At 40.7% G+C, this 134,617-nt stretch overlaps 1 protein-coding gene across 1 annotated transcript; it reads left to right on the top strand.

Moving 5' to 3' along the window:
- Positions 1-52,780: 52,780 nt before the first annotated feature.
- TGFBI (transforming growth factor beta induced) lies at positions 52,781-113,695 on the top strand. Its single transcript, XM_060765322.2, has 17 exons — positions 52,781-53,010; positions 59,614-59,712; positions 86,956-87,020; positions 88,608-88,765; positions 89,993-90,157; positions 91,396-91,542; positions 91,661-91,802; positions 93,770-93,982; positions 94,415-94,552; positions 95,170-95,306; positions 95,655-95,791; positions 97,215-97,345; positions 103,490-103,614; positions 104,634-104,736; positions 106,440-106,519; positions 106,709-106,733; positions 111,601-113,695. Exons 1-17 carry the CDS (start codon positions 52,895-52,897, stop codon positions 111,675-111,677), a joined length of 2,058 nt encoding a protein of 685 aa, XP_060621305.2. The 5' UTR covers positions 52,781-52,894; the 3' UTR covers positions 111,678-113,695.
- The last annotated feature ends 20,922 nt before the right edge of the window (positions 113,696-134,617 follow it).

The following is a 134,617-nucleotide window of genomic DNA, read 5'->3' as shown; positions in this document are numbered from 1 at the left end:
TAGGACCCCGGAGATGATATTCTGTACAAGGCCACTTATAAGCAAGATTATGGTTACAGTGTTCCCTCACTGCTGCACGGTTCTCTAACCACGGACTCGCTGTTTTACGGCTTTTCAAAAAAAATGTATTTAAAATACAAGTAGTGAGGGAACACTGTATATAACAGATTTGAGAGCCCCATGTCAGTGGGGAAGCAGGAAGGGAGGGAGAAGGGTGGCTCCAGCAAGGGGAGGGGGGAGGGAGGGAGGAAGGGAGGGGGGGGGGGAAGGAAAGAAAGAGAGGAGGGGGGGAGAGGAGTGGACAGAGTTATACTGTACATATACAATATAGTGTCCCTACATCGCGGTTTTTCACTTGTTGCAGGGGTTCCTGGAACAGAACCCCCATGATAGGTGAAGAAACACTGTATATCTGTATATTTAGATTTCTAAACATCTGTACATTTAACTTCTTGTCAAATTTATGCCTACATGTTGCACAAGAACATATTTCAGGTTGCATTTATGGGCGTTTCTCCTCCTAAGTTATGGTCATGCCTGTCTTTGTTCAATTCCTCCATCTGTTTGGGAAACTCTAAAATCAGCATTGAAGAGAGGCTTGACAACTCCACAATCTCATGAAATATGGCTTGCCACATTGTTCAGAGTGGCAATCCAGCTCTGGAACAGAATCCCTCTCTTCTCAACTTCATGTGCCTACCTAAGATAGGAGACAGTTGTGCTGAAGTCCTCACACAATTCTGTTTGGTACATCTCCTTTGCCTCCTTGGCAAGCATGACTTACTAGATTGCTGCAACTATTAGAATTTGGGGCTTATCTTTGTGGGAGGAAAAATGGGATATAAATGTAGTGCATAAATAAATTCCCTGTGCTATACTGAATAATTTTCAAGTCACCATAGGATTTTTATAGTGTGTTCTTTTTAAACCATCTTCCAGCACTGTTTGTACTGCTGCCAAAAGAAGTACTGCCAGAGGTTCCTTATATTTGTGAAAAGTAGTTACCTAATCAGGTGGAGATCACTCATTTCTGCCAAACGCTAAAGAATACCTCTTATTTCAGAAGACTAAAGCCATAGAGAATAACCGCCCCGTGTTCTACGATGCTTCATTTTGATCTTCTGCCTGACAAGCCTAACGGACACTGGCATGCATTGTTGGCTCAGGGGCAATAAAAACTTCATGAGGTCTGTGAGAAAGTTATTTGAATAATTCTTCTCTGTTTTAAATGTACTTCCATTGTGTTCATCTTCTGATGATTGTGTGGCAGCCGTGCCTTGGCTTGGCGAAACAACTATTACTACTCACTGATCACAAATAGAACAATTAAGTAATCAAATGAATGAGGTGCCCTGAGGTACTTTTAAGGGTGTTTATCAAAAGTAAGACAAATCTCAACTTAAATATTTATCGCTATGCAACTACAAGCTTGGCTTGACAATTTCAAGTAGTTCATGAGAAATCTCTGCATTTTTTTAATATACTGGTGTTGTTCATACTTGCAGAATTCAATGTCACATGGGCTCTGGGTGTGTGGATGGATGTGTAGCAAACACTCAAAACAGATCTACACATCTCTTTTCAAAGTCCACTAAAGATTTAGTGCTTTAGATTTAGGGCTCCATATCCTGTTTCTCTGCAGTTTTGTTCAGTAAAAACCATTGTTCATAACCCAGAGAATTTTGAATTTGTCTAAGTTTCTATAATATCAATTAATTACACTAGTTTTGTAAGATTTTTATTTATTATGAAATCACATTAATATGAAAATTTACTTTGCTAATTAACAAAAGGTAAGCAGTAAGAAACCTGAAAAATGCATTCAAGTTTGTACAGCTTAGTAATCATAACAAAATATAATGTTGACAATGAGTATTTCTAATAATTACCATCAAAAATGCATACCCAGCAGACAACACTGGGTACATGAACTAGTTATTAATAAAAGTTGTCTTTGGTGAGTCACATTCTCTCAGCCTTTAGTCACACTCCCTGCCTCAGAGAAAGGAGCAGACAAACTTTTCTTGTCTCTGCACTGATAACTGACACTGAGCAATAAGATCCTTTTAATTAGTCATTGCTTCGTTACCACCAAATCCAAAGTGTAAGGCCATAAGGCACAGGCTTAATGTGATTGGCCCTCTGCATACCCAAGAAAAGTACCATATTTCACAACACATTTTTTCAAAGTAAGCACCACACTTCTAAATCACTTCTTTCCAGGGAAACACAATGCATTTTAACCCACTTCTTTGCAGTCGTCTGTTGTCCAGCCTTCATGTTGTGGCTGGCAGGGCCATAGCTGGGAGTGGGGGGAGGGGGGAGGTGTCAGGTTAACAAAAAAACGTTTACTTACGAATTGGTTAACTACTTACATTTTATTCATTCATTCATTTATTTATTTATTTATTTACCTTATTTATTCCCTGACTTTCTCTAACCCGAGGGGTACTTAAAATTTATAAGTAAACTAGGGTTTTTTTAACATAACACATGGGGGGGGGGGTGAACCCTTAACCCCCCCCCCCCACCACCACCACCACCACCCACCCACCCAGTTATGGCCCTGGTGCTTAAGTGCTCTCTCTGATGTCACGCAGGACATATCCATCCTACATGAGATGGGAAGGATAGCTTTCCCCAGGTAGATGGTGTGTCGGAGCTGGAAGAACCTCTAGGTCAGTCACATGTTTTACCAGGGCATAGGGTGGCAACCTGTGCTTGACAAGGTTGCACTCCTCTTGAAGACACAGGTCCGCAGCTTGGGGGGGTCCTCCTAGATTCAGCGCTGACACTCGATGCTCAGGTAAAGGTGGTGGCTGGGAAGGCCTTCGTGCAATTAAAACTTGTGTACCAGCTGCAACCGTACCTTGTGAACTCTGATCTGTCTACAGTGGTCCATGACTTAGTTAGCTCTAGACTGGACTATTGCAATGCACTCTACGTGGGGCTACTCTTGAAGACGGCCCGAAAACTTCAATTGGTTCAACATTCTGCAGCCAGACTGCTAACAGGAGTGAACTACAGGGAGCGGTCTACCCCCCTGTTTAAAGAGCTCAATTGTTGCCGTTCATCTTCCGGTCTCAATTCAAGGTGCAGGTTATCACCTATAAAGCCCTAAACAGTTTGGGACTCACCTACTTTCATGACCTTATCTCCCTCCATAAACCTGCATGAACTCTTCGATCCTCTGGGGAGGTCCTCCTCTCACTTCCACCATCATCACCAGTACGACTTGTGGGGACAAGGGAGAGAGCCTTCTCTGCTGTGGCCCCTCAGCTCTGGAACTCACTGCCTAGTGAAATTAGGCAAGCCTCTACCTTGGTAGATTTTAAGAAAGACCTAAAAACATGGCTCTTCCGATGTGCCTTCGGCAAGTGATTTCCCATATGCAGTCTGTTCCAACTACTGCTCTGTAGTAGGCACTTTCCCCCTGCCTTAATGAAGGCCTAACTCTATTGTTCCGGTCTTTTTGTGTTCCTCCCTCAAAAACCCATTCTCCCTCAGAAACACATTCTACCCATCTCATCCAGGGTTTTATCAATTTTATCAATTTTATTCCTAGTACATTTGACCCACCCACTGTGTTCTATTTTTCTATCATGTTATTTTGAAACTATTTATTTTATTTTGTTATTTCATGTATTTATTTTGATGGTATTTTTGCCTCCTGCATTTTATTTTGCTTTAATGTAATTTTGGGCTTGGCCTCATGTTAGCCGCCCCAAGTCCTCTTTGGGGAGATGGTGGCGGGGTATAAATAAAGATTATTGTTGTTATTGTTGTTGGTGGTGTTGTTGTTGTTATTATTATTATTATTATTATTATTATTATTATTATTATTATTGGACAGCTGCCTAGCAGCCCTAAAGCAGTAGAGACTCCCAGTCACCTTGAAGGAGCCTGAGAAATCTCTGTAAGGAAGGATGTATACAGGCTCTGACCTGGTGCCTGGGATGCCAGATTGAACCCACCTCTTGTGTTGGTATAGAAGAGTTTTTGGTCTGTTTACCTTAGAATCATAGAATCATAGAATCATAGAATCAAAGAGTTGGAAGAGACCTCATGGGCCATCCAGTCCAACCCCCTGCCAAGAAGCAGGAATATTGCATTCAAATCACCCCTGACAGATGGCCATCCAGCCTCTGCTTAAAAGCTTCCAAAGAAGGAGCCTCCACCACACTCCGGGGCAGAGAGTTCCACTGCTGAATGGCTCTCACAGTCAGGAAGTTCTTCCTAATGTTCAGATGGAATCTCCTCTCTTGTAGTTTGAAGCCATTGTTCCGCGTCCTAGTCTCCAAGGAAGCAGAAAACAAGCTTGCTCCCTCCTCCCTGTGGCTTCCTCTCACATATTTATACATGGCTATCATATCTCCTCTCAGCCTTCTCTTCTTCAGGCTAAACATGCCCAGTTCCCTAAGCCGCTCCTCATAGGGCTTGTTCTCCAGACCCTTGATCATTTTAGTCGCCCTCCTCTGGACACATTCCAGCTTGTCAATATCTCTCTTGAATTGTGGTGCCCAGAATTGGACACAATATTCCAGATGTGGTCTAACTAAAGCAGAATAGAGGGGTAGCATTACTTCCTTAGATCTAGACACTATGCTCCTATTGATGCAGGCCAAAATCCCATTGGCTTTTTTTGCCGCCACATCACATTGTTGGCTCATGTTTAACTTGTTGTCCACGAGGACTCCAAGATCTTTTTCACACGTACTGCTCTCGAGCCAGGCGTCCCCCATTCTGTATCTTTGCATTTCATTTTTTCTGCCAAAGTGGAGTATCTTGCATTTGTCACTGTTGAACTTCATTTTGTTAGTTTTGGCCCATCTCTCTAATCTGTCAAGATCGTTTTGAATCCTGCTCCTGTCCTCTGGACTATTGGCTATCCCTCCCAATTTGGTGTCGTCTGCAAACTTGATGATCATGCCTTCTAGCCCTTCATCTAAGTCGTTAATAAAGATGTTGAACAGGACCGGGCCCAGGACGGAACCCTGCGGCACTCCACTTGTCACTTCTTTCCAAGATGAGGAGGAAGCATTAGTGTGTTCGTCCACTTAACCAATTACAGATCCACCTCACCGTAGTTTTGCCTAGCCCACATTGGACTAGTTTCCTTGCCAGAAGGTCATGGGGGACCTTGTCGAAGGCCTTGCTGAAATCCAGGTACGCTACATCCATGGCATTCCCCACATCTACCCAGCTTGTAGCTCTATCGAAGAAAGAGATCAGATTAGTCTGGCATGACTTGTTTTTGATAAATCCATGTTGACTATTAGCGATGACTGCATTTGTTTCTAAGTGTTTGCAGACCGCTTTCTTAACAATCTTTTCCAGAATCTTGCCCGGTATCGACGTGAGGCTGACCGGACGGTAGTTGTTTGGGTCATCCTTTTTTCCCTTCTTGAAGATTGGGACCACATTGGCCCTCCTCCAATCTGCTGGAACTTCTCCCGTTCTCCAAGAACTCTCAAAGATGGTTGCCAATGGTTCCAAAATGACTTCCGCTAGTTCCTTCAATACTCTGGGGTGTAGTTGATCTGGCCCTGGGGACTTGAACTCATTAAGAGCGGCCAGGTATTCCTGGACGACTTCTTTCCCAATTTGGGGTTGGATGTCCTCCAATCCCTCATCCACTCCATCTTGCTGAGGTTGAAGACTCTCTTTTTGTGAGAAGACCGAGGCAAAGAAGGCATTAAGTAGTTCTGCCTTTTCCCTATCCCCTGTCAGCATTGCCCCATCTTCTCCGCGAAGAGGTCCTATCGCCTCCTTGTTTTTCCTTTTTCTACTGACATAAGAATAGAAGCCCTTTTTATTGTTTTTAATGTCCCTGGCAAGCCTGAGCTCATTTTGTGCTTTAGCCTTGCGGACTTTTTCCCTACAGGTGTTGGCTATTTGTTTGAATTCTTCTTTGGTGATTTCTCCCTTTTTCCACTTCTTGTGCATGTCTCTTTTGTGTCTTAGCACAGTTAGAAGTTCTTTGGACATCCATTCTGGCTTCTTTGCACTTGTCCTATTTTTTCTCTTTGTTGGCACGGTTTGCAATTGCGTCTTGAGTATTTCACTCTTGAGAAATTCCCATCCATCCGTAACTCCCTTGTCTTTTAGTATCTGTGTCCACGGAATGCTGCTCAGCGTTTCCTTCATTTTTTGGAAATCAGCTCTCCTAAAGTCCAAAATGCGGGTTTGACTTGTCTTAGTTTCGGCCTTCCTTTGTACTTCAAATTGCAGGAGCACATGGTCACTTGCCCCTAAGGATCCTTCCACTTCGACCGCATCGATCAGGTCCTCCGCATTTGTTAGGATGAGATCAAGAGTAGCCAATCCCCTTGTTGCCTCTTCTACCTTCTGGACCATGAAATTGTCTGCCAGGCAAGCGAGGAATTTGTTGGACCTTGTACTCTTGGCCGAGTTTGTTTTCCAGCAAATATCGGGATAGTTGAAATCGCCCATGACTACTACATCTCTTTTCTGTGCCTATTTGGTCAACTGTTGGCAGAAGACTTCATCAAGTTCTTCCTCCTGGCTTGGGGGTCTGTAGTAGACGCCTACAACGACATCTTTTTGAGTCCCAGTTCCCTTGATTCTTATCCAGATGATTTCAAGCTGGTTTCCCAGATTGCTGTCTTGAATCTCTTCTGAAGCATAAGAGTTTTTGACATATAAGGCTACTCCGCCTCCTCTCCCCTTTGTTCGGTTTCTGTGAAAGAGGTTATACCCCTCGATATCTACATTCCAGCGATAGGAGTCATCCCACCAGGTTTCAGTGATCCCTATGATATCATATTTGTGGTGTTGTGCTAAAAGTTGGAGTTCGTCTTGTTTATTTCCCATGCTCTGTGCATTAGTGTAAAGACATGTGAGCCCCTGGGATCTTCCCTTGAGCTGTTTAATTGGGATTATTGTGTTTTTGGTACTTGGTCCTTGTTGTGTTTGTGCAGCCCTCCGTTTAGCCTTCTGGCGATTCCCAGACATTATGGGTAAAGTAGTGTTCGCAAGGCTGTTGTCCCCCTCCCCCGGTGGACCTAGTTTAAAGTGCATCTAATGAGGTTTGCGAGTCTGTGAGCAAAAAGGTGTTTTCCTACTTGTGTGAGATGCACCCCATCCCTTGCCAGTAGGCCATCCTCCTGGAAAAGCAGGCCATGGTCGAGGAAGCCAAAGCGTTCCTCCTGACACCATTTTCTAAGCCAGTCATTGACCTGTACTATTTTTCTGGCTCTTGTGGGTCCGTGTCTTACAACAGGGAGGAGGGATGAAAAGACCACCTGTACATTACATTCTTTTAGCTTTGCTCCTAGAGCTCGAAAATCATTTGTGATCTTTTGAAACGTATGCCTTGCAGTATCATTGGTTCCTACATGAATCAACATGAGGGGAGGACGGTGATAGGGCTTGAGGAGCCTGGTGAGCCTCTGAGTGATATGGTGTATTTTTGCCCCCGGTAGGCAGCATATTTCTCGAGCCATCCCATCCGGTCTGGAAATGACAGCTTCTGTTCCTCTAAGGAGGGAGTCGCCTACTACCAAGACCTGTTTACTTTCAGGAATGACAGGGCCCCTTTTGTGCAATGTAGTGTGTTGGTCTCCAGAAACGTGATCCTGCTGGTGTGAATTGTGTAGGTGAAAAGTGTTGTCCTCCTCCTCGACATCCCCGGTGCATTCGTCAAGGACAATCCATTGAGATTCGTCCAAGAGCCTATGGTTCTCCTGTATGTGTTCCTGTTGCTCCTGGTCTATGGTTGGGGATGGTACACCTGCAGGATTGTGCAAGTGTGAATGTTGTGAAGTGTTGTCCCAGTCAGGGCTATCCCCCGCACACTGATCAAGGATGAGCCACTGATCAGTATCTAAGCCATTCTGGTCTTCCCCAATATGTTGTGTTTCTTGATCAGGTGGTAGTTGTGTGAGAATTTGGAATCTATTGTGTAACTGCAGCTGAGCGGAAGTATTCTGAGGAGGCTTCCGGGTCCTATGTGTCCTTCTAAGGGTGACATTTCTCCAAGCCTGAGGGTTGTCCACATCTGAGGTGCTGTTCTGTTGAGCCTCCCCGTAATGTTGGTGTGATATGGGCTGCGTGTCTAGGCCAGTGTGGTGTGTGGTGTCTAAGAACAGCTCAAGTTCCTGAATGTCCTTAAGGGTGTTAATACGGTCCTCGAGTTGTCGTATCCTGTGTTCCATGCGAGTGATCTGTGTACACTTGGGGCAGATGTAATTGAGTAATTGTAGTGTGAAAAAGCTGAACATGCCACAGCTTGTGCATGAGACGGGAAGTTTTCATGTTTGTTCCATCTGGAGGTTGCTAATGACCTCCTCTTGGTGTGTGTTTGATGTTGTCTGTATGCAGGGGTGAAAGTATAGGTTACTGAGTGTACAAGAGGTTAATTTTTAAACTCAGGAAGCCCCTCCTCTCAAACAAAGAGGTTAATTTTTAAACTCAGGAAGCCCCTCCTCTCAAACAAAGAGGTTAATTTTTAAACTCAGGAAGCCCCTCCTCTCAAACAAAGAAGTTAATTTTTAAACTCAGGAAGCCCCTCCTCTCAAACAAAGAGGTTAATTTTTAAACTCAGGAAGCCCCTCCTCTCAAACAAAGAGGTTAATTTTTAAACTCAGGAAGCCCTCCTCTCAAACAAAGAGGTTAATTTTTAAACTCAGGAAGCCCCTCCTCTCAAACAAAGAGGTTAATTTTTAAACTCAGGAAGCCCCTCCTCTCAAACAAAGAGGTTAATTTTTAAACTCAGGAAGCCCTCCTCTCAAACAAAGAGGTTAATTTTTAGACTCAGGAAGCCCCTCCTCTCAAACAAAGAGGTTAAACAAAGCTTACCCTGAAGCAGAAGGAAACAAAATGGGTTCCTGCTTCCTCAACTTCTGTGGAAAGCCCAGCTGCCCCTTGGGTTCAGACACTGGTTTATATAGGATAACCAGGAAGCCCTGCCTCCTCAAACAAAGCAGTTAATTTTTAAACTCAGGAAGCCCCTCCTCTCAAACAAAGAGCTTAATTTTTAAACTCAGGAAGCCCCTCCTCTCAAACAAAGAGGTTAAACAAAGCTTACCCTGAAGCAGAAGGAAACAAAATGGGTTCCTGCTTCCTCAACTTCTGTGGAAAGCCCAGCTGCCCCTTGGGTTCAGACACTGGTTTATATAGGATAACCAGGAAGCCCCGCCTCCTCAAACAAAGCAGTTAATTTTTAAACTCAGGAAGCCCCTCCTTTCAAACAAAGAGCTTAATTTTTAAACTCAGGAAGCCCCTCCTCTCAAACAAAGAGGTTAATTTTTAAACTCAGGAAGTCCCACCTCTCAAACAAAGAGGTTAATTTTTAAACTCAGGAAGCCCCTCCTCTCAAACAAAGAGGTTAAACAAAGCTTACCCTGAAGCAGAAGGAAACAAAATGGGTTCCTGCTTCCTCAACTCCTTAATATGCCCTATTTGGTGTCATAACTAAAACTCCACTTCTTCTGGTAGATATCTGGTAGGTTTCATTCAGTAGCTTGGCCCTGTTCCACATTAAATGTGGAAATTCAAAATTAATTTTCCTATGGGACTTACACAATCTGAATCTTTCTGAACTGTGACTGAACTAGTTTAGCATTGAGCTAAGGCCAATTTATCTTTTTCCCAGTGGTTGGAAAACCAAAGTCTTGGATTTAGTCCCAAAACATTTGTGGTAGACAGCATGGGATGACCTATTCAGCCCATGGGAGTTCATCAAGAGATGATAATAAGTCAACAAGATCATTGTTTAATTAATTTTTCAATTTTAATTTAAATGCCACTCTTTTCCAGCTGCTGCATTTGTGCATGTTCTTTTGATGTTTCATCTTTTGGCAGTAGATTGCTTCAGCTCATTTTGCTACAAGTGGTCAAAAATAGAAAATATTCACTTCAAAAATATGTTAAAGCAGAATGGGAATTGTAAATAACATGAACAAAGAAATGTGAGACATTTCCAGCTTTTGATGTCCAATGAGTCAATTGCATGGAAACCTCCAGAAAAGAACATAACGTCAGGTTAAACGTGTGGTCCCCTTCGATTCAAGCTTTCCAAGTTTAAATCAAATGCAAGTACACATCAGCCAGATGTTTCTCACATTACTGTGTTTCAGAAGTTTACTGGAAATGATCTCATCATACATGGTTAATGTAGGTGACCAACTCTGTATGTTATTCATATTGGGCCATGATTTAGCTTTAAGCTTGCCAATCCAACTGTTTGAAATGGATAAAAATCACCCTTAGCTTACCACAGGGATAACCGGCAGACCAACTTGGAGGTGACATACTGCTTCTTAATTCATGTTGAAAGCGAGGAAATTAAATCACATGTATAAGGAAATATGGGAAATCATTTGTGGGAAATAAATGGAGTTTGGCTAATCTAGCAAAGCAACAGCATCCCTATTTTACTACAAAGCAGGCACTCATTGAATTAAAAAGGCAATCAGATTCTCTGGAAGTTTGACGGGGGTGGAGAGGATGAGCCAGAGGAAAGCAACAAAAAGAGATGTGTGGGACTGTGGGTTGCGCAACCTTGTGCATATTTGTTTGGAGGGAAGGTCCACTGAGTTCAACAGGACTTATTTCCTAGTAAACATGGTTCAGATTATAGCCAGAGAATACTGGGAGGGATGAAGCAATAGAAATAAATTATCCTGAATCACACAGTTAAACCTTTACTCCTCATTGGTTTTTATGGCTACCATATAATATGGCACTTTAGCTGATGCAACCTCTTTCAAGTTTAGTAGAACTAGAACTCTCTCTTGAAGCTCCTCATGCATCTCAAAACCTAAATTGCAGGCTGCAAACATCTTGTGTGAGCAGTTCTTGAGCAACATGGGAGGCTACGATTTGGAGAAAGGGCAAGAAAAAAGTCCAGCCTCACTAAGGGCGCTTCTGGACAGCACTAAATCACAGTTTTAAACAGGGGCAAAAATTCCGGGACTTCAGAAGAGGTTCACATACAGTCCTGTTGGTCCTGGGATTTCTGCCTCTGTTGTCCATACTTGATGCTTTGTTGTGAGATGTAGAGGCTCCCAACATGGCCGCCGTGGGACTTCCACCAGAAGATTCGGCGTTTTTTTAAACTCAAGATATGGTTATGCAGCGAATCACTGCAAAAGTTCCATTCTTTTTCCTGGCAAGAGAAACTATGCCCTCCAGACATTTTATGAAGTGTCTGCCACACAAACAAAGTTTTCGGGGTAGTTAGCACTGCACAATTTATTTATTTATTTAGTTATTTGTGACATCTCAACCCCAGAGGGGACTCATAGCAGCTTAACAACATAGAAAACTATTTGATCCCATTGAAATAATGTAAAATTAAAATAAATATTTAAATAGGATTATAAATACATCAAAACATTTAAAAACATTTAATATCACCACTGTTAAATCATGTTGTTCATAATCATAATCCAGGCAATTCCAGTAGTCCTTATACATAATTCTATATCTCTCTATTGCACCAGTTCTTCAAAGGCTTGATCAAAGAGCCACGTTTTCATTTTTTTTTTATGGAAGGTCAGGAGGGAGAGGGCTGGTCTAATATCCCTGAGGAGGGAATTCCACAGTCGAGGAGCCACAACTGAGAAGGCCCTGTCGCTCATTCCCGCCAGTCACACCTGAGAAGAAGACGGGATCGAGCGCAGGGCATCCCCAGATGATCTTAAACTTTGAAATGGTTCATAGGGGGAGATCCATTCGGACAGGTAAGCTGGGCCAGAACACACACTTTCAAGCCAGGAACACAACTTTGTCATTATTGACACTTTTTAGAGCCTGGCTACCTGGCCATATGTCCGGACAGATTTGGTTGTGTACTTGTGGCATCAAACAACAGTGTGCTGTTCCTGGATTATACATGGCTGTTCCTGATTGCTCTTCTTGAGAAAAGATGTACAACATTGATTGAGGGGCCACAACTTTGTCCTGGCCAGAGAAAAGTGCCCTCCACACATTTCATGAAGTTTCTGGCACACAAACAAAGTGTTTGCCTTCTACTCAAGTGTCACCTTCTTTTTATGTTCTGACCAACCAGGAACAAACATCTAAAACCTGGGAACAAACCCAGATAAAAATCCAGTGATTTCTGATTGCAGGGACATACAGACATGCAAAGATTCGCATATTCGGCTCAGAATCATGATATTTCCGCATCTGGAAATCTCACGTTTTTTGCCTTTTGTAGTGATTGCGTCCATGGTTACAGGGAACAGCATCTGGCCACCCTCCTGTTTGCTGTGGAAGCTCCTGGGATAAAGGTATTGTCTTGATGGACCCTAAAAATAAGGCACTATTAGTACAGTGTGAAATTTAGATGTAGGTCTCATCTACACTGATCACTAATCTGAGGCATTATGGTCTAGATTGACCTTGGACACACTATATTGTGTCCTTAGGCTGCCTGAGACTAGGAAATGTGGGAGTATGGTCAAGACAGCTCGGTTTGTCCCAGTTCGGAACTGGCCCAACTCTCTGATAGCCCCTAAATTGAAGGAAAGTCCAAATCCTGAGTGGTATTCAGGTTTTCCATCATCCTAGCTTAACCTGGAGCAAGGCCATTCTAAGGTAGTCTTGCCCTGGATTTAGATGGATCAACCCTGTGCGGCATTTAGCTGCCATGTAGCTGATCCTATGGCACTCCAACCTAAATGTTCAGTGTAGATGAGCCCAAAGATTCTATATGGTTTGGCTAAATCCTGCTTCTTCTCCTGAAATGTGCATTTAAAATTTCTGTCTTATTGGAGGAAGTTACTCTGTACTTGCTATACTAAAGCTGCATTAAACCACATTTGTATGGAGCACTACTTGGCTCTTATCCCATTTTTACTTGACTGGATCAAGTTCAGACAAAATCCTTGAAAATATGTCACAAAAATAAGTAAGTGTGTGTGTGTGTGTGTGTGTGTGTGCGTGTGTGCGTGTGTGTCAGGAGCGACTTGAGAAACTTCTGGTGTGAGAGAATTGGTCGTCTGCAAGGACGTTGCCCAGGAGATGCCCGGATGTTTTGATATTTTACCATCCTGGTAGGAGGTTTCTCTCATGTCCCCATGTGGGGAGCCGGAGCTGACAAAGGGAGCTCACTCTCCCCGGATTTGAACCTGTGACCTCTCGGTCTTCAGTCCTGCCAGCACAAAGGTATAACCCACTGTGCCACTGGGGGTTCCATACAGAAATATAATGTACAGATTTGATCAATGTGGATTTGATATGAAATGTGTGGGTATGAATGGAATTGTATGGAAAATGAATGAAACCTAATAATTTTGAAAACACCATTCTAAAATATTAAGGCCTGCAATGACTAAACCTGATTGCTGTGATTGTAATTAAAAGTTGCTAATGAGAACTAAAATAGCAAACTATGTTATTAACTGTGACAATGATAAGAGAAGTGTTTATAATGTGAAGATGGAAATCAACACAAGGCTAACACCAATCAACAAGAATCAATATCTATGCCAGGAGGTGAAGACTCAAGATAATTTCAATCAGGACAATTATTTACTACATCAGCAGAAATATTGCTGTAAAAGACTTAATCTAATAATTCTCAAATTGTGACAGAGGAGTTCTTCACCTGCTATGCTCTGGTCCATTGGAAGGACAGAGATTGTGTATTCAAAGAAGCAGATTTGCAAGAGAGCAGTCTGTTCACTTGCCTCTTATTCTCAAGGGAAGAGAAAAGAGTGCATCTTGGAGCCTTAGGTTTTGTGCAGGGAGTCAGGTTCTGCTGTATGGAAAACACAGATCTGATCCTTGGCATTGTTCTTAAGGAAAGAGAAGTTTTGGCATTATGGAAGTTTTGAAACTGTGTGTTGGCAGGCTGCAAAGAAAGCGAGACCTAGTCTAAGCAGGTGCCTCTCCAAGAAAAGGATATGGTAATATTTGGATGCATGAGGATGGATGCATGTATATGTGGTGTGAATGCTGAGTAAAAATGTAACCCCTTTCTTTGTTTGTTAGCCAATGTAACTGTAAATCATTTGTGAAGCCAATGTAGTTGCATAGAATTTCTATATGCTCAATGTCATTCTTTGTGTAAAAGTGTAAAAGTTTTGATGTACCCTCTCATACTGGAAATTGCAATAAAAAGAACCTATGCCTTAAAGTTATTGAATAAAAGTTATTCTTGACATATTTATGCTGGAAGTACCTTTAACTGTCATTGCTCAATGCTATGGAATCACGGAACCTGTAGTTTTAGACTGCCTTTAGCTTTCTATGCCAAACAGTGCTGGTGCCTCACCAAACTACAAATCCTGCAATTCCATAGTTTTGAGGCATTGCAATTAAAGTGGTATCAAACTGTGAATTCCAGACTGTAGATGTACCCTGTGTCTCATATACTTCCCCTCCATGGTCTCTGAGGCCTCTTCTACACTGCCTTATATCCCAGGATCTGATCCCAGATTATTGGCTTATGGAGAAAACACTCAAAAACAGGGGAAATGTATTATCATGAATTGAAAGAGACTTGTAATTGGCTGGGAGTTTTAATGTGCTTTTGAAAATATGAGCATGGTAATCAATAGTCTATGTGAGACCCGGGCGGCTTATTGAGTTTAGATAGTGAGAAAAAGGAGAAAGCAGAGTTCACAGTCTGGCTTCAGTTAGTTTATTAATCAGATTAATTTTAGTCAGAGAGGAGTGGCATGATGTCTGATTGATAGGGGTTAACAGTAGAATAAGCAATGGCAACAAAGTGGCCATGTCAGAGGTTGAACCTTGTAGCCATTTGGTGGAACCCACAATGTACTTGTATGTTTATATTTTGTTTAGTAACTATTTTGTAATAGTTTTCCTTGGAAGAGGGAGTGAACTGAAAGAGACATTGCTCACTTTGTTGTTGTTAATCATTTTTATTTGCAACAGTTTCAAAGTAACAGTAAAAGAGGGCTTGCTCACTTCTTGTTTTGCTTTGATTGTTTTCTCTCTTAAACCCACTCTTCTGTGCCCAAAATGACACAGGAGCAGATGTTTACTTCTAACTGGCATACAGAGGTGGCCCTAGGTAATTTTCAATGGTAAGCAAACAGTATTTTGCCCCCCCCCCCCCACCAATTCCATCATTGGTGGAGTTCAGAATGCTCTTTGATTGTAGGTGAACTATACATCCCAGTAACTACAACTCGCATATGTCAAGGTCTATTTCCCCCCAAGAGTGCCTCAAGAGCGCCCCTGGGCAAAATCAACTATACTGCAAATGCTTACTTTGCGTAATGGGTTGAGCCGCCCCTGCTGGCATATTTGGTGACTGATGATGCTTTGAGATAGAGAATCGATATAAAAAGAGTCACAGAGCCAAACATCATAAAGCATGGTAGCTGCCTGATTATTGACAGTATGGTAGCCAGCAGTAGGATTAAAGGGTTAAGGTCTCCCGCACAGGAACCATGAAGACGCTTGGAAATACTCCTTTGGTGACAGTGAGTGGAATCAAGTAGCAAGTAGAATCTTGGTAGCAGTAGGACAAGTAGTGGTTTCCACAGTATTGTTTACAATTCATTCATATCACATAGTGATGCTAAGTTCAAGGCAGTCTGAGGTTTCTTTGTCATGTTTTGTCTATCTTCATTCACCCTTACATTATTTTTCTAGCAAAAATTAATATTCATACTTATGTTGAATGGACTTCTGCTGTTTTTTCTGTATTCTGCATAGTTAATGTGAGAATAAAGTTGGCCTTCATACTCTTGAAGGAAGTGATCCCAAGCACTGTGTTCTATCTCAAACGGTTGCTGCCAAACAAAAATGTACACAGTATATGAGAGAAGGAGTATTGTGAGGCAGTTACCATGGAATTTGGGTTGTTTAGCAAATTGTATAATGGAAAGTTCTTCATTACTGACCAAAGCCAAGTATAACAACCATCATTTTGCAATTCAGTCTGTATCTTGCTACTTTCTTGATAACTTTGCCATCAAGTTTTTCTGTTCTCAGCTGTAGAATATATTGAAATCCATGTTGCTCCTTATTTATAGCTTGCAGAAAATATTCAGCTTCTCGTGTGTTACAACCACTTCACTTCTCTCCTTACCCTGGTAATGTTTCTCCCTCTGTCTACTATTTCTTCTCTCCTCCCTTTTCTCTCTCAGTCCCTGTTTCTCTTCCCTCCAACATCCTTAAATATTTGAAGAGTTTGGGAGTCCTGCAAGAGAAGCACAAAATATAGTCTCTGGAGAAATCATTATCCGAATCTACCCTCAATGTCATCTTCAGAAGTTAGAGGCGGTTAGGGAAACATGCCATCTACTCTGCAAAGATGGTACTATGGGCTAAAAGTTTTATTTAAGTGCAATTTATTATCACCTTCATCACGTCCCACTTTTCCTAAATGCCAGCAGGTTGAAGTTCAGATGGATTACCTTGGGCTAAGAAATCAAAGGAACTTTAGTAATCACTACAAGGATACATAAAGACACAGTGCAAGCACAGGTAATTTCAAGGCTGGACTTCTGCGATGCTCTTTACATTGGGCTACCCCTGTACCAAGTTTGGCAATTCCAATTAGTTCAAAACACAGCAGCCAGACTAGTTACAGGAACATCCAGGAGTGAGCATATTACACCTGTATTATAGTCACTTCACTGGTTGCCAATTTGTTTCCAGGCAAAGTACAAAGTATTGGTTTTGATCATTAAAACCTTACATGGATTGGATCCAGGTTACTTTCAGGATGGCCTTCTCCCGTACAATCCACCCTAGATACTTAGATCTTCTGGGGCAGCTAGTCCAACCAGCCAAAATTCGACTGGCGATTGTCATCCAGAAGACCATTCCATCAAAAGGATCTTTCCACCCCAAGACTGTGGAACAATCTGCCAGGTAAATGAGCTGTCAGAATTTAAGACCCAACTTAAGACCCATCTCTTCTGGCAGGCCTACCTGTTAAATTTTAGTGTATGAATCTTAATCTGCATTTTAGTTGTGCATATTTGTTATATGTATGTTAATAATGTCTTGTTTTAACCATGTTGACCTCCACCTCGGACCACAAGAAGAGGTGGGTAATAAATGAATGATTATTATTTATGATTTATTGTTGCTGTTATTGTTACTGTTACTTACTCTGGTGTAATAGCTTTCTACTCTGCCACCCATAATGTGTGCTCATCACAAGCTGCTTTGATGTATTATAAAAAATAAAGCAAGATAACAAACTTTTGAACTGTCAAAATGACATTTTAAATAATACTTATGAGGACATTAAAAATAGCAGATAGATATTTCTGACAAAGAACTAGAACCATGCAAGAAATGTCCATGCAGTATACTAAATGCCAATTTCTTTCCATAGATATGGTCAACCTTGTGTCCTTCAGATATTTTAAATCCCTAAAATCTATTACATTTGGGCAGAGCAGGGTTGAAGTCCTAAGCAGGGGCTCTATTGACTTTGGGGTCAATAGAGCCATTGACCCCATGTCATTGGGGTCCTGAATCCATACTGAGTTTTACTCCAAACTTTAAATTGCTATACAAGGCACTGAATCCCATTTACTAATAAGCTTAGCCCTTTAGATTGCTCCTTTAAAGTGAAAATTAAATTCCTGCCATTAATCCCCTGTCCCACTGACATGGAAGTGACCATTTTCTATTGGTTCAAAGTTTTTTGGGAAAATGAAGGCTCTCTATTCCTTTTCTGAAAAGTAGTTGGAATTAGAAAAAAAACATGCTAAATCCAGGCTACCTAAGAATTTATTATAGGCAAAAGGTATCTTGAATTAATTCCAGAGTGTCATCAGCTAAATAAACTTGCTTCTTCAACCATGTCTGTAAAATTGAGCCATCAAATTATGTGTGTCAGAAGCAAATTGGTTCAAAGATCAATGCCTTAGTTACAGGATGTAGATTTCCATTCCCAGACAATAATCACAGATTTCTTATAGCCAAGGGAAAAGGTCGTGGTTCGGATTCTCACAAACTCTGAGGATGCCTGCCATAGACTAAAGTTTAGGGTGGGGGTGGGGAAGTGAACTTGGAGGGCCATAGTTTGCGGACCCCTGCTCTATATCCGTGGATTCTTGGATATAGCGCAGTGGGTTAAACCCTTGTGCTGGCAGGACTGAAGACCTGGTAACACAGAATCCCATTCACTTCCCTTTTATCTTCCTTGATATCCCTTTCTTCGAAAAGCCAGATTAAATATATCATAATAAACAATCAAATATGTTATTTATCTCCTATGGCCACTCTTTCTCACAAACTTTAATTATATCTTTTTTTTTTCATTTAGGTAATGTCAGCAAGCTGAAATTTCCATATATGGATGTTTTCTCTTTCAGAATTTCAACATCCCCCTTTGCTGCTAAAAAAAAAAAGTGGAAAACCAGAAGGACAAGAGGTCAATCCACACTGCTGTTCATTGCTGTTGCTAAAATCAGGCTCAATGCCCTATAAGGTGGAGGGCAATCTGACTGGGGCATCATGGTTCCAAAATGGGAAAGGGGATTATAGGCTGGGACCACTGGCAAGACATGAAATGGAGAAGAGGTGGGGGGACAATATGTTGATCTGCCACTGCCACTGGCTTTTCATCACTTTTCAGTCCTCTAAGAGACATGCCATCTCTCATTCCTGAAATCAAATCAGCTTAGGGAGCTGGGTGCATTTCCTATGTAGAAAAAAAAAGACAAAAAGGTAACATGACAACCATCTTTAGATATCTGAAGTAATGTCATGTAGAAGACAGGGCAAGTTTAGAGACTAGAATCCAAACCATGAAGTACAAATTACAAGAAAAGTTGTTCTACTTAAATTAGAAAGAACTTCCTAATTACAAGGGCAGTTTGAAAACTGAAATGGACAACCTTGGAGGACAAGTCTCCTTTACTGGAGATCTTTTCCTCCAAGGATGAATTGCCATTTTTCAGACATGGTTTTAATTTCGTAGGGAAGAGATCAGATGGTAGTCCCTTCTAATGCTATTATACTTTGAAGAACAAGACACATGCAATGAGATAATAAAGGGTTTATGGTTATTTTAAAGGTTTATTTAACATGAGGTTTCATGGAGAGAAGCCCACTTCACCAGATGCATTGGATTTGATACATCTGATGGAGTTGGTCATAGTCTATGGAAATGTAGGCCAAATAAAACGTGTTCCTCTTTGAAATGTTGGTTTTGCTGTGACAGACAAACATACCTGCCTTTTGGAAATTTCGGTAAGTAACACCAGAGCAGGCATAGTAAAACACCAGTCTGAGGTTACTGAAGTCCAAACAGGGAAATAAGTAAGTAATACCAGAGCAGGCATAGTAAAACACATTCTATACATAATCTCTCTCTCTCTCTCTCTCTCTCTCTCTCTCTCTCTCTCTCTCTCTCTCTCTCTCTCTTGTAAAGAGCTCATTTAATTTCTCTGAAGTCTCTCCTTCAGTTTTCAATACTTCTCTCACACTTCTCCCACTCTATAAAGGAGGGTGCCTTGCCTTTTATACCTTCTTTTACACTCTCATTCAATCCTGCTGGGATTCTCTTTGACTGGTTCATGGCCTTCATGAATGCTGATTACTTCTAGTTGAGCAAAATCTGACCACTTCCCACTGAAAAGGAACTATCAACATTTGGTGTGTAAAAAATGTAAAATGATCTCTTTAAACTGGATGGGCTTTTGTGAACTGTAAAAAGAAGTTGTGAAAAGGTTATGCTCAAGGGATGCAGACGATTACAAATGATCTGTTAGTGGAAAATGTTTCTCTTGCCAAATCATCTGTAAATTTAGTCTGACTCATCTGAAATGAGACTGACAGGATGAGTTACCACTTGTAATAAAAGAGACCAAGACATAAATATTCTTTTTCAAGTAGCCACATTACTCTATACGTAAACCATCCTTCAAAGCCTGCTGAGGGTATTTTCCATGAAAGGCTAACCTAAGCATGATAATACTGGCTACTATTGCTATGTAACATCTGCTCTCAATTTTCATCTGATTTATGTTATGTAATTATAGGTAGATCAAAATCCTGGCCTGTTTGAGGAGGGCTAGTAAAACCAAACCCAAAATCTGCATGTGACATTATGTATGCACTGCACACATTTAAAATAGACTTTTGTTTTTCTTTATTCAACTGGTGAATATATACTGGGAAAAATTCATATTTATGTTTTGCATAAAAAACACAAAAGATGCTAAGCACCAGCATTACTGCTAAGTGATTATTTGGAGCAACCATGTGTTAATTTCCTAACAGAATATTGAACTGCTGTATTGCTACCACAGTTTCTACTGAACTATTTTAAAATATTGATTTTATCCTAGTTTAACTGTTATGGGTTTCTTATTGGAATCCCAATGAATATAGTTTGGGAGAAGCGTCAATATTTTGTTGCTGTTACTGTATGAACTTCCAAAATCCTTTCACAGAATAGAACTAGATAACTATAGACTTCCAGATATTGCTGGACTATACTTTCCATGATCATTGACTGTTATTGACAAGACAGATAAGGGCTCGTGTGTAATGCTGTTCTGGTCTCAGTCATATCTACCTAGTCCAGCAACATCAACAGTCCAGCAACATCAGAGTGTGGCCCTCTTTCTCTCAGTGGGGAACCAAGTGCCTATCCTCAGGGCATCAAAGGCCAAAATTAATGTAATTAAAGCATCATAGATAGGAGTAGCTATAGGTTTGGGGGGCCCAGGAGCATGCCCTTGATAGTTCCACTCATGTAGCATGGACCTCTGTGGGCAGTACATCTGACAGTATTTACAGTGGTGGATTGGCAGTGACAGAGTACTAGGCTCTCCATATTGACTCACTGGTCCCACATAACCTTTAATATTTCACAGATGAGAATTGGGGGTTGTGTGGCCAAGCAACATCAAAATGTGGTAAAGACGGGAAAAATTGCTAACAAAGAAAAGAATACAAGCAAGGAGGTCTGGATTAGTTTGTTTTTGTTTTGGTCTGTAGGGATGGCTTAATTTCCACCCCTGAAGTCCATTTGCAGCAATTGAACTAAGGCAAAGAGAAAGAGGGAAAGTGGAATGAAGAGAGACAATCCAGGACATTTTAAAAGCAGTCAAAAAAGTGGGATGGCAGGGGATTAATTGAGGTTGTCCTTGCCAAATTAGGACACTTGGGAGTTTGGTGCCATCATTTAGCTGAACTGTGGGACATCATCACTACCATATATGTAACAGATTACAATTTGTGCATTGCTCTTCATATTGGAAATATGCAACAAGTGCACCACATAGCTCTGCCGTCTAGCAATTTGGACAGGCAGGAATCTGGCTGCTGGTTTACCTTTCAAAACAGCAAGAGAAAGAACTATGGTAGAAGCAGTAGCCCATCAACATTTTGGGAACAATGTCCTGACCCTTCTTTTACATTCCTTGGGGGCGAAGGGAGGAAGTATGTAGAATTGTTATCATTCATAAACAGTTTATTTAAAGGTCATAGCCCATGCAAACAGGCTTACTGCTTACAACACTGTCCTTTATGGTATCACCAGAGGGTTCCCCTTGTAGCCCTACCAATGCTTGCTTCTTTGACATAACAGTCATCTCTAAGTCTCAAGATTTTGGTGCAGAAATCTTAGGATCTGGGACAATCCTCATGTAGACTTAAATGACAAAATTTCTGGGCAGGGGTTGTGGGGTCCTGCCACACATTCAGTCATGAAGATTGTTTCAGAGAGAATCGTAGTCATTGGATTCGATTATTTGTTTGATCTGCAGCCTCTTACCCATGTTTCTGCTTATTCCAACAGCTTTGCAATACAAACTGGTACCTTTAAAGATTTCCCCATCACCACTTTTTTCTCATCTTGTCTCAGCCCAGAGCACCCCAAGTAATTTTTCTATTTTAGCATGAAGTTTCCAAAATAAGGTTACTGTGATTCTCAAAGGACGGTGTCTGTTTCATAGTCAGGATTTGTGGCTACTGAACCCACTCCTTATTAGTTTCCATGCTTGATATGCAGGCCTCTTCAGACTAGCATGCCTAAGGACCTCATCACATGCAAATTCCTCCCATTTCCACACACTTCTAAAACAGTTCATTGACAAAGCAACACAGATCCCATTGTATGATGCAAGGGAACTTCTGCCTCTTGCCCATGCTGTTCATCTGTGAACTGTCTCTGAAGTGATGGGAAATGGGTGAGGGGGATATGGAAACAGGAGAATGTGCGGGAAAACATGTAGGATGGAATCTGTCAAATTTTCCCGTGTTGAATCACTTCAGTGATGTAGAGTTATGGGTGTTCCTATGGGTGGTGTCCTATCGAGCATTGATGCTTTATTTCTCTCCCAAAAATTTGTTTCATGAGACTGGTATGGCAATTTTTAAAAATTAATTTAATTTTTAGAAATACCCCAACTTCAAGATGTCACAACTTTGTTTTTCCTGTCATTTCTCCTTCATAATAATCTTGGCTTTTTGAAATTGTGCTACTGCTAGCTTTTTAACTTGGTTTTCCTTTTTTAAAAAATCAACTACACTAAGTTCTAGTGCCTAGTGGGTTTCTGACTTTTGAGATTGAGAATAAGGAGATTAGGAGGATAATTTGATGCATTTATTTATTTATTTGATGCATTTATTAACCGCCATTCTCAGCCCTTTAGGGCGACTCATGGCGGTGTACACACATATAAAAGACAGTTTACAAAGAGGCAATTACAACAACATATAAACTACATAACAATTACAAAACTACACTAAAAATCCGCTTCGTCTCATAGTGGAATCATAACCAATCTCATATTCCTTGTTCCATTCCAGTGATCTTTACCACATTGTTATAGCACTTAATTAAATGCCTTCTCGAACAGCCATGTCTTGAGGCTTTTTCGGAAGGACATGAGGGAGGGCGCCTGTCTGATGTCTGCAGGGAGAGTGTTCCACAGCCGGGGGGCCACCACCGAGAAGGCCCTCTCCCTCGTCCCCGCCAGACGTGCCTGTGAGGCAGGCGGGATCGAGAGAAGGGCCTCCCCAGACGATCTCAAGGTCCTCGTGGGCTCGTAGGCCAAGATGCGGTCCGAAAGGTATTTTGGGCCGGAACCGTTTAGGGCTTTGTAGGCCAAGACCAGCACCTTAAATTGGGTCCGGTAGCAAATCGGCAGCCAATGGAGCTGGGACAACAAGGGCGTTGTATGCTCCCTGCCCCCCGCTCCAGTTAGTAACATGGCTGCCGCGCGCTGAACCAGCTGAAGCTTCCGGGCCGTATTCAATGGCAGCCCCACGTAGAGAGCGTTGCAGTAGTCAAGGCGGGATGTGACCAGAGCGTGTACCACCATGGCCAAGTCAGACTTCCCGAGATACGGGCGCAGCTGGCACACGAGCCTGAGCTGTGCAAATGCTCCCCTGGTCACCGCTGACACCTGGGGATCCAGGCTCAACGATGAGTCCAGGGTCACACCCAAGCTGCGAACCTGCGCCTTCAAGGGGAGTGCGACCCCATCCAGCACAGGCTGTAACCCTATACCCCGTTCGGCCTTGCGACTGACCAGGAGTACCTCTGTCTTGTCTGGATTTAATTTCAGTTTGTTCACCCTCATCCAGACCGTTACAGCGGCCAGGCACCGGTTCAGGACCTCAACAGCCTCCTTAGTAGCAGGTGGGAAGGAGTGACAGAGTTGGACATCATCTGCGTACAGATGACACCGCACCCCGAAACTCCGGATGATCTCACCCAGCGGCTTCATGTAGATATTAAACAGCATGGGGGACAGTATGGAACCCTGTGGAACCCCACAAGTCAAAGGTTGTGGTGTAGAACAGGAGTCCCCCAATAACACCTTCTGGGTGCGGCCCTCCAGGAATGACTGGAGCCACTGCAAAGCAATGCCCCCAAGGCCCATTTCCGCAAGGCGCCCCAGAAGGATACCGTGGTCGACGGTATCGAAGGCCGCTGAGAGGTCCAGGAGCACCAACAGGGACACACTCCCCCTGTCTAGCTCCCGGCGCAGATCATCCACTAAGGCGACCAAGACCGTCTCGGTACCATGTCCCGGTCTGAAACCAGACTGTGCCGGATCCAGATAATCCGTGTCTCTCAAGAATACCTGGAGTTGTGAGGCCACCACGCTTTCCATGACTTTGCCCAAGAAGGGGAGATTGGAAACAGGCCGAAGGTTGTCCAATTTAGTGGGGTCCAGTGATGGTTTCTTCAACAGCGGCTTTATAATAGCCTGTTTTAGGCTCGCTGGAATCTTGCCTTCCCGAAGGGAGGCATTCACCACCACTGTTACCCACTCAGCCAATCCCCCTCTGGCCTCCCTTAGAAGCCAGGATGGGCAGGGGTCTAGGATGGACGTGGTGGGCCTCATTCCTCCAAGTATCTTGTCCACATCCTCGGGTTTCACAAACTGAAAAGAATCCATCAAAATAGGACAAGCAGGTGCTCTTGTTACATCCTCGGAGACTGCATTTAATGCGGCGTCCAGCTCAGAACGGATCAAGGCGACTTTGTCTGCAAAGAACCGAGCAAATGCTTCACAGCGCGTGACCGAATTGTCAGGGCTCCCGCCTGAGGTGGCGGGAGTTAAAGGTAGGGAAAGGAAATATGCCCAGAGAAAGAAATGGTATCTGCCTTAAGAATTATGCCTTCTGTCTCCTTGAGAGCAAAGAGGTTGAGAGGAAAAGGAAAGGTGTCCATAGAAAGAAATGGTGTCTGCCTTAAGAACGATGCTTTCTGTCCCCTCCATGGATGGTTGAGGTAATGGCAGTAGGGGCCAATAACATGTGATGTAAATTTTCTGTCTTCTTTAGAGATGGAATCCCAGGCAAAGATTATTCTACACACAAATAAGACAATTCCCCCCACTTTCCCCCATTTTCCCCAACTCTGTCTGATGAACTCCCAATTATTTATTTATTTATGAAATTTATAACTTGCCTTCCCCAGTCCAAGGCAGCTTACAATATAAAAATTAGAAAAAAGTTAAAACCATAAATATTAACAAATGCTTATTAAAAGCCCAATAAAATACATTAAAAACCACCCTGATAATATGTAACAAGTTGAAGGGCCTTCCTAACCTTCGAAGATCACTAGTTTCCTCTGAAGATTTCCTTGAAAAGGAAGGTTTTTAAATTCTTCCTGAATGCCAATAAAGAGCATGCAGATCTAATCTCACTTGTGAGGGCATTCCAAAGAGAGGAAGCCACTCCCAAGAAGGACCCCTTTCTAGTGATCTTCAAATGGAGAGTGTCATGGATGCTTAAAGACACCAGCATTTCCCCATTTGATCTTAATGCTCTCCCTGGTGTGAATAAAGAAACCCTATGCCTCAGATAAACTGGACTGATGCCACAAAATTATTATTTATTTATTTAAAACCTTTATATTCTGCCCTTCTCACCCTACAGGCAAACATTCAATGCTGGGACATAAAACCATAAACATACACAAACATTAAAATCATTTATATTCACTTTAAAATTAGTTGCTTAAAAACCATCTCAGGACACTATTCTATTATTGCCTCATTGCACTGCCCCAAAGGCTTAGTCCCACAGCCAGGTCTTTTAAGGGCTTTAAAGGTCAAAACCAGCACTTTGAATCGGGCCTGGAACCTAATTGGGAACCAGTGCAGCTGTTTCATGAGCGGGACAGTATGTTCTCTTATATCTGCTCCTGTTAACAGCCTAGCTGGCAATCTTTGAACAAACGGAAGTTTCTGAACCATTTTCAAAGGCAGCTCCACTTAAAGCATGTTACAGTAGTCCAGGTGGGATGTAACCAAGGCATGTACCATCGTGGCTAGGTCAGGTTTTTCCAGGAACAGATGTAGTTGGTGCACCAGTTTAAGTTGTGCAAAGACGATTCTGGTAACATGGACTTCCAGGTTTAAAGAGGAATTCAGAATCACACCTAAACTGTGACCTCATCTTTCAGGGGGAGTATAACCCGATCTAACTCAGGCTGTACCCTTATTCCCGGATCCATCCTATGTGAGACCAGCAGTACTTATGACTTATCTGGATTTAGTTTCAATTTCTTTATCCTCATCCAGCCCCTTCCTGTCTCCAGCCATTAGTTCAGACACAGCATGGCTTCCTTGGTATTATCTGGTGAAAAGGAGAAGTAGAGTTGGGCATCATCTGCTACAAAACTCCAAAACTCCAGGTGATCTCTCCTAGTGGCTTCATGTAGATGTTAAATAACATTGGAGAAAGTGATGAGCCCTCCAGGATCCCACAGTCTAATGAACATGGGGTTGAGCAGGACTCCCCTAACACCACTTTCTGGCTGTGATCCGAGAGAAAGGACTGGAGCCATTGCAGAACAGTGCCTCTCAGCCCCATTCCCATCAATCACTCCAGAAGGATACTATGGTTGATTGTATCAAAAGCTGCTGAGAGGTCAAGGACAATCAAATAGGTCACTCTCCCCTTATCTAGTTCTCCACATAGATCATCCACCAAGGCAACCAAAGCAGTCTCTGTTCTGTGTGCCTGAAGCCAAATTGAAATAGATCTAGAAAATCATCTTCATCCAAGAATCCCTGGAGCTGTCTGGCCACCATCCATTCCAGGATTTTGCTGGTATGGCAAATTGGACACTGGTCTATAGTTGGTCTATAGCATGGTCAGATTAAGGGATTGATTTTTCAATATAAGTCTCACCACCACTTTTTTTTTTAGAGCCGTGGGGACCTTGCCTTAGTGGAGCAAGGATTTGATGACCCCCCTTATCCAAGGTATGCACCACCTAGCTTGTTTAACAAGCCAGGAGGGACATGGGTCCAGGATACCAGTGGTGGCCCTGACCTCTACTTGTTGGCATCCTCAAGTAGAACCAATTGAAAGTGCTCCATAAAAAGGGGACCAGACAGTGTTCTGGTTACATTCCCAGGAGCTGTAGCAACCGTGGTGTCCAACTCAGAGTGAATCTGACTAATTTTGGTGGCAAAGTAGGATGCGAAGTCTTCACAGTGAGATGTTGAGTGGACATTTTGTTGCCCCCTCCCGTTTATGTAGAAAAGTTGATTAGACTGGCAAATGAATTTTCTTTTAATATTTCTCTCCTGAAGGCAGCTCCAGGGCAGGTGGCACAGAGCTCTCATTTACAAAATGTGTTCCTACCTCCCAGTATCTGCCACTGAGGTAACAACTCTGTCTAATAGCAGGGCTGACTCTTGCTCTTTGTAACCATCTGGTGTTTTTCTTTATCTCATATAGCCATAAAGTAATTTATTTGATGACTTAATGAACAGGTCATTCTAGAAGGGGCATAAAAACTATGTACATTATTATGTCTGCTATACTGCTTTTCATCTTTTTACTTTTCTTGCCTTCTCATATTGTTTATATTTAGTAATCATTTTCCACTGTCACATCATGCTTTAGTATTTTACAAAGAAACTGTCTCCACCACTTCCTATGATAGGCATATGCACCCAGTCTCACATTTCCCCTTAATGGATCTAGTTTAGAATGAAAATGAAAACCATACCTTCAGAAGCAGGTTTGATAGCTATGGTAGTTCTATTATCAGATTGCAAATAGTTTACATAACTATACATAGTAATAATAACTGCAGCGTTTTTTTTTCCTAGCCAGACACAGAGACATGGTATTTATTAAACTATAAGGCCATAGGTGTTTCTGCTGAAATGCACAAATATTACACACTTACTTACTTAGGCAATCCCTTGTTGTCTGAGTATGATGATCCTCCAAGTGTTATGCCTTGGCGGTAGAAACATAGGTGACTATAGAACCCTATTCTACATGTCCTTCCACAGTGAGGGCATCAGACCTCATGTGGTTATTTCTGAGCACTGTAGAATGAGCCCCACAGGTTGGCAATGTAGTTTTTTTTTTTAAAAAAATAAGGCAACAAACAAAAGGGGTGCATTTCTGAACTTCAAACCACACCAGTATTTTAAGTTGGATAATGAATGATATGTGTGCCAAGTTTGGTTCATGTCCATTAAGGCATGCAGGAACCTATGTGGAACATGCATACTTGCGTGCATACATACATTGACTTTTAAATAGATAGATAGTGGGGCAAAATCGGATTTTGGAACATGGCAAGGAATATGATGGATTTTATCATTCTATGATTTCAGTGAATTGTCACTGAACCCGCAGAAAGAACTAGAAAATAATAATAATAATAATAATAATAATAATAATAATAATAATAACATTATTTATATCCTGCTCTATCAATTGCAGTTTGACTCAGTTTGGATACAGAAATGACAACTGGCAATATGCATTGAAACTCAAGAAGCTATATTCTTTGTGATCATGCTTCTTCGAACTAATCTGGACCAGCCTCTAGAAATTTAAAATATTGTTCCTCAGTCTTTTTTATTAAATTAATATATATCTATGTATGCATCTAATATCATGCCTTTCTCCTAATATAGGACTCTTTAATTTCCAAAAAATTCCAAAATAAGAACCATCCTTCATTTTGCCAGCTAGAAAATAAATAAATTGATAAGAAAACAGTAATGGATTTCCACCCAGGTTACCTATGTCATAGACTTCCTAGAACACCTCTCCATCATCATCTTCATCATCATCTCATTCCAACACCCTGAAAAATCACTAATTCTATTTTTTTACAATAATTTTGATTTCAGCAGTCTGAAATACCATATCATGTCCTAAAATTGAAAGTAAAGACATGAAGTTGTTTCTAGGGAGAGCAAGTTAACTTTATTGTCGTTTTTCTAAATTCTCCCATCTTGGTAATACAACAGATTCCTTTTATCAATGAAAATGGAAATTATACATAAAGAAGCCATAGGACTAACTTAAGGAATTTATATAGCAAAATGTGGAGGATTTAGTCTGAGTATGGTTCAGGAAATGAAGTACCATTTCAATAGCTGAGAGAATATCCAGATAAACACGGACACACGGTTTGAAGTGGTTTTGATAATTAAAAGGGAGAAAGGCAAACCCTTCTGAAGTCATACATCAATTACATGTTATTAACCACCAAAAATTCAAAGATATTTTTTTCAAAGTTGTATAGAGCAAAAATCATGGCCTTTCACAGTAATATGAAAGCCAAAAGAAAATGAATTATTAGGTTCATGAAAACATGGGTGGCCCTTTACTGTAGGTAGATTTTCCTTCTTCCTCTCCACAGAATTCAACAGAGATTGCTTCATTCTGCCAGGGAGATATGTCAGCTGTATTGAAAGAGGTAACAATGCATCCTTTTTTTGAAAAGATCTACATGGGCCCAGAGGGATGCAATAACTACTGTCCCATCCCTATCATCCCCTTTGGGGACAAGGTGCTCAAGCAGTGTTTGGGGAGCTTTGTACATTTTGGGAGGAAGCAGATGATATGAAGATATTGCAACTCACCCACTGCCCCATCACACCCCTCCCCCCATTCTTCCATTCTCACTTTCTCTATATCCTGCTCATCTTTTCACTTATATGACTCAGTTTCCTAAAATCATGTCTTGAGTTTTCAGCTCTCCAAAGCCTCAGACCTTGACAGCAAGGAGGAAGCTGGGGAGAAATGGAAAGTTTTTTGGACTGCAACCTTCTCCTGAACGAACATTAAGTAAAATGTCTAGAATTTAAAATGTAACCATGTTGACACCTTTTCCAAACTGTTTATGAATGCAGCCCAGGGGCAAGTGAGAGGGCCAGATGAAGACCTTGGTAGACACAAGGACAGAACTGACAAGAGAAACAAAACAGAAATTCACCTCTTTCCTCCACTTTGGCTGAGATGACTTAGCCTGGAAGTGTAGTTTTTCTGGAGAAATCCTGATCACACCTTAAGGCCTGGGGACTCTACATGTACCACTTATTCAAGCCAGTTCTATTACAGCTTAGTCATGGTGGCCAAGCATCAGGTCTACTTGTGTGGGATAATCTGATTTCAAATTATCCACAGCAACTGGAAGAAAAACTAAACCAAAGCAATTTGACTAGATGAAACACCAGACTCTCCCTCAGATACTGCAGTGTCTGTAATGCCTTATTCTAAGTGAATATGTTCCACAAAGTGTCTAGCACATTTATCAAGGGGGTGACTTACAGTTCCACTCTTGAGAGAGGAGATCCCTATAGGAGGGGGGGGGGGTGAGCGGGGGTGGAGGGAGAAGCAAGGTGAGGCTGGCGAGCCAGTGTTTAGACCACTAGATATTTTGGCTGAATCATCTTGATTCAGCACAGAAACAACACCTCCATGGGAGAAAAACTAAGTTGTAAAAAGTCTTATGTCTCCACATCTGCTAATTCAGTTGTAAGCACCCAAAATCAGCCAATTGCTTGTCCTTCCTTCTTTCCTTCTCTTCACTTGTTCAGTGATCCTCATTTGGTATGAATATTTGGATTATGTTGCATTATATACCAGATACTAGCCCAATGGTTCGCAGCCAGGTTGCTCACTAGAGCAGCATACAGAGAGCATACAACTCTGCTGTTGCGCCAGCTCCACTGGTTGCCAGGTTGCTACCAAGCACAATTTGAAGTGCTGGCTTTAGCCTAGAAAGCCCTAAATGGTTCACCTGGGGAGGCCCTGCTCTTGGTCCCGCCTTCGTTGTAGGCATACCTGGTGGGGAAGAGAGACGGGGACTTCCTTCTCAGTGGTGGCCCCTCGGCTGTTGGACTCCCCCTCCAGCGAGACTAAATTGGTCCCCTCCCTTCTGGTACTCAGAAAACAACACTTGGCCAAGAAGCAAGAAAATTGCATTCAAAGCACCCCTGACAGATGGCCATCCAGCCTCTGTATAAAAGCCTCTAGTACTTCAAGTCCCGATGGAAGTTTCAGGGGGTAAACTTGGCATGATGGGAGTTGTAGTTCACCCACAACCTTATGCATTCTGTACAATTAAAAAAAATACCTTTTCAAATAACTAGGGCAACGCCAGGTAAATTGTAAAAATCAGACACAACTCACAATAACACAAAGCATTCAATATACCAGTAAAATGGTTAATCATATATTTTTATATGTATTGTCGAAGGTTTTCATGGCCAAAATCACTGGGTTGTTGTAGGTTTTTCGGGTTGTATGGCCATGTTCTAGAGGCATTCTCTCCTGACGTTTCTCCTGCATCTAGTTGCAGGCAAAATTTCAGGAGAGAATGCCTCTAGAACATGGCCATATAGCCTGAAAAAACCCATATATTTTTATACATTGTATGCATGTTATCCATTTATTCTCTATGCATTTTCATGGGATATTTATTTATTCATCCTTAATATTAATTAATAGTAAGAGATATTATTATTATTATTATTATTATTATTATTATTATTGCTTATATTGATCTTTTCACCAAAATGCTTATATATATAGAGAGAGAGAGAGAGAGCGAGAGAGAGAGAGAGAAGGAGATACACACACACACACACACACACACACACACCAGCTGTTGCTGTGGCCAACCTTCCCTCTTTCTCTCCTTTCCCTCCTTCCTTCACTCCCTCTTTCCTTCCTTCTTCCTTCCTTCTCTATCCCTTTCCTTCCTTTCCCCTTTTTCTTTCTCTTCTGCTGTCTCACTTTTCTTTCTTCTCTCTTTCCTTCTTTCCTTCCCTCCCTCTTTCTCAACATCTTCCCCCCTTCCTTCACTCCCTCTTTCCTTCCTTCCCCTTTATTTCCCTTCCCTTTATTTTCTTTCCTTCTCTCCTTCCTTCCTTTTCTAACTTTCTTTCCTTCCCCCTTTTTCTTTCCCTCCCTCTTTCTCTCCTTTCTTCCTTCTCTAACTCCTTCCTTCCTTCCTTCCTTCCTTCCTTCCTTCCTTCCTTCCTTCCTTCCTTCTCTCTTTGCTTCCATGCTTCCTTTCCCTTTCCTTCTTTCTTTCTTCCCCCCTCTTTCTTTTCCTTTCTTTCTTTCTTTCTTTCTTTCTTTCTTTCTTTCTTTCTTTCTTTTCACCCCTTCCCTCCCTCTTTCTTCCCTTTTTTCTGTATTGTCATTTAGCTTTTTGCGGGTTTTTAAGTCCCTTCTGCTGTGTTTTTCAGTGTTTTTATGAGTGAAGGACATACATTCGGTTGTCAGGTGTATTATGTCCAAATTTGGTGTCAATTCCCCCAGTGGTTTTTTGAGTTCTGTTAATTCCACAAACAAACATTACATTTTAATTTATATAGATGGGCAATGAAAGGTCCGTGGGCCAGATGCAGCCCCATGAGTGCTTACCTTCTCCCCCCCTCTTTTTCCCTGTCCTCTCGGCATAACGACACAACAGCCTGCTGCATCATATTGTGGACAGTATTGGTGAGGCAGATACCAGCAGCCACGTGTCTTCCCCTCCTTTTGGCATAAGGACCGACCGAGCTGTTGTGTCCTTGTGTCAAAAGGACGGCCCAGGAATGAGGAGACATGTGGCTGCTGAGTGCCGTCCAGAGGGTTCTCAGCAGCCATGTGACTTCCTCTCTTCTTGGCACGAGGACACGGTGGACCACCATGCCCTCCTGCCAGGAGGAGCACCCTGCAGGACACATGGCTGTGCAGGGCTCCCCTGAGAGCTCACACAGCTGCATGTAAAGCCCTCCCCCCCTCACTGCCAATTTCCCTTGGTCTCCCTCAAGGGCAATTGGCACCAAATGCCCCTCTGGCTTCCCCCCTCAGTGCCAACCCTCGGCCAGCCCCCTTCCCAGCCCGCCTGGCATTCAGCCCACTTTCAAAAAGTTTGCCCGTGCCTGTTACACAATTAATACTGGTTGGATTCATATTCTCATAGATACTTTATTTATTTACTGGCTGTATCTGTTGCCATCAAGTGTGTTTGGTTTCTACAGGCAGTCCCTAAATTACAAACAAGATACGTGCTAAAAGTTTGTGCTTAAGCTGAATTTGATTGTACATTTGTACAGAATATATATATATGGCTTTGGATAGGGAAGGGTTAAAACCCTGTTCAGAAGTTTTCTCCCCACTTTCTGTCTCTGTGATAATTTGATTTTGGAAAATTTGGCTTGTTGTGGGAAAAGGATGGGTGCTAAAGCTTCGGTTGTGACACCTTTTCCCTATGACAGCTCTTTCAGGAGTGAATTTCCCTTCCTAGGGGTCGATTTCTCTCACTTTGTGTTGTCTCACACCCCTTCTTAACTATGAATCACTTGTATGAAAGATATTTGTAACTCGGGGACTCTCTGTGTTTATATAAACTTGCATTGTTTGTACATATTCTGTTTCTACATAGTTACATTGCAGAACAGAGCTAGCTCTTCCAAATAATGGGCTGTGTTTCATATTAGATCAGCCTGAAGACAACATTATCTGTATTTAACCGTCTACTAACAACTTGAGAAAACTTCAAGTTTTGCCTCTCCATGAGTCTTGCCCTACAGCCAGTGAGTCACAAGTTGTTTTGCTTGATCGGAAGTAATGCTCACCAAGATATCTCTAGGAAACTTGCAAGAAGGTTTTGCTTATTTATTCTCATGAGCAGACAAGCCGGGAAAACGGAAAGGGACAAGGGTTAAGTAATCCACAGTCTTTTCTATATTCATTCAGATCATCATCCAATCTTTCTATCTTCCCATCCTCCTTCCTATCATCCTCCCTCCCTCCCTCCCTCCCTCCCTCCCTCCCTCCCTTCCTTCCTTCCTTCTTTTCTTCCTCATATGCCATATTTAGACAAAGGAAACTGACTTCAATATGATTAGTATTGCAGCATAGCTTTGGGAGTCAAGCAAGAATCATTTTGCCCAGTTTGATGGATGTGTTTTCTACAGGAAAACGAAAAGCTCCTGCCAAATCATTTGGGGGTTGGTAGTAAAAAAGCAGGATGGGATCCCTCATTCCCTCTTGGGAAACAGTAGCTGTTATTGCCAAAGAGGGAGCAACTTATCATTAGGACATGTTCCTGTATGGCAGACTCCCGGCATTAAACATCTGGAAATTATTTATGGTGTACAGGATGGGGGAGGGTAGTGTCTCATTAAGTCTTTGCTACCTGTGACAATGCTAATTTATTTCATTTGCCCCCTTTGGATTCATCAGTTAAAATTCTAGAAGTTGGTGCCAACAAGAATAAAGTAACACAAAGAATATCATTTCAGCACATGTATTACATATCTAAGTACTAGAAAAAGTACATTCTTGTGGTTAATCACCAAACCAGAAGAAAAGGAAACAGGTTTAAGGAACTGCAAAAGGTGGAAAAATGTCTCTCCAATGATTTATCCCAGAGAACGGAATGTGAAGAGCTCATAAATAGAGGAACTGACGTGGCTGCTGCTCTATTCGGAAAACAGAGAAAGCTTTGAAGACAAAAACATAAAGGGGGGTGGAGAGGAACCCCATACAGATGCAAAGTGTGCTTTGTTGATACTGGCATGAGAATCATTGATAAATAAAAGACAGAGACCATAGTTCAAATAAAGTAAGGGATGATCAAGTTCCAAAGAAAATCAATGGAATTAAATTTTACACCTAAGTGTAAAATGTTTTCATTTGTTTTGGTGGAATATAAAGTATTTCATATTTTCTAGACATAGAATCCAAAGATGGAAGAAGTTACGTGCTGTTTTGGGTACTCCCAGGAAGAAATCTTCTTATGCTTCCAATCTGTTTTGTTTGTATCTGTTCTTTTGTTCCTTAACAGTTTTAGGTGTGTGTGGAAAGAAAAAAAACCCAGAAAAAACAGTGGGAAAATTTTATAGACTTATAACTTGACTAGGGAAGGCAGTGAAATCCATCATGGATTCCATGGTATCAAATTTCCCTTAGTAGAATCCAGTAGATTCTTTGTTATGGTAGATGGACTAGGCCATGCATTTTTTATTGAACAATTAAAACGGTAGTGAATAGTGAGATCCAAGTCACTGTGGGTTAAGCCTGATGAGAAAGAGAAACTGTTGGGGTTCAGCCTGGGTCTGAACCTGAACCTGAACCTGATTCTCTGATTGTATTTCCTGATGCTACTCAAAATGTATTTCCTGATGCTAATGAAAATGTATTTCCTGATGCTAATGAAAATGTTGATTCTGAGGTCAGTGTAGAAGAAACTCCTGCAGGCTTGGAAGGCTTGGAAAGTGAAAGTACACATTCTCATGAGAATGTTTCAGAACCAAGCGGTGATAGCTCTCCAGAGAAGCTAACACCTGGGATCCATAATGAGGATAGAAGAGGACAGATTTGGAAAAACAGGAGTAAATCGCAGAGTCTGTGAAGGTCAACCAGATTAAAAGAAAAAGAAACAAGGGCTTCAAACCTGGAGGCATGTCACGAAACAGTTTCCTCGGCTTTAAGTGCCTCTCGCTGGGTTGACTCTTTAGATCAGGCATCATTTTATACTGAGGCATTACCTTGGCAGATCTCCCGTTTCCCGTGGCCTTCATCCCAAGAGGCTTCTAGTGCTCCAAGTACGGTTAGTGGATTGCTAACAGGTTCCAGGATTTTACAGTATTGCTTGTGGTTTTTGATCTAGTTCATGGATATTTCTGATTGCTGATTTTTACTGTGGCTTTTTGACTTTGCATTTTGCTCTATTTTGTAACCATTTTTCATCAATAAAAAGGGATTGTTTTTCCTACAGTCAAGTGTGGTGGATTGTTATCTTAGGGTCTCGTTTCCTGCTCTGGGTTGCAACAGAAACAAATATTCCAGAATAAATCTCACCAAATTGACTGAAGCTACCGAGGTATTTATTTAAGTTCAGCTGAAAGTGAAACAAGCTTGCGGCAATCCACCCCCAAAATAAGCTGAGATACATAACACAGTAAAACATGCACTTTTATACACCTTTCAGATTAAAAATTCCCATTGCCCGCAGCTGGATCTGGCTTGCCATGATTGGCTAAGCCTGGATGACGTCAATGAGGTTCCTGGTGGAGGTGGGAGTTTGGCACGCCCCAGTCAATGGGAGAGCACCGCCTGATATCCAATGGTTGCACAGGGGCTGGCAAGTCTTAGAACAATGAATGAAATGATGACTGATGGTAGGATTAAATATCCCTCGTGTATAGGCACAAAGACATTGTTGGGTCTCCCAAAACCTTTATTGACCTTTTTTGTTTCATGTTCCTTATTAATCCCAATGGCCCAGCCACCAGACTTCCTCACAGATTCTGACAGAAAGTATTGTTCATATAAGTGTCTAATGGCTGTGAATAACAAAGGGAAAAATAGCCTTTCCAAAGATGATGGCATGGTTATCCCTTGACTGGAACCCTTATGGTGGGATGGAAAATGTCATGTATTGTCCACACAAAGGAAGGATGGACCATCTGGCTCCTGTTATCCTCTGTGTTACCTGGCTGTATGGGTTCCATTGAGGTAGCTGATGAAATCCAATCAAATGCAAATGAAGCCTGGCAAGATGTTGACAAATCTTTTGCCAATAAAGCTGGCTGATGATCAAATTTATTGGCAAAATAAATTAATGCCCAAGAACCAACTTTATTGCCTGGTTTCTGTGTCAGATGAACTAGTGTATAAATGATTTCCTGAAATAAATATTAATTCCTTGTAACCAATATCAAAATGAAATCAAGATGAGACAAACATTATTAATGAGGAAAAAAGCACAAGCAAGAAGATGCCGTTGCACTTTGCCTCTATCTGAGCCTACAGGGAAGGCTAAGTTTCTATCATTTCCTCTCTTTCCTGATGAGATAACTGTGGGTAAATCTAGAAGGAACATATAATGGAGCTTGAAGCTGGCTCGGGAGTGGGGTGTCCACAAAACACCTCCCCTGCTACCCAAATAAATGCTGCAGTGCACATCAAGCTAGAAACCACAATCTCCAGAATGTACAGAATAAGACACATAATGCGCTGCAGCCTACCAGAGTATATCCTCAACACCAGAACCATCAAATGCAGAGCTGTTGACAGGTTACTGCTAGTGCTGACATACTTTAAAAAACTCTGAAACACTGCTGGCTGGAAAGTGTTCTCCTTGGAAGGAAATCACATCATTCCCAGGCGGAGTCTCACTTTTTGCTCCTTTGTTATCATTTCCTGTGCCCTACCATGTTCAGCTCTGATCCTGAATGGACATGGCAATGCACATCAGTGATGTCAGCAAACTGGTTAAGAAAAAAATATTCCTGTGTTCGGTTCTGATTCCCAATCAGCAGATACTGTGACCACCGTCCCAGTCTGAAATTGGTTCCTGTGGTGTTTGCTGCACAGCGAAACCAGTTCATTTCAATACATCTCCAAACTGCACTGTAGTGTCAGTGTAAAATCATCCTGAGTCAAACGAGATTTTGCTATTTGAACTCATTTGGCAGTGATTGAGAAAAAAATGAAGGTAAAGAGGTTAGGGTGAGAGGACGAAACAAAACTTTGGACATATTAAAAGCAACTGAAAATGTGAGAGGATGAAGAATCAACCAAAGCTGTACAGTTGGAGGCAGGCCCGTAGCCAGGATTTCAATCGGGGGGGGGGGGGGGGGCTGAGTTTGTTTCCGGGGGGGGGGGGCTGAGTCTGAGTGAAAGAGGGTCTACCCTAGCAAACCTTTTGTATCGTTACCCCAATACCCCCATGCGTATGGGATATATTGAGTATGGTGATCAGATCATGATATGAATAAACATAAATAATGTTTAAATAATGCACCAGTAAGGCCTTTTCACGAACCACCATGAGAATTTCGGGGGGGGGGGGGGGCTTGAGGGGCTTTAGCCTGGTTGGAGGGTAAGAATCTGTGAGCTCCCAGTTTTACTAAGTGATGGAGTAGATTGGAAATGTGTTTTAATGTACCAGAAAATAACTTTTCTTTTCAGTGGGAAAAAACAAGAAGACTATCATCTTCCATCTTCATTTCTGCGTGCATCAGGAAGTGTTCAGGTCAGCCTGGCTTTGTCCATATAAACACCAATCAATTGCACTACATACAAGAATTTTTACTGGTCAGACAGCATTTTAAATACCATAACCTAGCATCTCTTTATTTAAACATATCCAGACATAAATCATACCAGGGAAACACCTGGCTATTTCTCTGGACTATATCTGACAAGACTCTTTGTAAACTGAATGCCCGTTTCGCACATCTTGAGACTGTTTATGTTTCTTTTGGTCTCGAACCTGCCAAAGTCAATGTGCGGTAGTCAGAAATACATGCAATATTCACAAGCCAGAATTGTGCTCCATACAAGAAGGAAACTTAATCTAGAAATATAAATCAGTAGTAGACCAATGGCATCATCTCTTTTTTGCAACATCAAGATTTGTGTACTGTAAACATATTTTCTCCTTCAGGTACAAATGTAAGTCAAAGAGTTTGGGGCCACCTAAAGTTTACCATTTGTCTGACCACTAGGATTGCCTTGAGTAGCCCAGTTATTCATCATTCATCTTATTACATATCCCAAGATAGATTCTCTCACAGGCATTGTGTGTCTCTAGCCCAACACAGGTGGACCCTCCCTATATCCATCCAATCTTTAAATTGATTTTGCATGTGTCCAGATTGAAACTCAACATCTCTTGAGAAACGGAGTACATGTAGTATCCCAAAACATGTTCTTAAGTGCTCTTTTGATGGTGTGCTGAGTTGCTCTTGAGACCCTTTCAATGCAGACAAAACCACTGAAGGGATCAAAACGTGCCAAAGACGCTTCCGCCTTTTCCTTACCTTTCCCTCTGTCTAGGAACACACAGCAAAAAAGGAAGTAGCCAAGGATGACTTCAACTCTCCATATTGCTTGAAGAGATTAAAACCATATGACTTTCAAACCCCATGGTCCCTTGCCTCATTTCTAGAGCAAAAAAACCCAATCAAAAAAGCTGATTCTCCCTTTTTTTAAAAAAAATACATTTTGTTTATTTTACAATTTAACAGACAAAAAAGACCCTAATTAGAAGGTCTCAGACGTATAATAAACCATAGAAGCCAACATTTCTACTTGCTAGCTTAGCACTCAAGGACATTACCCTCCTTCCCCCTCCCCACACACAGTTTTCAGTATTAGAGGCTCAGATGAGTAAATGTAATAAACATCACATCTGTCTGTTTTGATCATGTTACAAAATATAGACAAATCCTCCTGGAATTCTACATAGATTACATCATGCTATTCAAGTACCATAGCTAATATCTGATTCTTTTTAAAAAGAGAGACTAGATCCACATTTTCTCAACCTTAGGTTATGTACATTTTTCCGAATGGCATAAAAGTACAATATGACCCATAGTCCTCAGTGGAAGGAAACCTAATGTTTCATTTGAAGTATGCATTTTTCAGGGGCATGGAGCTGAAAAGCTTGCTGCCAGGTTTCCAGAAGTGCACCATGGTGGGGGGACATAACATGTTAGCAGTACAATTATAAGACTCTGTTCCCTTAGCCTGCTGCCCTCTAGTTGACTCCAACATCTCTGGAGGATTTCAGGTTGGGAAAAGCTGCTGCCCATACCCAATCAAAAATATCTTTCACTGTGGTGAATAGAGCTTTCTTTCAAGTAAGCATGCATAGGATACAGCCTCGTGCAAGAAAAGCTCTCTAAGAACCCATCTACACAGCACCTAAAATGTGGAAGTTATTGGGTTAAAAGGAGAGATCGCTACGTGAGCTAGCCGTAAATCCATGCTGATTCACTGCAATGGACAAAAAAAAACATGTTAAAAAGATCCACTTATATCCCTATTCTGGCTGGAAAATGTGCATATTCGCATTACTATATAACCCTGTATTCATGAAAAGCAAGTGATTTCCTTCCTCCCCCCTGTGGAAACTAATACAGTACATGTCTCCTTTTTAAAAGCCCATAACAGCTGATTGGACTGTGAAATGGTCACACAAGTGGTTTAAAGGAAGCACAAATGGAGCACAATTAGAACTCCCTGATACTCTTTATTTTACACTTTATTATATTAAACATAGCTTGAACAAACAATTGTGGGAAGAGAGAAATCCAGTGTAAATTTATATTAATATTAAGATATTTGCAAGTGTGCATACACATTCCAGTGCATCAGTCCAGTTCCCATGTCAGTCCACAATGTAGACCAGAACTAGCTTTTTTGATGCCAGTTTCAGCCCACATTATGTATTTGTGTGGAACTGCCCTTTGTTTTTTAGAACCCACACAGCCAAAGAAAGTAATGGCCACCACTTCCATGGAAATCCTTCGAGACTATCATAACTCAAAAGAGACAACATCTTGGCAAAAGTAGATTTGTGACTCTGACTTCATTTTCCCCCTTCTCCTTTAAGGTTTTTAACAATTTGCTTGAGGAAAAATCCAGTAGAGCTTCTTCATATATTTTATGCATTTTGGTTGACCTAATAAAGGCATCACTATTTTGTTGGTTTTGGATAATTTTATGTTTTACCAGCATTGTAACTCTTATCTTGTAGTATTCCAGGTCAACTGAGAGCAGCTTCAGGAGAATTGGGCAGTAAAATCAAACACAGCCTACAGTGGTGGATCTACTGGCATCCCTTCTTTTTACAAGAAGCTTGGGGAAAAGCAAACTGTTACAGCTACTCCTAGCTTTTCTGTTCTTCCTCATTAATAATGTTTGCCATTTTGACCACACTCTGATGCTACTTGGGTCTACATGCCCATGTTTTCAGTTGTGAAATGTTGGAGGGTTTGGCCTCATATCTAGAGGGCCACATGTTTCTCATCTCATCTTTGGCCTGGAGGCATCACAATAATGGAAAGCGTGTTGCAAGAAAACTCTGCAAACAGTATAACATTTGTGCAATTAGTAATTACTGGCTGGAACTAAGAAACTTTGTTTGATTATTGAAGTCTTGTTATATCTATTTGTTATACAAAACATAGTATGGTTTATTCAAATTCAGCCTATTAATTGAGCTGTGACAGGAAAAGGTCTAATTCTCTTTTTATCTTCCCAGCTCTTTTATCAAGGAATTTTACCAATCTCTTTCTATTTCTCTTTCTATAAACAGCATCTTTTCCCAATTATCTGCTTAACTGTAATCTACAAAATCATTCTTACTAAAATAAACCATATGTTTTCCAAATACAAAGATGGGACCTAGAGAAAGTGTGTCTTTGTGAGGAACTGGGTTTTTCTTTCTTGCTTGCTATGTATATAGAGCTAAAGTCTACTCACAGTGTAAGGCCCAAGGTGGGATGGCTGGCTGCCATTTTCCACTCTCTGTACCTGGACCAAGTTTAGAGAGTCTCACATCATGAAGTAATAGACAAAGGAAACAACTCTATATTAAACATCTTGGTGTCCATAGAATTTATGCCCCAAAGTTTAACCAGTTAAAACATACCCTCCAACTGGCCTGATTTGGCAGGGACAGTGGGGTGAGCTCACCTGAGGCGGGATGCGTGGCTGATTATGATGGATCTTACCATGATATATGGTGTGGCATCAACAGGGTAGCTGCAGTGTAGACAAGCCCCCAGATGTGAGGAATGTCACATACCAACACTCTCTCGGAGCAGAAAAAAATGAATTTGAATTTGAAAATATATCCTTGCAAAATGACAAAACCATTTTACATACCCTGTCTATTAGCAATGGTTCCCACACAACTACCACCACAAACTGCTAGCACACAAATGATAGACATCCATTTCAAATTGGCATCAGTACAAACAAAGCAGAAACATCTTCTCTGTTGGGCCAGTCTACTCCAGATATGGCTTCTTTCCAGCAGTGACATAGACTCTTCTGTAGTTCAGGCTAGATATGAGTATCAGTGACAGCTACGCCAATATTGTACATATTGACTTTCTTTCCTCCGGATCTTCAATTTTGTTTGCTGAACATTAAAAGTGTGTTTAAGATGATGAAAGGAAAGAGAACTCAGACTTGGCTACATATACTTCACTATGCTGATGGTCTTAAATTGAGAAATGAAAAAAAAAAATCTTAAATTGAGAAATGAAACAAGGGAGAAACATTTCAAAGGAGGGGTTAGAGTACTGTAATAGCACTTCAGTTGCTTGTCCTAACTTTCTCTTAATAGAGTTGGATCAAAACTAAGAAAATGAACTCCAACAGGGATAAATGTAACATATTATACTTAGGCAGAAGAAATGAAATGCACCGATATGGGATGGGTGACACCTGGCTTGAAAACTGTATATATGAAAAGGATCTAAGAGTTTTAGTAGACCACAAGCTGAACACAAGTCAACATTGTGGTGCAGCAGCTAAAAAGGTCAATGCGATTCCAGGCTGTATCAATAAGAGTACAGTGTCGAGATAAAGTTCTATGTTGGTCCAACCTTAGAATCATAGAATCATAGAATCAAAGAGTTGGAAGAGACCTCATGGGCCATCCAGTCCAACCTTCATTAATATCTGAACTCAGCTTGCAGTCATTGAAGCAATCTGAGAATAAAGTGTGAAAGTGGGAGAAGGAGAGACACATGGAGGCATTGTAAAAGCAGCAGACAGAGTGGGATGAGGGGGGATGATTTGGGTCTGTTCTTAATAAATTATGACAGTTGGAAATTATGCACCCTTATAATGTCCGGAAACATGTTCTAGTTAATTTTATCTGATTATCCAGATTCTTTATTGGGTTAAAATCATAGGAACAGAGGAGGAAGGATTGTGACTTTTCTTTTTCTTGACACGTACAGCATGTTCTTTCTACCTGACCTGGCAAGAAGCATCTAAGCCTGTCCCATCAGATCAGTCTGTTCATCAGATTTAGGTATGGTATTAAACATCTGTATAATTTAGTCATTGTTCTGTCACTTAGTGTTCATGCATATGTATGTGTGTGCACTATCCTTTCTGAGCTATGGCCACACACAGTGGAAGTTTCTTGTTAAGCAAACTGGCCCTCTGTGAATCATTATGCAGTACGACCAGCAACAGCTGTTCTCTCTCTCTCTCTCTCTCTGCTCTCCCACTTTCTCTCTCCCTCCACAATGAAAAAAAAAGCTTGAAAAGTCTGGCAGAATGATGTTACATCAACCATATAGATCCTTTTTTTAGAAACAAGGACCTACCTGATAGTCTAACAGCAAAGGTACAAAGGCCAAAATGCTACATATCCATGATGCTGGTATAGGAGAATCTGAAGACTTTGAAGCCTTTCCCACCCATAAAGCTAATAATTCAATGGAACAGTCAAACGGATGTTTAATGGAACAATCAGTCACACTTGTTTACCTTCTGCACCAGCCCTGTGCAGGTCCCAAACTGGAACCAAAGGAGTTCTTGGCCATCACTAGCCATGGACACAGAACACAGATGCTGCATTATAATGGTGCTCATGCTTTTGATTTCTTTTCTGAGTGACACCCATTGCTTCTGGGCTTTCACAGGTCTTCCTTAAACAGTAATTCGAAGTTGACTGAAGCAACAGTCCTCACAGCTGAACTTTCCCATTTCTTATTTTGTTATCATGTCTTTGCTTGTTCTCCATACACTTTAAAATAGGTGTTGGCAAAGTGGCTCATGGAATAAAGAAAACCCTGCAAGATCATTTTTGTGGTGTTCACAGCATCCTTGATTTTATTTTAAAAATTGGTTCAAAATGTCCCAAATGCACCCTACGGCATTTCCACCACATTTGGGATGTTCAAGGAGCAAAAAGTTTGATTCATTGGTTATTTCTTACCAAATGGAAATTGTCAATTTAAATTTTCTAATTCAAGCCAGACTTTATTTATTTATTTATTTGCTATATTTGTTTACCACCTTTCTTAGCCCATGGGCGACTCAAGGCGGTTTACAGAGGCAAGATTCAATGCCCAATTATATATATTCAATTATATTAGAAGAAAATGTCATGTAAATTTGTGTCTATACCTTGAACTCTTCTTATCCAAGACTCTTTGTTGTCTAAACAGAAGTTGAGAGTTGTATACTGAATAGGAATATTAAGGATATTCTCACCATTCATTTCCCGAGATTTTGGAAATCTGTTCAGGAAGAATAAATTGGGGTGATAATTTTGTGCCATTTTACTCCAGTATTTGTACACCTTCACATTTAAAGGAAATTATTCTATGCAAAAATAAATGTGCAATATGTGTGCAAAACACGTGTTATTTTGCAAGTAAAAGACATAAAACATTGTTTCTCAAATAGCATATGTGTGCCACCTGAAGCATTGTTTTTGTGCAGTAAACAGCACTTTCATGCAAATAGTGCAAGGGTTTTGCACAAAACTGTTCATAACATTAGGTTTGTAATAATCCAGTGCAACTTGTATTAAGAATATTTATCATGCAAACTTCACAGTGCATGTAGATGGAAAGAATGGGGAAAAGAAAGATCATAATGATGAGAATGATGGTGATGAAAATAATAGCTTTTATATAGACATTGGATGGCCATCTGTCAGGAGTATTTTGATTGTGCTTTTCCTGCATGGCAGAAGGTTGGACTAGATGGCCCATGTAGTCTCTTCTGATTTTATGATTCTATGATCAACCTTGAATAGATGTCCCTGTAAACTAGGGATGAGCAAAGTGCAGCCCGTGGGTCCCATGCAGCTATTTTTGTGGCCCTCGGTATCTCCCTCAGGGGTCAAAAATTGCTCCCCAAATGTCTTCTATGCATTTTAATGATGTTCTGTCCTCTTTCAGACTATTGTAACTCCAGGGAAAAAAGCCCCCCCCCCTTTTTTTTATAAAACCAGAAGCAAGTCTAGTGTGATTTCCTACCACTTTCTGATTTGAAAAAATGTTTGGATTGGTGAACCAGCGCAATTGTACTAATGAGAAAAGGTGTGATCTTGAAGGTATTGAACTCAGTTTTACTCACATTAATACTACTCTTGCAGCACAGAGAACTGGCTTGATAAAGTCTGCAGTGTACATATCATTATTAATATTTTTTTAAATTGCCGACACAGGTTGAATAAAATCACAATCCATCACCATTTTTAAATACTGGAACACATAATGAATACATATCACATGTTGTTTTGATAGTGATCTTATCAATCCCATCTTAACCCTTATGTCAAACGAATTTACACCCCTCACCTCCTCCCCCCACCCTCACCCTCAGGGAACATTGCTTATCATTATTGAGATATTAATTTAATTGAACAATCATGAAAAGAGAATGGTCCAGCTCTTTATATCTTTCTTTTCCTTCAACTTTTTCTATTAGACTTTCCCATTTCTGAACCCAGATCTTCTTAAATCGGCATGTTGTGTATTTGGCTCTTCTTTCATAGATATAACCCTGAAGCATATCATCTGCTAAATAATCGTACCATTTTTAATTTCCCACTTTCTATGGTCTTTCCACCCCAAGGCCACAGTTGCTCGGGTGGCTACTATCAGGTATTTTATAACCCCCCCCCCCCCAAACTTTGATATTTTCATTTTTGTCTAATTTCTGTGTGAAAAATTCTTTTTTGTTCAAAGCCGATTGAAATCCTATTTCCTTCTTTACCTTATTATAGAAATCTTGTCCTCTGTCACATTCCCACCATATGTAGGAATAGGAACCAATTTTCCCACATCCGTGTCAACATAGGTTTGTGCTAGTTTTTTGTTATGTGGGCTATTTTAATTGGGGTTCTATACCATTTAGTCAGTATTTTCCTTTGTGTTTCTCTAATTTTTTTTACACTTAATATTTTTGATTGAATCAATCCAGGGTTCAATGTCAGAAACATTCAGGTTCTGCAGTGTACATATCAATGATGTTGAATGACAATGTTATGGAATTAAGTGCATCCCTCGTATGCACACCTATCCATGCCTGCATGACCAATGGCAAGAGCTCCACTTTTTATCTTTGGTCTGAATGCAGACATTTATGCATCTGACAAAAAGGCTCAGCTGTTTATTTGCGGGAGATAACACCTTCTTAACACATTTTGACCCACTATGTCCCTCCAAGTGTTACTTGTTCCATCATACAGGATTCAGTCATGGTTATTATTCTGAAGTCCCCACAGCTGGTCAAAAATACATTGCTTTCTTGAGTTAGAATAGCTATATATCCATTGCCATCAGCCTTATATAAATCAAAGTATGTGATATTTTCAAGACCAACCCAGCTAGTCCGGCATTCTTCAAACATATTTCCAGCTCCCTGGCAATACTGTATTTTTATGCATCACAAATCAGACATTGGAAATGGTTTCCTTCTGCTAGGGCAGTGTTTCTCAACCTGAGGGTTGGGACCCCTGGAGGGGTCGCGAGGGGGTGTCAGAGGGGTTGCCAAAGACCATCAGAAAACACAATATTTTCTGTTGGTCATGGGGTTTCTGTGTGGGAAGTTTGGCCCAGTTCTGTCACTGGTGGGGTTCAGAATGCTCTGTGATTATAGGTGAACTATACATCCCAGTAACTACAACTCACAAGTGGCAATGTCTATCTTCCCCAAAGCCCACCATTGTTCACATTTAGGCATATTGAGTATCCATGCCAAGTTTGGTTCAGATCCATCAATGTTTAAGTCCACAGTGCTTTACCTGGATGTAGGTGAACTACAGCTCCCAAACTCAAGGTCCCACCAAAGTGTTTTCTGTTGGTCATGGGAGTTCTGTGTGCCAAGTTTGGTTCAATTCCATCATTGGTGGAGTTCAGAAGGCTCTTTGATTGTAGGTCAACTATTAATCCCAGCAACTACAACTCCCCAATGACAAAATCACTGCCCCCCCCCAAAAAAACCCCACTGGTATTCCAATTTGGGCATATTGGATATTTGTGCCAAATTTGGTCCAGTGAATGAAAATACATCAGATATTTACATTACAGTTGATATCAGTAGCAAAATGACAGTTATGAAGTAGCAATGAAAATGATTTTATGGTTGGGGGGGGGGGGTCACCACAACAGGAGGAACTCTATTAAGGGGTCGTGGCAAAAGGAAGGTTGAGAACCGCTGTGCTAGGGTAACCCTTCTCAGGGATATAGGAGAAGAAAGGGCCTAGATACTTGTGCCAGCTCATACCAGGAAGAGATGTCTGGTGATTCAATAAACATTGCTAGTAACTGCCTAACTGTCCTACGCACTTCACACAAGAACAACTTTTCATGGTGCTCCCCCATAAGAAAGTTTACATCATTGAGTCATTTTCAAATTTTGCTTACAGAAGGGGAAAAAGCATGAAGAGCTTTCCAAATAATAAAGCTTTATCATTGCTAAAGGCTTCTTCTGTTTGGCTCAACGATACCTCTGGGAGAAATTTGCTTCCTGACTTGTACTGAAACAGCTGCCATTTCTTGGCTGTTGTTTGGTTTGAAAATGTGCATAAAAGCATGTTTGTGTGCAGATTGTCAATATTTCCAACCTATTTGGAGGAGTGAGACAATGGACAAGGTATTCCCCTATGACCATGCAGAAAACCCATTTTGATGAGAGTGTTTTTAGATTCTTTCAAAAAACTACAGTATTAATGGACTGAAAAAACTGTCCTATGTTTCAGGCAGGACACTGGCTTGTGATCTTGCAAATTAGAGATTTGTATTGTTGGATCCAATCCAGCACAAACATTCTTGAATCTTTCTCAGTAGTTTTAGTAGGGCTCGCACAGAAAACCCCAGGCTTATGTTCCCTGCTAACATTTAACCTATTTCTTTAACCATATGTAGCCTAACCACTCAGGAGGCAAAGGGCTATTCAGAATATGTAACATCCTTTTTATTTGTTGCTTTCTATTTAATGTTCATTCTATTGGTATTTTGATTGTGTGTTTAACTTTTCTGTGATGTGATTTTTAAATCTAGGTCTATTTTAACTTTTTTTAATAAGCCCTGTGTCCCAGAGTGGTAAAAATACAGGATAATAGTAATAATAAAGAATTGGATTCAGAATTCATGTGAGCTAACCTCCTGCTATGAGACATTCCCACTGGAAGAAAGATTTTTGCTGACTTTCACCTGCCCACTGCATCTTCCTAAAAACAATTCTGAATGATTAGATAATCCTTCCAAATAGTTGTGTAGATGGTGCTGAGGCCTGCCAAAGGGAAAGGGGAATACCTAAAGTGAAGAGAACTGCCTCCTTCCTCTTGTAATAGCCTCCTTCTGTGAGTGAAAGAAACTGTTCTTTTTGTCCAATGGTATTTTAGATCTAAAGCTCAGAATGGTCTTGACTGACTGAAAATGCATCAGAAATGTCAGCTGATATGGCAGTGGCTTCTCAAGGACTTATTTGAAGCCACACTGCCATATACTCCCGTTCAAATCAGGTAATCTGGATTTTATATAGCAGTGTAGAAGGGACCTAAGATAAACCTATCCCAGGATTTTCTTGGCAAGATTTCCTCAGAAGAGCTTTGCCATTACCTTCCCCTGAGGATTAGAGAGTGTGATTTGCCTAAGGTCACCCAATGGTTTCATGTTCAAGCTATCAATTACATCATAAAAACACAATGACATTTAAACATTTATTTATTTATTTATTTATTTGCTTCATTTGCACCATTAAGTCCTCCTCCCAATGTCTAAAAGTATGGATGTGCTGTAAAACTAGGATAAGAGACATTGTAAAACATGGATTCAAGCCCAAAGAAATGCAGTACAAACAGATCATCATGCATGGCATATGTCAGAATAAGAGCACCTTTATGTTGTAGTGATCAGACTGGTTCACCTACATATTTGATAATGTTATGCCTTAATTTCCCAAGAATTGTGCTTGTAATCCCCCCTCCCCCATGATATCCCTCTTTAAACGTAAGCATTACAAATTGTATATTTATTGTTATGAAACCATCAATTTTGCATTTCAGTTCTTTAAGACCTTTTGAGTGGTCATCTTCTAGACCTATTCTCCTTATTCCTCCCCCCACAATTTGTTGATAAGCTAACTCTAGATGCCCTTTCTTATCACATCTGTTTTTCTCCTTTCTCCTTGAAAATGTCAGTTCAGGCACGAGTTTCTGTTTTACATCTTCTTTGGTGAAGACAGTTGCAAAAATTGCATTCAGCTTCTCCACAGTCTCTCTGTTCTTCTTTGTACACCCTTTGCTCCTTTGTCATCTGACAGTCCAGTATTCTATGACTGGTTTGTTCTTTGTGGTGTATATAAAGACACGTCGATTGTTGACCTTACAGCTTTAAGTGAAATAATCTTTCCATAATTTAGTAACTTGCTTCTCCTTTTATTTGCCTTATAGTCAATTTAAATTGATCATGGAAACATGGGAGAATATATAAGCAGTTTAAACTAAATCAGACTACTGATCTCTCTAAATTCAGTAATATAGAGGTTGACTGCTAATGGCTTTATAGCAGTGGTTCTCAACCTGTGGGTACCCAGATGTTTTGGCCTTCAACTCCCAGAAATCCTAACAGCTGGTAAAGTGGCTGGGATTTCTGGGAGTTGTAGCCCAAAACACCTGGGGACTCACAGGTTGAGAACCAGTGGTTTAGGGGATTTCAGACAGGATTCTTTCCTGGCCCATCTTGGAGATGCCAGGGACTGAATCTGTCAATTTCCACATGCAAAACATGTTTTACCACAAGCCACAGAGATGGAAAAGGATCTGCAAAAGAGATATAAAGTGAGCTAGAACACTGGTGGGTAGACTTCGGGCAGGCATGTAGCCAGGGGGGGGGGCTTGAGGGGCTTCAGCCCCCCCCCCCCCCGAAATTCTCATGGTGGTTCGCGAAAAGGCCTTACTGGTGCATTATTTAAACTGTTATGTTTATTCATATCATGATCTTATCACCATACTCAATATATCCCTTATGCATGGGGGTATTGGGGTAATGATACAAAAGGTTTGCTAGGGTAGACCCTCTTTCACTCAGACTCAGCCCCCCCCCCCCCCCGAAATTCTCATGGTGGTTCGCGAAAAGGCCTTACTGGTGCATTATTTAAACTGTTATGTTTATTCATATCATGATCTTATCACCATACTCAATATATCCCTTATGCATGGGGGTATTGGGGTAATGATACAAAAGGTTTGCTAGGCTAGACCCTCTTTCACTCAGACTCAGTCCCCCCCCCGAAACTCAGCCCCCCCCCAAAATCCCCCTGAAAATTTTTTTGCCCCCCCCCCCCCCCCCCGAAATGAAATCCTGGCTTCGGGCCTGGCTTCAGGGACCTACTTTGGCTTTGGTGGGGTCCTGGGAATTGCCAGTCTGCACCTGAGACAAATGAGCTTAATAATAATAATAACAACAACAACAACTTTATTTTTATACCCTGCCAACCATCTCCCCTAGGCGACTCGGGATGGCTTACAAGGGACAAGCCCAAACATTACAATTAGAACACAAAAATCAAACATTACAATTAAAACATCAGATAAAAGCAATACAACACAATTATAAACCACATAAGAGCAATATGGCTGAGAAAAAGAACATAGGTGAGGTACAATTCAATGAGTGCAATACACTTTATAGGAGCGCAAGAGAAGTGCAACAGACTAATAGATTGGGTGGGAAGTGCTTAAGATTCAAGAATTCTGAACCCAGGAATTTGTTTTGAGTATGAGACTGGAAGAGAGCATGCAGATCTCTCACATATTCCTGGCTTTCACCCTCACTCTTACCCTCCCTCCCATTTTTTACAGCATATGTGGAGTGAAGGATTCAACCAGTCAATGGTTTTATTTATACCCACTCCCTTCCCTAGAATCATAGAATAATAGAGTTGGAAGAGAACACATGAACTATCTAGTCTAACCACCTGCCATGCAATGAATTATTGTTATTGCTATTTTTAAGTAATCTGGATTTAGAAATCCTCACCAGTCTACTTCAAACACTCAAAGACCTGTTGCTAGATCACAGTCTATGTTCTGATCACGTCTACACTAGAATATCAGACGGGTGGAAATTTATCACAAAGGCCAAGATTCACATCCCTTTTCATTGTGCCAGTTGTGCACTTTCCCTGCCAATAAAATATTAATCTGATTTACAAAGAATTAAGGTGTGGTTGTGGAGAGGAAGTAATAGAGAAATAGGGAAAGGCTGCAGATATGCAAATTAGGCTTCATTGGGTACTAGGATAGATTTAGGTGAGAATGATTTTCTCAGACCACTAGGTGAAACTTCTCACTTTGGCTTTTAAAACACATTTGAAACACTTTTTGAGCTTGGTTATATTACATGTGTTTCTGTCTCTGGTGTCCACTGACCATGAGGCTGGAAAATCTTAATACAGCAGGTACTTATCACATGACATGTCTCTCTCATTGCTGCTTTATATCTACATACAACTCTGCACATTTGCTGGGGATAGGAACACAGGAAACCCCCCTCCCCCACCAAAAAATGAAACACAGCAAATAAAGCAATGTTTCTTTATTTGTAATCTTGAGAACACCTCTTTAGGAAAAGTCTAGGTCTTCCAGCATGACTCCATGGTCAATTTCTGCTGGAAACTGACCATAGAATTACATTGGAGGATTAAGACCCCTTCCACACAGCTGAATAAAATCCCACATTATCTGCTTTGAAATGGGATATATGGTAGTATAGACTCAGATAACCCAGTGGGTTATTCTTCCTTGATATTCTGGGTTATATGGCTGTGTGGAAGGACCTCTAGAGAGGTGATCGCAGGCATGTAGCTGGGGGGGGGGGGCTTGGGGGGCTTGAGCCCCAAATTCTCATGGTGGTCCGCGAAAAGGCCTTACTGGTATATTATTTAAACTGTTATGTTTATTCATATCATGATCTGATCACCATACTCAATATATCTCATATGCATGGGGGTATTGGGGTAACGATACAAAAGGTTTGCTAGGGTAGACCCTCTTTCACTCAGACTCAGCCCCCCCCCCCCCCCCCGAAACAAAATCCTGGCTACAGGTCTGGGTGATCGCTTTAGAAATTTCCTAGACAAGGTTGACCATAACGTTGGACTAGAGGACCAAGAGATTCTAGAGAGAACATTCTAAATCAAATCTATGAATGCACAAAAATCAAAAACACAAATGTGATTTAATATTGTTTAAACCTTTTAAATGATTCTATTGTTTATTATGTTTTTGAAGATGTATTTTAATTACATTTTTATTATTTTCCAATTGAAATGGTTGAAACTGGTTTTACTGTAAGCTACTTATAATAACAAAAATTATTTTTTTCCCCATTGTCTGTATTGAGGAAGGTCTGCCAGTTCAGTCAGTTACTACACAGGGAAGGGATAGAGCCTCTAGGAGTAAAATGCCTTCAGCTGCTCCTAGCTGACATCGCTTGGGATTTTGTGTTTTTTAAAAACTATAACTCTGAAGCAAGATGTTGTCTAAGTGATATTGTAAATTGGAGTCCATGTTCTGAGCTTGTACTACAAAGTAAAGCATATCCTCCGGCACTGATCCAAGCTCATCCCACTACTCTTCTCCATCACCAGTAGGGTGATGCATCGGTTTCTTATGCCATTATCCATCTTGCTCTTCTTCTTGATCCAGAAGCAAAGTCATGATCTAGTTTTCTGGCTAGTTCATTTAACAACAAAACTTTGAGAAAGTAAGTCAGAAATTCCAGCATCTTAGTACTGTTGGTCATTCAAAGGAGTGTGTGCATGTTTCACTCAACTGTCTTCCTTTTTTCATCTCAGAATAAATATTTGTGGCTCCAGAAAACCTTTGACAACACCTTCTCACTTACTTAGTTTCCAACAGACCCCTCAACCTCTGAGGATGCCTGCCACAGATGCAGGCAAAACGTCGGGAGGGAATGCTGCTGGAACGTGGCCATACAGCCCGGAAAATTCACAGCAACCCAGCGATTCCGGCCATGAAAGCCTTCGACAACACAAATAACAAGACCTCCACTTTGGAGAGCGTGCAAAGAAGGAAGGGCACTTTTAAAAACCTTTTTGCTCACATCTTCAACTCTCTTTTCCTCCCAACTCCCAAAATGAGCGAATCAGTCTGAGGCTCCAACCCCAAGCCCAGCCTGGTGTTCCTCCTCTCTCAGAGGGGATCTCTCGGAGTCGCGACCTCCAGCCCCCCCCCCCCCACGCCAAATGCGGGGGGAGAGTGGCCCCGCCCCCGCCCCGTGGCCCGGCCCCCTCCCCTATGTAAGGCAAGCTCCCACAGCGGAGAGCGGCTCTCTCCTCCGATCCCCGCGTGCGCTGTCCCGCGGGGTGCTCTTCCTCCGAAGTTCGCCGGCCCTTGGCTGCCTGCTTTCCCGCGGCGGCGATGCCCTCCCTGCTGTCCTGGCTGGCCTTGGCTCTGTGGCTGTCCGTGTCGTGGGCTGCCCGGGCCCCTTACCAGCAGATCCTGCATCACAGCCGCATCCGGGGAAGGCATCAAGGGTAAGGCGCTGGGCAGAGGAAGGGGAAGGCGGGCAGAGGCAAGGGTCTCCCCACCTGAGAAGCCGCGATTCCGTGAGGGGCCAGGACGTTCCTTTGCGTGCAAGGACATCCCACAAACCCTGCTTTGAACTGGGTTATCTGTCTCCACACTGCCATAGATTCCAGTTCAAAGCAGAGATTGTGGGATTGTATTCAGCTATGTGGAAGGGGCCCCAAAATACCAAAGCAGATAATCCACATTATCTGTTTTGAACTGGATTATATGAGTCTAGAGCCCCAGGGAGCGTAGTGGGTTAAATCACTGAGCTGCTGAGCTTGTCACAGGTTTGAATCTGGGGAGTGGCGTGAGCTTCTGCTGTCAGCCCCAGCTTCTGCCAACCTAGCAGTTCAAAAACATGCAAATGTGAGTAGATCAATAGGTACCACTCCAGCGGGAAGGTCACATGACCTTGGAGGTGTCTACGGACAACGCTGACTCTTCAGCTTAGAAATGGAGTTGAGCACCAACCCCCAGAGTCGGAAACGACTGGACTTAATGTCAGGGGAATACCTTTACCTTTACCTATATGAGTCTACGCTGTCATATAATCCAGTTCAAAGCAAGTAATCTGGATTTTATATGTCAGTGCAGAAGGGGCCTCAAACTCGGTGGGAAAAGGGAGAAGAGAAAACCTTGTCTTTCCCAAAAGGCTGAAGCAAAAGCAAACTGTTGCAGCCTTTCCTAGTTCGTCTGCTTTTTTGACAGCAGTACCTGTGAAAAAGATCTTGGAGTCTTTGTGGACAACAAGTTAAACATGAGCCAACAATGTGATGCTGCAACTAAGAAAGCTAAAACAGCCAATGGGTCTTTGGCCTGCATCAATAGGAGTCTAGTGTCTAGATCTCGGGAAGTAATGCTACCTCTCTATTCTGCCTTGGTTAGACCACACCTGGAATATTGTGTCCAATTCTGGGCACCACAATTCAAGAGAGATATTGACAAGCTGGAATGTGTCCAGAGGAGGGCGACTAAAATTATCAAAGGTTTGGAGAAGAAGCCCTATGAAGAGCTGGGCATGTTTAGCCTGCAGAAGAGAAGTCTGAGAGGAGACATGATAGCCATGTATAAATATGTGAGGGGAAGTCACAGGGAGGAGGGAACAAGCTTGTTTTCTGCTGCCCTGGATACGGAACAATGGCGTCAAACTACAGGAAAGGAGATTCCACCTGAACATCAGGAAGAACTTCCTAATTGTGAGAACTGTTCAGCAGTGGAACTCTCTGCCCCGGAGTGTGGTGGAGGGTCCTTCTCTGGAGGTTTTTAAAAAGAGGCTGGATGGCCATCTGTCAGGGGTGCTTTGAATATGATTTTCCTGCTTCTTAGCAGGAGATAGAACTGGATGGCCCATGAGGTCTCTTCCAACTCTTCCATCTCATTAAAAACCTTTGCTGTCCTGAGAATGCTGCAATGTTGCCTGGTTACAGGTGTTCTGGTTTTCATCTGTCAAATGCTGGAGGGTATGCAATCTGATTTAGGCTAAAGTTTTCCCTGGTAGATTTATACGTTCACAGTGTTTCCTTACTTTTCCTGGTGGCCTGTCCCATTCCATTTTTCCTGGGAATCCAGCTCACAGTTCAAAAATACTTAAGGTAATAATACTGTGCACTATCACGAATTTCAAAAACATCACTGTCAAAGGCTTCTAATAATACATATTGTCTGCCATGTGAATTGGAAGTAGAATGGAAAGAAATGTTAGACATATCTTGTTTTGAGTTCTGGAATAGGATTTTGGAAGGCCAGAGTTCAATTCCCTACTCAGCCATGAAAACCCATTCTGTGACTTCGGGCAAGCCACACACTGTCAGCAGCCTCATAGAATCCTAGAGTTGGAAGAGACCTCATGGGCCATCCAGTCCAACCCCCTGCCAAGAAGCAAGAAAATCTCATTCAAAGCACCCTCAACAGATGACCATCTAGCCCATGTTTAAAAGCCCCCAAAGAAGGAACCGCCACCACACTCCAGGGTAGAGAGTTCCACTGCTGAACAGCTCTCAAGGGAAGCCAGTGGCAAACCCCTCTGAATAAATCCTACCAACAAAACCTATTGACCAAATCATGAGGTCAGAATCAATAGATAGGCAAATAGTAACAAGTAAGACTATATTGAGAAAGCTAAATTTGTATAAATCGTGCAGTGCAGAGCTGTTTAATCAAGGTATGTATTCTGATATTCTGATGATCATTTGGCATTCACATCTAATTAATGATATTTCAAAATCTTGCCTATCTCAGATATCTCATTCCAGAGGACATTGTTTTCTGTCCCAGAATAGCAACCATAGTTTATTAGCTGATTTTCAAATGCTCAGAAAAGGACTACCAGTGGGTCACCAAGTCACACCATGACCAGCCGTACAGATAAACAAACATTGTTTCGACAGGATCAGTGCTGACCAAGAAATTATAGTACAGCAGGCCATGGTAAACCTCTTCTGAATGAATTTGTCAAGAAAACCCTAAAATATGATAGGCCTGTATCCGTTTTGCATTGAAGACATGTAACAGCAGCCCCTTCTACACTGCCATATAATTCAAATTATTAAATCAGATAATCCACATTATCTACTTTTAACTGGATTTTATGAGGCCTCATCCACACTGCCATATAAAATCCAGATGATCTGTTTTGAACTGCATTATAGGCAGTATAGACTCAAGTAATCCAGTCCAAAGCAGATAATGTTGATTATCAGTTTTGATCATCTGGATTATGTGGCAGAGTAGACATAGCCCGATTCTATACTGATTCTATATAATCCAGTTCAAAGCTGGATTTGATATGGCAGTGTAGATGGGGCCTTTGAACTAGATTATAAGAGTCTACACTGTCATATAATCCAGTTCAAAGCAGACAACCTGCATTTTATATGACAGTGTAGAAGGGGCTTTGGGATCACAGAAAAAAGTCACAAGGGCCATCTAGTCAAACCTTGTGCCATTCAGGAATGCTAAAGCGCTCCTGAACATGTCTGTCCAATCTCAGGCCCCATCTGTGCTGCTATATAAAATTGAAATTATCTGCTTTGAACTGGATCATTGGCAGTGTAGACTCAAATACTCTGGTTCAAAGCAGATAATGTGGATTATCTGATTTGTTAATATGGATTATATGGCAATGTAGATTCAACCTCTGTTTTAAAATCTTTGGGCACTCCTATACAGTTCTATATCCCAGAATATCAAGGCAGAAAATTCCACAATACCTGCTTTGAGCTGGATTATCTGGGTCCACACTCAGATAATGTGGGATTTCCTGCCTTGATATTCTGGGATATATGGCTGTGTGGAAGGGCCCTCCATAAATGGAGATCCCACTCTAAGGCAAATGAATGCTTCTTACATTCAAGAAGTTCTTCCTAGTGTTTGGATGCAATCTCTTATTGCAAATTGAATCTGTTGGTTTCTCTTCTAGTCTCTGAAACAACAGAAAGAAAGCAAACTGGCTTCTTTTACATGGCATTCCCTCAAGATTTTTAAAGATAGCTACCATGTTTCCTCTGAGGCCCCTTCTACACTGCCATATTATCTGGATTATCAAAGAAGATAATTCACATTACCTGCTTTGAACTAAATTATATGAGCCTACACTGCCAAATAATCCAGTTCAAAGCAGATAATCTAGATTTTATACGGCAGTGTAGAAGGGACCTATGTCCTCTCTTCTCCAAGTTCAACATGTCCTAGTTCCTAGATTATTTCTTCTGAAGTTGCTAGTGCTCACTCTGCCTAGTAGCACAACCAGACTGCTATATGAATAAGCACCTGGTTGCAATCTGGACATTCTGTCATAAACATGTGTACATGTCACGTGATAATATAAACTCTTTGTGTAGCCCAGTTTAGAAACATCTGTGGATTGCCAGTGAATTAAATGAGCCAAATAGCATTGAGTTGAACTTCTTACACATGCTAAAACTAAACAAAAGTGAATCAAAGCAAGCTGATACATGTAGGAGATGAAAGGAATGGACTATGAAGGAAGCAAATTGAATTACTCATTTGACTGACAAATTGTAAAGCAGCATAGTAAAATCCATCCCAGATTTAGTAACTGCTAGGTCAAAGATATCAACATATTTCTAGGATGCATGGTTCACTTGTTGATATGTAACCATGAGTGGGAGGAGGAGATGCCGGGGGAAGACATAACAATAGGGGGGAAGTAGAGATGGGTTCCTAGCATCTGCTGTTTCTGTGCATTAGCAGTTTTGAGAAGGCTGCTAAAGTAGGCCCTCCACAATAATGGGGATTAGGGGTAAAAGGTGCCAGAGAAGGTAGAAAAAAACACAAATTAACAATAAAATATGTTGTCGAAGGCGTTCATGGCCAGAATCACTAGATTGCTATGAGTTTTCTGAGCTGTATAGCCATGTTCCAGAAGCAGAAACATCAGGGAGAGAATGCTTCTGGAACATGGCCGTACAGCCCAGAAAACTCACAGCAATCCAATAATCACCTCACTACCTCTGAGGATGCTTGCCATAGATGCAGGCGAAACGTCAGGAGAGAATGCCTCTAGAACATGGCCATATAGGCCAAAAAAACCTACAACAACCCAGTGATTCTGGCCATGAAAACCTTCAACAATCCAATAATATTTTTTAAACCCAAAGAACATCTCTCCAGGAATCTCTATGCCCTCCAGCATGACTCTTTGATCAACTTCTGTTAGAAGTTGAAGGTCTAGAGAGACCATAATAATCAAAACTGCAGACGATCAGATCCACAAAAGTTAAACCCTTAAATGTAAAGGGCAAGCTATATATCAGGTAATAGGAATGATGTGTCATATGCCACTGTTTCTCTTCCACATGTTTCCTGTGTAGCATAAATTTCTCCTGCATCCTAAATCCTCCCTTCTGTGCCCATATACCTTAGGGCTGTTTCTCAACCTGGGGGTCATGAGGGGGGTTTCGGAAGGGTCGCCAAAGACTATCAGAAAACACATCTTTCTGGTGGTCTTAGGAACCCCTTTGGCAGAGAAGGCTGCAGATATCTCCATTTACCCTTCTCTTCCATTTTGAAAACTGACAGCAAACCCACCCCCAAAAGCCCTCCTCCTGTGATTGGCGGGCCTCTCAGCCAAGAGGAAGGGCTCCAAGCCCAGGGGCGGGGGTGGGTGGGGGGGAGAGAACAGGCATGCTCTCCCCTAAATCACTGTCGATTCCTTCCAAATCCCTCCTGTATTTTCTGTTGGTCATGGGGGTTCTGTGTGGGAAGTTTGGCCCAAATCTATCATTGGTGGAGTTCAGAATGATCTTTGTAGGTGAGATATAAATCCCAACAACTACAATTCCCAAATGACAAAATCCCCCCAACTCCACCAGTATTCAAAATTGGACTTATCAGATATTTAAGCCAAATTTGACCCAGTGAATGAAAATATGTCCTGCATAGCAGATATTTACATGGCGATTCATAACAGTAGCAAAATTGCAGTTATGAAGTAGCAATGAACATAATGTTATGGGTGGGGGTCACCACAATCTTAAGGGTCGCAGCATTAGGAAGATTGAGAACCACTGCTGTAGACAGACAGCTGGGCAATGAGACGGATCCCCCATGCTGATCTTCCATACAGAAAACCTTAGAAGAATAAATGGAAAGCAAGACCTCCTTGTGTTCATTGTACTGTCAGTATAAATGCAGTGTGGGTGGGAAAGCATGGGCGAAGAATTTGGCACAACAAGGCATATTGTAAGGCCACCAGAGCAAAGTTTGGGAAGACCACCTTTTCGAATAAAACTCCTTGAATCATATAGCAATAAAAAAGGGATGTTTTAAAAAAATTCCTCCACAGTATAATGGGCCTCTGGAGTTTGGTTCCAGGACCCTCTGTGGATACCGAAATTCATGGATGCTCAGGTTTCATTATATACAGTGGTATATTAAAATGCCGCTACTTATTTAAAATGGCAGGAATCAAGATTTGCTTCATGGATTTTTTAAAAAAAAAATCAGTCTGGATGGTTGAATCCACCCCCGCTCTCCTGGTGTGCTGTTTCTAGGCACTGAGAGAGCTGCTCCGAGAGTGTACTGGAGGTTTATTTTACTTCTAAAAAGGGTCTGGAGGCTTTGGGGGAGAGGGAGAAGGCTTCCAGATGTTCTCGCGGGCCAGTCCTGCAAGAGCCTCTGGACACCCACCCCAGGAAGTGTGCACAGGCCCCCAGGAAGATCCACATTTTTAAAACACGAATTCTTCTGGGATAAAGGCCTGTCTGGATCCGTTCAGAGTCCACACTGCCATATATTCCAGTTCAAAGCAAATAATGTGGGATTTTCTGCCTTGATAATCTGGGATATAGGGCTGTATGGAAGGGCCCTTAGTGTGTGTGTGTGTGTGTGTGTGGGTCCTTTTAGCTCAATATATGAGTAATTTTTGCATTCAGCTCTTCTGCAAGGGTTATGCTGCTGGAATAATAATACTAATCACTAAAACATTCTATGATTGATAAAAGATGCAGTGCTTACATTAAGATTTTTTTTAGATGAGAGATCATTGAACATCAAGGTATGGAGAGGGAATTCAAAATATCTCTCATCATTTCTTTTCCCTGCAGTCCCAATGTGTGTGCTGTGCTGAAGGTGATTGGAACAAACAGTAAATACTTGCCAAACTGCAAACTTTGGTACCAAAGGAAAATCTGTGGCAAATCGACGTAAGTATTTCTGGCAGGGTTCAAAGACTATTCTGTGAAGTTGATATTTCATGACTTTAAGGTGATTTATGGGAGGTCTGTGATTCTTTTTATTTGCAAGGTCAAAACAGAGCTTGGAAAAATGCTTTTCTTAAAAACAACATCTACACTGACATATAAAATCCAGGTTATCTACTTTGAACTGTATTATGTGGCAGTGTAGACTCATATAATCCAGCTCAAAGCAGATAACCTGGGACCAAAATCTACTTACCAGCATGCTGGTTTGGAGAATCTAGGAGTTTATCTTCTCAAGAAGTAAATTTTATTAGCACTGGCCCAAACACTGCATCACCAATGATTTTGGTGACACTTCCATGTCTTTTGCAACTTCTCTCTTTCTTAGGGTTTCCAAGTTGGCTACAAGGTGGGGCTCCTATAAGTTTAAGACCAAACACATTGAGGACAAAGGTATCTGTGATGCTGGGCAAAGATACCTTTCTTCCCTTAAAGTCTCAAACTTTTACCTGCAGCCGATACATTCTAAACACAGCTTCGTAGGGAGTGGAGAGAGGGAACACAGGAGCACCAGGCTCTTTTCTTGTCCATAGTATCTTGGCACAAACACTCTGCTCTCCAACTGAATAGGCAAGAACTGTGGCCAATAGGCCTGGGTAACAACGGAAAAATTTGTTTCTAAAATCGATTTGTATTTGGGGTTTTTTTTTGTTTCGATATTTAAAATAATTACAAAATTTTCCTTTTAAAAAGTTAGATATTTACGAAATTTCATAAATGGTAAAAAATTAACGAATCGATTTCCAAAACAATAACGAATCGATTCGTTAATGGCGGACGCGACCGCGAAATACGCTAAAAAACCTCCAAAACCTTCTGAAGCTTCCCTCTCCCTCTGTTGTTGACTGTTGGTGTGATATTATAATTTTTTTTCACTAATTAAACCATAAAACTGGCCCAGACATGCAGAAATAATAACGAAACGACCTCAAAACAATAACAAAACAAATACAATATCGAAATACGAAGCATTTACAAAACGTTTTTGAAAATTCGTTTTTTTAAATAATTGCTCCAGAATGGTTCGTTATCGTTTTGTAATTGAAAAAATTAACGAATTATTAACGAATTACGAATTAACGAAACGAAACCGCTCAGCCCTAGTGGCCAATAGTTTGAGGTTGGAAGGTAAGGTTAGACTGCAACAGATGTTACAGTATCTTGTCTTGCTTCTCAATCTGTTTGGACGTCAAATGGCAAGAGCCATGTCCTATACAGCCTGGCAATGGTACTCTTTCTCTCTCTCTCTTTAATAGAGATAAGCAGTTTGGCTTCTTTAAAAAGAGGATTTGCTGGGGGTTCAGTGTGTATGGTTTGAGCCAAGCGGCCAAAATGGGATTTGTTGTTGACCTGGAAAACTGGTTGTGGTTTTGGCTTGCAATCCTGTTTTGATGGGTAGAGATACAAACAGGGTTCAGAAAAATGAAACCACATCACAAAAATCAGAGGACTATGATTTCCTTCTGCTTTTTCCTATTTTCCCTGGGAAAGGGCCATGGCTCAATAGTAAAGCAAGATGTCCCAGGTTCAGTCTCCAGCATTGCCAGATAAGACTGGGAATACCCTTTGTAGATCTACACTGCCATATAATCCAGTATCTGATCCCAGGTTATCTGCTTTGAGCTGGATTATATGAGTCTACACTGCCACATAATACAGTTCAAAGTAGATAACCTGGATTTTATATGTCAGTGTAGATGAGGCCTTTGTTTGCTATGGGTATTTGAGAGAGGAAGACCAGAAATGAAAGCTACCTAACCTTGCTTTGATGTTGCATCTGGACTGTGTGTGTGTGTGTGTGTGTTGGGGGTGTGTGTGGCTCTTGCATTTGGTTTTTATTTTTTGGAAGGGGGAGAGGTTCTTACATTTGTTTGCAGCTTACCTGGTAGTTCCAGATGCTTCAATACAAACAGTACAATCCTTGAATTCTGGTATCCTGAGTTTCATTTAGCCACATATGACAAAATATGTTCTCTCTAGCAATTTTCTTCATCCTCCCACATACTCTATGGTATTCTTCCTTTCAATAGGGTTTGCTGTTATCAACAGGTTCATATAGCCATATGAAGTCAGATAGTGTATCCCCCATGGATACTGGGATTCATTCTATACTCCAAATGTCTTTAGTTTTTGATGCATGTTAAAAATCATACTTATCTAAGTAAGTCTCCTTTGATTAGGCTAACCTTACATTTATTTCCATGATTTTAAAAATAATTTCCTTGATGTTTTTTGTTTTGTGGTGTTTTATTGCATTGGATGTATACACCTCCAACTTCTTTGCAAATAAATATTTTCAAATAAATGCAAAACTATTTGCCTTCCTTTCCCTGCCCCAGTCCTTCCAGACACAGACAGAATTGCAAATCAATTTAAAGCCTGTCCCTGCAGATGTTAGCATTCAATCCGCGTTGCTGCCTATAGCTTCCTATAAAAGTGGACTTGACACATACTCTTGCAAAGGGCAGCCTGCTCCTCATTAGACATGGGGACTGGGCTGGCAGTCTGCCAGTCTTGAGCAGAAGTCTGCTAGTCTTCTAAGGAAGGTGTAACCTCCGCAAGGTCACGCCAGCTCCAGAAAATTGAAATTGGGGGACTGGATGAGACAAATGCGTGAAAGATTCATGAAAGACTCCAGACAGCTAATTTCCCTTGAGTGACTTCAATGTTTGTCAGCAATCGGGGTGAATAAAAGTTTCTGTGTAAGCCGAGACAAATGCAGAAGTTAAGGGGAACGTCTGATAAACAGAAGTAGCTGAATGTGTCTGCAGTGAGCATATGTTTCCTTCAAGCTTGTGCTGGAGGCATTCCCTCACGTTCATGATTTCAGCATTTTTTTTAACTCACTGAAAAGACTTGAATTAAAAGCACACAAATACTCTTTCTTGGGATGAAGGCAGAAGCTGTATGGCTCCTCTCTTCCCAGGGCTAGGACAAAATTGGTACACAAACTGCAAGTCGTTGAAGAGTTTTCAGGATGGAACAATTAATGTAGCTAATGGTTCTATCAGAAGTTGCTGTTTCCCCACATTAGATAGCTTAAGAAGACTGAGCAAGTACAGCAGTGTGCCTGCTGCTGAAAATTGCTTCTGCATGATAGAAGTGCACTCCAAAAAGAGATACAGACAATCCCACAATCAAAATGGATAACAGGATCAAAGCACATTGCTGCTATGGACATCCTCATCCACAAATGGATTCTTATAGATGGCGAATATGGCATTGTGGGAATGCTTGTTCATGAAGCTATGGATTTTAAGATGTGTGTGTAGACAAAGCAGTTGCTCCAACCACTATCAGCTGTGGACATGGCTATCATTGTCTCCAGCATTCAGTTGCCTTTTCCCATAAGGCAATAGTCACAATTAAAAGGTTCCCCATCCCTGCACTAGAACAGTGCTTCTGAGGCTACCTGATGTGGGGACTGGCAATTATAATTTCCCAGAGTGCCAGGGCTATATGGCACTCACAATTGCTTCATTCTTTCATGGAAAGACTGTCTTAGGGACCATTTCTTTGAGTTGCACTGCTCTGAAACATCACAAAGTCTATCCAGGAACTTAATGGTAAAAAAAAAAAAAAAAAAAAAAAAACAGAACTCAGGGAAAAAAGTAAAGGAAAATTATCACCTCCTGCACTAGGAGCCCCCAGTGGCACAATGGGTTAAACCCTTGTGTTGGCAGGACTGAAGACCGTCAGGTCGCAGGTTCGAATCTGGGGAGAGCTCAGATGATCTCCCTCTGTTAGCTCCAGCTCCCCGTGCGGGGACATGAGAGAAGCCTCCCACAAAGATGGTAAAACATCAAAACATCCAGGTGTCCCCTGGGCAACATCCTTGCAAATGGCCAATTCTCTCACACCTGAAGTGACTTGCAATTTCTCAAGTTGCTCCTGACATGAAAAAAATAAAATAAAACTTCTTGCACCCACTTTACAAGCTATCATTAGTTGTTAAAGACTTTTCTTCTTTGTAAGTGCATCTACACTGTAGAATTAATGCAGTTTGACAACTGTCATGGCTCAGTGCTATGGAATCCTGGTTGTTGTAGTTTGGTGAGATGCCAACTCTGCTTTTGTAGACTCAGCCTGCTGCATAAGACACAGAAGTAAACTGAGTCTATGAAGGCTTATGCTACAAATATCTTTCTCTCAATCTCAGAGATGCTACAAGATCAGATGTTTAGTGATAGAGACCAATAAACTATTCCTTTGTATACAATAAGTTACATATCTATCCCCATGCTGACTCTGCATATGTGCTACACAAGGTAACACTTAACAAATAAAAAAGAGTTACGATTTGTCCTGAACTCTTTCTGTGTAGATAGCTCCCGTCAAGCCAACATTCTTATCTGGGTTTATAGCCATGTCCCACCCCCTGCCCCCGCACTCACCTAGGTTTTCAATTGGCTGGTTTTACTGAGGCCATGGAGACTAATAATTTCACCCCTTTTCACAAGTGGCTCAAACTTTATAGAGGAACTGTTTGTCTGTCGCCACATTGCAATGTGGGCATTTGTTGTAAATCCTAACTATTTATGGGTTGTAGCATATGGTGGGTTGGAAATATATTTTTGAATACAAGGTGTCTGAAAATTATCTTTACTATTTCAATTGTATATAGAATTGAAGTTGTAAAAATTATTTTCGGACCTTCTATAAGTAAGTTTCTTTGGACTGACACATTGAGCAGCTATTCTCGTCATGTGATAGTTGAAAAAGCAATGGGTTTAGTTAGCCCTGTCATGTCCTTTGTGATATGCTGTCATCAGTGGGCTATTTATCTATACAAGTTTAATTTATAAAGTATTTATGAAGCCAAAGTATTGAACCTACATATCTGAATCAACCATTGTAGATGCCTAGATTATTTACTCAAGTATCCACTGCTTAGTTTTCTTGAAAAACAATTGTTTGTATTTATAAATAAATAATTTACCTGCTTAATTTTGCCATATTCTTCTTCTACTAATCAGAGTAGAATAATATTCTTCGTTCAGTGTGTGATCGTATGGTTATTCAGAAGTCTACATATGGCAGAATGAAATGAGAACGCTTTTGCAATTTCAGCTGTGTCTTCCCAAATTGTGCACATACAGTCTCTGCACAAGCAATGACCTTGCATGTATACAACTTGTTGTGGGAAATGCTGTGAAAACTGTGGAAGACATGCTAACTTTGTTTCCTACATATTTAGTGTCTTATGTTCAGTTACACAAGCGGGGCCCATGAATTGCCTGCAAAAGCAAGCAAAGATACCCTTTAGACATACCAATCTATCCTCATTCCGAGTTCAGTATGGAAAGCCCTATTTGCACATCTGCCTGTAAAAGCATCTAGATTTGTGGACAATAAGGCCTTTTTAGTAGTGGCTTCCTATTTGTGAAACTCTTCCAGTTTATGTCCACCAGACATGATTATTAGAAGTGTCCAGACAGTCCCTAAAGACTTATCTGTGTAATGTATTGGGTAGCATTGATTACTTCTACAGTGTTCCCTCGCTATGTCACAGATCGCTTTGCTGTTTTGCAGGTTTTTTTTAATGAATTTAAAATATACAAGTAGTGAGGGAACACTATATACCCATTGTTTCTCCAGCATAGATGCTGCCTCCTCCTCTTCCTCCTCCTTCCCTGAGGAGGCCTTGCTCATCCCATATTTCCCTACAGCGCCTCAGAGAAGAGGAGGAGCAGGAGGAGCAGGAGGAGGAGACCTTCCTGTCAGGCTCTCACATGTTGCCCCAGGCCCGGGCTTCCATGTCCGGGTCGAGCAGGCTTCCCTGCTGCTGCTGCTACTGCCATAGTGGTGCTGGGCCTGAGCAAGGAGCAGGGCAAGGCAGCCATGGCCCTGTCTTGTCGACCCCTCTGCTGCCACTGCCCCACCTCTGGAGGAGCCTGGCCTGGAAGAGGAAGGCTGTGAGTGGAGAGAGCACACGGGGGTCAGGGCGGGGGGGGGGGGGGGGGACGACGACCAGCGTGCAGGGAAAAGAAGGTGGGAGAGGCGTCAAGCTTCAGATTGTGTGAGTGTGTGTAGCGTCCCTATTTCATGGATTTTCACTTATTGCGAGTGGTCCTGGAACGTAACGCCTGCAATAAATGAGGGAACACTGTATACTACATAGTCTTAGCACTTTCATTTCATTAATTGCCATAGATCCAATTTAGGGATTCGTGGAATTTGTAGTTTGTCAGAGACATTCCATTAAACTACAGTATTAGATTTATTTGCAGAGAATTTTAAGTATCTTACAAAACTGCAGATCTCAACATAACAGCACCATAACAAAGTGTAATGTGGATATCTCAGTAGTATAATGTTGACACACACATTGAAGACATTTTCCTGAAAGTGTGAGGAGCTAATAAGTTGTGGGGTCATGGATCCTTAAATCAGTCATATTTATTTATTTATTTCATACACTTGTACCCCGCCTTTCTCACCTCTGAGGGGGAACTCAGTGTGGCCTCACAGCAAGCACTATTCGGTGCCATCACAATCACATTCAACAAACTCATTAAAACAACATTAAATAAATAGTTGTTAGAAATACACCAGTCATATCCCCAGAGGCCCTGTGTCTCCTGTGTCTCCAACTTTTGAGAAGGATTGAAGAGTTCTTTCTAATTCCGTTTTGTTGAACATGATTAGTAACCATGATAAGACAGGGCATCCAACCTGGAGATTTCTGTAGTCAGCTGAACTACCAAGCCTTCATATTTTTATTCTCAATAGTAAATACCTAATTGACTTCTGTGGCTTATGTTAGTTTTTCATCCAGAGTATTAGTCCCTTTGAACTGGGGTGTTGGAGGAAAGTGCTGAGAGTGCCTTGGACAGCGAGAAGATCCAACCAGTCCATACTTCAAGAAATAAAGCCCGACTCCTCATTGGAGGGCAGAATAGTAGAAGCCAAGATGAAGTACTTAGGCCACATCATGAGAAGAAAGGAAAGCTTAGAGAAGACAATTATGCTGGGGAAAATGGAAGGAAAAAGGAAGAGGGACTGACCAAGGGCAAGATGGATGGATGGTATTCTTGAAGTGACTGGATTGACCTTGAAGGAGCTAGGGGTGGTGATGACTGACAGGGAGCTCTGGTATGGGCTGGTCCATGAAGTCACAAAGAGTTGGAAATGACTGAACGAATGAACAACAACAACAAATTAGTCCTCCATGAATTCAGATGAATGCCTGAGCAGGATTAGGATATATTGTACAATCTAGTTTTAATAGTCAGTGTTGGCCGTTTGTCATTGCATTTGTTTTTACCATTGCTTGATTGTGGGATCAATTGTTCATTTCATTTTGTGGTTAAACTTTGTTGCTTAACCATCAAAAGCAGCCATTGAAAACTTCACATCAAGAATGCAAACCAAGCCTTTGTACCTAGGAAAAAGAAAGTGTTGGGGAGATTGTTGTTGTAAGTATAAACTCTAGTGACTCACCAGAGGACGTCTTTGTTCATGGCAGAAAGGAGGGGTGGGGGTGTCTTCTGCCTCCATTCAGACACTTAATGCAATCACTGTTTCAGACATGAAGAATGTTTCTGTCTGCACTAACCAGGTGGAGGGTGTGCCTCTCAACTTGTACATATTTTCCTTCAGCACAGATTTGCCAAACACCTTTGTGATGAGTTGTGGGGCTAAAAGGACATTTTGTGATAATTCAGCAATATAGCAATGCTGAAACTGTACTGTAAGCTGCCCATCTTGCACAAACTTGTTTGAACTTTGATGAAATATGTTGAGATGAAAATGCCATGAAGTAGCTAAACTGTTTTCAGTATACGTTAAGTTGAATGGAAAATTCACTGTGCTCGCCAAATATTTCTAATCTTTTCCAAATAGAAGCATAGGACAAGCAGTTACCCCACTGATACAGGGTCAGGCTAGGGTGCACACCCCAGATATGTTGGTTAGAGTATAGTGTGTACTCATGTATAGGTCTATCACATGTCTAAGTTGGTTTTGACATGACTTGTGGATAAGTCAAAGGTCATTCTGTGGAGTGGGAAAATGCCCCCCTCCCCAAACCACCACTGTGGGCCAAACACACCTGGATATTCCCTCACCATTTCTTTTGCCCAGGCATTCAAAAGGCCTTTCACCATTTTACTTTACTAAGAGAGAGGGATGTTTATCTCTTTTTTGGATGAAAATTAAGGTATATTATTAATTTTATTTTAAAAAAGGCACCAGCCTTCTCTGTGTGGAGTAAGCAGAGTGGTGAAAGGTGAAAGCTAAGTCTATCCTGGAGGAATCTTAAAGAAGCAAAGATATGATAAAATGATTAATTTCAGGAAAAGGATAAGAGAATCGCCAGTGGCATTATCATTTTTCCAGGCAGGCATTCAAAAAGCCCAGGCATGGTGCCACAACAGAGAGACTGCAGAAGTTGGCACTTTTTGAAACATTCTCTCGAGACAGGATTAGCTCTTGATTTTTGCTACTGTACTCAGAGTAAAGTTTTTGATCAGTGTTACAGTACAGAGTTGACATTGACCTGTATGTAAGTTCTTGGACTTATACATGAGTATATGCAATAGTTAAACACATGGGGCTAAATGCAATAGTCATTTTCATTGGTAAGTCCATTGATTTCAGTGGACTTACTCTAGTTTTTAGAGACCTAAAAACTGTACTTTGAAAGCACCACATCCCCTCTTGGAAGCTAAGCAGGGTCAGCCATGGTTTGCATTTTGAAGGGAAGGCCTCCAATGAATCCCAGGTCAAAGCCTCCTTTGATAGTTTCTTTTCTATGAAATCCCTGTGAAAATAATGGGGTCACCATAAATCAACAGGTGACCTAAAGGCGTATATACGCAGGTGTGTGCACATGCACGCACACAGACACAACCTGATAGTAATACTAGATTTAGTCTATAAATTTAGGATACTGAATGCCAGAATAACATCCATAAACTTCCAGCCCCTTTTCAGGCATGCCTGAACAGGAATGTCTCATAGCACCTGTAATGTGCCAGCAGGCACATGCAAATCTTAGATCTCTGGTACAGATACTCAACTACACCCTATATGAACTGAGAAAATAATAATAACAACAACAACAGTAATAGTTACCCACCCCTTCATGGCTCTAGGTGCGGTACAATATACTTAAAATAGAGATAACATATAATACTATTAAAATGCATAGAAATACATAGACCAAAGATTGATACCAATACTAATAAAATGTAATATTAAAATTTGCTGTTTAAGATTGATCGATTTGGATATGTCTTCAATTTTGTCTTGAATTCTAACAGCTCATTTAGCTGCCAGATCTTTTCCAACAGCTGATGATATAGATCTTCTGGGTGATGATTACCAGTCAGATTCTGGCTGGTTGGAGTAACGTCTCCCAGAGAACTTAGGTGGATGGGGTGGATTATGTGGGAGAAGGTGATCCTGCAGCTAACCTGGACACAAACCACTTTTACCTTGCCTGGAAATGAATTGGCAATCAGTGGGGTGACTATAGTATAGGTGTAATATGTTCATTCCCAGAAGTTTTAATAATCCTCTTGCTGCCGTGTTTTGAACTAGATTTTTTGAAGATGGTACAGAAGTCCAACCTTGAGGTTACCAGCATCACCATCTTTAGCTCCTCTGAATTTAGGAAGGGGTACAGCTGGTAAAGTTGGTGATAAGCACTCTTGATTGTTGCATCTACCTGGACTGACATTCGAAGAGACTGATTCAGGAGCACTGCCAAGCTGCTGACAGTCTTTCAGGGAGACGGTGATCAGGTACAGAACTAGTTAACACTCCTTCAACCCTAGGTTGTGACCCTTAATGTCTTGTCTGAATTCAGTTTCAATTTGCTTTTCTTCATCTAGCCTTCACTAGGCATTCATTCAGAGGAGACACAGTATCCTTAGATAAAGCTGTTTTTGAAGTCATGGAGAAATAAATTTAGGTGTCATCAATATTGTGATGTTCAGTGCCTCCAGATGACCTCTTCCAATGGTTTCATGTAACTGTTGAAAAGTATTGGGGATAGAATGGCACTTTGTGGGATGCCACAAAACAGCATCTTTTTTAGGAGCAGCTATACTCAAGAACCACCATCTGGAACCTGCCTGAGAGATATGACCAAAACCACCACAACACAGTGCCTCTGATTCCCAGCCCCTTTAGGTATTCCAGAAAGATACCATGGTCAATGGAACTGAAAGCAACTGAGAGGTCTAGAATCAATAAGAGGGACACAGTCCCTCTGTTGGTGTTGAGATGGAGATCATCCACTCAAGCAACCATAGCAGCCTTAATTCTGTATCCTGCTCTGGAGCCAGTTTGAAACGAATCAAGGAAATCTGTGTCATCAAAGACTGCCTTGAGTTCAAAAACACCTTCTTTCTCAATCACCTTTCCTCCCCCCAAAAATTAGACACTTTAATTACTAATCACAAGGGATCGAGAAAGGACTTTAGCAGTGGTCTAGCTACTGCTTAACTGGGAGATACATTAATAATGAGCTGTATTTAAGATTAAATTGCAACTTTTCTCTGAGTGACCACCCAAGAAGGTTATCTTCGTGTTGTTGAAGGCTTTCATGGCCAGAATCACTGGATCACTGTAAGTTTCTTGGGCTTTATGACCATGTTCCAGAAGCACTCTCTCCTGATGTTATGCCTGCATCTATGGCAGGCATCCCCAGAGGATGTGAGACCTCCCTCATTTCCAAGTAGAGAAGATATTTGGACTAGAAGCTAAAACACTTAATTTTGCTTCTGTGCAATTGAAACTGCAATGGAGATAACAGACTGGTTTAGAAGGCTGAGGACAGGCTGTGACCCAAACACCACTTTGCCATCCCATAGAGTGGGGTGTCCTAGGGCTCAAGATTGACAGTCCATTTCCCAACATTATGCTTACCTCACTCTTTCTTTATGGAAGATCAACTCTGTATGGTGCTTGGTTTTGGCTACATAACAAACCCCAGCTTCTCCAACATAAGTAAATCTCTGGCTATGAACCATAAATATTGGAATCCATTCATTTGATCTATGAAGTAATGGAACATTTCATTGGCTTTGATCCTAAAGATTATCTTTCTTTTCTTTCTTTTTGAAAGAAGTATCTTCTTTCCACTGTAAAATGAAAGACTCATTTCAGCACTTTTGTGGTTAATACATCTTGTCTACTGTGGAGTCCCAGTTGAGTCTAGTGGTTATGCATACTGGTACATGCATAACCTCAGGTAATTAGAAACATTTGCCTGTCTGACATTACCTTCCTTATGTTTCCCTCTGGATGTCTCATTGCTGACTGTGTCTTTTTATTGTTTTATTATTTTATCCCACTCCCATCCTCCCCTTCTTGTACATGCAATTTATACAGCAAACTACAGAAGTTACATTCAAAATATCAATCTCAGTCTTAATTTTTCCACTCCACATCTTAGCATGTTCTCTAAATAATTTCTAACTGGTTCCAACATCCTCTTAGTTATTGTAACCTTTTCAATTTTATCTATATTATTCCATTTACAATTTGTTATTTCCACATTTAACATATTAACTATGTACTTATACCAATTAGTCAGTGTCCATTTTGATTTATCTTTCCAACCCCTCACTAAAACAATTTGTGCACACGCTATTAATTTGTCAACCAATTTTTCTTTTTGTTAGTTGTTTGAAAGATCTGCAAAAGAGAGTGGTTAGCTTGTCTATTTTCTTTCTTTCTTTATATATGGCACTAGGGATGTCTGCCTAGGTTGTATCGCTAGAATATTAAGTTAGATATGTGGGCCATTAATAAAAAATTGCTGCTGAACCATAAGGTGCCGTTGAGTAAACTATTGCATAGACTATTTTGTGGATTGCCCTATCTCCAACCCTTCCTAGTCTTATGAGTCATAGTAGCCAAACCAGCTTGAAATAAATTTTAGGAGTCATTACGTTCTTGTTGGTTGCATTTGTTAAGTCCAAGTAATGGGTGTTAGTTTACCATAATATATTGGGCATTTTGCTATATTAAATGAAAGCTCTTATTGCAGCAGATGCATGGTAGCGATTTATTCCCTGGGAAAGTGCTATATTCAAGTACATGATTGGCAAGTATGTAGCATTGCTACTAGAGAATATGCACCTAACCCTGTTCTGCTCACAGGGCATTTGCTTGGTTATTCCATGTTGTAAAATAATGTCTGGTAGATCTGGTATAGAACATCTGGTCCAGAAGTAGGTTTGTATGAGTATAATTGTTAGCATATGTTTGGATAAATTGTGGATAAATTGACTTACAAGCAGTGACAGCAAATGTGACATCATCATATTTTATTAACTCTATAGTAAAAGAAGAGCTCTGTTTGGTGAGTTGTGTAACTTTCTAAAATTGGATATCTCAGGGGAAATGAGTAAATTGTTTCCCCTGATATCTGTTATACAGTACTTGCTTTCTGTTAGATTTCACCCCTTGACTGGAAATTACCTATGCCTGTTAGAATTTTCTCCCACAGAAACACAAAGTATCCCACAGAATACCCTTGTTTGTAGATTATTATAAATGAGATACCATTAGCTAATTGCCATATTTGGAACTATATTATTTTATTTTTATGTATTTATTTTTGGATTTTTACAAATGATATTGACATGCTATTGTAAACTATTTAGTGATTTCTGTAAATGAAAAACATGGCCGAACTATTTCTAATAATTCAAATATAAGCCTCAACAGCAGCACTAAATTGGATTTGGAGCACAGAGAGATAGTCAACCACTTCCAGCCTGAAGATTACCTCATGCAAGGATGTTTCACTGTTTTCTCTCTGCACGTGGAGTGTTTGGCCATATGAAGAACTTTCAATTTTATTTTATTTTATTCAATAAATAAATTAAGAGATAATGTGTCCATAGCACTTTACTGAAGCAAATAGGACCAATGTGTGGTCAATCAGTCCAGTCTGACCTCCATTTGGGGGCCCAAAAATATGTTCATGGGTATTAATCTTAGCCCAATGGTAACCGTACAAGCTCCCAAGGAATTTGCATGGTGCTGCTGTTTTAGAAAGGTCACTAAGGCATGCATAATGGAGACCTGGTTGGATGGAGCTGGGGGAGTTAATCTCACCCAGCTTTGTCCTCCAGGCTACTCCGTGCAGCACCAGCCAAGATCCAGATCTTGGGGGGGGGGGGGGGAGGCAGGGTAGCAGTAGTCCATAAAGATTCCATCCCCCTGACCCATCCCGCAGTCAACCTTATTCAAATGTGTACACCTGAGGTTAGGGGACCGGGACAGAATAGGAATTCTTTTAGTGTACTGACCACCTCGTTGCAATACAGTCTCCCTACCTGAGCTAGCAGGGATGGTCTTGGGCCTGGCGTTGGACTCCCACTGGCTCATAGTGCTGGGGGACTTCAACGTCCATGTAGAGACTACCCTTTCAGGAGCGGCTCAGGACTTCATGGCCACCATGGCAACCATGGGGCTGTCCCAATTAGTATCTAGCCCTACCCACTGTGCTGGATACACATTAGATTTGGTTTTCTGCCGGGGATGGAAGATGGTGGTGTGGAGGAGCTGTTCATTGCTCCGTTACCATGGACTGACTATCACCTGATCAGGTTTAGACTTACTGCACCCCCTAACCTCTCTGGGGTGGAGGACCCATTAAGATTTTCCACCCCAGGAGACTTATGGATCCGGATGGACTCCTTGTGGCTCTTGGGGGATTTTCCACCACCTCGGTAGGTGATTCTGTTGATGCTCTGGTCTCTCTCTGGAATAGGGAGTTGACTGGGGCAATAGACACGATTGCTCTGGAGTGTTCCCTCTTGAGTAGCCAAGCTAAACCTTCTCCTCGGTTCAACGATGTGTTGGCAGTGATGAAGCGAACAAAGAGGAAACTAGAAGGCATGTGATGAAAAAAGGCTAGCGAGTCAAACTGAGCACGGCCATGCCTTTATCTAAGGGCATACACCATGGCAATAAAAGCTGCAAAGAACTCTTTGTGGCCAATATTGCATCCACAAGTAACCATCTGGTTGAGCTGTTCCGAGCAGTCAGAGGGTTGTTGAACCCCACCTCTCAAGACGGGTGCACTGACGATTTGGCAGCCCACTCACTTCTTTGCTCACTTCTTTGCGGACAAAGTCACGTTGATCTGCTCTGGCTTTGACATCATGTTAATGGCAATCTCTGAGGATGTAAGACGAGCACCTGCTTGTCTGGTTTTGATAGATTCATTTCAATTGGTGCAGCTCAAGGATGTGGACAAGATTCTTGGAGAGGCAAGAGCAACTACATGCATCCAAGACCTCTGCCCATCCTGGCTAGTAAAGGAAATTAGAGGGGTTTTGACAGAGAGGGTGAAGGTGGTGGTTAATACCTCCCTTTAAAAGAAGCTGTTATAAAACCACGGTTGAAAAAACCATCACTGGACCCCACTCAATTTGTGAACTATCGGCCGGTTTCTAATCTCCCCTATTTGGGCAAAGTCCTGGAACATGTGGTAGCCTTGCAACTCCAGGGATTCTAGATCCAGCGCAGTCTGGCTTTAGGCCGGGACATGGTACTGAGACAGCCTTGGTCACCTTAATGCATGATCTACGCCAGGAGCTAGACAGGGGGAGTGTGTCCCTGTTGGTTCTGCTGGACCTCTCATTGGCCTTCAATAACATCGATCACTGTAACCTTCTGGGCCTTGGAGGTACTGCTTTGCAGTGGCTCCAGTCCTTCCTGGAGGATTGCTCCCAGAAGGTGTTGTTAAGGGACTCCTGCTCAGCCCCATGGCTATTTTACTGTGGGGTCCTGCAGGGTTCAGTACTGTCTCCTATGTTGCATGAAGCTGTTGGGGGAGATCATCCGGAGTTTTGGGGTGCGGTGTCATCTGTACACAGATGATGTCCAACTCTGTCACTCCTTCCCACCTACTACTAAGGAGGCTGTTCAAGTCCTGAACTGGTGCTTAGCAGCTGTAATGGACTGGATGAGAGCGAACAAATTGAGACTAAATCCAAACAAGTCAGAGGTCCTCCTGGTCAGTCGCAAGGCCGAACAGGTCATAGGGTTACAGCCTGTGCTCGATGGGATTACACTCCCCCTGAAGGTGCAGGTTCGCAGCTTGGGAATGATCCTGGACTCATCGCTGAGCTTGGAACCCCAGGTTTCAGCAGTAGCCAGGGGAGCTTTTGCACAGTTAAAACTTATACACCAGCTGCACCTGTACCTTGGGAAGTCTGACTTGGCCACAGTAGTCCATGCTCTGGTTACGTTCTGAATAGACTACTGTAATGCCCTCTACGTGGGGTTGCCTCTGAAGACTGCACGGAACTAGTCCAATGCTCAGCAGCCAGGCTGCTCACGGGAGCGGGGTACAGGGGAGCGCACAACTCCCTTGTTACACCAGCTCCACTGGCTGCCAATTAGCTTCCGAGCAAAATTCGAAGTCCTGGTTTTAATCTATAAAACCCTACATGCTTCTGGCCCAGTTTACCTGTCCGAACATATCCTCCCCTATAAGCCATCAAGGACTTTAAGATTGTCCAGAGAGGCCCTGTCTCAGTCCCACCACCTTCGCAGTCGCGATTGGTGGGGACGAGAGATAGGGCCTTCTCTGTGGTGGCCTCCCGGCTATGGAACTCTCTCTCCCAATGAGATTAAGTCTGCCCCCTCCCTCCTGTCCTTCAGGAAGCAGCTGAAATCCTGGCTTTGGAATCAGGCATTCACAGATTAATGGATTGATTTGGTAAAGACTAAGAGTTATTGGACCACAATGTTTGGATTGAGTTGATCAAGTTGATGTTTTCAACTTGATGAATTGTTTTTTATATGTATTTTAGAAGTTATTTATTATGTATGTTGTTTTTATAATGTTATTTATTGTGTAGCATTGAATATTTGAAGTTTTTAGCCATTCTGAGTCCCTCCTCGGATATAAAAGTTCTAAATAAATAAATAATAAATACTTCTATACTGCTCTATATTCCAGGATCTGATCCCAGATTATGTTTTTATTCTAGATTATATGGCACTGTAGACTTAAATTGGATCTGCACTGCCATATAATCCAGATTATCATAGCAGATAATTTGGAGATTATATGGCAGTGTAGATGGGGACCTCATATAATCCTGTTCAAAGGGGATTATCTGGGATCAAATCCTGGGATAAAAGGTAGTGTAGATCCAGCCTACCTTTGCTAGGTGAAAGAGGGAACAGGGCTCCTGTTGTGGAGCTGAGAGTTTTCAGCAAGTGTTACTTGCAAACCAACCATGCCGGCATCGAATTGTGACTTTGTAAGCCGCCCTGAGTCCCACTCTGGGGTGAGAAGGGTGGGGTAGAAGTAACCGAAATAAATAAACAAACCAACACATGCTGAAGTTCCTTTCCGACACAACCTTAAAAGTACAGGAACATTGTCCCTCACTTCACCTGGTAACCACAATGGTCTCTGCTCTCTCTTTATTTTGCTCTCAGCTAAACTTCTTTATGTGATCTTCTGTTCAGTTTTATGATCACACTAGCTGTCCCCTGCCACGCGTTGCTGTGGCCCAGTCTGTTGATCTGGAAAATAAAGTAATGAGAAAGTGTTGGTTTCTAATCTATTTCATGTCTTTCTGCTTGTGGGTAAGCAGTATTTCCTGCTGTTTCCTTGTCAGTGTTGATGTGGAGAGAGTCTGGTTTGCCTACTCTGGAACAGGCAAGATATAACTGTCGTTCTTCAGGGGTCTCTTTCAAATCTATAATACTATCTCTGTGTGTAAATTATATCTATTTATATCTATGGCTGGATGGCTCTTTGTCAGGAGGGTTTTGATTATGTTTTCTTGCCCTGGTGAAGGGAGTTGGATTGGATTTTCTGTTGGTCATGGGGGTTGTGGGTGGGAAGTTTGCCCCGATTCTGTCGTTCATGGGGTTCAGAATGCTCCGTGATTGTAGGTGAACTGTGAATCCCAGTGACTACAACCCCCAAATGGCAAGGGCTATTTCCCCCAAACTCCATCTGCATTCATATTTGAGCGCTTGTGCCAAGTTCAGTGCAGATCCATCATTGTTTGAGTCCACAGTGCTCTTTGGATGTAGGTGGACTACAACTCCCAAACTCAAGGTCAATGCCCACCAAACCCTTCCAGTATTTTCTGTTGGTCAAGGGAGTTCTGTGTGCCAAGTTTGGGTTCAATTCCATTGTTGATTGAGTTCAGAATGCTCCTTGATTGTAGGTGAACTATAAATCCCAGCAACGACAACTCCCAAATGACAAAATCATAATTTTTGAGTGATGGCCGTACTCCTTGTGTTGTGAGACGTTTTCTTGCCAAATTTGGTGTGATTTCGTTCATTGGTTCTTTTGTTTTTAAGGTACTCATTATGCACAGAGCGTGTGTGTGTGTGTGTGTGTTTGTGTGTATATATATATATATATATATATATATATACATACACCTGAGGCTCTTCATCAGAGATATGCCATACAGGAACCTTTAGTTCCCATCCCGCCTTGTTGCTTCCTTTTACGTCAGTCAATAGCTGCCGCGTGGCACTATGGGACGCGAGTGCTTTTCCTCCTCAATGTTCGGCATAACTAATGGAGAATAGGTGGGGAAGAAACTACAGGGACCAGCATGCACCGCGTCAAGATGGTGGCCCGCGACGCCCTTTGGGAAGTGTAGTCCCGGGCGCTGCTGTGTTGGAGAAGAAGGGTCTCTTTTTCGCCAAGATGGTGGCTCCGCCTTCGAAAGGCCCAGGGACCGGGAAGGGGCCTGGGAGCGGCTCCTTAGGCTCCTGCCTGTCCCAGCTGCAGAAGGGCGCCGAGCCGGGCCTGGGCGAGGCTTTGCTGGCTCTCCGGACGCAGCACATCAAGGAGGCCGGAGGCATTGCCCGCTTCCGGGAGCGTGGGGGGCTGGCGCCGCTGCTGAGGGTCCTGGCCGGCGCCCCCAGGCCCCGCCGCACCCTCGACCTGGCCCTCAGCATCCTGGGCAACTGCTGCACCGAAGGAGGGAGCCGGGCCCGCGTGTGCCAGCTGGGAGGCATCCCGCCCCTCGGAGAGAGAGGAGAGAGGCTGCCTTGAGGCCTAGTCTGTAAGGCCTGAGGAGGAGGAGGGGTGGGGGAATCCACGCTCAGGCCCCTAGAGCAGGCCTGGGCAAACTTGGGCCTCCAGGTGTTTAGGACTTGAGCTCCCACAATTCCTAACATATTAGGAATGTGTGTGTGTGTGTGTGTGCGGCGGCGGGGGGGGGGGGGTGAGGGGGCGCGCGCGCGTGTGTGCGAGCGCGTGTGCGAGCGCCGGGGAGCTTGCACCAGTGCGCATGCTCAGTTGTTTTACCGTTTTGTGTGGTTGTTGTTGTGTGGTTTGGATTTCTGAGTGGATTAGTTTGTACCTAGTGGGTTGTCCTTGGGGCCTGGCAATTTTGGTAGAGTTGTGTGGAGGGGTTTTAGAGTTTTGTTTCCTCGTTGGACGCCAGGAGGAAATTTATATATATAGATGAAGGACAGAAATTCTTTGTCTTTTTGATTCAGCTTTTAGAGTTTCATAAGTTTAGATATTTAAAAACTGTCTTTCTGCTTTTGCTTCTCAATAGCACATCCTTTGGTTGATGAAGAGCTTTCCTTGACTTTGGGAAAGGAATCTGAGATACAGTTTATCAAATCAAAACATGTGGAATGTATTACTCCAAACCTCATGAATTTGATTTGGCAGGTTGTTCATGTTAATTTTAAATTCCCTCAGAAATGAACTGCAAGTTAACTTTGGCTTCTAAATGTCACTGGAAGAAGGGAAGCAATATGACCAACAAAAGCAGAGACTTTACTCATACCTTCTAATGTCTGTTGTCCTGACTTCAAATCTAAGTATGCTCAGAAAGATTTTTTGCTTACATTACATGCCTTAGAAAGTGGGATACATTGGCTAGTAGACATTAGTGAACACAAGATAAATGCCCTTGGTATGAACTTATGAGACATAAATACCTCTAGTCATAAGCACAGAATGCAGTTCTGCCAACTAGACTATACTAGTGGTTTGTGCAACTTCTTGACTGTAAATTGTGAAAAAAATATGTCAAATGCCCCGTTAGGAACCAATCTCAGGACTTTCATTGCTGGAGGAAAAATGTAAAAGCCGATGAGAGCAAAATCTGTTTACAGCTTCTCCCATTGTTGGAAAGTTTCAACATTAGCTGTTTTAAAAATATTTCAAGCATGGAGAGTGCATGCAGGTCTTCATGGATCATAATCACATCCATCTGCCTTTTGCTACTTGCATAAAAAGAAGAAAAGGCATACAGTTGTAGTGTAAGGCAATGTGTACATTTTCCCAACTTGCTTAATGGATGGGGGAAAATCATATTTGACAAGTTGTTGTCAAATAGCACCAGTTGCTTTGCTTAATGGGGTAATTTGAAACATACCACATTCCATTTGTGGCACCTTGAACTTCTATCATGAGGGGTTGTCAGAAGGGTCTCCAAAGACCACCAGAAAATGCAGTATTTTCTGTTGATTGAGTGTGTTCTGTGTGGGAGGTTTAGCCCAATTCTATCCTTGGTGGGGTTCAGAGTGCTCTTTGATTATAGGTGAACTATAAATCCCAGTAACTACAGCTCCCAAATGTCAAGGTCCCCCCCCCCCCCCCACACACACACACACTCCATCTGTGTTCACATTTGGTCATATGGAGTATTCCTGCCAAGTTTGGTCCAGATCCATCATTGTTTGAGTCCACAGTGCTGTCTGGATGTAGGTGAACTACAACTCCAAAACTCAAGGTCAATGCCCACCAAACCCTTCCAGTATTTTCTGTTGATTGTGGGAGTTCTGTGTGCCAAGTTTGGTTCAATTCCATCACCTGTAGGGTAATTGTAGGTGAATTATAAATCCCAGCAGTTACAACTCCCAAATCACAATATCCATTTTTTTGAGTGAAGGACATACATTGGGTTTTGGTGTCCATTCGCCTAGTGGTTTTTGAGTTCTGTTAATCCCACAAACAAACATTACATTTTTGTTTATATAGATTTGAAAGAAAAGTAGAAATCTTGCTTCTGTCTACTTAACTTTGCTTTGTGTTTCTTCTTGTTCTTTGTTCATCTGTCTTTTAATAACAAAACTGCAATGCTCAATGTGCTAATTGTGCTTCTCTCCAGCATCCCTATATACCCTCCAACTCAAAAATGGACAACTCCTGGGGAAGCAATTGGATCTGGTGATGGGGCTCTGCCCCTGGGGAGGATTCTTGCCAGTGGCATGTTTCTGGCTCAGCCCTTCTCATCCTGAGGATGTGAGCCACACCTTCCGCATGCTGAAATGGGGGTGGACCTGAGACCTCAAAGAGCTGTGGGCCTGGGTTCGCCCATGCCTGGCTAAACTTTCCTAACTAGGGAAGAGAATAGAGGAGGTGTCGGTGGAGGCTCAAGAGTGACAGAGTATCACTATTCCTATTCTTGGGCATGTTATGAACATTTTTACTGGGGTGTATTATGCTCTGCAAAATATGATTCTTTTTCTGAATCTTTGTTTGGAAATATAGTCTGGGAGAAATTGCCTGACCAATATGAAACAGCTAGCAAAAGTAGTGTCAGGGAAAAATAGAAGATACAGCTTTAAGCTCTATTTTATCTATATTAAAATGAGATCCTGGTGGGATTCCAAAGGTTGTTACATCACAACTTAATGAGTAGTACATCAGTCTGAGAGGAGAAGCAGGAACTTAGGCCAGGAAGAGAATCAGGGTTGATAAGACTGTAGTCTTTATGCTTTTGAAACTGTCCTCTTTTCTCAAAAACAAAACAACACACATACAAACACATGCACACAGTATGGAACCCAATTTCAATGTGATCCAGGAAACTGGCACAGAAGAGAACTAGTCTGAGCTAAGACAATGTGTAGTCTACAATAAATCCTCCTCAAAGCCCATACTAATCTGAGCTTGAATTAGGAATGTCTAGAATGAATAAAGAGCTGGTTCAAGTTTATATCTAGGTAATGTTGACATGTTTAAGTGGAGAGAAGCATCTTCTTTATTCTTCCAAGCTGCTGTTGCTCCTGCTCTGCAGGAGTTTGAAAGAGACTTCTAATGCTACTATCACTATTCCATACTATTTGAAAAGTTTCCTCTTCTTTTTCTTATGAACAAATGTGTAACTTCAGCTCTGCTGCATTGTCATGGACCAAATTTAAGGGCACAATTTGCTGGAAGATCTGCCAGTTAATTGCACTCACATTATGTCACAGTGCTTGCAGCCAAAATAATTGTTGATGTTAAGTATGCAGTGTGTGGAAAGCCAATCAGAAGTCATAAAAGGTGCTTTGAAACATTTGTTCCATGCCTGTGATGCTCATGTCTGACAAGACTTTTCATAACCCTAGCCTTATTTGTTTTGAGAAAGATTTATTTGCTTAGATGAAAGCAATGGCTTTGTATAGCTGCCCTGAGTTCCTCTTTGGAGGTCGAGAATAGGACAGGATATAAATGTTCTAAAACAATTAATTAATTAATTAATTAATTAATAACCTTCGTAAGTGTTAGTTGTCTATGTAAAATATCTGTGATGCATACATCGGAAAAAGTACTTCTTTTGTACTTAACATTTTTTCCTTGAACTTCTTATAAGCAAATCTGCAGTACAGCTCAATTCTGTAGCTTCTCTCACCCGGTCAGACTCATTCACTGGAGAGTTTAGACTACCATACCGAGTTTTGTATACATAAGGTTTCTGGCTTGTTAGTTGCAGTTCATTAACTTCCCATCTCTCTATAAATAAGCCTTTGAGAGTCATATCTTGAGAATTCTTCATGCTAAATGTTGGGTGGACTTGCCTTTAATCATCTCTTCATGTTTAATTCCAGTTTTGAACTAAAATGTTGGCTAGACTGTGAGAAAGAATATTCAATTTTTGTATGAGTTTCTATGTCTATCTGTCTATCATGTGTGTGTGTGTGTGTGTTTTGTGGCCCAGAAGTACAATTAGGGAATACAAGTGAGCATTTGTGTTTCTTAATGAGAAAGTAGAGTAACGCAGACTGAAAAGTATACTGCTGCGGGTGTTGAGATCTCCAGGAGTCAAAGAAAGCAATTTGCTTTAGGCAAACGTTTTCCCACGTGGAATATATAATGTCTAGACAATCAGTCTGCGTTTTCCTGTGTAATTTTTCTTGGAAACTGTGACATGAAATTTATTTGCTTCCCTAGCTGACGTGCAGGTATTTGTTTCACATACTAACTCCTAATTACCTTGAAGGATTTTGTTTCATCCCAGAGTGTTTCCCTTGCTGATTTACTGGTCCAAATCATGACATGCCACATAGTTTGGGTAGCCTCTCCCAACCCCTCCACATACACGGACACACACATTTCTTTGTATCACTGCTGCCCAATTTTGACAACAGTTGCTTACAAGACAATTTTTATAATTTTGATGCAGAAATGATAGCTTTGTTGTATTCCAAAAACCAGAAAGCTAGAATTAAAACAAACATGAGGAAAGTTTGAGCTTGGTTTTTTTTTATTAAAAAGAAAGCATAATTCATTTGCTTGCACTTTATTTTTTATACACACACACACATACACACATGTGAGCACATATAAAATGGAAGTTTCTTTTTAAAATAGTGATCTGTATTTGCAGTATTAATTGGTCCCCTGCTTGAATGACTTAACAGTATTCAGAGGCAGAGAAAGGACAAACCATCAGCTGTTAAATGTATAGAACAGTTCATTAGTATTATGCAATTGACTAAAGCCTTAGAACAGAGCTACTAAGTGGCTTAGCTGGTTGCATTATCTCATAAAGGTGTATTTGCTGTTTTACTGATCAAACTGCTCATTACAGAGCTGAGATGTCCCCTGGGTGCATTTAAATAGGTAGGAAGTATAAAGCCATCTATTGCAATGTTGTAGGCTGAAAGCTTTATGACTGTGTGATCCAAGGAAACGAAAAAGAGTTGCTCAAGGAGAGAAGCATTATTCCAGTACTGGTGACTTCTGAGAGAAAACATCAAGTTGGTTTTGTTAAGATAATAAACAAAATGGAATTAGCGTGTTATTCAAACAGTGATTAAATGTGGTGTACAAGCCCAGCAATTCCCAAAATAGCTTAGTCTACTAACAAAACACAGTGCTAGACACAAAAGACTGTTACCAAACATTCCCATTTTTTATCAAGAGATTCCTTGTAATACTGCTAAACAAAGTTCTAGAGAACTATTGGGGTTTTTTTAGAAAAATACTTGAAGCCCCAAAGTCCACAGCTTCAAATCAGTTTAAGAACATCAGAAGTAATATAAGTCCCACTGTATTCAGGAAGATTACTCCATGGTAAGGTAAGGTATGGTAAGAGTGCATTTGAATATTGAATTCTACAATATCTCCATTTAATACAAACTATAATTATTCCACTCTATCTCCTTGAGGGAATTCAGAGCGGATTACAGGTACATATATGGCAAACATTCAGTGCCATTATACAATTGACAAAGAGACAGTACACAAACAAAGGCAAGGGTTTCTTCTTTTCATCTTCAGTATCTATCTGTGCTCGACTTGGGTAAGGGGATGAGTTGTTTCTTTTACCATGCCGAGGGGCCTGTTGTCCATGGATGCCTTTCCTGGTTGGATTTTTGCTGGCATGTTATTTTTCAGGGCAGCTTTTATCCTCCCCCCCACCCCCCGCCAAAGTAATCTCTATTTATCTACTTACATTGTAGTTTTTGAATGGCTAGGTGAGCAGAAGCTGGGCTGACAGCGGGAGCTCACCCTGATCCGGGCTTGAACTGCCAATCTTCCAGTCGGCAGGATCTTTTATAGCAGGCAGTTTAACCCGCTGTGCTAGCCTGGCCCATAAATGACTAGACATAATTATGTACAGTATTTGTATACCGCTTTTCTCACCCCTAAGGGGACTCAAAGTGGTTTGATTGCCATGTTTAGTTCAGTTCATATTTTTAGTTGTATTGTGCTGACATCTTCCTATCCTTATCTTGGCTACCAGTGTGGGCAAGATACAGACTTAATTCCTCCTGTGATTGCATGGTACCATTATAGCCCATGTGTTTATGTATCTCTAACAGAAGGGATTTTGTTGTCCTGCATGGCTTTTCTTCTTCTGAACAACTTCACAAACAAATTCTTAAGGGTAATAAACAAATATGCCCTGATAAATTAGCATTGATGAATTTGCATCTTTTAGTCTGGGTAGAATTAGTTGTTTAGTTCTACCACTGGCTGTGAGGGGAATGCTGCACTCCATCAGCCAAAGGGATGGAATGCTTCTCAGCTGTTACCATCTGCTGCATCATTTACCACCAATGAAGCTTATCTTGTAGCAGTAACATTTGTCTATGTTCAGCACCAAACAAAGTCTTGGGTAGGCCTGAAAATACAGACAGTTCTGGCATAAAGCAGCTGTATTTCTGAAAGTTGTGTGATGGTCCTTATGACTTTACAGTATTTATGTATTGTGTGATGTAATAAAACCCTCTAAATAGTTTACATTAAAAATTCAGATCTAGTCTGATCTAAAAATAAATGTAACATAGTTGTAATGCCCTTTAAAAACATAAAACAGTACTTCAATACTAACAATAATATAAAAAAGGAATTATTGTCGTCATCATCTGAAGAAAGGTCTGCCACTTGGAGTCTTTGGAGGGAAAGTGTGTCAAAGGGTGGGTACCATCATTGAACTGTCAGACCTTGGCCATGCAACCCAGCAGTATTCAGTTGGATATAGAACAAGCCAGTAAGGCTTCTCTTTAAGATAACAGGGCATGTGTTGGTCTTACAGTTCTTAGACCTTTATGATTCAACAACAAAATGCTCAGCAACGCTACCAGGCAAACAATGCAGGTTTTTCAATGTTAAATATACAGTTTGACCCTGATATCCACAGGGGATACATTCCCAGGCATCACTTGGATATGTGAAACTATAGAGAATAGTGAACCTTGTTATTTTCAATTGGACAAGCAAAGGCAATACCAATTTTATTTTTGAAAAAAGAAGCTCCAGAAAATAATGAGGAAAAAATGAATTTCCTCAGACTTTTTCTGGTTTTCTTCTGGGCTTTCATATCTCTCATTGGGTTTACACAATTTATTGTGTATATAGTATATTATTGTTATTTTATTTGTAAAGTGCCATTAACATTGATGGTACTATATAAATAAACAACAATTAAAAAGCACAACAACATTTTGTAGTTTCCTGCTACATGTATTCTTGTGCAATGCGAACTAGCACTGCAGTCTCTGAATATGGCAGTGGTTCTCAGCCTGGGGTCCCCAGATGTTTTTGGTCTACAACTCCCAGAAATCCCAACCAGTTTTCCAGCTATTAGGATTTCTGGGAGTTGAAGGCCAAAAACATCTGGGGACCCCAGGTTGAGAACCACTGTGCTATAGGCATTCTTTATACAATAGAGCAAGTGACTGGGTTGATTCTTTCCACATCTGTAACTTCATTGCGATTATGGCAGGCTTTGTTTAAAGTTGAATGTTTCAGTTTCTTTGTTCAGACCAAGGATCAATATACACTAGTGACTATACTACTGATTTTTTTCTGTTCATAAAAGGTGGTGCTTTCCTATTATTTTGGAGAGGAAATAATGTGCAAATTGGAAATCCATGCTTTAACTTACTACAGAGAGTCCCTGAATTCCAAACATCTGATTTACAAATGACCCTTAGTTAAGAACGGGGGTGGAACAACAGGAAATGAAATAAATAAACCCCCAGGAAGGGAACTTCACTACTGAAAAAGTTATCATGGGGGAAAGGTGTTGCCACTTAATCTTTCTCACCAATCCCTGTTTCACACAACAAACCAAATTTTTCAAAATCCAAGAAAGTGAAACGAAATCTTCTGAACAGGGGCAAAACAAATGCCATGAGGGGTGGGGGGTTAACTTTTCCCTATGCTACCCAGAGCTAAAAAATGTATCTATTTGGCTGGAGTTACACTTAAAAATGTACCTGTTCTGACTTACATACAAATTCAACTTAAGAGTAAACCTACAGAACCTACCTTGGTCGTAACTTGGGGACTGTCTGTATATGTTATTACTGTGATTGGGGAGGCCTCTTTTCAAATCCTGCCATGGCAATGATTGTATGTAAGCAAGTACTTCCTTCACAAATGAGAACTTCTTCTTGCAAGTTATATCCTTAAATACATTTGCACATAAGAAACGTGCCTTGTGGGAACCTTGTGGGATACTAGGCAAGCATGCAGGTCACATCTTAAGTGAAAATATCCAAAGTCTATGGCTGAAATCTGTAGTTGAACCCAGTTGAAATAGACCCACTGAATCAATGGAACTTACCTAAATTTTACCAAATTCCCATTAATTCAGTGATGCTCAGTTAGTTCAGTCACAATTTCAGTTTAGGCCTGTGTATGAATTCCAGTTAAATGCAGTGAATTGTAGTATCTTGACTCCATCATACATGGAGATGGGGTCTACTTTGTTAATTGCAGCAATAATATGTTTCATGCTTATGTCTATGTTTGATGTTTTTTTATAGTTTTAATGGTTTTTATCTACAATTATAGGTTATTGATTTAGATACGTGATATTTTTATATATATGTGAGGCATTGAATTTGCCATTTATTATGTTGTAAACCGCTTTGAGTCCCCCCAGGGGTGAGAAAAGCGGTATAGAAATGTAGTTAATAAATAATAAATAATTGTGAAGTATCACGTAGGTCCCTTCTACACTGCTATTCAATCTAGATTATCAATGCAGACAATCCTATTATCTGCTTTGAACTCATTATATGAGTCCACACTGCCATATAATCCAGTTCAAAGCACATAATCTGGATTTTATATGGCAACATAGAAGGTGCATTAGACAGGTGAATTACATGCTTGGATGTTACCCCATCCTCCAAGTTTCCTTCATATGAAAAGCTTGCATGTCAGTAAAAGGGTCTCTGATTCCAGACTTCATTGAAGGCATTTTATAGCTACTTCAAGCTATAGTCTTATATGTATTTCTGAACATTTTATTCAGTTGCCTAATTCAGCCTTCTCTAGCCTAGTTGTGTTAGTTCCATGGCCAATAGTTAGGAGTAATAGCTGCCAGAATTTCTCGAGAACTTCCAGGTTGGGGACACACGGTATCATTGGAATTGACTAAATTTGGCATTCCCCATATCAGTTGAAATAGATATCAATTGAATACCAGTTAGTTTTTTCATCTAATGTACTGTGTTTCTTTCTCACTGCAGAGTGATTGCCTATGAATGCTGTCCAGGATATGAAGAAGTTCCTGGAGAGAAAGGCTGCCCAGCTGGTAAATAAAGCACAAAGTAAAATCCTGCATAAAGTTGGAATAGTTTATATATGGGGTGTCTGTTTAGAGATTCAGCCAACAAACCTCTTAGGTAGCTTTCACTGAAGAGGGGGAAAGGTCTTCCTCACTTATAGACCTTAGACACTTTGATATGAAAAGTGGCAGTCACACTTGATTTTAAAGATAATGTTTGGGAAGTACAAAATACATTTAGTAACTTGAAACACAAGTATGTCCTCATATATACAAAGAGTAGTTGTTTTTTTTTTATTCACATTGCATCCTGCTAACATCTCAAAAGTATCATAGAGCAAAACACCTCCTACTTCTGGTCATTGTGAGGGGTGTCCGTATGTCTCAGAGCATGCAACTTTTTTGGTACCTCTTCCCACAAGCAAGCTGTCAAATAGTTTGGCCATATGTTAAAGTAGTCTTATCACAAAGAGCCATAATTTATTTTCTGTCTTTGCTTATTTGAGTCATGGATAAATATATTTCTAGGTTCAAAGGTAACATTATTTTAAACACTATTCACCAGTGAAGAAAGCTACTAGGCTGGACTGGGCTTGCTCATGTATATCCAGAAAGCACTTGGTAGATCAATTACAGTGAAGTCCTCTTGTTTCTAAAAGAATGCTTCTGGTTATCCAGCAATGCAGTTGTTCACTTTGTTCTCTGAAAATATATTTAATGCAATCTTCACAGTTTTTCTCCCTTTTCTAAATTCCTGTTTTGTTTTCAGTTCTATCTGGGACAAATTCCTCTCCTCCATACTCCTCTTTTCTTTAAGGACTATTCCTAAGTCCCACATGACATGAATAAACCTTTAATAAATTGGCTGTTCATAAATAAGCTTAGCTTTGCCTTCCCTGCATGTGCAGTATTGTTCTATTCCTGTAATTGGTCTCCCATGTAATTATTCTATTTTTGTTTGGCTTGCTTTTTATCATATATGTCACAGATGCTGAGGGCAATCTGGATGCTAATGCGTGGAATAATATGGTGTCCTGTTCCTTATTTCCAAAACCAATGGTGATAATTTGCTTTCTGAGGACAGTTTCTCTCAGTCCTCAGAAAGTTACTCACTTAGCAACTGACAGAAAATAATTGCTAGGGTGGACAGGCTGGCACAGATGGAAGATGGTGGATACTGAAAGGGCTCCTCAGTTCTGTTGTTTTTCCATTTCATCACATCTTTTTCATGCTTAGACTCTGAATTTTAATTGAATTCTAGATACTGAACATATGACTTACATATACATATTCAGAACCTATGAATGGTACCTAAAGCATCATTTGAGGTTTGCTATGAAGGTTGGTGTTTTAAAACTTGGAATTAATTCTTTTGTTTTGGACTCAGATTTAATTATGGTCATGGATAAATCACAGAAACCAATGAGATTTACTTAAGGATGACTAGTTCCATTGACTCTATACATGAGTACAAATCTGGATCTATGCAAACCTGGACCCAACAGCTTGATCCAGCATTCATCATCCTCATCCGGAATAGTAGTGTTGTTACCATGGTGCTGCTCTTACCTTGTCAAAGTGAACTAAATGTAACATTGTTGTTGTTTTTAACAGCATTGCCACTTTCAAACCTTTATGAGACCCTTGGAATTGTTGGAGCCACTACCACTCAACTCTATTCTGCCAGCTCTAACCTGAGTGCTGAAATCACAAGCCCCGGGAGCTACACAATCTTTGCCCCAACCAATGAGGCCTGGGCATCATTGCCTGCTGTAAGAACAAACAATGATTCATTTCTCCTAACATAAATGGGCTGGGGAGGAGATAATGAAAAATAGGAGTACTTAGCTACACAGTGGGAAGTGCATAATAAGGTGCAACTAAATCTTTTTTTTTTTTGCAAAACATTGAATGGCACCATTGTAAGTTAAAATAAGAGCATCTGAACACTTCTTGCTATGACAAAATGCATAGTGGAACACTATTGTCACAGGATCTATGCAAATGGATCTGTCCCTTTCATTAATACAGTTACTTGCTCGGGAAGGCACAATCCCTATTATCCAGGACAGGGGAAAATATCTTTTGTCCCTCGGATGTTTTAAACTACAGCTTCCATAATTTCCTGTTGTTGCTCATGCTAGCTGGATTTTCTGGGAGTTGAGGTACAAACATTGAAATGTTGAAGATTTTTCACTCCTGACCTAGGACATTGGGTTATAATCTGTTTGTATCAATGTGCATCCCATATTTTTTATGGACTGGATGCATACTGTATTGAGACAGGATGCATGCTCTCCTGATCACACCTGATTATTATGATTCCTATGATTTGAAAATACTGCACTTTGACTCATCACACCACAGAAGGCTGACTCCTCCCAATCCATTCAAAACACCCCTGTAGCTTCTATTGGTCTGTTTCCAGGCATGGTTCAAATGCTGGTTATGACCTTTAAAGCTTTGTACGATCCAGACTATCTGACCACACATATGTGCACACACACATATGCGTAATTTCCATATGCCTACTTGAATAGAAAGGTATCCCCCAACAATAAAAAGACAGCCATCTTAGGCATCCTAGGGAGGAAGTTTCAAAGTCTAAATGTAGCTGCAGTGAAGTCTCTCTTAACTGTTGCCTTCAAATGTGCCTAAGAAGGTATTGAGCTTGAGAGCATAACCTCCCTTGAAGATCTTGAGAGTACAGTCAAGCCCAGATTGGAAGATACAGTTCTTCAGATAGTCTGGGCCATACAATCTTTAAAGGTCATAACCAGCATTTGAACTGAGCCTAGAAATAGACCAGTAGCCGGTGAAGCTGTTGCAACAAAGGAGTTGTATATTCACTGTAGCCTCAATTCCCACTAAAGAGGGATATCTAGGTAGAGGCTGATTTCTCTCTTCCTTTCATGCTGTGGCTGGCAGAATCAACTGCATTTGAACTGGGAAAATGAACTGAGTAGAACTGAGTAACGAATTAGATTTCTTCTTCTTAGGAAATGTTAGATTCGTTGGTGAGTAATGTAAATATTGAGCTGCTGAATGCTCTTCGCTACCACATGGTGAATAAGCGAGTCTTAACTGATGAGTTGAAGCATGGAACATCTCTCCCTTCGATGTACCAGAATATCGATATCCAGATCCACCATTATCCAAATGGAGTGAGTATCTGGAACATGTGGTCCATTCAGTGTTGGACTGCAACTCTGTCAATGTCTGGATGAATATAGCACTGTGGTATGTGAAGAAACAGCACTGAATAATTTGATCACCCAACTTTTGTAACATTTAGTATACTTGTATTTCGTATTAAGTTGTTTTTTAGTACAAAAGGTGATCTGCTTATCAGTGATATTCTTTACAAAAACAAATCCATCAAGCACTTTGTTTATTTATGTATTAAAACTGGTGATGAGGCTCTCTGTGCTGGCACAGCAGTGCCAAGAGATTTGAATTCCTTTTCTTGCACTGCTAGTTTGCATGAATCTATTTAAGCCATGCATTTTGCAATAAGGTAGCTTCCCTCAGGTTGCAATCATAGGGTCAACAACTTGTCAATCATCATTAGAATCTTTAGACCTGCCCCTTTTCCCAGGGTTTTGGAGGGAAAGGAGGACTTCAGTCTCACTGTTGGAAGCCTAACAGAAGGACGTGTGGGATTCTCTTTCCCACCTGCACAAAAGCTTCTCTTCTCACAGCTCTGCTGGGGGAAAAAGGAAAGGTTCCACAGCTTTTGCTGGGGGTTAAAGAAATAGTTCCACAGCTCTGCTGGGAACTAAATAGTTCCTACAGCCTTCGTGGAGAAACTAAAGGGCACCTTTCAGCTTGGCAGATCTACAGGAACCTTGCTTGGTAAGGGACCACTTGGGCTATCCGTAAAGCAGCTTGGAGCTGGGAGTAGGGGCCTCATGCCAGCAAGGTAAAGAGAGATTGCCCAGGGAGGGGTCAAAGGATTTCCCTAAGGAAGAAAGAAACAGTTTACCACGAGTTGCCTGCCCCTTGTTGGCAGATTGAGGAACTACCGGTTTTCCAAGGTTATAAAGTGTTTAATTAATTTGTTTGAAGATTTAAGCCCAAATAAAGAACTTTGTTGAATGTATCTTGAGCCTCAATAGAACTTTGTGTTGGGAAATCTAAAGGGCCCTTCAGCTGAGGCACCTTGGCGTCCCATTGGGCATACAGAGAGCTGTCCTGTACACAGACATTAATTCAGGCCCAGCGTGTGACAGCACACTCTCAAGTCAGTGGAACTCTTTGAAATGAAGTCTTAAGGACTCAACCTATATCTGTACACTGAGGCCTCTAATAAACTGTAGTTCTTCAAACAAACAAGCACCATATTGTTATGTCAACATTTTTCATGCCTACAATCCATGTTGCTGATTTTTGTTTTCTCCAGATTGTAACAGTGAACTGTGCTAGGTTATTGAAGGCTGACCATCATGCCACCAATGGTGTTGTCCATCTCATTGACAAAGTCATTTCTACAACAACAAATAATATCCTGCAGATAGTTGAGGTTGAAGAAGATCTAGAAACCCTTTTGGTAAGTCCATATTTTCTGATGTCAGCTTAAGTTGGGATCAGTTTCCTGGAGATCTACTTAATTTGTCGTATCACAGAGGTCTTTCCAATTTGCTAATTTGTTTTGCATTTCTTTCAAGACTGCTGTGACAGCGGCTGGTCTGAACAGCCTTTTAGAAAAAGAAGGCCAGTATACATTGTTAGCTCCAACCAATGAAGCCTTTGAGAAGATCCCACAAGAAACTTTAAACAGGATCCTGAGAGACCCAGAAGCTTTAAAAGGTAAACTCTCATCACCAGGGCTCAAGGTGGAGGACAGTGTCTGAATCCTTTCAAAGGCTAGGCTGGGGTGGGCTGAAGCCCTCTTCTGTAAATGGGTTCACTGAGCAGTTGCTTGTTATGAGTGTTTATAACCATCTTTCCATCACGTCATAGCCCTTGCATATTTTCTCTTTTTCCCTGTATATCACTTTTGTGCTCTAAACAATATTTCATTTATTAGTTTGTTATTGCCATCATAGTAGTCACCTTGTTAATTGCAATATTCACAATAACCTGCCTACTAGCCGCCACCCCCCCCCCCCCCCTTTAAAAACAGTTCTGGGAACCCTGGCCATGATATGCTGTGTAGTATCTGGGTATTATGAACAGATTGGTTCTGTCCTTTTGCCCCATCTACCACAGGACTGTGACTTCCAATAACTTCTTTGAAGTTGGGTTTAGTTTTCAGACTCTGAAAGAGATGGTAAAAAGTTGTAGAAATTTGGCCCTCTCAGCACTACAAACCTATATCTGCTTCATGCCACTTTACTTACTAATGATACAAACCTAAGGAATAATGGAGGGTTTTTTTTTTGTAGTACAATAAAAACTCTGTATCCATAGGAAATATGTTCCCAGCTGGAACCACAGTTACATGAAACTGCAGATATAACTGAACACCATTAAATTACCCCACTTCCAGACTTAGCATATCATAGAGTTGTGTTGGAAGATCTAGAAAATGCCTAGAGAGGCTATTTTTCCTGGGTGCTTGTAAACAAAACTGTGGATATGGGTTCTGTGCTTAGGGGAGGGGGTCTTACTGTACTTTGAATTTTTGGTTAGGCATTAATCTAGTTCTATTACAGCATTATTTTTCTTGCTTATATCACTTTTCAAAGTAGAATACTCATACTACAGATTTCAATAATTAAAGTGATGCCTCTTTTCTTGGGGTACCTTCTAAGTACCTCACCAAACTACAAATCTCATGATGGATTGTGATAATTAAAGTACTGTAAAACTGTGCATATCCCTTCCATTAGAGATAAGAAAGGCAGCCACGTTAGTTTCTCTCTCTCTAAATTCTCTCCTTAAGGTTCTTTAAGGGCAGAAGACAGCAAAATGGAAGAGAGGCCCTGGTCCCCATTATGGTATGCTTGATTGCAAAAGTGCAGTGGGCATGACCTTTCCTGCAAATTTACTTGAAGGGAGACTTTTTGCTTGGTGGCAAGAACACAGAGCCATGAAAGATGCTGCACCAGCACTAAGTCATTAGTCAGAAAGCAAAAACGGATGCATCGAGAGCCATTGAATGAGCAATAGCAAGCAAGCTGGTCAGCAATTTTCATGAGGAACTAAATGAGCAAGTTGATCAGCACTTCATATGCAATACTAAAAAGTCACCAGCCTGGTCATCTTTTGGACTTAAATTTAGAGAGTTCTCCAGCCTGTACTGGCTGTAGTTTGAAAAGTAATTTTCTAAACTCTGTTCTGATGTCTACAACTTCAACAAAGGCAATAAGGTTTTTAAAATATACATTTGCTTTTAGATTGTAAAAAAGTTACAATTATTGTGGATGTCCAAGTTTTCAGATGAGAGGCAGTGTTCCATTCTGGCAAGTGCCTGCAATAAGCTTAGAAAAGTAATCTCGTTTTTCTGAAAAAGATGTGCTTGCTTTCACAAATGAGTATTCCAGCCATAGTTTCTGATGAAGTGCAATTTGTGTGTGTGTGTAAATCTGTGTTTTGGAATCAATAAGGAAGACTTTGCACATACCTAAAGAGTACTAGATTTTCTCATTACCTAATGACATTGTAAGGAAAGGATCAGAAGATCAGTAGTGACTTGACCCTCTAATGTCCAGCTGTCTACACTTCATGGGCTCATGCAAGCCATGAACATCTTCTGTGTCAATGTGTTCCTGTGCGAAGTAGTAACTACCAAGCTGCTTGAAAATGGCTTCCTGTGTTTTATTTCCATGTAGACCTGTTGAGCAATCACATCTTGAAATCAGCCATGTGTGCTGAAGCTATTATTGCCGGTTTATCTATGGAAACATTAGAAGGCAACATGTTGGAAATTGGCTGTAATGGGGATGAACTGACCCTCAATGGGAGACCTATCATTGCTAACAAGGATGTCATGGCTACCAATGGAGTGATACACTTTGTCAATGAATTGCTCATCCCAGACTCAGGTATAATTTTCCTTCTGTTATTCTCTCAAAATGAGGCATGTCATATGCACTTGCCAATACCTTAATCACCCTGAATTGAGTCGTTTTCTTCAAATGTATGGAAAATGGGGAATAGGATAGGTAGAGCCCACAAACCTCTATCTTTGGGAAGGGAGATTTGGAATTCCTTGTATTCAGTCTTGGGGATCTCAGGGTGCTGCACACTGCATTCATGTCAAGAGACAATAGCACAGTTTGAATTCCTGCATTTACCTGAATGCATGTAGACGGTGAATGTGCGAAGTGCTTAAATTCAGAATTTGGTCATTTTTGGGTGACAGTTTTGCTGCATCTTCTGGTTTCAGAAGCATTGAGAATTAATCTGTTAAACAATAAATAACAATTATGCAGTAATCCGATTCTCTTTCTTTCCTTTCATTTTGTAAACTGAAGTTAAAAATTTGTTGGAGTTGGGCAGGGAGTCTGATGTTTCAACGTCTATTGAACTTTTTCAACGAGCTGGTCTTGGTTCTCATCTCACTGGAAATGAGCGACTGACCCTCTTGGTGCCCACTAACTCATACTACAAAGGTAAGAACTGGATCTCTTCTATAAAGTCATCTAAAGTATGAATTATTGTATTATAAACTATTCAAAATAAACCCCTTAAAAGGATAAAAAGCAACATAACTGTACCTTATTGCTACTTTTATAGCAGAGTGTCTAAATTGATGTGTCTTTTTCTTTTTTTGCCCTTTTGGGGGTAATTGCAAGTCACTAGTACTTATTTGGGAGGAGAGGAGAGCTATGGCCTCTAAAGGAAATGGCATGTACTGCACAAAAATCTCTTGAAATAAGTTTAAGGCAATGTCTCCAGCAGGCTGGGACGGTGTAACTAGGGAGAGCATTGTCTTGGAAATGTAAAGTCTTTTACTGTCATTTTTGGTTCTGGAAAGTATCAGAGTGATGGATTAGGACAAATACCAACATGAATCATAATTTTCCATCACTGTTTATACAAGCTTCTCCTCAGAGGTGGCTGACACTGAATTTGCTCCATACAAACACTGTTTCCACAGTAAAAGGAAAGCAATTGCTAGCACTTCTATACTTTCCAACAGGATTCTGGAGTGCAACCAACTGGCAATCTTACTGAACTGATGTCCATTTACGAACCTTGATTTTGTTTCATTTTATATGTTCTGCAGGTCGGACTCCTTCTGCAGATCGGAACTTACTCCGGGATCACATCATTAAACAGCAGCTTTCCTCAAAGTACCTTTTCCATGGACAGAAGCTGGAAACTCTGAGTGGCAAAGAGCTGAGAGTATTTGTATACCGCAATGTATGTTTCCATTTAATGATAACTTCCAGTTTCTTTGATGATTTCATTAGTTCAAATATCATTCCTGCTGAGTTTGAAATCCTTGCAAAAGGGGTTTCCTTTTTCCCTTGTGCAGCCCTTTCCCCCTTAAAGATCTACATGCAAATTGGGAAATATCTTTAAAATGAGCACCCGATCTAGCAGTGTGTGCAAATAAATAAATAAATAAATAAGCAGCGTGTGCAAATAAATAAATAAATAAATAAATGAGCAGTGTATGCAAATAAATGGGACAGTAGACTGAATTTGTTGTCATGTAAACAATTATTTTTTAATTGGGACTTTAAAAAAATGCAATTATTCTTGTAGAATCTCTGTATTGAAAATGCCTGCATTGCTGCCCATGACAAGCGAGGGAGATTTGGTACCTTGTTTGCTGTTGACAAGATGGTGACTCCCCCAATTGGAACTGTGATGGACGTACTCAAGGCAGATGATCGTTTCAGGTCTTGTTTTTACTTCTTACTGTTAGCAAGGAAACAGTAGAGTGGGGTGGATAGTGAAATAATTTGACTTTAGAAAGAGTATTACTGGTGCCTCATTTTTTTTACCTGTGGCTGACATCTTTATAGTTATGATGTCCTGAGTTAGACTTAAGACATAGTAATTGTTTTGTATGCTCATTTATAATTGCGTCATTATTGCCTCCACTACAGATGCCCATGAAGCCCACCTTAAAAGACAGTCTCTTGTCTGGCTTTTAAGGAATATCTCTGTTGCTGCTGAGCAGGGTCCTGCAGAAAGATATAACCAGCCCCTCATTGCAATATCACTTGCTGTTAGAACAGAGCTATTTACAACTTTCTGCAGCAGCCTATTGAGTAACAATCTCAGTTGCTTTGGACAGCTGATGAGCTTTTAAGTTTTAAGTTGAGTTTCAGAATCAGAGATTGGGAGATGACATCATGTTTGATGGAGGCTATCAGCCAATATTTTGGAACCAGTAATCTAATTCTAAGCATTTCTTTTTGATGTGTAAAAGGGATATAGGAAGCTGCTTAATACTGTGTGGGATTACTTATCCATCTCACTCAATGCTCTTATACTGAGTGGCAAGTGTTCTCTAATTTTCAGTCAGAATATTGAAGCTGGGAACGTTTGCATACAAAATATGTGGTCTGCCATGGCTAGGGCTCTTAACATCATTATCTTTGGCTTGTCATTAGCACATTGAACCAGTACTATAAGATAATAGAGTATTAGATACATCTGATTATGGATGCTAAGCAGGGTCAGCTCAGGTTAGTACTTGGATAGGAGATATTCAATAAATGGCAAGTGCTCTAGGCTCTATTCTAGAGGGAAAAAATCAGGCAACATAATCTCTGAGTATTCATTGCCTAAGAAAACTCTATGAAATGAGTCTGTATAAAATACCAAGCACATTCATCAATGTTGATCACATTTTGCAGATTGAAGCGATTAAGTTTAGAGGCCACAGTTTATTGTAAACAATGAGGAGTGAGACTGCTTCCTGAGTCTTCAGTTAATTCAACTGAACCTTATACAGGTGGGACAGTCAAACTGCTGGAACCTTTTTGTTCATTCTTAACAATAGGTGAACTGCAAATGCAAAAGTTGGTCTCAATCAGCATATAACAGCAGACAGACAGATTCTCTTGGGGAATTCTCAACTTGGTGTTCCCTAGATCAACACTAATTTGCAGCTATTGAGCACCAAGGGAAAGGACTGCCCAAATAAAACTGTGTCATGTGGTGAAATAAATGGAGAATTTGCTCAGGAGTTTCTTTGGGATGCATGTGATGCTTTAGACTGGAACCGTTGTATTTTTGCTGTGACATTTTTAACTGTTTTCAGAAAATGCACAATACTTAGTGTATTTTTGCTCTGCATATGACTATTTTTAGTACCCTTGTAGCAGCCATCCAGTCTGCAGGTCTTACAGAGATGCTGAATAGACCACGGTCCTTCACAGTATTTGCACCAACCAATGAAGCTTTCCGAGCCATGTCACAAAGGGAGCTGAACAAACTCATGGGTAAATTTCCATATATCCACTTTACTGTAATATAATACTATATTTTAGGTATTCCTTGAATAAGTAAGCCTCCAACAGCTAATTTAATCTCAGGAAAACATAGGGAGTTCTCTATTGGTTATTAAAGAGATGTCCAAGTTTCCATTGTGAGTTAATACTTTTCATTGAGGAAAGGAAGTACATAACCATTTTATCAATTCGGGGTTGGGGGGGGGGGGGGGGAGACTGTCAACAAGTATTCTTTATTATTGTTTGCTACAATTTAATGTAGTTCCAGATCTACCATCACTACTATTACTCAGAAAGTAGCATGTTGACATTTTCTCCTTGTTCTGTGCCAAACAGTGTTGTAGCAAAAGACAGCTAGATGCATCACTACTAATAGACAGAAAGTAGCATGTTCTAGCAAAGGGGAGGCAAAACAAATCAGCTTGTTGGATGTTGCTCAACTGCTTTGTTGTAGGTTTGGGAGGGTGCATGGACCTGCAGATGGTGAAATTGCTCATACATCTATAGATAACAATCTGTAATATCTTCCCATTCCACTTCCCATGACTATCTGTACACGCATGGCTGATTGAGAAATAATTCCAAATTTCAGTGGGTTTCTATAATATTTGCTAGCTAAATGATATTATCAAAGATTCAATGCAGTCATCACCTCTTCTTGATGAAAGATGTAAATAAGAAGGAGAGATGTTCTCTCTTGACAGTTTCTGGGTTCATTGTGACCCTATGGTATGCTTCTACTAAGTCATTCATTTTGGTATGGTTTGATTACTGAAATCCAGGTACGCTACATCCACGGCATTCCCCGCATCTACCCAGCTTGCAGCTCTATTGAAGAAAGAGATCAGATTAGTCTGGCATGACTTGTTTTTGATAAATCAATAGTCAACATGGATTTATCAAAAACAAGTCATGCCAGACTAATCTGATCTCTTTCTTCGATAGAGCTACAAGCTGGGTAGATCCAGGGAATGCCGTGGATGTAGCGTACCTGGATTTCAGTAAGGCCTTCGACAAGGTCCCCCATGACCTTCTGGCAAGGAAACTAGTCCAATGTGGGCTAGGCAAAACTACGGTGAGGTGGATCTGTAATTGGTTAAGTGGATGAACACAGAGAGTGCTCACTAATGCTTCCTCTTCATCTTGGAAAGAAGTGACGAGCGGAGTGCCGCAGGGTTCCGTCCTGGGCCCGGTCCTGTTCAACATCTTTATTAATGACTTAGATGAAGGGCTAGAAGGCATGATCATCAAGTTTGCAGACGACACCAAATTGGGAGGGATAGCCAATAGTCCAGAGGACAGGAGCAGAATTCAAAACGATCTTGACAGATTAGAGAGATGGGCCAAAACTAACAAAATGAAATTCAACAGTGACAAATGCAAGATACTCCACTTTGGCAGAAAAAATGAAATGCAAAGATACAGAATGGGGGACGCCTGGCTCGAGAGCAGTACGTGTGAAAAAGATCTTGGAGTCCTCGTGGACAACAAGTTAAACATGAGCCAACAATGTGATGTGGCGGCAAAAAAAGCCAATGGGATTTTGGCCTGCATCAATAGGAGCATAGTGTCTAGATCTAAGGAAGTAATGCTACCCCTCTATTCTGCTTTGGTTAGACCACATCTGGAATATTGTGTCCAATTCTGGGCACCACAATTCAAGAGAGATATTGACAAGCTGGAATGTGTCCAGAGGAGGGCGACTAAAATGATCAAGGGTCTGGAGAACAAGCCCTATGAGGAGCGGCTTAGGGAACTGGGCATGTTTAGCCTGAGGAAGAGAAGGCTGAGAGGAGATATGATAGCCATGTATAAGTATGTGAGAGGAAGCCACAGGGAGGAGGGAGCAAGCTTGTTTTCTGCTTCCTTGGAGACTAGGACACGGAACAATGGCTTCAAACTACAAGAAAGGAGATTCCATCTTATTTATTTATTTATTTATTTATTTGATGCACTTATTAACCGCCATTCTCAGCCCATAAGGGCGACTCATGGCGGTGTACAGTACACATAAAAGACAATTACAAAAAAGCCAGTTTCAACAACATATAAACTAACAACAATTACAGACTACACTAAAAATCCGCTTCGTCTCATAGTGGAATCATAACCAGTCTCATATTCCTTGTTCCATTCCAGTTCTCTTTACCGTAATGTTTAGCACTTAATTAAATGCCCTCTCGAACAGCCATGTCTTAAGGCTTTTTCGAAAGGACATGAGGGAGGGCGCCTGTCTGATGTGTGCAGGGAGAGTGTTCCACAGCCGGGGGGCCACCACCGAGAAGGCCCTCTCCCTCGTCCCCGCCAGCCGTGCCTGTGAGGCAGGCGGGATCGAGAGAAGGGCCTCCCCAGACGATCTCAAGGTCCTCGTGGGCTCGTAGGCCAAGATGCGGTCCAAAAGGTATTTTGGGCCGGAACCGTTTAGGGCTTTGTAGGCCAAGACCAGCACCTTGAATTGGGTCCGGTAGCAAATCGGCAGCCAGTGGAGCTGGGACAACAAGGGCGTTGTGTGCTCCCTGCCACCCGCTCCAGTTAGTAACATGGCTGCCGCGCGCTGAACCAGCTGAAGCTTCCGGGCCGTCTTCAAGGGCAGCCCCACGTAGAGAGCGTTGCAGTAGTCCAGGCGGGATGTGACAAGAGCGTGTACCACCGTGGCCAAGTCAGACTTCCCGAGATACGGGCGCAGCTGGACATTAGGAAGAACTTCCTGACTGTGAGAGCCGTTCAGCAGTGGAACTCTCTGCCCCGGAGTGTGGTGGAGGCTCCTTCTTTGGAAGCTTTTAAGCAGAGGCTGGATGGCCATCTGTCAGGGGTGATTTGAATGCAATATTCCTGCTTCTTGGCAGGGGGTTGGACTGGATGGCCCACGAGGTCTCTTCCAACTCTTTGATTCTATGATTCTATGATTCTATGATGTAGGGAGAGAACTTATTCTCTATAGATACAGGGGTCATATTATATTATATGTTCAAAACATTATTTCTTTCTTTTGTTTTTCTTTCTTTTGCTAAATTTGATGTGAACATTGTATTTTTTCTAACTTAAATATTTCTGTATGCAATACATGGTTTCTTTCCTTTAACGCTAATGTCTAAAATGATTATCAAGAATTTTAGCATGATCATCAGTGTATGTCAATTAATTTTCTCTGTGCTGATGGGGGGAAATGCTGGAGATATATTCCCTCCACTAGGAGAAGCACTGGACAGTGCCTTAGGTTATCAGTTGCTTCAGAACATGAGTAGGATGGTGTTGTGTTGTATGATTGTTTGTCATAGATAACTGGTTCATTGCTGAATGCTGGATCATACAGATTTTGGTCTGATTCAACACAGTTCTTCTATTACCATAGGGATGATTCAGTTCATAAAGCATTGACTACAGGCTATGTAAGGAAAGCCTGTTTACATGTTTAGTCATCTTTTTTTAAATATTGAGACATGGGCTGAAAAATAGTTATGGCTAGGAACAAATACAAGCCATTCTAGGACAATATTTTTTCACTCTTGAAGCCCAACCAATTTGTGACGTAACACAGCATCAGCTTATGAGAGTTGGTTAGCCTTTTAAGTGTGTAGAGCAGCACTCTGTCTATTCCTTCTATTGCTTATTGTCCAAATATTTCATAAACTGATTTGTCGCTACTGTAAGCAGCTGTGAAGCTGAGACATCCCAGATGTATATAGCCAAAATGTTCTCTGGCTTTGTAAGCAAAATATTTAGCTTACTGTTCTGAAAGCAATGAATCAGAGTTAGTGGGAACATTATAGCAAAGTGTGTTGTGTAAGACATGAGGGAGGAAGCAACAGTAGTTGTGGTTTCTTGTTTGATCACTTTTTTTTCAAGTATCTTCAGCTTGGAGTACTTCTCACTTCAGAAAACTAATGCTATGTTGGCCACTGAGAAGTACCCCAAAATCATAGTTCATGTTAATAATAAACAGCATGCCAGCTTTTGGTAGAATATAGGACAAAAACTGGGTATATTTTCCTTCTGTGTGAAAACTGACTTTTGTTTCTGAATTTAAAACTGGTGGAATAAAATAGCATGAGAAATGGTGGGTTCTCCTTTGTCAGAAGGGTTTAAAAAGAGAACCACTTGAGCAGTAGATTCCTGCACTGCCAGAAAGTTGGATTAGATTCCTCTTGATACCCCTATGATATTATGGTTGTCACATTAGATGATATTCATCGTAATTTCTTATAATTAGATCAAACTTTGCTCCTAAATCTCATTAGCTTCGGTTTAGGTTTGCACCTAAGGAAAAATGAAGCGCAAATCCAATGTTAGAGACAAATGCATAGAGATATATATCTATATTTATTATTTATTTTGGTTATTTGTACCCTGCCCTTCTCACCCCGGAGGGGACTCAGGGCGGCTTACAAAGGCACAATTCGATGCATAAATCACTTTCTCCCGACTTATCCCTCTGCATAGTCTTTCACAAAATACATGTAGAAAAGCAATGCACAGGTTTGTGAATTTGAAAGCAAGTTCCTAGCCTGTTTACTATTGGCTGTAAGAGGCAGTGGTGTTTCACCTGAGGCATGATTGTGTGGGCAAGGGGAAATTGCTTACCATTATTTTCATAGAGCTGTGAGGTCAAAGCATCTTGCTGCTCAAGACTTAATGGGCTAATCCTGAGACCAGATGGTGGGTCTTTCTGATGTTGTGAAGTGAGGCAGGCAAGGGTTAGGGGGCAATTTGCAAATGGTTATGGGCCACCTGGTTTTGGGAAAGGGCATGAGAACAATCATGCCAGAGTTTCTGTGGAGCCAAATAAACCAAGTAATGCAGCAACCCAGAGCAATTGGATGGAGTAGGGCAGGTGTGGTTCAGTTTTCAAGGATTGCTGTCATTCCAGTTAGGCCTTGTACCCCATGCAGTTCACATGACCTGCAGGGAGCTTTTTTGCAGTCCCTACACCTGTTGAGGCAGAAGGAAGGCTCATTGCTTGCCCTCACCTCTTGGGAAAACTCCTTCTTTCTGGGGCTTGCAGAGCTGCTGCCAGGTGCAATGCTGGCACCCCAGTCTCTCCTTCACTTCAAATGGCATAATATGCCCAAGAGTACCCATCCACCATCTCACTCCCCAGTCTCCTCCCCATGCTTACTGTTTTTGATGCATCGATAATTGCTCAAAACAACTCAAATGTAAACATTGGCATTTAGTCAGAGATCCTGGCTGCCTGTTAAGAATGGATGGTTTTTAAGACATCTTATGCCCCAAGTCATATGTTCTTTTGCTTCCTGATGCTTTTTCCTTCACTATCATGTGTTTCCTAAAATAGTAACTTTGCAGCCATTCTTCTTTGGGCCCTTCCACACATCCCTGTATCCCAGAATATCAAGGCAGAAACTCCCACATTATCAGAGTGTGGACGCAGATAACCCAGTTCAAAGCAGATATTGTGGGATTTTCTGTTTTGATATTCTGGGATATAGGGCTGTGTGGAAGAGCCCTTGTCAGGTCCCCTTTTGAATCACTTGCCAAAGATCAATGTTATATGTTAGCTATTACAATTCAGTGTCCCAGTATGCTGGCAATTCCCCCCCCCCCCTTTTTTTCAGTTATGCAAAAAATAGTAGAAGGTTAAGTGGGAGCCTGGAGTAGTAGAAAAATATTTTTAGAAAATGGTGTGATGTCAAATAAGCATTATAGAAGTGAAAACAGCATGGTGGAAATTCTTTGCTTATGTTAAGAAAGATTCCAAACTCCTAGATACATATCCTGCACCATTCTTCCAAAAACTGTGTGTGACCCGAATCACACATGTTTGTACTTGAAAACTAAACCATAGGAAGCTGGAAGATTCTGTGCCATTTGGGGTTATCTCTCCTGCTGCTTGTACAAAATGCTTCATCCCTATAGTCTTTAAACAGTTTATTAGCTGAAAGCAATACCCTCATGCACAAAGGAGAATTTGGATATGGGCATTGTAAAGAAACCCTTTCTAGGACCAGCTGCATGCTTTTGGCAGAAGGAGAAGTACTTTGTGGTGTTTTTCTCCCCATCTGCTTATCTTACTTTATAAGATCCAAGGGTGAATATTTATTTTTTTCCCTTGAATACCATGAAACACATGGGTTGTTGAATGTTAACCATTATTCATTGTTGGTCTCTTTCCCCCAGGTAATGCAAAAGAACTTGCCAACATTCTGAAATACCACATTGGGGAGGAAATACTGGTCAGCGGGGCAGTTGGGGCTGCTGTAAGAATCAAGTCTCTGCAGGGTGATAAACTAGAAGTCAGCTCTGTAAGTTTGCTCCTCACTCCTTCCCTTCATTATTTTTAAAAGAAACCTCTTGTTTCCCTTTTGCTTTCAAGCTCAATCATTTTTGTTCTAATGTACTTTTAAGAACAGTTTTCCCATTTATATCATTCCCCTACTAAAAGGAAGACCCACAAGGGCCTAGCAGATTGAATGTTACCACATGGAACCTAAGGAAGTCTTAAACTTTAAGTACTAGTGTTTGGGAAAATCTGTTTCTCTCCCAGATGGCTGATTTGAATTCTTTCTCCACCAATTTATGAAATGTGGACAATTTATTTATTGCTGAACCTCTTGTTTCCGTACTTCTGTACTCTTCTGCTCTGATTCGTTTCCTAAGAAATCACACAAAGGTGACTTGATTCCAAAGTTTAAATATCTGAAAGATTCCTACAGAGAAGGGTGCAGGTTTCTTCTTTGCTTCCCCAGAGTATAGGACCAGATTAAGGCTTCATTACACTGACCATGGAATGCAGTTTGAAGCGAGCTAGCCTCAAACGGTGGCTGGACAATGCATGCCACAAAAGCACTTTAAGGATTTTCAGCTGATATAAGCGAAGTTGGGAAAATTAGAGTTCTATCAAGAGCAATAGAAGAGATCTAGCAAGAAATGTCTAACATAAAGTGTTTTTTCCCCCCTGACAAACTTAATTTGATACCTTTTCTCCATGGTGAGCCAAACTCCTGCAAAACAAAAAGAACACTATATAATATAAATGGGGTAAAGTTGGGTCTTATATGGGGCTTATCAGCCAGGGAGAACAGAGACAACACCTTCATTATAATCTCAAATAAAGATCACATTTTCTAATGACCCATGTTATCCCATCACATGTTCAAGGTATGGCAGACTCCGTTTAGTGCTCTTAACAGGCATAGCAGGAGCTTATTTCCCCTTTTGAAGTTTTGATTGATAACCTACAAACTTTATATAAAGTTTGGAACTAATCATAACCTTACTCCTAGCATATACTTTAGATTTTTTTTCTTTTTTGTTCCCTTAGAAAAATGATGATATATATATCAACAAGGAGCCTGTTGCTGAAGCTGATATTATGGCCACTAATGGTGTGATTTATGCAGTGAACACTGTTTTACAGCCACCAGGTAGGTCAAACTGGGTTAAGGCCCAAAAGAGGTCTTATGTTTTCCCCCAGGTCTGCTTCTATTTCCTCAATAGTTAAGAATGTATTATTATTATGCAACACCATTAAAATGCCTGTTGGAAAAAGGAAGTCCATTTCCTGTGCAGCAGGAAACAAGAGAGTGATTTTCATTTTCCAAAGCAATGTTATAGCTCCAGTCTCCAAAGTCCTTGTTCATTTCAGAAGGGCATGCATGGAACATTAAAGCACTTTGCTGTTTGATTGAAGGGGAACTTTAAGACTAAAATATAGATGGCATATAGGTATTATGTACATAGCAGCACTGGAACCAGAGAGGTCTCCCTGCTCTGAAGGAGGAGGTCAAGTTGGCCCTGTATCTTCTGAGTTTTAGATAGGCAGCAAAAATTACAAATCTTTGTCATGGCTTTCAATACTGTTCTAGCTCTAATGGGTTTTTACAGTATTGTTCTGGCTCATCTTAAGGAATGCTTCCCATCTGTTCTCATTCTGTTGTTTTACATTATACATTGGTTTGCGGGGCTTGGTTGACCAAAATTCAATTTATAAGTACTCCTAACTTTTAACTGGTAGTTAAAAAGAAAAATGATTTCCACTGTGCTGTGAATCATTTCCTTTGACAAGAATAGCCTTTCACTCCTGCAGAAATAAGTGGAGCTATTTGAAGGTTGGCTTTTGATGAAGTCAAATTGGCCTTGTGTATAAAATGGACTCTATACTATAAACCACATTTATAGAATCTAACAGGATCTCAAACTGTGTAATGAGAAGCACACAGTTCATACATGAAGCAGCCACTCGGGGTCTGTTTTTCCTCCAGTGTTAACATATACCCCACAAACTCTTTCTTATCAATTGATTGAATTTATGTTCCACCTTCTTCCTGGGACAAGAGCAGACCATGTGAATTCTGCCATTCTAGGCACCAGGTCCCATCTGCTCTTGGAAGCTAAGCAGGGCCAGCCCTGGGTGTAGCTGGATGGGAGGCTATCAATGAATCCCTGGTGCTGTAGGCCACATTTCGGAACTAGCAACACCATTTCTGGGTATTCCTTGGCTAACAAAACCTTATTAAATTCATAGAGTCACCACAAGTCAACAGATGACATATCACTTGAGCTGTAGCAATTAGTCAAGTGGTGTCAAATATTTTGAGGGCCAAATGCTCCTTTGCTTCAAATGGCTGGGAGGTATATTTATTTTGCAACAGTTTTGATGAGAGACAAGGCTGATAATAGGACCAGGGATTAGTTTTTCTTATGATTTTCATGAGGGTGACCAGATATTCAAACCTATGTTTTTCCAGCCCTCTTTCATCAGCTAAAAATTTTCTAGATAGACAAGAGGGTAAGTAGATGACAATAACCTTGGCAAAAAAGGTCTTTGCAGTCAGAGGCTTTGTCAACTGAGATATGCCTGTATATGTATTTGGAGTAGTATGTGAAACATTCCAGATTTCTCTACACCTATAAGGATTGATTTGATCTGCATAGTCTTCCATTTTCAAATTGTGCTCTATTTCCCATTTTTAGGAAGTTCACAACTCCACAAAATTCCAGGAGAAAAAACACTGAAAGTATAATTTTTAAAAAACCAGTAAATGCAAATTGGTCTGCTAATCAGTGGAAGGAGAAAAATATTTGCAAGGATGTCTCAGTATTGTTTGTATTCTCTCTCTCTCTCTAGCTTCTAAAGCTAATGAAAGGGGTGATGAGCCTGCTGACCCTGCACTGGAAATCTTCAGGCATGCTCCTGCATTTTCCTTTGTAAGTATAATATCATGCAACATAAAGGGATATGTGCTGCAGGAGGGGTTGAGGGATTAAAGGAAAGCCTCTGGGGGTGGGGTGGTGGTGAAGACTTATCTTACATGATGGGGGAGATCATCTAAAATGCACACATGTGCTCCTGCAAACAACTGTATTTCACATTCTTTCGCTTTTTCTTTTTGACAGAGTCTAGCAAATGGAAATCGTCTATGTAAGTGAATTCTATATATTACACATCTTGGCCTAGATTCTCCCATCTACAGCTCGAATGTATTTTTTTAATCAAAAAGCTTGACTGGACTATTTTATATAAGGACAAATTTTATTATTTCATTGTACATAATTGGACTTAGAATCATAGAAGCATAGAATTGGAAGAGGCCATAAGGTTCGGGCAGGAAACTTGAGCATCCATGGATTTTGGTATCCACGAGGGTCCTGCAATCAAACTCTAGCAGAAACCCAAGAGCCCAAATTTAATGTCCAAAGCTCTCCACTGGAGATGGGAAAAGTGACTGTGGCAGGGCCCAGAGTGGCCTGTCCAGCTGCCTGTCCTCAAAACACTCTGAGACTGAAGAACTCTAAGATGTCATTTCCCTCTGCTCTGATCTCCAATGCCTCAGAAATGCTTCAGGCGGGGTGGTGTCAGCCTGCAAAGGTAGTTGTGGGAGAGCATTACCCCTTGTAGTTATGGAACTCCAATACCATATTTTTTAGTCATGGTGCATAATCTCAGGTACGATTATTGTTTTATCCTGTTTGAAACAAATTTCGTTGTGCACCTTTCTGAAATTCTTGAATATAGGGCAGGGTACAAACACTTTAAAACATAAAATAGCCAAAATTATGCCGTGAATGAAAGCATTGGAATCTGGTTTAAAAGCTATTAAACCTCCCAGCCATTTGAAGCAAAGAATTTCCCTGCTGTGTAGCACCCTTCTTGCTCACTTGTTCTTTTAAACTAAGGACTCTTTCCTTCTGAACGCTTCTCAGCTTTCCAAGTGCAGTGATAACTAGGGTTGTTTATTCCACCTCTCATCCCCTCTTTAAACCAGGGTAACATATTCCCTTTCTTCTGGTCCAACACAGCATGGGTTTCATTACCAGGTGGGAAGTGGTGGCTTGTGGACTGAGCAGGAAGTTGGGGATGACCTGCCTGGGTTCTCTGAGAGTGTGATTCTTGGTACACAAGACATGCAAGGCTGAAAACGATTGACCATTTGATGCTATTACAGTGGCAACAGTACGGATGCAGCTAGGAATGTTGTTGAATTGCAGCTACTGGCTGTGCTGTCTATGATTAATGCAAAGTGAAAGCTCACAACATCTAGACACAAGGCACATTCCGCAAATCTGTTGTATGTTTTTTCTATATAGATTGTATATATGTAAAGACCCCAAAGAGTGATGTATTTGTGATGGCAAATGCTGCAAATGAAAGCTCTGAGTCCCCTCCAGGGTGAGAAGGGTGGGGTATAAATATAGTAAATAAATAATGACCTATGACCATAAGTGGACCACTGAATATTCAAAATTCTCCTCCTATTCCTCTGGAATAATTAGAAATAAAATGAGGCACAATGTGGCAATGAGGGAAATTTGCAAAGACTATGCTATTGACCCCTGCATTTTTTTTTTAAAAAGCCAGGATATGGTTAATTTGTACTTTGTTGTCACATCAAACTTGGCAAACACTTCTCAAGTCAGATGAAGAAAGCAGATTTTGGGTTCTTACTCATAATTCCATTGCCTTGGCATGACTGTCTGAGCCAACATTCAAATGGTTTCAGTGCGTCAAGTCTGTTGATGCAAATGGAACACACTGTCCAGATTTAAAAATATTTATTTTTCATAATTTATGGAGGTAGCCATTGTTTTCAGCTTAGCATTTCATTCGCTTACTTCCCCATCTGCTTCGTTGTGGATAATTCATCCACTTTTATTTGTAGTTTTCCATGCCCTTCAGTACCCGTCATTAGTTGAACAGCATCAGAAGAAAGCAAAATCAGATTTTCAGTACATTTTAATAATCAAAATAATAAACACATGATATTGCTGTGATAGATCATTGTGAAGTGACTTTATTTATCTGTTTAAGTTTTTGCTGATCACTTCAGCCTGTCAAGGCCTCTGAAGCAATGCACAGTAGATAAAAAACATTATTTCACAACAAACCAAAACAATATTTTAAAAGCATGTTGTAAAAGACACAAGTAGCAAAATCTTACCTTTTTTTAGGGTCCAAAAGCCATAAGAAATTGTGCACTTTTGTTTTCGCTGGAAGCTTAAAGAGCACAAAAGGCAATCTGATTTCCTTTAGGAGGCAATTCCCACAACCACGATGGTACTACAAGAAAACACTGCCTTATGTACCCACCAACCTTGTCCTAAGAGCCATGCAACAGGACTTCTTTTAAGTATCTTAGAATTTGTACAGGCTGATAAAGGAGGAAATAGGCTGTCAGTTATTCTGCCAATTTCTGTGCCAATGCTAACACCTTGAATTGAAATTGGAAGGAAAATGACAGCCAATGCAGTTTTGTACTAAAGCAATACCAGATGGCAGTGTGGCTTTCACATTCTGCACCAACTATAGATTCCAAACAGCTATACTAATTGTGTACTTTCATGATCTTTTCATATATATATATATATATGTGTGAAAAAGATCTTGGAGTCCTCGTGGACAACAAGTTAAACATGAGCCAACAATGTGATGTGGCAGCAAAAAAAGCCAATGGGATTTTGGCCTGCATCAATAGAAGCATAGTGTCTAGATCTAAGGAAGTAATGCTACCCCTCTATTCTGCTTTGGTTAGACCACATCTGGAATATTGTGTCCAATTCTGGGCACCACAATTCAAGAGAGATGTTGACAAGCTGGAAAGTGTCCAGAGGAGGGCGACTAAAATGATCAAGGGTCTGGAGAACAAGCCCTATGAGGAGCGGCTTAGGGAACTGGGCATGTTTAGCCTGAAGAAGAGAAGGCTGAGAGGAGATATGATAGCCATGTATAAATATGTGAGAGGAAGCCACAGGGAGGAGGGAGCAAGCTTGTTTTCTGCTTCCTTGGAGACTAGGACACGGAACAATGGCTTCAAACTACAAGAGAGGAGATTCCATCTGAACATTAGGAAGAACTTCCTGACTGTGAGAGCCGTTCAGCAGTGGAACTCTCTGCCCCGGAGTGTGGTGGAGGCTCCTTCTTTGGAAGCTTTTAAGCAGAGGCTGGATGGCCATTTGTCAGGGGTGATTTGAATGCAATATTCCTGCTTCTTGGCAGGGGGTTGGACTGGATGGCCCATGAGGTCTCTTCCAACTCTATGATTCTATGATTCTATATATTTACATTAGGGGTGGCGCTCATAAAGCTTTCTAAGTGTTGTTGAATGACAACTTCTTGCACTCCTTACCTTTGGCTCTGTTGAATAGAGTTGGTTGTATACTTGAGTAACAATAGTGGGGTGCTCAGTTCCCACCCCTGGGCAACTTTATGTCAAGCCTTAAGAAGAAGCCCTAGCTTACATGTGGCAGAATTCTGAGGTGTCAGGATGACTCATGGCACTTTGGACTTTAAGTGGTAGGTGGCACTTTCAAACATTTAAATGCATTTTAAAACTGCTCTTTTCGGTTTGGAGTTCCATTATATCAAACAAAATAAAACATCAATTAAACCACTGAAAAACAACAAGCTAAATCACTTTTAAAATGTCCAGCTCAGTCAGTGCAAACATTGTTTTTTAAATGAGAAATATTTTATAATGTGATTCCTCCACAAATAATGTGAAGTTGATATGTTTTGTTGAAACCATCTTATAGGGCTTATTCTGCACTGATAGGGAACTATTTATTTATTTATTTATTTATTTATTTATTTATTTATAGTATTTATATTCTGCCCTTCTCACTCGCAGGAGACTCAGGGCAGATTACAATGTACGTATACATGGCAAACATTCAGTGCCATAGACACACAACATGTATAGACAGACACAGAGGCAATTTAACATTCAAGCTTTTTCTTGAGGGTATTTTGGCCACCAGGGGAGCTGTTCCTTCACCGACCATTTGTGACACTGATGAAGTACTTCCTCATTCTTTGCATGCTTCCTGGAGATTTTTATGGCCTCGTAAATTAGTTCAATTTCCTACTTGGCAGATGCAACTGTCTTTGGGGCTGCAAAGGTCAACAGCAAGCTACACAAATTGGTCAGACACTCACTCCGACCCAGGCTGGCTTTGAATCATGACCTTTTGGTCAGGAGTGATCTTAATGCAGCTGATTTCCAGCCAGCTGTGCCACAGCATGTTCTCCCTTATGGCCTCATATAATAAATAATATTAAAACATTATTTATACCCCACCACCATCACCCCAAGGGACTCGGGGCAGCTAACATGAGGCCAAGTCCAACAATTACAAGGCAAAAAGAATACAACATACAATCATACAATAATACATCAAATAAAATACAATAAAATATATCAAAAGAAAATAATACAAAATAAACACAGAGTATAACATGAATAACAAAAAAAAAACATTGAGCTGAGTGGGTGGGGCCAAGTACAATGGATAGGATTTTAAACCATGGGTGAGATGGATGAGTAGGGTAATGTACTGTATCTGGTGGGAGGTTTCAGTTCATATGTCTATGGAAACAGGTTGTCTTGTTACCCTCACTGCCAAAATGCCAACACTTAATATTCCTTGATGTCAGGTATGGCTTCTACAAACTGTGCCCACATCACAGTTCTGTAGACTTCAATCTGTGCTCATGACATCCTCTACACTTCATTTAATGGAGCTCTGTAAATCCAGTGGAATTGACCATGTGTGAACTGATGTACAATTATAGCCTATGTTCAAAACCAACACTGTAGGCCTATTCTGAATCTCGCTTCAAGCAATTTATTTTTAGTTGAGAACTCAGGTTGACAATGGAACAGCTTAGACAGGACAAATGATTACTGAGTCTTAATGAGAATTACCTCAGTGTATCTTTTTGAGGCACTGCAGTTGGTGAGGATGATTAACATGCTTGTATTCATTGTCTCTGTTTCCTCTTCTTCTTCCAGCTCCTACATATTCACAATTGTTAAAAAGACTGAAGGAGCAACAAGAAAGGCGACAGCAGCAACAGCAGCAGCAGTGAAATGGCCACAATTCTGCTTTGAAAACACAACCAAGGATTCAGCTAGCTTTGGCTACTGGGTTGCTGGCGGGAAGGACTCCGTTTTAAAACAAAACCAAAAACTGTTGTCATAATGTGTTACACAAAGGCTATCTTTTTCCCAAATGAGAATGAAGGAGAGAAAATAAAAGCCATTCACATACATATATATCTAAACTCTTGTTTAATAAACTTAATGTTCCCAACTTTAGTTGATAATTTGGGGAGCCTCAAATAGGTCACATGTCCAGATGGACGAGAACAATGACCACCACCAAACATCACATTTAAATCTATATCTCACCGGATAATGCTTAAAAGATTTTAAGGATTTTTTTTGTGCTGTCAGGAATTGAACACTGTGGTATGGTAGGTCCTTCTAGCCCAACGCCATCTCCTCTGGCAGGCAGGGGATCTCCATGTTTTCTGGGTTAGGTTTTTCTCATCTGTTCTGGCAGATCTGTCTTCCTGACCATTGTGCCTTGGACTTCCCACACATTATGTCTCTGGGATGTCCCTATACGTGATGATTTTCTAAGTTTTTTTGCCACAGTGTCTTATGATAAATTTGAGACTTTGGTTGCAGAAACAGAATTAAGTGAGCATCCTATTTGGTTTTCCCTTTTCTGCTCAATGTTGCTCCTAAGAATCCCTGTGTGTTAGGTTGACAAGGTGATTGTGGCAGCTGTAGTTCAAAAATAGGTTCCCACTCTCAAGCTATGTTTTGTACACAATCAAGAAAGTGCAGTCATTCAGTTCAGATGGAACCTGCCCTTTTGCACACTCCCACTTTGAAAACCAATTTTGGAGGAACCCTAAATCATCCTTGAGAGCCAGCAGGCTCATAGGTCCATTTTCAGTGGTGCTAGCACTATAGGAGCTTCCTATTTCAGAGAAATTTGCTGTGAAATATTTTTTTGAGGAGAGCTAAAATGCCCACCTGGGATTCACTTCCATATAATGAGCCTGTACTTGTACCTTGGTGCTGAAGACTATATATTTTTGTATCACATAATGAAGACATGTCATTTCAGAAAGGATCATTTGGCCCTCCAGATGTTTGGGACTTCAGCTCCCATCAGCTCCAGCCAGCATGGTCAGTGGAGAGAGATTGTGGAAGTTGTAGTCCCATAACACCCGAGGGTCAAGAGGTTCCACAGCTATACTTCAGACTAACCACCCAGCTTTACAGACCTTTCACAATTTCTTGCTTGACGTTTGTAACCCATCACCATTATCTTTTCCTGTTGTGGTTCAGGGGAGTAGAATTGGCAACAAACTGAATAGCAATGCCAATTTTTATTGTTTTTCCCTCGCATTGGACATGCTTGTACAGACACATGTTGAAGAAAATTTGTGTATTTAAAGAGTTTAACTCGTGCCTTCAATTAAACTGCAGCTTCTTAAGTTGCAATTCAAAGAGCTCCACGATCAGAATTATAGATAACCCTAAATTTAGAAACACTAAATTTCAAAGGGGCTTCACAACATCATATGGGTAATAGCTGCCAGAAGCTGCCTGAGTATCAGGGAATTATCACACATATTGAATTGTGGCCCAGGATCAGGAAAAGTTACTTTTGCCAGATTATGGCTCACACAATATTCCATGACTGCCAGCAATGCTGTTGGAAGATTCTGGAAACTGCAATAAAACAACGTAACTGACCTATTGTGGCCTATGATCTTAAAAGTCCTTACTGGCAGTCTCTGAACTCTACAATTTGTATATGTCAGAAAGAACATGTGTTTTTTATTTTCTTCCTGCCTGTGCTTAGAAAACCTTCTGTGCACTTCTGTGTTTTAACTTTTTTTAAAGCCTCATTGTTGATATTAGGAAATTTGCATGGTATAAGCAAAGGTTTGATCAGTGCTGTCAATTAGCTTTTGTTTACACATATGGTTCTAACTTTAGTCTGAAAATACACCCCCTTTGTAATGTGGTCACAGTTTCTCTCCCTCATCAAAACCTGCAAATAAACCATTCATTTGTAATAAAACTTGGCCTTTATTTTAAACATGTAAGTGTGCTTGGTAAATATTAAAAATATTTAATCACGTAGACAGTTTTATCATGGTGCTGTAATACTTGGATTATCCCAGAGAGACCTGTAGTAACACTGCTCTTTCCCATAATGTGGAAAATAATGTTTTGGAAACATAACTCCAAGAATTCCTTGGTGACTGGCCATGCTGACTATGCAGTTTGGAGAGTTACAGATTATAATATATAACTTATCCAAGATTTGTTCCACCAAGATGCCACTGAATGAACCCTCATAGCAGAACAACCTTTCACCTTTATTGGTCAAGAGTATTAATGCAGTCTGACTTCACTTTGTTTGCTAAGGCTCAAGGCTATGGAATCCTGGGAGTTGTAGTTTGGTGAGGTACCAGCAATTCCCATGAATCATAGCATTCAACCATGGCAGTTAATGTGATGTCAAACTGCATTGTTTCCACAGTGGAGATGCTGGAACAACTCATTGTTTCAGCAAAATTGGAAGCCAAAAGTACTGTTATATGTATTGTTGAAGGCTTTCATTTCTGGAATCACTGGGTTGTTGTAAGTATTTTGGGCTGTATGGCCATGTTCCAGAAGTATTCTCTCGACATTTCACCTGCATCTATGGCAGGCACCCTCAGAGGTGAGGTCTCCCAGCCTCTGAGGATGCCTGCCATAGATGCAGGTGAAACTTCAGGAGATAATGCTTCTGGAACATGGCCATACAGCTCAAAACACTTACAACAACCCAATACTGGTATAGCTCTCACATCAGACCCAATAGCTAGAAGTGAAATTTTAATCTTTGACCTGAGTTCACCAAAATTCACAAATTTCTTCCTATTTTGAGAAGGAAATAACTTGAAACTTTTTTAAAAGTCTAGGTAACTAGACCTCATCGACTGATCTTTTAGGCCGAGAGATGTCCAGAATGTAACATTGTTTCAGAAATTGTTTGGCTTGTCAGAAGAGATTGAATTTCTGACAATATAATTTTGCACAATGTTTTAGACTATTCTTTCATGTGCAGTGTATTGTTTTGTGTGTTTACTATTTAGTGACAAAGGAATACATATAACTAGAGTTCCATGTGTCATTGGGTTGTAACTCTTATCAGACCCTGTTAGCATATAATTATTGAGTGATGATGAGAGTTGTAGTCTAGCAACATTTTGTCCATACAGAATCAAATACATAAAATGAATTGCAAGCCACTTTCCACAGCCTACCCTGCTGTGTACATCTTGCCAGCAATCCAATATATTTTTCTATCCATGTTCATTGTTCAAACTAGCCCCTGAAAAAGCTATCCTTTTCCATTCCCAGTTTGCTATGGCATGCTGTTAGAGTTGCTCTTACTGTTCATGACAGACTCATGCCACTTGTGAAATATGAGAATCTGGCATATATAATAGGCAAGCACAAAAATCAAGTTGTAAATATTTTCTAGACTATACAACTTTCAAATGGCAAAGAGTCGGGGACGTTTCTCTGGATCGTCCTCTATAGGAGAAAAAAATCCTACTTTTTTGGTTTATTAAAATTTAAAGTACAAATGAAATGACAGATTTCCCCCATCTATAATATGTACAGCCAAATGACATTATCTTTAGCTATGCACAAAGAGTGTTCTTTCATTGTCTTTCAGAAGTAAATTTAAAAAACACAAGAATTCTCATGAAGTACCACAATTTAATCTAGCTTTTAATATAATTGACATAAAATTACAGGGTAAATGTAGCTTTGTGTGTGTGTGTGGGGGGGGGGGAGGTTGGGGGGATTGTAAGATGTCATTGTGTTACACCTTCAAATATTTCAGAGATGACCAACCAACAGCCCAGTGCGTTCAAAATGGCAAAGGTTTTTTTTTTTTTTTTTTTTTTTGTGAGAACACAAGCTAGAAGAAGGTGAGGCAGGTTGCTTTTGCCCACTAGGAAGAGTAAGACTGCACCTCTGATGGGGACCCTAAGGCAACATTATCTGAGACTGAAAATGTGTGAGGTGCCCAAGATCACACATTTATTTATTTATTATTTATTTATTTATTTATTTATTTATTTTATTTAAAAGTTTTGTATACCGACCTTCTCACCTCTCTTGAGGGACTCAGACCGGTTTCCAACCATAATATCACATACAATCAATAAAACATCATAATACATATTACAGTAAAACATTAAAACAGCAATTACAATCATTAGGAGGGATCTGAAACCATGTTCTCCAGAGGTGCACTCCACTACACAATTTATGCCTGCATAAGACATTGCAGAAACTGGAATTTCTTGATGATTTTGCATAATAGTGAAATGTCCCCATCATACAACACTGAGCTGCTGGATCTACAAAAAACATAAAGCATTCTATAGTTAGACACACAACACTGATGCCATCCTGCAAGACATCCAGTGGAGTCCTGGGCAGTACTAGAGAATGCTTTGTTGCTATGCATCCAGCTATGTGGTTCCCAACCTTTGGTCTTTCACGTGTTTGGGACACCAACTTCCAGAAGCCTCAGGCAGCTTGGCCAATTGTCAGAAATTCTGAGAGCTGAAGTCTGAAACAAAGCTTTGGAACCACTGAGCTATAGGAACATAGCTGGCTGCTTTCTTGGTGCGCCTCTGCTCTCCATTGGCTAGTAAATTGGCATGGGCTGGGCACAGCAGCTAAAACTGAGTTTTGAGGAGGTTGTGGGGGAGGGGTGTTTGGTCAGTGTGAAATTTTATGATAATTATCCTAATTCAGGGATCTCAGCCCTGATCTTTGTAATTACTTCTAAATTCAAGATGTGTGTAGGTTTTCCACACCTGTTACATGAGTTCTGTATTGTAATTTTTCATATGTTCCCTGCTCATGCAGAAACAGGGGTTCTGTTTCTGCATGAGCAGAAACAAGACATGTTTCTGCAAGACATGGAACTATTAAGTAGAAAACTGTAATAAGCAATGGATATGAGAGAAAATCCTTCCACAAATTAAAGTTGGAACTTTATGCTTCTGTGGGGGGAAACCAAACACATCGAACCTTCATCAGAGTTTGTAATCTCTCAAAATGAAATTACCACAGTTTTTGTCCCATCCTGTGGGTGTGGAACCCATTCAGAGAGTTCATATCATTGTATCAAAAATGCAATGCATAGTAGAATTCAGATCACAGCTGTTCAAGAGGCAAAAGAGGAAATGAAAGCAGAACTTCTGAAAAGGGAACAAATATTTGGATATTGAAAATAAGCTTTAATCATTTTTCTTCTGCCAGCTTTGAAACTAACTTAAGCAATCATTACTGTTAAATACCAGTTTCCTCTTTTCCTTATTTCAGTCAATCATCCAAATACTATTCACAGCAACAGTACTGTGTTGCTTATAAATAATAAAGTAGCCTGTCAGCTTTTCAATCTCCCCATACTTCTGACTCAACTCCCTCTATTACAAAGTCATGTGCCATTCATAAAAAGGTCCAAAGTTAAAAATCTCATTTTTAAAAATCTCATTTTTAATTATTGCTTATGAGTATTTTTTATTCTTTTTTTTTCTTTTTTTGCCTAAGTACTCTAAATTGGTATTTCCAAACTCCGTCTTTCAAGTGTTTTGGACTCAGCTCCTAGAAGCCCCAAACTACTTGGCCAAGTCAAGAAATCTGGAAGATAAAGTCCAAAGCATCCAGAGTACCAAAGTTTAGGAACCACTGTCCTAAAGCTACTAGATACTCTCTGATCTTGGAAAATAAGTAGGGTCAGCTCTGGTTACTACTTGATGGCAACCACCAACAAATACCAGGTGCCTATGTGCTATATTTGAGAGTAAGGGACAGACAAAATCACTTTTGAGTATTCTTTTACTAAGAAAACCCTATGAAAATACATGGGGTCACCACAAGTCAACAAGTAACCTGAAAGCATAGACACAGACACATGTGTATATTTCAAATATTTTCAAGCCATCAATTACTGAATTTGTGGATATTTTTGCACTGGAAGAACAATTAGGTAGCATTTTGTTTCTGTCCAAAAATTGTAATCATTACCCCCAAACCATTCCATAGTTGCCAAAAAGGACTATAGCTAATCACATTCATACCACTCATTTGAAGCTTTCAGGGGAAAAACTGGAGGAAGGCTCTCAGTGATGAAAGCATTGACCAACAGGGACTTGGGTTGGGGGTTTGTTCACATGAAAACAGATTCTACCATTTTTCCTTATGAGAGAGGATTCAAGGGATTTATTGAGACTCATTCCCTGCCAAGTGCAGCACTATCTCAGGCTCCATGCCTGTGGAATATTGTGTTCTTGGCATGGTTACCCTTGACTACAGGCCATCAGCAAGCTGAGCTGGGATCTTTATGCTCTTCATAAATGTTATGAGCCTCAATCTTTGCTAAAGGAAACTTCAATCTGCAATTATCCTCAAATGCAGCTCAGAATTCTTTTTCCCTTGTGTCATTTTTCATAGGAAGAAAAGAAACTGAATTCATTCAGAGACATCTAGCCCTGTTCATGCAATGCAAACATGTTTAAAAGCAGAGCTTTGATGGAGCTAATTAAAATAAGGAGTTACTTGCAGTTAATATCTTTAAACACTATCATGACAAAAGATAATACTGCTCCTTTTGAAGTGTACCTGTATCTGTTTTGGTCACTATACAGTTGGAATGTGATCTTATTATTATAGTTAGCATGCTTTCTGTCAAATCTTCCAGTATGAATCTATGGTCAACTCCTGTCAATACTGCACTAGAATACCTAGAGATTCCTAGAGAAGTGTTCTCATACATTTTAAAAATCAACCTTTGTGGGGTTCCTGCATCAATAATGGCAGCAAATATGAAGGGCCCACTGTGTAGTGATGTGTTTTATTTGGAAGGGCTGTCTTTGAAAAGCTGTCAGAAACTTCAAGTTATGTTATTGGGATTGACTACATATGGAACACTGCTCTCGAGCTGCACTGGCTGCTCAGTTGTTTTCAAGCACAAGTGCTGGTGATGACCTATAAAGCCTTATAAGTTGAATCCAGGTGATCTGAAGAACAATATCTTCTTTTATGAACCCATTAGAGTGCTAAGCTCTCCTAGAAAACCTTCTCTGACCCACCAGCTGTTGTATATCACTTGAAGATATGAGAAGCCATGCAGCTGATTAACAGTCCCAATGCTGAAAGCTAACTATTACTCAGAAACCAAGGAACCCAAATGTTCAGAAGGGCATGCAAAAATAGTCTGGTTTCAGGAATAGGATTGTCTCAGAACTGACTTGAAGGTCTCCCATGAAGTGGGAAATGAATGTTGCTTTCAGTCTCCACAGTATTTGCTGTTGCTTTATTTAGGAAAGTTTCTTGTTCAGTGTAACATCAATTGAGGCCCCTTCCACACAGCTGAATAAAATTCCACATCTGTTTGGAACTGGAATATATGGCAGTGTGGACTCAGATAACCCAATTCAAAGCAGATATTGTGGGATTTTTTGCAACCCAGGCTGTGTGGAACGACCCTGGGTTGCTGGTATGTAGAGCCTCTTCCCAAATACTTGGGTCCTACTTGTATTTCCGAGGGAGACACAGGAACACCTTATCAGGCCCATATGGTGGAAACAATTTTATTTCCTATATTTATACCCCACCCTTCTCCCCCTGAAGGGAGACCCAAGATGCCTTTAGGGTCCCTCTACACATGTCTAAAAACCTGGAAGCACCCTTTAAAAATACTGAAATATTTATCTAATTTTGTGATCAATTTTAGTATTATGCCACCACACTGAAACATTTGATGCGAGCGTTCTGTGATGAGATTCCCGTAGTTTTCAGATTCTGGAGGCTACCAGAGAATGAGATTAGCAAAGTTAAAGACTGGATAGTGGGAAAGGCCTGGGAAATATTATGAGAAAGCTGCCATTTTAAAGAACAGAGTTCCTTAGTAAAAAAAATTAAAAAGCTAGAAAAAATTGTTCTTGAAAACATCACTGAATAAATGGGCTCTTTTTGCTACAAGTGATCACCTTTCTGCAACTTTTCAGTTGCTGTTTCAAGAGAGATTCCAAACATAGTGATTCAGTTGTAAAATGTGCATTTTCTCAGCCATGTGGAAGAAGCAGGGTATTGTTCCCTTGGTTGACAAAGCCTGTTGGGAGTTGATGTGACCAAAGGATTGATGTTTGGGTGGTCATTTGGAGAAAGCAGTGCCACAAACTCTACCAGATGCACTATTGACATATATGTGCATCTCATTAAGCTCTTTCTCAACATGTTGCTGCTTAAATGTGCAACAGTGGGAGCATTCATTTCTAGAAAAAGGCCACCCAGGGTAAAACAGTCGGCCAAGAAAAAGGCAGACTGTGACACAGGCTCAAATACACCCCCCCCCCTTCATCATTCAAATAGGCAAAGTGAAAGGCAAAGGTGAAACCACCCACAGGCTAAGGTTGAAAAGCATTTGTTTCCCCAAATAAATATTATTGCATTATGGTTAAAAATAAGCAATAAAAAGTTTGTAGTTTGCATTATGATTGTCCATTAAATAAAGCCAAAGGAGGGGGGGGGGGGGGGGAGAAGATTGAGAAGATCTTGTAGTTTACCAGCTCATCGAAACAACAAAAAATGGCAGTATTGAGCCAAAGGCACTAATACCTTTGTTTTCTTGCTTTCTAGAAACAACAAATCCCAATCCTTACACTGGAAGACCAAGTGATGAAGATAAAAATAAATGAATTTTGATTGTTTATTATTGCTTGCATTCTGAGGCAGCCTGACAACCAAAGCTTCCTATGCATTCAGTGAACAGGATGACTCAGGAAAGTAACCTTGAAGGAAACTACAGCATATAAAGCCAAAATACAAACTGGTAGAAAAATCAATGAGTGCAGTAGTCTGATAGCATTACAACAGATCTTCAAATGCCTGGGCAAATTATTAGGTATTTATCCAGCTTTTAAATATTTATAATGTAGATGTGAGGAGAACTATCTTGGTGAATGGATTCCACAGGTGGTGTTCCACCACTAAATAGCTTTCCTTTTGATAGTCCTCCATTTTGCTTCATGGGAACAGGAGTGCACAAGAGCTTTGGATGACATTGTTCTGTGTCTAAAAGTCATTTCCAACTTTTAGGGATCTTAAAGCAAACCCATCATAGGGTTTTCTTGGACAGATTCTCTCTTTCATTTCCCTCCTTTAGGGGTGAGAGAGCAAATCAGTTTAACTATAATCACAAGTTGGAGGTCATATATAATCTATGGTGCTTAGTTTAATTTCATTTTATGTGTGAGGTGTGTACTGCCTATTACTGCAAAACTGAAAAAGATTATCCCCATCCAACTAGAACTGGATCTATACCGCCATATCATGCAGTTTGAAACTACATTATATGGTCAGTGTAGATCCATATGTGGTCTCAAAGGAAACTACAGGATATAAAACCAAAATACATTTATGGAAGTGCAGATCCAACCTAGGGACCTAATCACATTAGGAAATACTGTTTCTGAAACAAGGAGAAAGATCACCGGTAATAAGGAAATTGGCAATTGCCGCTTTACCTCATTCTATATAAATCTGTCAATTTCTATGACGTTAGATTACCCAGATTGCCGTATTTTAAGCCATAAGGTAGCGATCAAGCAAATGCATTTACTGCACAGATACAAGCATATTTTCAAATCTCATGAGAGCAGTTTGGCTCCACTACCACACAAATTTAGAAGAAAAAAATAAAGGTCACCGAGTCTTTTGAACAGATTGGGAGAAGCCAGGCTTCCATGGTGTGATGGGACAAAACACAGCATTTTCTGAAAGCAAGAAAAGTGTGATGGGGTCAGTATGCATCCCATCTGCATTCAGTATGCATTCAATCAGAAAAAAATGATGGGGTGCATATATTATTTCCTAATGTCTTTGTAATAAATGCCAGCAGCAGACTCACCCAGGCAGTTGTTCCACTTGCATTCTCTAGCCCAGTCCTTCTAGTCTATTGCAAAGAGTCATCTCACTCTGTTGTGGTGTGAGAGTCCCAGAATGAAGGAGGAGATACAAATATTAATTATTCTATTTGTGAGATGTGTCACAAATAGAATATCATTCACATTCCACAGCATAAAATGCACTGCTACCAGCAGCTGGGTACTGCCTGAGCACCTTTTCGCCCCACTCCAGCAAAGGCTATGACAATGCACAAGTTGCCAGATGGCTATGAATATGAATCTCAACAGTATGTGTCAAAAGGATATAAAAAAAACTAAAAGAAAATAAAAGGAAAGAAGGCAAGTAAGAAGACAAGAAAGCACAATTTGGAGTGGGAAATTGTGTGTTGGGGAAATTGTGTTTGCTTGCATAGAGCTCTGCCAAGTATACCTCCTCTCTAATCTATTCTTCAGATTATCTTGAAGAGGTAAGAATATATGAAGAACGCCTGCATAGTTTTCCTGTATCTCTGGCAAGTTGAGATTTTTGCTTGACCACATGTGGGAGAAGTGCTATATCTTGCAAAAGCAGGCCAGTCATGTCCCCACTCTCAGCCTGTGCAATTCCTTGAATGATGGACGGGAATTTGAGGAGACATTAAGGCTGTTGCTGCGAAGAGAGCAAGGGAAGTGCTTTTCCAGATTCAACACCCGGACCCCTCCAAACCTCTACTTGTCCCACATTATATATAGTCCGTTGAACTTGGGAAGGATGTGAAATTATACACAGGCAACTGACAGCCCACTGAAAGCTGAATTTGAAAGAGAGGAAACAAATACAGAAAACCAACATCAGAGGTACTGGCTTAGCTGAACTGCTTCTCTTTATTATAGTTGGATGGGGTGAAAATGTCAGTTACAGTATTTATATGAGGTGCTATATTCCCTTGGCAGCCACTGAGTGAACTGATGATGAACTGGTTGCTTTGCCTCAGATTTCCTTACACTAATAAGAGTGTCTTAGCATTGTGTTGGATTTTCCTTTCATTTTAATGATATTTTCCAAAATTTGTGAGATGTTTCCAATCTGATCAACTCAGCAACATGGCCCTCCTCAGCAACAGTTGGTTTGGATTTCTCCACACACCCACCAGAGAGAGACTGGTTTCTTCTCTAACCATTTTCAGGAAATGGAATATATGTTGTTGGTGCATGGTCTGGATCACATGAGATTTCTCCCCAGGCTTAAACCGCTTTCTCCCTTTCTGAGTTCTCTACCACGTATGGTATAATGTGATAGCTGTTCTATCTGGAGCCAGGCTGGGATTTCCCAGAGTGGAAATTAATTATCAGTCTTAGAAAGAGGTATTGTTGCCTGCAGTAAAATAGAGCCACACTGAGGCCCCTTCTACACTGCCACATAATCCAGTTCAAAGCAGATAATCTGGATTTTATATGGCAGTGTAGATTGGGCCTGAACTATGTGTGGTGGTATGACGTGGTGCAAATACTGTGCTATAAATTGATGACCAGGGATTTAACTAAAGAGGTGTAATAGCAATATATTATTTTTGAGAGAGTTTTTTTTTCTGAAATGAGAAACCAGTCTTCAGAAGGTGAAACTGCACAGAGATAGGGAGGGGTTGGTTTGGAGCCAAATGGAATTTGGAGAAGCTAGGAGAGAGACAAAGGGCTTATCCAGAAAGGAACAGAAATTTTTGGAATTATAAAGACTTTCCAGTTCTTTTGTTATGTTTTGAACCAGATATCCATGGTTTTGTATCCAACTCTTTCTTGAAATATCCTGGGTTTCCCTCCCTTCCCCTGTCTTGTGCCCTCCCCCCTCCATTGACCATGTGCCACATCTAGATTCAGGCAACATGTCAGATATTAACTTCCTCCAAATTCCACTAAATTATTATTCAAGTGCTATAGTCATAATGTTAAAGTGCTTTAGCAATATCACACTGTTTAAGCCTTAGGATCATTGTCTTTTATTGCTAGCATTCCTGCTTTCCTCTCTTGATCTCTGTGGAATCTGGATCCTGGAAGCAATCACTGTGTTTCTTGGCAGTGGTTATCTTAGCTAGTTATGGTACAATCACAAACAGACAACGATGGAGAGAAGTGCATTTAATTTCAGGAAATATTAATTTAAACTGAATGGGAAGTGGGAATAAAAAGCTGAGGTTTTCCAAGGAATACTTTTTGATAGGGAAAACATCATGCAGACTTTCAAAACTGTGACTTTCATATATATAGGGGGTTTTTTGTTCAAAGAATCTCAAAGACCCCCCCCCCCCCTTGTCAATATATACTTAAAATACTTTCCCTTCATATCTTCTCTCTGCCCTAACAGACAACTGGACAGTCACAGCTACGCTTGGGGAGCCTATTTGTACCCCAGTATCTAAGACAGATGTGCCTCTGCTGCTGGTTAAACCACATGGAACAACAATGTGAAAAAGATGACCCCCCTTGTCCTCTTTTCAATGAATCACATCAGCAAACCACCTAAGAATAAGAGCTGGGAAAGGTACTGTTTTAAGATTACAAATCCCAGGATCCTCCATCCAGCAGTGTAGTTCAAAAAAGTAACTTTTCATAATGACACAAGGATTTTGAGGTGTTTGAAATGTAGAGTGGTTGACTGTGAAGATCTCCTGACTAGCTTGAGATGCTTAGTTGGGTTGCATGCAAGACTGAATGATAAATCTAGTTCAATTATGGACTATTGAGATCCATCATCCTCTGCTCTTCTGGTTCTTTTTCCTTGAAGCAGTTAATCTTCCTCTTATAGCTTAGGCTAAATTTCCAAGCTGCTTTGCAGGGCAGGGGCCAACAAATGGGAGACAACTTAATTTGTTCCATCCAACTGTTGAATATTATGACTTTTAAGAGTTTTAGTAAGTAGAAATCTAGGAAGCTAGAATCAAAAAGTTAAGGGCCACTTTAACTTTGGGCCACTCTAGGACACTCTTGTTTGGGAGCTAAATAAGTCTTGAGAAATATGTATGCAATATCTATTTTTGAAAACCTCCAACAAAGGGGAGTCTACCATCTTCTGAAATATTTAATTGTCATATATTTCCTTCTCTCATTAAGTTCTTCCTAATATTTAAGTATAATCTTTTCTTTTACAAATTGAGTGGCCCCCAAACACTCTCATCTTCTGCATGACATCTCTTTAGAAACTTAATGACTGTTGTATGACCTTTCACTCATCTATTTTCTATACTAAGTTATGCAAACCCCTCAACAGTTCCTCATAAAGCATAGTTTTTACAATCGTAGCTACCCTTCTCTAGTCACCCTCCTCTAGTCATTCTAGCTTATCAAGATCCTGTGGTTCCCAGAATTGGGCCTGAATAAAGCAAATAACTGACATGTCACACTGTTGATGCATGTTTAGCATTAATCTTTACTTGATTGATGTACCTGAACATTATACAAAAGAACACTGTGCTTTGCAAAATACTCTCAAATCAAGCTGGGAGAAGGGGGTAGTCAAGGTTGCATTAAATTCACTCACATAGCAACTTTTTACAGGCACAGAGGAATTTAAATGGCCTGTACTGCTTTCTATGTTACTGTGATTCACCTCCAAGGTCTATCAACCCTGTGAAAGTGAGGCAACTGCGATCTCTTTTTGATCTGACCCCTGAAATCCATTTCTCCAAAACATTACAACAGAAGACAACTACTGACTACTGAGATGCACTTTCTAAAACTGAGAGCTGTATTCTATTTTCTTCAGCAGGAAGTCACTGATTTATGGCATTGTTACTGAAATATATATTATACAGAACACTCTTAGCTCCCTGGGGGGAAAATATGAGTTTACAGTTGGATCCAGACATTTTCCAAAGCAGAATACATATGAATATATTGCTACTAGGAAAAGCAATTTTAGGGGCATTAAAAAGGCAAGTTCTTGGGGTGGGGGGTGGGACATAGAATTATGTTAAAACAACACAGAAAAACATACATAATACAAAATGAAAATGGTTTAGCAATAAAATGGAACCACCAGTTGGTGGTTTTTACACTTGGGAAAATGAGAAAGAGGTTCAGGTTATCTCTCAAGGTGGCTTCATGGAAAAAATATGGAAGACATTGCTGCCATTGGATCCTATATTGGGAGAAAGGTATGATGCTACTTGAATTATTAATTTAATAGCAGCTTTTCCCCCCTGTTTTATTCTGATCCCACAGCACAACTCTCTCTTTTTGTGAACCAGTAATCAATAAGATAGTTTAAAAGGATGTCTTATGGAATGCTCGTTTGTGATTATTTCTCTTTTCTGAAGCTTGTAAAAGTCACTTTTTCAACTAGAACTCCCAGAACCCATAACTGCAGTGATTTAGCTATGATTGCAGTTGGAGCGTCCATGCCTGGCAAGTGTATGTTAAACCAGATAAGCCAGGACAGAGAGACCAACTCACCAGGTGGAAGAGGTGAGTTGGTTAATTATGATTTGGCCAAAAAGGATGCAAGTACAGCAATTTCCTTCAAAACGTACAAGCATAAACATACAGAGAAAGCACAAGGCCTGCCAGGATCCATGCCCTGAATGTCTGAGAGTTCTACTGATGTCAGTGCTTCCAGGCAAGGATGCCCTTTGGTGGGGAAATGATGGCTGTGGATTGGTCAGGTGAGGTACCAACCAGCTGGTGCAATGCCCCCCTGGGAGGAGGTGTAATCCAGAGAGACATTGCCAAAGAAATGATAAAGAGCTTTTGATAAGCTCAACTATACAGTTCCATGTTGAATAAAGATATGGTTTCAGGAAATAAAGGTGCAGAACTCCTGGAACAAAGGTGATGATCCTGGGCCATCAGAAGCTTAGTTGTCCTGCACATGCTTGTAAATCTCAGTTTCCGCAGGCAGCAATCTCTCCATTTTTAGTGAAGCATAAAACTATATAAACAGTTTGGGGCTTAATTGGGCTGGCATGGGAAATGGCCTCTCTCTGCATGTACATGAACAATGGATCCGATGATTACCTGGCTTGGGAAATGGCTAGAGGAGTTTGCCCAACTTTTCCCTTTTCTCAGTGGATTATATTTGCAAGGTCATGGAGAGTTGACTGTTTCTGGGCTACATCTTGATATATTTCAATGAGCAGTTTATACATTTTATATAAGAAATAGATACAGTACATAGTTGAAAGATACAAGTTACACAGAAAGTCGTGAAAAGTAGATACAATTTATTGAAGGGTTAGAAATGATAGAGTCTTATGGGGGGGGGGGGCTGGGAAGTTGCTGTTGGTCCTCTCCTAGTCTCCTGATGCCTTGAACTCATGAAAGTCCTGGGGGAAATGGTCAAAAAAGGGGGGAAATCATATATGCAATTCTGAGCGCTTGGTGAACTAGAAATCCTCAACATAATCAGCTTGGCTACTGCTGGCTAGGAGAATTAAAAAGATGTAGTTCCCAAGCCCTATTTTTTTCCTGATGAATGGCACCCTGTAGCCAGTCTGTCCAAGGGGGTGATCACATCAAAAGTCTGTGAATTTTTTAGTGAGTAGTTTCAGTGAGAAGTAATGCTTTACTTAATTTTTTAAATCTTTTTTTTGTAGCTGACTGTCCCCACAAAGGTTAGGCCTATCAGTTACTCTCCCTAATTTACTACAGACCCAAACACACTGCTCTCCACTCTCCACTGCTTTCAGAGGCACTTTTAGCAATGTACAAAATGGCTGAAATCCGACTAGTAATTTGCTTCAGAGATTTAGTAAAAATTTGAAGGGGTCCCATTCAAATGCATCTCTAAAGCTTTGTAATTAAGCTTTGTTCCATTTGCGGCAATGGGGGAAATTGTGATGCTTGGTTCTCTATCATTTTTATGGCTATCAGGATAAAACTTGGCACACTTGTAGGCCTTCCCTCCCTGCCTCCTCCCACCAACCATCCTTTCCCCTCTACTTCCGAATCAACAAATCTTTACAAATCTCTCCAAAAGTTTCAAAAGCTTTTGTTTCAATTTGTAAATGCTTCAGAGGTTAGTAATTTGGTGGTTTATATTTTTGAATTGTCTGAATCTCCAAATTACAAAACGGAACTCTAAAGCTTTGCACCCCTACCTGAAAGCATGCATTGGTCAGTAGGGGAAAAAACCCTAAACATTAGGAAGAAGGTCCTGAGAGTACAAGCTGTCCAATATTGGAATAAATTCTCAAGGAAGGTGATTGACCTTCTTTGGAATTTTTAAACAAAGGGTAGATCCTTACCTTTCAAAGAGACTTTAGCAATGCAGTTTTGCACTGAGGGGAGGGTTGGATTTAATAGTGTCCAGAGTCACTTCCAGTGCTTTGATTTTCATTTATTGCAAAAGCACAATTCTCATACTTTCATTAAGACAGGCCCAGTAAGGCCAATCTTAGCTCTCTGTCTGTATTGTGTGCCCTTTCATATCTTTTACCGAGCAAGAGGAACAGATTATTTAACTTTTTAAAAAAATCAAAAATTGAATGATTGATGCTCTAGATGGCCCCACAAAGTTTTATTACTGTTATAGAATGGAAAGCTTATTCACATCCCCTGTTACCTAACTGGCTGGAATTCATTTGAATTACAGTTGATTATAAACAAAGAATAACAGATCATCGGAGTTACCACATGGTGATTTATTAATGGAAAGTAATGAATAAAGATGGGGTCTATTCATTGTGCAAGAACATAAGAAATATTTATAGCAGCTCCTGGCAGATCCCACCTCTGCATCATACCTGCTGCTCGTGACATGTTTGGCACATCATTGCATCTTCTCTAAAGAATCATTGCACATTAGATGTAGGAAATTTATAGCCCATAAAAACAACATAAAGGAACTCACAACACTTTGATAGGTTGTGTTAAAGTTCAAGCTAAATACTTTTTAGTCATTGCAGAATCATGAACACAAAAAGTTAACTGAAATTTGCATAGTGGTAGATGGCAATACAATTTCCTTGGGTAAAGCTTTAGTTATAGGGAAGGCCCTGGATAAGCCTTCAATGTGCTATCTTCTCTAGAGTGTAGAAGTACAAACATCTAACCAACTGTAAGCAATGCATTGGGTCCCTCACCTTATTTTTGTACTATTTCAGTGTCAGAATATCCAGATTTGTCCTGATCACATTAGATAGGGTGACTCACTCCAGATCCAAATCAAACCCATCCACTCGGTTGCTGTTAATATTTTGAACTGTGTGGCCATGTTCCAGCAGCATTCTCTCTTAACGTTTCTCCTGCATCTGTGGCTGGCATCTGCAGAGTTTCTGTTGAGAGTGAGGCAAGTGGAGTACGTGTGTGTGTGTGTGTGTGTGTGTATGTGTGTGTATGAATGAAATGTGGGAGGAAAGAACCCTTGTCTGTTTAAAGCAGTGTGAACCCCACCTCCTCCACGGTGAACAGAACCACTCTACAGGCTAATGGGTATTCTATGACAGACATCAGAAGAGCTGCAAGAACAAGCCACAGGAGTAAAGGCAAAGATTCACCTAGAGAAAAAGTGTTCTTGCCATACATCAGGGGAAGCACTGACTGCATAGGGATGCTGATGAAGAAACAAAACCTACAAACCATCTACATACACACTAAGAAAATTCAACAAATGCTACATTCAGCAAGGAACAAGAGGAATCCTCTAACCACTGCAGGAGTTTACCATATACCGTAGAGCTGTGCACAAGTCTACATAAGGACCACCAAAGTCAGTGCCAGACATGAATCCAAGAACATCAAAGGCACTGTAGACCAATTCAACCAGAGAAGTCAGCTATAGCAGAGCACATGATAAACCAACCTGGACAGAGAATATTATTTGAGAACATAGAATTTTGGACCACTCTGAGAACCATCACACCGGACTACACAAAGAAGCCATGGAAATCCACAAGCACAGGGGCAATTTTAACAGAAAGGATGAAACCATGAAAATTAACAAAACCTGGTTACCAGTATTTAAAAACACCAGAATTAAGACAGTAAATAATGGACACCACTTAGAAACAGGAGAACTCCAAACAACAAGTAATCAAGGGCCAGTTAACACCTCCCTAACAAAGGATGCCTCCAGGAAACAAAGACAAGGCTACCTCTATGCAGATACCTTCACTCATTGACTTTGTAAATTTCATGGCAACTCAAATGCTAATTCAAGCTTACTAATTGCAACATTCACATTTGCTTGAAACAAACAAGGGTTCTTTCTCCCACCATGGACATTCCACAGGTATATATACCCTTCACTTGCCTCACTGCCAACAGAACCTCCGAAGATGCCGACCACAGACACAGGCAAAACATTAGGAGAGAATGTTGCTAGAACATGGCCACACAGTCCGAAAAATTCACAGCAACTCAGTGATTCTGGCCATGAAAGCCTTTGACAATACAAACCCATCCAATCTGGATCTAATCTAGATAGACCAATGAGTCGCTCAGGCCAGAATAATGTTGTACCATTAATGGTCATGTAGAAGAGGCAATTTCAGCAGGCATTTCTTGTCATTAATTCATTAGGCCACGTCGATATACATGTTTCACTGCATACTTATTCTCATCTCAATTGTTATATTTTAGTTAAAATATATACCAAAATAAACTAAAAGTTAACAAAATATGAATCAATTACTTTCTAGCCCACTTTATACCTTTGATAAAGTAGGGTGCAGTCTAATGTTATGCGTTTTCTTTAATCTTTCTTTCTTTCTTTCTTTCTTTCTTTCTCTTGGTCATATCCACAGGAAGAAAAACAGGGACTCAAAGGAAAATAAGAAACAATGCCAAAGAAAAACAAATGTTTCCAAGAAAAATGTGCTGAGTTAATAGAACCCAAAAGTCAGTCTGTCAAATACATTTATCTATTCCTCTTGCCAGTCATCAAGTTAAAAATATTGACCTATTTGAGACAAGAGGAAGTTTTTATAACAAATGGCCAACCTAGCAGGATTCAAGAGTGGTTCAGAACTGGTTTTTTTTTTTTTAAGCTCAGGTTTCTTTTCTGTACCTTGTTGAGGGCTATTAAGACCTATGAGGCCATCTTTGGAAAGGTTTGATCAGAGTGCCTGCTGGGTTGGTTTCCCCAATACTAATGTTGGAAAGTGGTCCCTTGTCAAGTGGCCCCTGGTCAAGTGGTCCCTGGCCAAAATGGTCCCTGGTCAAAAAAAGGTTGGAAACCATTGCTCTACAAGATCAATCCAGCTAAGTCTACAAACTATCCATAAGGAGTAAAGATAAGGTTACAGTATGACCAGGGCTTGAATGATCAAAGTGTTGACACTACATATGTAGTTTTCAGATAGCTGAGGATAGCATCTGTCATTGCCCTCACCACAATTAGCTGGAGGTGGAAGATAGTCTATTTAACAACACTGTATTATTTTGAACTAACCTTGCTGTAAAGCAGAGTATTTGAGGGGCTGATTAGTTTGAAATGGATAATTTAGAGATAATAGCTTTCTTTAAAAATCTGTTCCTGTTGGAGATAGCTTTGTCTCAGTGTGTTTGCATGTCTGCATTCTTTTGATTTTATTATAGTATTTATTTTACTTTTTAAAAAAATGGGAATTAAAATGTAATTTGGTTAGTGTGAAATAAATGGAGCAATGGCTACAGGTTAACTTTACAAAAGGGTTTCACTTTTAGCCTCTAGCCTAACATTTAAAAAATTCAGGTCCCAAGTAGACTTGCAATTTCTTAAATAATTTCATTCCATTTACTGGAAATCAAAGATTTCATTCCACTCTGGGTATTCCCTTCCAGCACATTCCCATCTGCAAAGTAACTTAAATGTGGTTGCTATTCCTTGAATCAATTTCCTCACCAAATGATGTTTTATATTAAGCCAAAGAGGTTTTTTAAAAAATAACCTCAATTGAGTGCTGCAGTTGTAAAATCAACTAAGGCTTAAACCAGAAACTATCAATTCAATGACAGTTCCTCCTTTTGGAAACGGTTCCCATTACTTAGATACAGGAATTCAAACTGTTGTTCTTTCAGTGGTTCTGCATGATATTTGGTTCCTTCGTAGAACCAAACGCATGGCAGTAATGCATAGGAGAGGATATTTGCTTTCTTTTATAGCTGAATGAAAGGAGGGCATACTCTCCAACACTGAACAGACAAAAACTGGGATGCACATGCCCAACCAATATCAGAATGTGTTTAAGTTGGCACACATTATTAAAGAAGAACACATGGCCATTTGCTTTTGCCTGCTTTCTTGACTTTTTCCAGTAATTGTTCCAAGTCTTTGCTATTTTCTGATAGTAGCATATCATTTGAAGATCTTTAATGGTTGATGTTCATTCTCCCAGTTTTCATGTCTCCTTGCTCAGAGTCTTATCTTGCTTTAATATATGTTAGGGATATAAAGTAAACAGGCAGGCTGAGAAAATGCAACCTTGCCTAACCCCTTTGCCAATTGGAAACCATTAGGACAACCAAATGTTGTTATATACCCATTTCTTTAAGAGTGAGCCATCCTTTGTCAGATGCATAGTGTAAAGCACTTATTGACAGACATTTATACTCATGTCTGGGCACATATATCTATTCCTTTTTTCTATCCCTTTGTTTACTATCTCATTTCAAGGCTTCAATTTCTAAATGCTATAAAGCACAGTGCCACATTTGATAACTGCTGGAAGGGCTTGAACTTTCTCTGTGATGAGAAAAGCACCCTGACACCAAGGAAACCTGTTTTGTTTCCAAAGGAATTATTGCTTCAGCTTTAAAGCCATCATGAAATCTGGCATTCATTTGAAATGAAGGCATCTGGAATGTAGTTTATAGAACAGAAATAACACTGACTCTAAGTGACTGATAAGAAAGCTTTTAGCTTACTATAAAAAAAAAACCCCGACAGGAAACGAAAAAGGAGTGCAGTGGTAGAGGCCTAGGATTTACACCTGTGGTACAGTGTCAGTAGTAAATGTTATGAGAAAGGTACTAGTCCATTGATACTTCATTAGGGGTAAGGTCAGTAATACATCAATCAGAACAGATGTGGCATTTGTTTAGAATTTAAATGCTCTGAGGAAATAGGCCAGAAATACTTTTGATTAATCGCTATATAACTTCCCATGCCAGTTGAATTAGAGCCTTTTATTCCACTTGGACATGTTGAATCCCCCCTCCCCAGAGTTCCCCTGGAATTTGCTTTCTGAAGGTGAGGGACATTGAGTTAGATCAAAAGTGAGTGTTTCTCCAGATTTTCACACTGTAAGAAAGGACAGTAAGAAGGCTCAGAGCCTCACTTTCAAGTCCTATTGTGCTGTGCATAAACACTGTTTAATGCCAGAGAGTATCCAATGTGCACTGTGACAGAGGGAGCTTTTTACATTCCTCTTGTGGAGCCATTTGAACAAAATGTGATCATATCCTCACATGTGAAAAACACAGCCAGTGGAATAACATATCTTGTCCTGCTGGAGAGTATTTACAACAGCACATCTAACACACGTCCTATTTGAATGCCCTGAATAGGAAAAAAAAAAAAACCACAAAGAGTCCTGTAGCATCGGAAAAGCTAGCAGGTTGGCTTTGGAAAAGGAATCTATAGGCCACAAAAACTTCTGCCACCATAAACTTGGGTCCATAAAGGCTCCAACTTCCGAGCATTCATGATGCCAAAGAGTCATTTGTTACTTATGGTGACTCCTTTAGAAACTGAGTAGGAGTAGAATCTATGTGTGAAGGATCACATATGTGTGTATGTATATGTGACAAAAGTGAGGTCCTCAGGCTGTGGTCTCCTCAAGTGGTCACTTGTATGTAACTTGTATGTGTGAAATCAAGACACATACAAGTTTGAAGTCAAGACAGATTGAGAGTCTGCTCATACATAAAGGTGTTCTACCCAATTTAGAATGTCTGAACAGGAGGGTTTATCTATTAAGAGTACAAAGAGAGGAAAACCCATCCACTCCAAGTTTGACCATGTTTGTGACTACCATTTCCCATGTTATTGATTTCAAAAATGTCTCATTGTGAAGACTGAGGAAAGCAATTTTTTTTATTCCAGCTATAATTATTTATTAATTTATTTGTTTGACATGTTGTATTTTATTTCATAATCATCGCCTTTTATACCTTTTTTAAAAAAGAAAGAAAGAAAAGAAATGTGTGACTATTACGTGATTAAAAAATTGCCTCTGATTCTCTGGTTTCTGTTTATTTAAAAATATTAACTACCTTACCTCTGAGACAGGAAGAGAAAGAGGGATGATACAGCCTCAAACAAACAGCTCCATTTCTGTTTCTTTGCTCTTCTATCAAAGAAGAGCAAAAAGAAAAAAAGAAAAAAGAAAAAAAAGGAATGTATTGTCGAAGGCTTTCATGGCTAGGTTCTTGTGGGGTTTTTCGGGCTATATGGCCATGTTCTAGAGGCATTTTCTCCTGACATTTCGCCTGCATCTATGGCAAGCATCCTCAGAGGTAGTGAGGTCTGTTGGAATTAGGAAAATGGGTTTATATATAACTGTGGAATGACTGGGGCGAAATGCAGGTGAAATGTCAGGAGAAAATGCCTCTAGAACATGGCCATATAGCCCAAAAAAACCCACAAGAACCTAAAAAAAAGGAAGATCTCCCTCCCTTCTTGCTTTCTCTGAAGGCAAGGCAGTTTACAAAATCTAAAGCAGAGCTCTTTAGAGAAAGGAGAAAGGAACAGAGCTCCAGAGACTTCACTTTCATAATTTTTAAACTGCCCTTCCTTTAAGGAGGGGAGGGAGGGAAGATCAATCCCAAACAGCTCTGCAGTTGTAATGTGAGGAGCACAAAAATACCAATTTTGCTATCCCAAAATTTGGGGTGTGACTATTATGCGGTGACAACAATTATGCGATGAAATACAGTACATTCTGCCTTTCACCTGACACGGGACATGGCACAATATTTTTGACAATAGGTATCAGGCCTGTAGCGAGGGGGGGGGGATTTAGGGGTTCAACCCCCCCCCCCAAAATGTTTCAGATTTTTTAAAAACCTGGTATACTCATGAATTTTAACTGGTTAACCAAATCCCCATGCTAAGTCTATGA

The sequence above is a fragment of the Anolis sagrei genome, chromosome 2 (genome assembly GCF_037176765.1).
Source record: "Anolis sagrei isolate rAnoSag1 chromosome 2, rAnoSag1.mat, whole genome shotgun sequence".
In the NCBI taxonomy this organism is placed as follows: domain Eukaryota; kingdom Metazoa; phylum Chordata; class Lepidosauria; order Squamata; family Dactyloidae; genus Anolis; species Anolis sagrei.
The sequence above is the reverse complement of the archived record's forward strand: the minus strand, read 5'-3'. Positions and strand labels throughout refer to the sequence as shown.

What these genes read in the sequence shown, in the direction of transcription:
- TGFBI (XM_060765322.2), top strand. Translation starts at nt 52,895, where the DNA reads ATGCCCTCCCTGCTGTCCTGGCTGGCCTTGGCTCTGTGGCTGTCCGTG. An exon ending in AGAGAAAGGCTGCCCAGCTG is followed by an intron (nt 87,021 to 88,607) that starts GTAAATAAAGCA and finishes TGTTTTTAACAG; the next exon opens with CATTGCCACTTTCAAACCTT. An exon ending in AAGATCTAGAAACCCTTTTG is followed by an intron (nt 91,543 to 91,660) that starts GTAAGTCCATAT and finishes ATTTCTTTCAAG; the next exon opens with ACTGCTGTGACAGCGGCTGG.